We start from the raw sequence: 143,319 nt of genomic DNA on the forward strand, positions 1-143,319 counted from the left end.
TAGATGAAGTGATGCAGAGCATCCCCAGAGGTGAAAGAGTGGTGATTGGTGCAGACTTCAATGGACATGTTGGGGAAGGGAACAGAGGTGATGAAAATGTGATGGGCAGGTTTGGCCTTCAGGACAGGAATGTAGAAGGACAGATGGTGGTGGACTTTGCAAAGAGGATGGAAATGGCAGTAGTAAATACTTTCTTCCAGAAGAGGCAGGAACATAGGGTGACATATAAGAGTGGAGGCAGAAGCACTCAGGTCGACTACATCTTGTGTCGACGTTGTAACCTGAAAGAGATCAGTGACTGCAAAGTGTTGGTAGGGGAGAGTGTAGCCAGACAACACAGAATGGTGGTGTGTAAAATAACCCTGGTGGTGAGGAAGGCGAAGAGGACAAAGGCAGAGCAGAGGACAAAGTGGTGGAAGCTGAGAAAGGAAGAATGTTGTGAAGTCTTTAGGGAGGAGTTGAGACAGGCTATGGGTGGTCAGGAAGTGCTTTCAGTTGACTGGACAACTACAGCCAATGTGATCAGGGAGACAGGTAGGAGGGTACTTGGAGTATCATCAGGTAAGGGGAAAGTGGACAAGGAGACTTGGTGGTGGAATGAGGAAGTCCAGGAGTGTATACAGGGAAAGAGGCTAGCTAAGAAGAAGTGGGACACTGAGAGGACTGAAGAGAGTAGACAGGAGTACAGGGAGATGCAGAGTAAGGTGAAGGTAGAGGTGGCAAAGGCCAAACAAAGAGCATATGAGGACTTGTATGCTAGGCTAGACAGTAAGGAGGGAGAGGGGGATCTGTACAGGTTGGCAAGGCAGAGAGATAGAGAGGGGAAGGATGTGCAGCAGGTTAGAGTGATTAAAGATAGAGATGGAAATGTACTGACAGATGCCAGAAGGGTGATGGGAAGATGGAAGGAGTACTTTAAGGAGTTGATGAATGAGGAAAACGAAAGACAACAAAGAGTAGAAGAGGTGACTGTTGTGGAACAGGAAGTAGCAAATATTGGTAGAAGTGAGGTGAGAAGGGCGTTGAAGAGGATGAAGAGTGGAAAGGCTGTTGGTCCTGATGACATACCTGTGGAGGTATGGAAGTGCTTAGGAGAGGTGGCAGTAGAGTTTTTGACAAGTTTGTTTAACAAGATCTTGGAGAGTGAGAGAATTCCAGAGGAATGGAGGAGAAGTGTATTGGTGCCAATTTTTAAGAACAAGGGAGATGTGCAAAGCTGTGGCAATTATAGAGGTATAAAGCTAATGAGCCAGACAATGAAGCTGTGGGAAAGAGTAGTGGAAGCTAGGTTAAGGGTAGAAGTGAGCATTTGTGAGCAGCAATATGGTTTTATGCCTAGAAAGAGTACATCAGATGCAGTATTTGCTTTGAGGATGCTGGCAGAGAAGTACAGAGAAGGTAACAGGGAGTTGCATTGTGTCTTTTTAGATTTAGAGAAAGCGTATGACAGGGTGCCAAGAGAGGAGCTGTGGTATTGTATGAGGAAGTCTGGAGTGGCAGAGAAGTATGTTAGAGTGGTGCAGGACATGTATGAGAGCTGTAAGACAGTGGTAAGATGTGCTGTAGGTGTGACAGAAGAGTTTAAGGTGGAGGTGGGTCTGCATCAAGGATCGGCTCTAAGCCCCTTTTTGTTTGCTCTGGTGATGGACAGGATGACAGATGAGGTAAGACAGGAGTCCCCATGGACTATGATGTTTGCAGATGACATTGTGCTCTGTAGCGAGAGCAGGGAACAGGTGGAGGAAAATTTGGAGAGGTGGAGGTATGCTCTGGAAAGCAGAGGAATGAAGGTTAGCCGCAGCAAGACGGAATACATGTGTGTGAATGAGAGGGACCCAGGAGGATCGGTGAGGCTACAGGGAGCAGAGGTAAAGAAGGTGCAGGATTTTAAGTACTTGGGGTCAACGGTCCAGAGCAACGGAGAGTGTGGAAAGGAGGTGAAGAGGCGGGTACAGGCAGGTTGGAATGGGTGGAGAAAAGTGTCAGGTGTGTTGTGCGATAAAAGAGTATCAGCGAGAATGAAAGGAAAGGTGTACAGGACAGTGGTGAGACCAGCGATGCTCTACGGCTTAGAGACAGTGGCGCTGAAGAAAAGACAGGAGGCAGAGTTGGAGGTAGCAGAGCTGAAGATGTTAAGGTTCTCTTTGGGAGTGACAAGGATGGATAGGATTAAGAATGAGTTTATCAGAGGGACAACCCACGTTAGATGTTTTGGAGATAAAGTCAGAGAGGCCAGATTGAGGTGGTTTGGGCATGTTCAGAGGAGAGATGGTGAATATATCGGTAGAAGGATGCTGAGGTTGGAACTGCCAGGCAGGAGGTCTAGAGGAAGACCAAAGAGGAGATTTATGGATGCAGTGAGAGAGGACATGAAGTTAGTTGGTGTGAGAGAAGAGGATGCAGAGGATAGGGTTATATGGAGGCAGATGATTCGCTGTGGCGACCCCTGAAAGGGAACAGCCGAAAGACAAAGAAGAAGAAGATTATTAAATCCGCCACATAACTGTTCATAACATCACTTTTACTCGACATTTTGATTTCACTTATGGTGCAACTTTCAGGCAGAGATCAGTATAAGTACTGCAGAAGTTTTATTAAATTCTGTCGAGACAGTTTTGTGTGATGCTGTGATAAAATCTGGTTGAACAGACAGGTTCTCCAAAGTATAAAACATAAAGATATTATAGAAAGAGCGAGTTATAGCTAATGTACAGACAAAAACCTTTTCTTTTATTTGTATAAATACAGATATAGGCTTGAGTCTGTCCCAGGAGCCTTGGTGCACGACGCGGTGTACACCCTGGGCATGGTGCCAATCCATCACACACATTCACACACAGTCCGGGCAATTTGGGAATGCCAATCAGCCTAATCTGCATGTCTTTAGACTGTGGGAGGAAACCAGCCAAGCACAGGGAGAACATGCAAACTCCATGTACACACACACACACACACACCCAGGATGGAAACCGGATCCTGGTGGTGAATGGCGACAGTGTTGACCAGCGTGCCACCCCATACACAAATAATTCATTAATTATTTTTTTACATATACATTACAGCACAGTGAAATTCCTTCTTCGCATATCCCAGCGTAAGTAGGGTCAGAGCGCAGGGTCAGCCATGATACAGCGCCCCTGGAGCAGTTAGGGTTAAAGGCCTTGCTTAAGGGCCCAACTGTGGCAACCTGGTGGAGCTGGGGATCGAACCGCTGATCTTCTGATCAGTAATCTTCTGATCAGTAATCCCTCCTATTTTATCCGGGCTTGGGACCGACACTGCATCCACTGGCTTGGAATCGAACCCTGGCCTTCCGCATGGCAGGCGAAACACCTGTGATCATGTGCAGAAATCATCCAAATGTCTCGACTGTATCAGAATCCTGATCAGGTTTACGGGCCAAGTTTACACACACACACACACACACACACACACACACACACACACACACACACACACACACAATGACAAGATTTGATTCCAGATGTTGGTGTCTTTTAAAGTACAAACCTACCGAACAATGGGTGTATGTTTTTTTTTTAATAGACAAGTTTTTAAAATACACAATATACAGTACAATATTTGTGAGTAGTACAAATTTCAGTAATCTTCATTAGAGTGTAAGAAGTTTATGCTTTTAAACAGGGGATTGCATATAGTCCAGTTGTTTGTAAGGATGATTGCCTGAGGAAAGAAACTGTTCCTGCGTCTGTATATATAGGGTTCTGTAACACCTGCTAGAACTGAGAAGGTGGAAAAGGTTGTTTCTAGGGAATGAGGGGTCTCTAGTCTCCGATGTTCATTTCTGCAGTCTGTTCCCGTCCTGTTTTGTGTCTACTCCGAACCAGATGGTGATGTATGTATACAGGACGGATGTAATGACTTGCACTATAGAACTGTATCAACAGCTCCAGTGGCAGACCATACAGGCGTCACAATGGTGTTTTTGTTCTACAATTTTATTTTTTTCCTCCTCTAACCCTCTGAGCATCTCCTTTCTGGTAAAGGCCTTTAAATTTATACCTGCCATTGTATTTCAATGAAATCATAAGTGGGATGCGCTGACGTAGACAATAAATCCTGCAGTCCGTGCTGAAGGCATTAGAGCTTTAAGGCTTTTATTTCCTGTCTGTTCTAATCTGTCCGATTTCTACAGGGATTAGCAGACCAATCATGAATATTGCGCGAGAGTCGACATGTTTGAAGATACAGAGCGGTTTATTACACCAGTACAGGTGGACATGACCAGGATTGAGACATGTATTAGATCACTTTAAAAGCCCTACTTGTGCATAGGCTGTATGTGCAGAGAGTCAGGACGAAATTGACACTTTTTCATGAGCGATGGCAAAGGAGCTGCAGATGCATTCGAGCAAAAAGTAAGTTATTCATACTTGAAATGACAAGGTTACACAAAAATTTGTTGTATAATTAAAAAACAATAGCCTGATATATACAGTAACATCTGCTGTGAGCTTCCGAACCTAGCAATCTGAATCCATTTGACTTTGTAAGCACTCATTATAGAGGGTAGTACTGTACGCTGTGTTTCTTTTGTTCCCATTTTAGGATTTTGCCCTGCAAATAAAAGAAGAAGAAAGAAAAGCAGACCTCCCCGAACAATCACTACAAAGCTGTGGCATGGAGGTGAATGCTCAAATAAGAAATGCTGGCACACAGGAGCTCCTTCACATGGTTCCCCCTGCTCCTGACTCTGACTGCTCCTGTAATCCTCCCTCAGGCTCAGCTGTATCTGCCCTACAGTCAAAGTTCAAGGAAATATCCCAGAGGAAGTCTAAAGGGAAAGGTACGCATGATGTTGTACTTGACGGCACTTTAGAACCTTTGCAGAAGAAACCAGATAAGGAACATGTATCTTTAAGCCTCCCGGAGGTCAAGATATTCAAGTCAAGCAACAGTGCTGATGTGGTTTCCAAAGGACAAACCATCAAAATTTCGAACAATGTAAAGGTCAAAAATTGGGAAAAGCACTCCATTTTCAGACTCGACTGTGACCACGGAGAAGGACCCAGAATGGAGAAATTTACCAAAACTGAAGACGGTGCTTCCCTTCTGTCAAAGCCAACTTCTTCTCCAAGGTATTCGACATCGCCGCAGGTTTGTCGGAGAGAAGCCGAACCAAAGATCCTTGTGGCGCATGCCAATGAGGAGGAGCAGACGCTTAAAGTCAGAGGTATTGTGGCTCACAAAGAATGTTTGCAAAAAGAACCAAGTCAACCAGATGATATTCTGACATTAAGTTGTCAAAGAGAACGAGGCAAAACAGACACAACTGAGACAGAGAACATCCAAACCATTAAGACCAACCCAATAATGCTGGTAAAAGGACAGTACCAGCCTCCTCTGACAAACAAAGGTGAGATCTTTACCAGTCCTTTGTGTACTTAGTTGTCGGTTGTCGGTTGTATTTTTTAAGACACAACATTTTTGTTGTTTGTGAGGTCCCAAAGACTGCACACACTGTTGTAGGATAGTGTTTATGATCTGTGAGCAGATGGCTCCATTCTTTTATGAGATTATAGATGTTGGGAGCTGGGAGCAAAAGAGGACTATGGATTATAACGTTTTAATGCCATTTGATGAAACCTGAGGCTTAAATCTGCTGTCCTGATTCTCAGAAGTGTTGTGTAACTGCAGAAAGACAAATGTGCAAGGTTTAATATAACCTTTTCTGTACCATTTGAAAACAAATAATATGGTGTGTGCCAATGCTTTAATGAGTAATCCCAGAGTCCACAGCTTCTCCAGGCCCCAGGGTCATCCTGACTTCCTGAAAGAAGGACAGTACGTCAATAGGAAGAGGTACACCTTACATCTTTTTACAATCCCCCCATAACCCTAACCCTTTTTGCTCCAGGGGCATTGACACTGCACTCTGACCCCAGCGTCCTAACATGCTGGGATTTGAGGAGATGAGGAATTTCACATGCCGGTTAAGTATATGTGACAACCTGCTCTAATATCAGTCCTTGTTGCAAGTTTTTCGACACCGCTTTAGTGCCCTGTTACAGGGACAGTGTCTCCCAGCAATGTTAACCTCCACTCCTGCAGAGGGCCCCCATTCCCCATTGACGTCCTGCAATTGGACCATGTGCAATCGTAAACATGCAAAGACTTGCAGTTGTTCTTGTATCATGTAGGTTCTACGACTTTGTACTCTATTTATCATTCTGGTATCTGACCGTTGTCTTGATCTTTTGACTTTACATTGAATTTGCCCTTTTGGAAATGTATACTGGATATTCATGTTAGACCTGCGTTAACTCAGTTTAAAGTGAACCTCCGGGCTTCCTCTCTTTCTCTAGTGTTCTAGGATAAATCACACAAAATGTGTAGACACACACTAATTACTTGCCCGTTCTCAGCAACACACCCTTTCCTTTAGAGCCAGTGATTCTAGTGCCGCTATTGTTTGCCACAACAATAACCAATCACTCTTCATTTGCCAGTGATAATGGATGTGTTGGTTGCCAATTGTGGCTTGGATAACCCAATACTTCTAGACATCTAGCTAACCTATAAAACTCACTCCTCGTAATTCACACCTTACTGGAGTTGATACTCCCCTTATGGTTTTGGATGCTTTTAGAAGATGCAAGATGAACCTGGAGAACATAGATGAATCCTAAGTAGACATAAAGTCCTATGTGGAGAACATGGGGAACTATTATTTCAACAGTAAAAAAAGCAAAATCTTGCATCTTGATGATTAAAATTACTCAATACTAGGGTTGTATACCTCCTTGTATAGGGGTACCTCCATCTTATGAAGAGACTGACTGGGATACTGCAATCACCCACGGATCGGACGCCAACTTCAGGTAAAGAAAAAACTTTGTTGTAGATATAAAGATGCATTTGACTAATCTCTTTATTTCCATCCATGGATTACATTTAAGCAGCTTTACTGTATGTGCTGAATGCTGATGGTTACTGTGTATACAAGCTGCGTTCAAGTCAAACCCAAGACTTTTAATTGTGCAGAATAACAGAACAGAGTTATTTGAGTAAAAAGTTATCAGACTGCCTGCTTCACATTTGAAGGCATGCATGGCCTCCCAGGAACTCCTTTGATGGCCCAAAAATGTGAAAATGCCCTGGAGCAAGGTCAGGAACGTACTGGGAAATTCATCACCAGTCCTGGTTTAACCAGTCCTTTGAACAGGTCTCATGGGTATTGTTTGTACTCCAACCTATAACCACTTCGACAGAAATATTAACTAGATAGATAGATAGATAGATAGATAGATAGATAGATATTTCAGGTTTGCGTTTTTGGCAATTTTTATAGTCCTCATTAAATGTGCTGCTAGAAATATGGATGCTAATGATAGGGGCTGCAATTTCTGTTAAAATGCATGAGGTACAGTATATGGTAAAAGTGAACTGTATAAAGGAGGCACAAAAGTATGGGGTGGGATGGGGGATTCTAGTGTAGTTCAAAAAAGACAAGCGGCTACAAATCTCAAACTAGTTGAACACGGAACACCTTGGCATAATAAAACTGTTGCCTTTCTTGTGCTTGAAATTTTGTACTTAGTAGCGAATATAATTTCAAATGTAGCGAAGTACAATACTTCAAACAAAACATACCTAATTAAATGTAAAATTACAGATTTTAAAAACGACTTAAAAACATAGAAATACACAAAAGATCTACGCAGTTACAGTAACGTGAGTAAATGTACAGTAATTTGTTACTTTCCACCTTTGGTAATAGGAGCAATTGAAACAATGGGACTTTTGGCATATGTTAGTCCAATTTAACTGGTATGTCATCAGTTCAGCAGTTATTACTTGGCGTATTTAAATATTAACTTTGTATATGATATTTTATCAACAACAATAAATTTTATTAGGTGACAGTTTTACTTTCTTGTTCTTCCCAGAGCTGATTTGTCTCTAAGCCCACGTCATGAGCATGCCAAGCGTCTCCTGGAGAGAGCTAGATTAAAGGCTCGCTCTCAAAACCAAGCTAATGACCATGGACCTCAAACCGCTCAGAGAGAAGTCTCGTAAGTAACCATGTCTTTCCATTCCAGCTTACTTTCCTTTTATTTACAAGTCTTTAGACATGTACTAAATAAAAGTCAAATGCTTGAGTACAGACACTTAAAACAAAGACATAATTATAGGAACATAATATGCTGTACTTTACCGCTCCCCACCTGGCTGGAGTGTAAATATTGTCATACTGGTAAAGAGAACATGTGTTACATGTAAGACTGATAGAAAAAGAAATACAGTTACACCTAATTACTTTAGCACAAACTCATACAAATCAATTACGTAGAATGCTTCTGCTTCTGCTTCGTTAACAGCATAGAATCAGAAACTCAATCCGGTGATGTAATGAGATGATGTTTTTATTTAGAGCTATGCTGTAAGTTGCATAATCAAGATCCAGTTGTTATCTGCGATGTCCATTTTACATCATTAATCCTCTTTCGTAATGAAAGCAAAACCGATCACATATACTTGTGGTAAAATGAATCCTAATCCTTAACGGTTTTATCTATAAAATCAGTTAATCCAGTTAACATGGGGGAATTTGCTAATGAGGAGATTAAGCATTTATATTAATGAAAATCTAAAAAACTAAAGAATCATTGGTAATACAGTACCGTACAAAGTTCTTAAGCCACCCCTCATTACTTTATATTAAATTAAATGATGTAGATTAAATAAAAGGAATGGAAACGAATATTTTACTGCGACAGGCTGTGAAGTGCCCAAAGATACACATTAAACATTGGTTGTTTTTATGTAGCAACCTCAGCTGCAACCTCATTTCCCCTCACCAGTATACTAATCACCGGCCTGATCATCTGTCATCATCTGCACGTGTTTCTTACTGATTCATGTCTTAAGTTAGATGGATTTTATGCTTAAAGGTCACTGTGAGGCTTAACAAACAAAAAAGCTTTTCCTGAAACTGCTCAAGTACAAGGACTAGACTGAAAATAAGATCCAAAAATGGGCCAAACGACAGCCAAAAAGTCCTCGTGGAATACTATAATAAAACAGAGTCTGGCTATTTGGCTATTTGGAAGCAAAATATGAAGAAACAAGGGGGCTAAAGACTTTTGCACAATGCTATGATATTGTAAATGCTTGATATTGTTAATATTCTCATATTAACATCCAAAAGGTTTCCTTATGGCAGCACAGTGGTGTAGTGGTGTACAGGTGTAGTGGTGTACTGTTGCCTTGCACCACCAGGGTCTGGGTTCAATTTCCGGCCAGGCTTAATTCCTTTCTGTATGTGCATGGAATTTGCATGTTTTCCTTGTGCTTGGTGGTTTTCCACCGGGTACTCTGGCTGATTGGCGTTCCCAAATTGCCTGTAGTGTGTGAATAAATGTGTGTGAGTGATTGTATGTATGTGTGCCCTGTGATGGATTGGGACCCTGTTCAGGGTGAACCCCGCTTTGTGCCCTCCTGGGATAGGCTCCAGGTCCCACTCAACCCTGAATACAGGATAAAACGATATAGACAATAAGTGAGTGAGTGAGTAAGGAGTTTCCTCGTATCTATTCAAGTCTGGGGCTTGATCCCCAATCCTTGAGTTCAGTTAGCCAGAAATTAACCACTGAACCACTATAACCTGGCCTTAATTACTATAGCTATTGTTTAAGTACAACTTTAGACAAAACCATTGTGACCCCACAACGGATTCTTTCGTTTCTCCTCTTCACCTTTAGAGAGCTCTTACCAATGCATAATTCACCACCACAGATCATCACAACTACCTATGAGCAAAAAGTATCTCTGCAGGATTTTCGAGGCAGGAACAGTGAGCATGGTGCTCACTTGCGGAGACAAGACCAATTTTTCAGTCATGTTCACATCAAGAATGAGTTAAAGAAAGAGACAGATCGTCACAATCTAGATAATGTTGGTAAGCGTGGGCTGATGTTGATGGACAGTTTATGGTCCAAACAGCAAACAAAACCACAACTGCCTCTCACTGTCTCCCAATCAAGCAAAGATTTACGATCAAGCCAGGGTAGTGTAGGAATCCCACTGGTCATTCTGGCCAATCAAGGAGATGCTTCATTGGAGACTGTATTGTACAAGGATGAGCCTAAAAAATGCAAGGCCTGCGGGAGTATCCTGATGCCCAGTTATCCCAAAGTACCTAGGGATACTGCAGAGGGACAAAGAACCTCAGATAACCAGTTGGTAACTGCTGGTCTATCAAGTCACCAAATCATTCGACCAAATCTTTTAGAAGGTACAATGTTGACTGGAAGCTTGAGCCTGGATGAGAATGCCGAAGCTGCAGGAGCAAGTGATGCAGGAGAGCAGGTCTCAGCTTTTGGCAAGCTCCGCAGAAGGAGTCGCAAAGGCGAAAGCAGAGTTGAGGTGAGTCATGGCCCGTATGCTCGTGGTCAAGAACTCTTAGCACAACGGCGGAATTCTAGAACCAGATCCAGTCTGGAGGACGCCACTGGTTCTCGTTCCAAGCGAGGTGTTACTTTTGGCACTGATTCCTTCATACCAACAGGTACAAGTTCCAGAAGCTATAGGGATTCTGCTAGGATACAGCTGCCCATCAAATCAGCTTTGAAGTCTGGGTCCAAAAGCAGGCTGACAGAGCAACATGGGATGATGAATGTGAGTACAGCTCAGGAGGTGGAAAGAAGTCCTCAACATGCTGTTGCTACCCCTCAACACTTTGATGCACCTTCTCAGGTTTCACAAGTCTCCACAGGCATTGCTCCTTATATCAAACCATACTCTCTTAGGTACCCCTCACCTGAGGCAACACCAGTAGAGCAAATGGATGGTAAGCATATTTACTAGTGTTTTACTGTTGTTCAGTCCTTGGGCCTCCTAGTTCTAAGTTTCTAACATGTTTGTGATATTTCCCCAGTGAATACATGGTTTGAAGGATTATACCACTGAGCTTATATTTCTGAGACAAGCATAGATTTTTCACTTTTTTTCACTAGCCCATTCACCAAGTAAGGATCAGACCTGGGCTGCATCCCATCCACCAGAATGTTGGACAATTGTCCGAGGTGCAGCCATGTCAAAGACTGAGAACGTGAGAGCAGAGCTTTTGAGATCAGGACACCACAAAGCTGAATTACAGTGGGATGAAAAGTTTGTTGAAGCACGGTATGTTATTTTATCCTTTTCAAGTCAGATCTTTTTCTAGATCATAATTTTTTTGCTATAAAGATTTTAGTGTGAACTTTGTTGTGAAGATCACCAACTCATTCCTTGATGGAAGATGAATTATAAATGTTTTATTAAGTCTGGATGAGGGAATGCTAGATCTTACCTGGTCTTTGATGGTGGGGAAGAGTTTTTTTTTAACATTTAAGAATTTAAATTAGTCTGATCATATTCCAATCCTCAACCATCATTAACAAACAATAATTTGTGCATAGGAGAACATTGGAGCGGGAGGGACGGCCCAAGCTCTCTTTACGCCGCTTTTTTTCAGCCATGGGCCTGAACAGCATGGGGAAAATGGTGAACGGCAGCCGGTCCAGCAGCATGGAGCAGCTGTCTCTCTCCACAGCCAGAGCTTCTCCAAGCCCTACTCACAAAGTCCAAACCCTGCTGCAAAGAACGCCTTCACTTCAAACCCTCCAAACTGTTAGTATAACAACTTAAGCATACTGAAAATCTTCTCGAAAACTCAGACACAATTTAAACAGGTTTCTGAAATGTTATTAGCATTGTGCTGTGTATTTCAATCAGGAATCACCTCTTGCTCAGCTCCGTAAAGCTTCTTCTGTCCAAAGCCTCCAGTCTCCAAAGAAGAAACATGAGAACTCGACTATTCTTGGAGAGCTTCATTTACCTCTTCCTTTGGGACCTAGGTTAGTTGAGATTGCTAAAGTGTTAAGGAATATAATAGGTGTAATATAGTAATTTTATTCTGGATTGTGATTGCTCAGAAAGTAATGATAATTTGTGACCCATCAGATATTAAGTCACTCAGTTTTGCGCGGTGACTTAATACCTAATTCATCTCCAATAAAGTAGGTGAAATGTATTAAATTTAATTTTAAATTTCAAAAAATTCCTGATCCTTTATCAAAATAGAGAATGTTAAAATAGTAAAAAAAAGGTTTTGTAACACTGTAAAGTACACGATTCAAGCTGGTTACTCCAGTTACAATAGAGAAACATCACTTTTTTGTGTATAAAACTGCACTTGTGGTTAATTTAGTTTTTTCTCTCTCTCTTTATTACTATTCAATGGAATCCTCACTTAAATATTCAAGAAAATTGGATTTCAATGTTATTTTGTTCCTACACAAACTTTCACTGGCCATATCTCATAAATTTGGTATAAAAATAGAGCTTATTAATTTTATTTTTTATTTTTTTTAGATTAGATTCAACTTTATTGTCATTACACATGTACAAGTACGAGGCAACGAAAGGCAGTTTAGGTCTAACCAGAGGTGCAATTAGCAGAAAGTGTAGTATAAAGGTATAAGTTCTAAGCAGAGGTGGAAAGTAATGAATTACATTTACTCGCATTACTGTGATTGAGTAAAAAAAAAAAAACTTTTTAAAGTAGTTCTTAAAATCTGTAATTTTACTTAATTTTACTTAAGTATGTTTTGTTTAAAGTATTGTACTTCACTACATTTTAAATCATATTCACTACTGAGTAAAAAATAAATGAATACAACGTGGAAGGAAAAAAATTGCACCCTGGAAACCTCTGCACTGATTGATTGATGGAGAACAAACGCGCTAAATTCACAAGAACGATGGAGACGGACAAAATAGATGCCAGTGATGCAGACACAGCTGAAAGTGAAATGCCAACAAATTCTAATAAAGCAAACCCCTTGTCATATTTAAGTGACCACTTTGATTTCAAGCACAACAAAGGGAACAGATTTATTATGCAAGGGTGTTCCATCGCCCATCCCACCCCCGCTTTAAAAAAAAAAAGGAACTCAGTAACTGTTACTCTGAGTAAAGTTACTTTTTACTTTTACTTGAGTAGATTTTTATAAGGGTAACTTTACTTGTACTTCAGTAAAAGTTCACTAAAGTAACAGTACTTTTACTTGAGTACAAAATTTTATCACTCTTTCCACCTCTGGTTCTAAGTACACCTAAAAGGGATATTATATTGTGTAAACATAATATACAGATTGCTAGTAACTATAATTATAAATCTACTATGGATAAACAATATATATATATATAAGTTGCTATTAACTATAGTCATTATAACTATAGTATTATTTATTTATTATTTTTTCATTTAACACAATAGATTTTTTTATTAGTTCTTATGATGATTTAAACCAGAGGTATATACTGTATTAATGCACACTTTTAAACTTGGGACTTACAGTATATTTTTTTAATAATTTAGATAATAATACCCAGATTATAACATGCATAGATTATACCAATATTGTTAACATTGTCATTCACTTACTCACTCACTCACTCATCTTCTATACCGCTTTATCCTGTATTTAGGGTCGCGGGGTCCTGAAGCCTATCCCAGGAGGCTTAGAGCACAAGGCGGGGTACACCCTGGACAGAGTGCTAATCCATCGCAGGGCACACACACACATACTCACACACTCATTCACACACTACGGGCAATTTGGGAACATCAATTAACCTAACCTACATGTCTTTGGAATGTGCGAAGAAACCCACTAAGCATGGGGAAAACATGCAAACTCCTATGCACACAGAGACGGGAATCGAGCCTGGCCAGGAATCGAACCGCTACATGAACCACTACGCCTAACACTGTCACATGCTTCTTTATTTTATTTTTTAGGCACCTTCATGTTAAGAAGGGAATGGAAATCTTAGATGCATCTCAAGTTTCCTGTCCAGTGGGACGAATTATCCAGACATTCCCTGATGGATCTTTATTGTTAGAGCTCACTAGACCCGCGAACGCACCTTTCGGCTTTGTCATCTCTAAAGGAAAAAAAGGTCGACCAGACTCAGGTATTACAAGCACTAAAAAAATGGACATCAGGGTTTTTCGTTGCTTCTGCCTGACTTTCTACATATGCCTCTCTACATAGGAGTATATGTGGAACACGTTGGAGGCAGTGCCTCAGAGAACATCTACACCAGCCTTTTGGGAGTAGGTGATGAAATCCTGGAGATAAACGGAGAGAAGGTGACTGGACTGAGCCTCGATCAGGTGACCTGTCTGATGACTCGCGAGAGTTTGGCTACGGTCCGAATCATTCCACATCGCTGGATCCAGTATTAAACAGCTCAACCATGCCAGGAATATGATGCAGCTACCATCTGGAAAGGATTAGTGTGCACCAAGTCTCACCAAGTTTATGCTGTTACTATAGAAACAGTCTCTACTGTAATAGCCATGCTCCTACAGACAATGAATGAACACCATCTGACCAAACAGATCTGAGGTTTTAACACTGTTGAAACGCATTACACATATGCACATATACCTCAGACATCAGGATTAAGTTTATATGAATACTCAATAATAATCACTATTACTGTCATAAAGGGATTTAATATAGATATAGTGAGTTGATTTTTTTAGACATAGTAGGCATTTTAGTAGAACACTAGCTAGATGCAAATTTATTAATTTTTATGTCTGTAACGTTTTACCTCGTTAGGGTCAGTCATCCCACATCACCAAACTGAAAGTGAAACATGTAATATCCTTGACTGTAAAACAATAAAAACAAAAAATCAACAAAGCGTCCTGCTGTATGTGGAAAACAGGGTGTGCTGAAATAAATAAAAAATATCAACCATTTGGAGGTGTTCTTTTTTAAATAATCGTAAATATATTTTTTTATTAATTAAATTTTTTTGAATAAACACTTTCTTAAAAATCGCAATCAGGAATTCAACAGCACTGTGTTGATTTATATGATTGAAAGTTTATATGGCTTTAAAGTTTTATTAATACAAAGAAATAAATTTTTTTAAGGTTGAGTATCTTACTCCTTGTTTACACTAAGCTGGAGTTCTTTCATCGTCAGCCAAAAAGAGTGAATCACAAATCAAACAAATACCAGAGGACTGCCGATGTTTCATTAAATGTGTGACGCTGTGACAAAATCAGGCTGGACAGACATACAGATATACATACATACAAATCTTTTCTTTTATTTGTACAGATATATATTTTATCATATCATATAATTAACCAATCAATGAATTAATCTACCAATAATGCATTTGGAATAAATAGCAAAACCATTTTTTATGTAGTATAGAAAAATCTGTTAAAAAATATTTTTCCCACCTGATTCTTATTTAGATGAATAAATGAATGTATTTATTATTTAAAATGACTTTCTATAATAATAAGTCATTTGATGTGGCGTAATAAAAAAAAAAATCAAAGAATCGTGTCTTTTTTTTTTTTTAAACCTTCATAACACAAATAATCGAGTGAGTTCAGCTCATGGTCGGCTCCTTTCACACATCCGGAGCCGAACAGATCTCTTATCCTTATATTGACTGCCACATTCTTTCTGCCCCTGTAAGAGACCGGAGCAACACTGTCCTTGGCCATGCTCTTTCTGCAGCTAGCACTTCTGCTTTGGGTTGGGGTCCTTAGGTTCGATTCCTCCGATGCGCTCTCAGACCTGGAACCGATCCGGGCCGAGTCGGCCCTGCTGAAACCAAAGGTGATGATCGCCATTCTGGCTCGGAATTCCGAGCACAGCCTTCCTTTCTACCTGGGCTGCATCGAACGCTTGGACTATCCAAAGGACCGGATCGCTATCTGGTAATCGCTTCTTGTTTTTGTTAAATCTTCCAAAACAATATTCACTGAATTTTCTGTTCTTTTCTTTTTTTTTCAGTAATTTGAAGGACTGCATGCTAACATGGGATACTCAAGACAACAATTTAAATTCTAGGGCATTAGTACAAGTGTAGCCTCAAACGTTCTATAAGCTAAAAAGAAATTGGTGTCAATGTTTTGTGTTTCTGCTTCTGTTTTTTTATTTAAATCTTCCAGTTTTGCGATCATGTGCATGCCCCGATAGAGCGAGCCGCCCTGATCGGCACCTTGGTCTGAAATATTCTGCCCTTAAACAGTAAACAGTGTGGAGAAGCAAAAAGGAGACTCGCAGCATAGTGATAAAATGCAGAGAGAGACCATGACTTATTCACCGCATGAGAACTCTGCAAGCTATTATTCAGCTTTTCTGCAAAAATAATGACACCTTCATATGTACATAATCTAGGACAATGTGAAAGTGTTAAAGAGTATTAAATTACATTGGAAAAAAAACATCTTTTTAAAGACTAACAAAATATTTCTGTAATCTCTCTGATTTCTCTCTTTCTATTATGGGAGCCTTCAACTCAAACTAGGACTTTGATTGTGCAGAATAACAGAACACAGAGCAGAAACTCCCTTTATAGTGGATGCATAATGTAATCGATTTGTTTAGTTTGTCGAAATTGTACAGTATGTAAGGAGTCTCCAGTGTCAGCACTTAGTAACAATCAGAACTGAGATTGTGTTTGGGGATTTTTTTTTTTTTTTAGGTCAGGACTGTTTGCAGAATGTGACAATACCTCCTAGAAATGCATCTCTACTGCAAGTTGGCGTTCAAGACACCAACCAGAACTTTTTCACGAGAAAATTTTGTGAATAAGGGCATGAAAGTGATTGACGTTTACAGAACACTTCAAGTACATTACGATCTTAATAGTGCAAAGATTTTAAACAAGGGTCTACGTCAGTGAATGACGTCCTCGGCCGAGGTGGCTCTTTGGGAACAATCATTCCCCAACCCCACTCGCACATTACAGGAACTCAGCTAGGAGTTTTTGCCACATCCCCAGTACAGTCCACATGTCTGGGCCATTAAAGAATTTCCTAGGAGGCCAGCGTTTCAGACATGAAGCAGGCAGTTTAATCATGGCTCCGGCTTACTGAGAAAACTTTCCACCTTATTGCTATCTTACCACTAGTTAAACACTGGGATATGTGTCTGATTTGATTTGATCCAGTTTGATAGTTTTCATTTAATACATTTCTTTTATTCAATCTCTACATAGCAGTATTGGACTTGTGTTGGTTGCAGGGCTGCAGCAGACCACAGCGTTGATAACACGACGGCCATGCTGCAGGAGTGGGTGTCCGGAGTGGAAAGACTGTACCATTCTGTACGGTTTCAAACAACAGAGCACAGCAAGAGGTAGATCTTTGGGTCTAAATCTGTCCAATAATTCCTCCATTCTCTATCACGGTTTATTGAGTTGTCAGGATCACGGGAGGGCTGGAGCTTATCCCAAAGGACTCGGAACCTAACCCTAAATGCTGGAGTTGCGAGCCCTTAGTGCTAACCTCTACACTACTGAGTCACTGTGTGCAATAATGTTCTGTTTTCTTTATAGTTCCTATGCTGATGAGCTTGGACCCAAGCACTGGACAGACTCCAGATTCCGCCATGTGATGCAGCTAAGGCAGGCTGCCCTCAGATCAGCCCGGGCTCAGTGGGCTGACTACATTTTGGTCAGTTGTATGATCTATATTATAACTATGCTCCATTATGTTTAAAAAACTGCAAATATTTTTATTCTTGGTGTGTTCATCTTTATACTTCACAGAAGATATCACTCATATTGTTATGAACTTATCCTTCTAGTTTGCCGACAGCGATAACTTACTGACGAACACGAAGGTCCTGAGCCAGCTGATAGCCGAGAACCTCACCCTGGTGGCGCCCATGCTGGAATCCAGAACGCTCTACTCCAACTTCTGGTGTGGGATGACTGCACAGGTACAATACTGTATCTCTACATCATTAGCTTTCCAGTCTTAATGTGGAACAATGACACCGCAGCGTACCATAACTTTGTTTTTTTTAAATATATTTTACAGGGATATTACAAGAGAACCGATTCATACATTCCCATTCGAAACTGGAAGCGGGTCGGGTGTCACGCCGTGCCCATGATTCACTCCACCATGCTGCTGGATTTACGCCGCCATGCCAGTCGTTCCCTGGCATTCTACCCACTCCACCAGCTCTATCCATGGATCCTGGATGACATCCTGGCCTTCGCATTTTCAGCAAGACAGGCAGGTGAGCTCTGCCTTCCAGTACACGTCTTCTAAAACACTTTTTTGTTTAAAAAAAATCCTAATTTTGTAACAAAAAGAGGAGTTGCTGCTACTTTACCAAGAAACCCCAAAATCAATGGTGAATTAAGCAGTTGAGGCTCTGTGTTACTGATTGGAGGGTCAGGGGTTCGAGCCCTGGCAATGATAGGTTACCACTGTTGGGTCCCATATACAACCCAACCACTGCATACAGCACTGGTCCCAAGCCTTATTAGAAAATCACGAGGGTTGCGACAGGAAGAACATCCTGCATAATGCCATCCTTGCAAAACAATAGATCCAATGTTGCAACCTCTTGGATAAAAGGAACAAAGTACAAAGAAAAAAAAATATTCCCAAACACATCTCAGTTCTGACTGTTACAAAGTGCTGACACTGGAGACTCCTTACATACTGTACAATTTCAACAAACTAAACAAATCGATTACATTATGCATCTAAAGGGTGGGCCATTTATATGGATACACCTTAATAAAATGGGAATGGTTGGTGATATTAACTTCCTGTTTGTGGCACATTAGTATATGTGAGGGGGAAAACTTTTCAAGATGGGTGGTGACCATAGTGGCCATTTTGAAGTCGGCCATTTTGGATCCAACTTTAGTTTTTTTCAATAGGAAGAGGGTCATGTGACACATCAAACTTATTGGAAATTTCACAAGAAAAACAATGGTTTGCTTGGTTTTAACGTAACTTTATTCTTTCATGAGTTATTTACAAGTCTAAAATATAAAAGTCTAAGGGTCAGATCGAGAGACCTTGGGGGCCATTCAACTGGCCAACGACGACCAATCCACTTTCCAGGAAACTGTTCATCTAGGAATGCTCATACCTGACACCCATAATGTTGTACGTGCAAAGTGTGGTGGAGCATTTCGCCGAAAATCTATCGCCGATAGAAAATCTGGGAAAAATCCACTTTCGTAGTTATATACCTTTTGAATTCCTGGAATTCAGTTCAAATAATTTTCTCAGGAGATCACTTCTGCCCCTCTTCTACTGCAGGAGTGCAGATGTTTGTGTGTAACCAGGAGCATTATGGGTATTTGCCAGTGCCACTGGAGACCAAGCAGACCCTGGAGGACGAGAAGGAGAGCTTCACCCACACGCTCACGGAGGCCATGAGTAAGTCTCACGATGGCTGATGCACAGCTATAAAACTTTACATATACTGTAAAAGTAAAACATGGTAAAAGTTTGCCTCTTTTTTATTGGATAAAAGTAAAACTTTTAATCTTTGAAATATATGAAACATTTTAATTTGAATACACTCAACCCAAAATATCACTTAACACTTTAACGCAAAGGCTGTATAACGCCCACGGAAGACGTACAGCAGTCTAAACCTGATGTAGTGAGAAGAAGAAAAAGAGGCCACGTCTTTCTTTTCTTCACACAGCCCTCTTTTTTTACACACAGCTTTTACACACCCTTGAGCAAACTCGCACCTCGTCCCTTTTCCGCTGTCTATTAGAGGAACTTGTGGTGACACTTCCTAATCCAGGGTGTTTCTGGGTATGAGTTTATGAAGATTGTACAAAATCTGTTATGTGCCTTTGATTTGTTTTCTGTGCTCTGTAGTTGATTTCACTTTGGAGCCTTCGCACTATTTGCACACACCATCGAGAAACAAAGACAGACTTGGATTTGACGAGGTAAATCTGATTTCTCTTTATTGATCTACATTATGGTTGTAACACATTACTCAATGAAATGTGATCATTATTACACTCTGAAGTGTTTTATTCTTCTTATATCACAGAAACCTAAGTTTAAGAGTATTGTTTGATTGTTTTTTAATCCATTTACTGTTTCATTTAATCTTACATTCAATAGAACATCTACATCAAGTTAATTAAGGTTATCATAGTTGCTTACAGAAGGTACCAAAGCGCAGACACTGGAGACTCCTTCTATAAATCATAATATACTTAAATTATCCAAGAAATATGTGCATTACAATTTTGTGTACTCCATCTTTTAACTCTCTTGTAGTGTTATGTAAACAAACGTCAATAAATTTTTCTTCCTCTTTTTATGTTTTTTTGGGGCAGATCTATATCATTAACCTAAAGCGCCGCATGGACCGTAGGACGCGCATGATACACACTTTGGATATCTTAGAGATGGAAGCTACACTGACTGATGCAGTGGATGGCAAGTACGAGATTAAAAAATAGCTGACAATCATGCATATGTACAACAATAGATTTTGCTTTATTTATAAAGAAAGAACTCTTTATTTCAGAGCGCTGAACTCATCACAGCTCCAGAGTTTAGGGATAGAGATGCTGCCCAGCTACCAAGACCCCTACTCCGGCCGAGTGCTCACTAAAGGCGAGGTCGGCTGTTTTCTTAGCCATTACAACATCTGGAAGCAGGTACAGTAAGAGCAGCAAATGTTTCATACTAATGAATGTTTGCATATGAATAGAGCAGCGATTGTAAGAGAGATAAAATCCTAGCGTGGCAGTAAAGCCAGCGTTTGGCCCTGGAAATAAATGTAGCCATAAATGTGGAACCAAACTATAGAATTGACATGTATATGTAACTTGCACGTGTGCTATTCAAAGAACTATAATAGTTGACAAATGAACTTAATAGCATGATAATGGTAGTTCCACTGACTGACATTTTGTCTCCCTCAGGTGGTGGAACGTAAGCAGCAGCAGGTACTCGTGCTAGAGGACGACATTCGCTTTGAACCGAACTTCAAGAGCCGTCTGAACATGATCATGGAGGACGTTTGGCGAACACATCTCCAGTGGGACTTGATGTAAGTAGAGTCTAATGTCAAAAACTGCGCTTGCCTTTGTTTCAGATACAAAGCAGGTTCCTGTTTTTAAACAAAAGCACGTGGCGAGCCAGCTGAGAAACAACAAAGCGACCAGAAGCTGATTAGAAGAAAGGGGTTGCAGAGGCAGACCTGCAATTTGTGACAGGCTAAGATTATGAAAAGTGGTTCTACAGTTGCTGTTTACTCTAATTATCCTAATAACCCTCTATTTTCCCCTCCTCTCGAGCAGATATGTGGGTCGTAAGCGGTTGCAGGTGAAGAATTCTGAACGCTGGGTGCAGGGGACAAAGAACCTTGTACACCCTGATTATTCCTACTGGACTCTGGGATACGCACTCTCTCTTCAAGGTGCTAAAAAACTCCTGGAGGCCAAACCTTTGAGTAAAATGCTGCCAGTAGATGAGTTCCTGCCCATCATGTTCAACAAACATCCCAAGTATGTTTTATAGTTTTGTAGATTACACACCGTATCCTAGAGCCCCATATCCTTTGTGTTGTCCATGGCTATTTAGTACTGATTGAATGATTGAATTCTACACCAGACCACAACACAAAAGAAGAAAATATTCAAAACATCCTTAGAAAATGTTTCAAATGGTGTCTGAAATTGATCTCTTCATGATTAATAAGTCATTGGAGAAAGACATGGCAAAATACCTAACTATCTTGTAATTTAGCTAGTGCTTGTTACGAAAGATGTACAGTAGATTAGATTTGTTTTGTTAGAAAGCTATATTTAGAATCACTTTTGCAATTTAACTAAATTTATAACAAGGACTAATGATCTCAGACTTAATAATTGCGGAAATATGGGATAGGGAATAGAGTATTGATATAATGTATGTCTGGGGTGGGTATCAGGGCATTAATGGAGATCTGGGGTGGGAGATTGTTAAATGGAATTAGGGATAGGGACCTATTCCAATATCTAAGATTGGAATCAGAGTATTAATGGATATCTGGGATGAGCTTCTGAAGATCTATAGGGATCTAAGATGGAGACCTGAATATTGATGGATTTCTGGGATTTCTTGATGGGATTTGGGGCATTAATAGGGGATGTTGATGAGATATGGATCAGAGTATTGGTAAGACCTGGGATGAGGCTTTAAGTATTGATTAGGATCTGGGAAGGGAATAAGAGTATTTATTGATATGCGAGATATTAACGAATATCAACGATACATATGGTGTTCTGGTATGAGGATCAGAGCATTGATGAAATTCTGAGAAGAAGGAAGCCAACTACAAGCAGGTGGTTTTTTTTTTTTTTATCCAGGACTGCACACCTCTCTAGGACCGGACTCTAGGGCCTATCCCTGTGTATCGATGCGAATTTGGGATATGGGACCAGACCAATGATGGGGGTTTGGGAAACATTCTGGATTCATTTGGATTAGGTCTTGTGTAAACCTTTGCTGAGCCTGTTTGGAAAATAAAGCTGAGAGAAGTCTTATTTTTTCGAATAGGAAATGCAATAATTTAACTTGTTTTTGCACTATGGACAGTATAGTAAACGCAGGAATGGTTTATTAAAGTCTATTAGATGCATTAAAGCAACATTTTTTTAACCAGTAAAACTCTCTTTATTCACAGGGAAGAGTATATGGCTCTCTTTAAGCAGAGGGACCTATTAGCCTTCTCAGTGGAACCTCTCCTCCTCTACCCAACCCACTACACAGGGGAACCGGGCTATACCAGTGACACCGAAACGTCCACTATCTGGGACAACGACAACATTGACACAGACTGGGACCGCCAGGGTACCCATAAAAAGCAGAATCGTGGCGATGCAGGCTCTCTACCTACTTCAAGTCGAGGCAGCAGGGATGAATTGTAAACTAGAAAATGGCAATGAACAGCATGGGGTGTAGTAGGTTTTATGAACATAAAAATCTTGGCATATATTAAAAAGGAGCTAAAACCATATTAAGGAAATACTGATGTCATAAATGATTGACAACAACGATGAGATACAAGTTACAGCACACATAGGCAATATTACTTATCTCTATGTTTTGCATGCTTGGAAAATTTTAGAACACAAGGGTTCTTAGTGGTCGACGAGTAAAACCTTATAACTGACCATTTCCATAATGTTTCAAGTACCTAATTAAGAACCAATATTTGCTTAATGAGCTATTTGGGAATTATGAACTTCGCACCACACTTTAACCCAGTCAAGTTCTCCATAAACCCATTTGTTTTACGTTAAACAATGTAGAGTTACCCATGGTTTCTTTACGGCTCACTCAATAATCAAGAGTTTTTAGGTTCCTAAAGGGTTCCTTGAAAGGTTTCTCAAAAAGACCATCAAAGGGATTATAGATACTGTACCCCGGGTATTTCCTAACTAGAACAGACAAGCTTCTCTTTTTTTTTTTAATTTTTTTTTTTTTTTTGAGTTCTCAGTGTAAAGTTAGAGAAACATTATAAACAATTTAACTCTGCAAAAAAAAAAAAAGATCTGTGCCTTAAACAAAATCACAATAAACATAGTCATAATAATTAGATTTGTTTTTTATTTTAAAAGCACTGGCAGTTTTTTTGTGGTTTTGAGGCAATCAATTAACCCAAAAATTAACAAAATTTCATACCTCACAAAAATAAGACACCACACAAATAGCATGTAATAAATTAAATCAGCAGAGAAGTACTGAATGAAAACTGATTTTTAAAGAAAACAAATATGTCATGCTTATACATTAGTAAAGAATGGAGGTTCTCAGCATTGCGTTTCACCTGAGGAAATGCATTAAAGCCCAAATCCTGACAAGGTCATAACCTCATTAGAGGAAAGAGACTTTGATGCAGTCTTGACAGACTTATTAGTGTGATTGCTGCACGAAAACAGAGTGTATTTGGTTTTAGTGTGTACACAAAAAAAAGGTAAATGAGGTCAAGTTTGGATTGACACAAAGCAAGAAGGCAGCACTTTAAGACCAAGATTAGCTTTTTCCCCCTCAATACAACTAATGGACACACAAAGAAAAAAAAATCATACTGGTTTGGATAGAATTATAGAAACGCTGGGGCTCCAAATGAGTCTTGCTAGCTGTTATTGCTACTTTTAACAGCTAAACTATTCCAGTCACACAGGTTTTCATCCTAAACTACAAACAAAGGGTATACATTTTTATAGGTAACACATGACGACAGGTATGCTTCATTCATAAATGCTAACATAGCTAAAATAAACAAAACCAAAAAAAAAACTGGAAAAGCTAGGAATGCTCAGTTAGCGTGGTACGCATCAACCTTACAGGATGGAATTCAGTCTTAGCAATGTTTGTAGTCAGGTTTTAAAACACAACAATAAAATCAACTAAAGAGACAAAAGAAGGAAGGATGTTAAGGTCTCTTTTGTTCCTTATTAGCAAAGTTAGCATTTTGGTACTGAGCAATCCTTTAAGACAAAGAAATTATCAAACTTTTAAAATACAAAAAAAAAAAAAGGACAGCAAAACGATTAGCGACAAAGTCAAAATTTAAACAATACTAAAGAGAACAAAACTGACAGCCAAGGGGCAATGGGTTTATTTTTATCTAATAAAAAAAAAAAAGTTAATATGTTATGATAAACTACCTAGAAGGCCACTACAGGTTACCAAGGAAACTATAACTGCAATGACCAGCAGAAATGGCTAGTAAAGCTAAATTGGTTAGCATGATCCCACAGGCATATTGCTAGTCAGCAAGATTAGAGTTTTGTTTTTTTTCTTCCTTTGAAACCATGGCACTTCTAAGGAGTGTGTAAAAAAAAAAAAAAAAAAGAAGTGTAAAGCAACAAAAAAAGTGTTTTTTTCTAACAGCATTTCCTGACTGAGGTATTAGCATTGCTAGCGCTAACTGCAAACTGATTACATTAAGACAGTTTTTTGTTTGTTTTCTTTTCGAATAAAGGAGTTAATTTCACCAGAGAGGCATTTTAAAGTTGAAATCAATTGAAATGAGATGAGTTGATTAAATGTTGCTGTGTAGTGAAAGAAGTATTTAAAAAAAAACATCACTATGAACATTAAAAACACAGTCATGTTCTGACATTTTTTGTGACCAGAGGTATGATATTGGCTTGTTTTTTTGTTTTGACATGTTACAGTTCAGATAACTGCCCGCAGCTACCCGTTGAGTTCTTGTATTGCGTGGATGAAGATACCATCGTCTCGTAAACTGTATTAGTAACAATATTTAAAAAACTGTTGCGTGGATGGAAAGGAAAGAAGGACGAGAAAAGTGAGTTCTTTTGACTGATTTTTATCCCCAACAAAAAAAAAAAGCACAGGAAAAAAAAAAAAGGTTACTCATGAAAAATCAAGTCCGTTTCTTCCCTTTGTCGCACTTATTCAAGCACTTGGAAACAGGTGCATCCCGAAAACACTTGTGTTTTTTTTTTCTTTCCACAGTGTTCCTTTTCTTTTCTTAATTTTCCCCAGACGTATACATTTATACAGTGTTACCCATTACACTAGCAGACAGAAGCATCATCATCTAGAAGAAAAGTGCAATATTGCATATTTGTATTTTATTTTGTAAAGAAATAATGAATTAAAAAAAAAAGTATTATAATAAAACACCCTGCGGCATACGTTACCTGTAGAAAGTGTGTAACGGTAAACAACGGTGCAAAATAAGTCGGGAGAGGAATTAAGGCTTTCTGAAATTCCTGATGTGTTTGCATTGTTCTCTGAGATAGATGTGTTTGAAGAGAGGTTAACATTCTCTCTCTTATGCATACATACAAACATACATACGTACATACATCCGTGGCATACATTCCCACACGAGCAAGCAGCACTAGTCTAGCTTTAAAAGCAATCGCGTGCCCTTTATCCCTAAGAGAAGCATTATCGTATATAGAACATCTCTACAGAAGAAGATTCAAGCATAGCCATACACACCCACCCCCCCCCACACACACAAATCATGTGCAACCCCTTCAGCATGAGGTTACATGTCTACATATTAAAAAAAATATATATATAAGAAGTAACGAATGACCTAAAAACACTTCAAACCGTTTAACCATTTGAGTGGTCATGGAATGTCAGTGTTCCAATAATTTTGCAAAAACAAAATCAAAACCAAATACATATATGTATATTATATTAAATGCGCAAGAAAAAATAAGTTATGACACCATCAAAGACCTCAATGTAGAAATGCAAGCGTGCTTAAATGAGATATTTTATCTTTTCATTATAAATTTCAATTATTGATTATCGTTATTGACATGGTGCTCAAACGCAGCTGCGCACGTCAATGTAAACGGAGTTACCAAAAAAAACTAACCAAAACATATTGTAAGTTCTGTGTGATTAACAACCGAGTCACAGGCATTTTGACATATTACAGTCAGTTACAGAAGAATTGTAAATAGAGCACCATGGTGAAGAGGTGATGTGATCCATCTAAGGGTGCACTTCAGTACTGTTTGCAACACGCCCCCCCCATGTTTCTCTCTGGGCTGAACCGGACACTTGGCTTCACTGGAACTATGCATCGTTAGATGAAGCCTGGTTTGAAAGAGACTTTTTTTAAACCTGGGGTTCCCTGAAACTATTTTCATTGTAATTTAGGATTTTGCGCAATGACCTATGTATAATAATGTTATTTAATATATTCAATTTAAATTCAATACCTCTACCTGCACACTCCACATATTGAAAATTTAGCTAAAATATTATATGTCACAAAAGTGACAGATTGCGCTGTTTACCAAAATACATATGCAAAAAGTATTTCAAAATGGTTGGGGATTTTTTTTTTTTTTTTATAAATTCACGATAGCTAATCTGACTGGAATGAATAAACTGGTTGATCTGTTGGTTCAACACACCAGACTAGCCAGCTAGGTAGCACGCTTAAACTGAATGTTTTTGGCATTACACGTTTCAATCCATGATGCAGTTGTGAAGGATAACCAATTAAAGAGGGTGTATTAAAAACAGTACTGGAATGCAGAGTGAAACTGGAATGACATGGGCATTTTAAACAGTTTCCCGGGGCATTAACATCCACACCCATAAACCAGAAAAAAAAGAAAAGGACATCTCATACATGACTGAGAAGTAATGCAGACTTCCCGAAACAGCCGAAGAAATCGGAGAGAGTGAGGATTGTGCTGCAGCCATCCTGTTAACCCCGAAATAGCTTCACAGCCTGAAAGGAGTAGCATGTTGTGCTTGTGGTGAAAAAAATGAAAGAGAGAGAGAGAGAGAGAGAGAGAGATGTTCGGCAGATCTGACATCGCTCGCCGATCATGCTGGATGATGTGATTGCACCAGGATTATTGTGTTGAGGCAAACGACCACCTCGACCTCATGACTGGACCCGAAGGAAGACGAGGAGAAGGGAGAACTTTGAACACAATTTGGTATTCAAATGTGTGGTTAAAAAAAAAAAAAAAAAAAAACAGGACTCGCTTTGCTATGTAAAGGTGTCCGACTTGGTTTAGCTTGTGAAGTTGATGCTGCTGGTTTAGTGAGACTGTGTGCTGATGGATGACCCTTGACCCTGGGGTGAGCCGCTGCTTCTACGTCCGATCATGGATGGCTGGAAGTCGGGGTGGCGGCGTGCGTGCTTAATCAGGTGGTCACTGCGCATGAAGCGTTTGGCACAAAGCGGGCACTGAAAACGCTTCTCACCAGTGTGAGTGCGCAGGTGGCGTGCCAGCTCGTCGGACCGGGCGAATTTCTTCGCGCAGTTAGGCCAGGTGCATGGGAACGGCCTCTCACCTGTATGTATAAAAAAACAAAACAAAAAAAAACACAACACGCGATATACATTAACTCAATGCCATTACTTTTACAGATATATGACCAACGGAATTGTTGAGCGAGCACTGGGCAACTCACTCACTCTTACTCATCATCCATACCGCTTTATCCTGTGCACAGGGTTGCAGGGGGCCTGGCATCTATTACAGGACACTTTGGGTATGAGGCGGGTACATCCTGGATGGGGTACCCAACCATCGCAGGGCACACACACTTATTGACACACTACGGGCAATTTGGGAACGCCAATTAGCCTAATCTGCATGTCTTAGCACTGTGGGAGGAAACCCACCGAGCACACAGACCTCAGGGAAGGAATTGAACCCAGACCCTGGAGGTGAAAGGCCACAGTAGTAACCACTAAACCACTTTAAGTCGTATTTGCATCAACATTTCCACTTCTTTTACATTGGAAAATGGTGGAAAAAAAAATTAGCTGATTAAAAAAAAAAAACAGACCCAACAGTGAAATCTAGACCATTCTAACAACCAATATAATTTCACTGGCATGTGACAACAGCAGGAGATATAACTACTTACATAACTTTTGAGAGAATTGATAATAATAAATATATATATATATATATATATATATATATATATATATATATATATATATAAATCAGCCTATTACAATTATTTCGATATATTTCATGGGTTTCCGAGTGGAGTCTTCCTTTAGCACCAGGCCTATGTGTTGAATTACACATTTTTTAAAAGAAATTATAACAACTAATATTGCTCATATTTCTTTTGTGTGTTTTTTAAAATGTATGAAAAAAAGATTACCATTCTAATAACCTATTAGACTTTAGTTTAACTCATCCATATTCATCAACAATAACGTTTGGTCTATTTTTATATTTAATATATTTTTAAGAATTTCCTCAATGTTGGTAGCCGTTTTACAGAATTTACTTTACAAAAAAATTATTTGTTGGGACTTGTTTCAATTTTTTATTCTTTTTGGAGGGAATCTGAAGGGGCGTTGCCTTGTTAGCTAGCTGTTTTCCACTCAGTGTGAGGGTGCACGCAATTAAAACCAAATAGTAATATTAAAAGTATTATTTTATTTTTTAAGTTATTCCAATACATTGTGGGGTTATAAAATTATCGACGTGGAAACCTCGAAGATAATGCGAACCATAAAATATGAAACTTGCTTATTTCTGTTACTTGAACTGTAACCACTTTTATAACCATGCTGGCGATGTGACAACAGAATGAGAACGACTTAAATTTACTTTTGAGAGGAATAAAAAAAAGCACTTTAAAAAAGAGCACAAGAATTGCTTTACACATTACAATCATTTCAATATATTTCATGTGTTTCAGAGAGGAGTCTTCCTTTAGCACCAGGCATATTTATTGACATACAAAACATTTTTTAAAGAAATCTGCACAAAAAGATTTCGTAATCATCATAATTAGCAAAAGAACTCATGGTATTTCCTTTTGTGTGATCTCAAAAAACAAAACAGAGTTCCTATTTAATAACCCATCATATTTTAGAACTAAATCATCACCTACCCACATTATTTAACAATAAACATCACATCTAATTCTTTTAAACTTATTTATTCATCTTGGGTCGCATGTAGATGTAGAGAGAATCTGAAGGGGCGTTGCCCTGTTAGCTTGTTGTTTTTCACCACATTAGAGTGAAATTTGAATCACGTTTTAAACTCATAATATTCATTTCATTTGTAGATATTCCAATACATTGTGCGAATGTTAAATTAGTTTTACGCATTACTAAAAAAAAAACAAAAAAAAAAACGAAAACAATGCGAAACATAACGAATTGATCGGTTTGTACGCGCTAGCTAGCTAGTCATTTAGCTTAGCATAGCTCATAGCGTGCGAATCATAATAGAGGACGAACGGAATTAACGGAATAAATGACGCACGCGTTTGTGCGATTAGTAATACTGTTAGTAACAGGAATGCGATTAGACACTTCAAGGAACAAAAAAAAAATCTTTTTATTGTAAGTGTGTAGAAATTTGTTCGTTTGAAAACAATTCGGGGTTAAAACATTTAACTTTTATAATTATGTCCGCCGTAATGATTTTTTAATACGAACAAATAAAAATGATCAACCGATTTTTATGTTTTGTGCGTGAAAACTTTCCACCCAGGTTAAAACCTCTAAAACAACAACAGTAGTGTTGAATCTGACACTTATTAATTAATTACTGGTTTCAAATGTAAACTTTGTGTTCACTGTTTGGTGAAACTTTGCAACGCAGTCGTTGCCATGGCAACTCGACTGTCACGCGAGCACTGAGTAGTGAGCGTGTCGGCCCAGCGCTCTCACCTGTGTGTGTCCGGATGTGCGCCTTCAGGTGGGAGGATTTGCCGTAGACTCGGTCGCATCCGTTGTAAGTGCACGGGTGGCGCTTAGAGGGAGAGCGCGGTGGCGCCCCTCCTCCTCCACCCTCTGCCCACATCTGCTGGGGGGCGTTGCGGTTTGTGTGTCCCGGAACCGGGGTACCGGTAGGGGTCATGGTCGGGGTCGCGGTGCCCGAGTCGCACAGCGTGGCGTATCCGCTCTCGCCGCACGAGCTCGACGACGAGCTGCTCTCCGAGTGCGCGGACATGGGCCGGAAAGCCGCGTGCGTGTCCGCGAGGACGACGCCGGCCTCCTCCTCGCACGCGCCCTCGAGCCTAAGGGTCTCGCGCACCTCCCTGTCCTCGCGCGAGCCGTCCGCCTCGCCGTGATTCGTCACGGCGGCACTGGGCCGGTGAAGCACCGGGCCGCTCGAGATCGACACCAGGCACTCGGCGGCGAGATAATCGGAGTCGGCGAACACGGACATGGTCTCGCGCGGAGATCGAAAACAACAAAGCGCAAGAAGGAGGGGTGGCGGGCGGGCGCGCGCGTGTATGGACGATCGCTGTCCGCGGTTTCCCACCCCGGTGAATTAACGAAAAATAAATAATAACGATAACAAGCGACTCCGCCGCGCCGCTCCGCTCTTCAAACGCGGTCCATACGAACTAAATATGAAAGAAACGCAGGAAACTCGGCGCGCGTGCCGCTGTCTCTCGAGCCCCAACGTGGTGTCCTACATCAGCCTTTCGTTGTTTCATTGTGCGTGAGTGCGGTACAGCCGGTGGAAGTGCAGGCCACACCCCCTTTCTCACACACACACACACACACTCGCTCGCAAACGGCGGAGAAGGAAACTAGAGGCACGTGACGCTAAAAGTGACGCAACCGAGGGCGTGGAGCGAAACGAGACAACAGGGGTGGGTGTGTCTGAAACGGAAAGAAAAGCAGATGCCTGGTGCTGCTTCATGAGTCAGCTCCTCTCTATGAGTGGGTTTTTCTTTTTTTTTTTTCTTCTTCACATTTTTAATAAAGAAAGTCGCTTTTTCTGCGTCTCAGTTCTGTTCTTAACACCTCAAGATCCCACAAGGGTTAGTTAGGGACAGTCCCCTTTATAGACTCATGACTGAAGAAATGTTTTATGTAAGATAAGATAAGATATACCTTTATTCCTCCCAGCCTGAGTAACAGTTCTATCTGGTCCTTGATTCGTTTCTGATAAATGAGAATAAATAATATACCAGTAATCTAGCACTTTTTTTTCTTTGAGGTGGGTGCAGCTATACCGGTCACTTATAAGCCACCCAACGTGATAGTGCACAGTGTATAGAAGAAACATAATTAAAAGGGTGACGCAGCATGGCTTATTTAAAAAAAAAAAAAAAAAAAGGGCAAATAGTGTGTGAAACCTGAACCTTCAAAGATGAACACAGCTCAATATATGTTTATTCTTCCTGTGAGAAGTTTAAAACCAGTTCATTTTATATGTTCAGAAACTGTGGCTGTAATAAAGAGCATCAGTGTGAAGCACCACTATGAGACAGAGCACAGGTCGTTTGAGCAAACATATCCACAGCAGTTCAAGGTGAGGGTGTGTAAAATACCCAAACTGAGAGCCCTGTATGACAGAGCAACCACAGTCCTTTGACATTCATTTATAGCCCAGTAGTGCACAAATGAAGACTCAGTAAAGACTGATTAAAAATTGTTTGTCTTAAATAGAAAATACAAGGAAATATACACAGCCATTAAAGTTCAAACTGTCCATGTTAAACATAATTACTGAAAACTGAAGAATACATTTTATTGAAATTCTATGGAAATGTTTAGACTTGTACTTGAAATGACTGTATATAAAGAGAGAGATCTGAATCCTAACATGAAATTTGGACTTCGGCGCAAAGGTAATTTCATTGAATGGTGTTACCCTGCTGTAGTATAAACACTATAAGAACAAAAAGTATTTGGTTAAACCTGTTAATTAATATGTTCATTGTTATCCCAAGTGAAGGGCAATCCTAATGCCTCAGCATGCCACGACATCTTGGACAATGCTATGCCTTTAACATTGTGGCAACAGTTTCTGCTCTATTCCAAGCAAGGACTTCTGTATAAAAACTTTGATAAGTTTGGTGTGGAAGAACTTGACTGGCCCACATAGAGCCCTGACCTCAACACCTTTGGGATGACCTGGAACGAAAAGTGCGAGCCAGTCCTTCTCGTCCAAAGAGGGACCAACTCCATATTGAAGTATACGTATATTGCAGGTTTGGCCAAATACTTTTGCAATTACCTGTATAGTGTATTATCAACATGGTGCACACATACTGTAAAGCAGCGAGACCTGACCCTAGCTGTAAACATCAACCTAATCAGCTTCTCCATCTTCTGTGCTAATGCGTAATCCAATAACACACATTGTTGTAAATTATTTAGCGAAAGAAGGTTCTTTGGATCAAAGACTAACTTCAGGGGTAGAGACAGTAGGTCAGTAGGGGAAACACTGTTGCAGCTCTTTATAGGTTCTTCGTGTCATTTATCTGCTCAGGTCTTAGTGACAAAAAAGTATGTGTTAATCCTCAGTGGCGCTAGACAAAAGGACATAACTATTATAAATTGCCGTGATTGTAGCAATGAACTGGGAATTGACTGATTGACTCGTATTCATGTGATGTAATTAAAATTTACCCAGAGCATTCATGTTCCTCTTCCATTAGTGTTTAATTTCCCCAAGTGTAACACCCTCACCATCAGCCCACTTAACCATACATGAACCTATAAAAAGCCTAATGTTAGACCAATTTAGCTATCTTGGACTCCTAGGAGATGGATGTAGCTTCATCTGGATTTAAATTTGTGATAATCAAAAAAATTATACACTGCCTGGTGGCAAAAAGGTCATCATTTCATTAGGAACAAATTATTGGGCTGCATCCTGGGACTGGGATAAGAACCTTTCAAGACTTTATCAAAACCTGGAAGGATAGCGCTGAACGGTCAACTTTGTGAAAGGAAGGTGTTAAAAAAAAACATGAATCAAGATCACTTAAACATGGTCGGTGCTTGGTAAAAAATCAACAGTAATAGTGAAAGTATCAATAGTAAAATTTTGAATAGTGAGTTTCAATAGTGAAAGTAAGAGCATTTCACAATGTGATTAAACCCACAGGATTGGGACTACACAGAAGCCATGTAGTGCCAAACCACTTGTTAGTTGTTAGTAAGACTAATCACATGTCATGTGGTCTGATAAGTCCAGATTCTCCTTATTCCCGAGAGATGAGTGTGTCAGGGTAAGAAGGGAAGCACATGAAGCGATGCACCCATCATGCATTGTGTCCACTGTACAGTCCTCTGGAGGCAGGGTTATGATCTTGGGTTGCTTCAGTTGCTCAGGTCTAGGTTCGGGAACGTTATTCAACAATAAAATGAAGTCATTTGACCACCTGAATGTACTGAATGACCAGTTAATCACTTCAAGGGCATTTCAATGTATATGAGTGACTTTTTTCTCCTGATAACCTTTGCATTATTTAAAACAATTACATGTATATCACTAACACTATGTGAAGAAAACCAGGCCCTCGACTGCAGTATGTCTATAACTAGAAACCTAGCAACTGCTTGGATACCATCAAGGTAGAAAGTTTTCCTAGGATACTAGAGCCATGACTACCATCGGGCTGCCTGCTTCGCGTCTGAAACAATGGCCTCCCAGGAACTCCTTTAATGGCCCAAACTTGTGATAATGTCTTGAAGCGAGGTCAGGAAGCGAGTACAAGGATGTGGAAATAACTTCCAGCCGAGTTCCAGTAAAGTGCAAGTCGTGATAGTGAATGATCGTGTGTGAAGTTCCCACAGACAGATGTGTGTCTTTTGCAAGTTGGCGACAACTTATCTGTCAGTTTTCAAGGGCCAGGCATTCCACTCTCTGGATGCTCATGGGAAGGACTGCACTGGGCTCCGAGCCACCGTAGATGTGATCATCATTCACAGACGTACTGCGTTCTTTAAAACGTTTCCAGCGTTCAGCTAAGATACTCGTAACCGCACTGTGACTGAAGTCTTCTGTGAAAGACAATGGTGTTTACGCCTTCATTCATCCGAACTGTCATCATGAGTCCCGGTTTGATTTGAACGAGCCTTGTAAAATAGATTACTAAAAGAAAAAAATGACTTAAGTTTTTAGATGCATGGACAGCCACTTCTTTTGTATGTGTCAGTGTAAAAGTGCGTAATGCCTCCAAATCTCAAGTATTCTGTCCACTTTCTGTCCATAATCTTCAGAGTCTGATTGCGGTTTCCAACTGAAACACAAACCATAGAGCACAATTAGTCACGTTTTCTAAGCTGGAAATAGTTCACATCCTAGATGAACAAATCGCCAGCTTCTAACTAATAAGAGTAAGAATAATGCCAAAACAAACAAACCACAAAAAAACCAATCAAAACCTGATAACAGAGGCATCTCAACAGACAGCATTTTATCCAAACAACAGGCGCCTGCTTCCAGGTGCTGCTCCCCTTAATTACTCCTGAAGTTTTTGTTTTCATTCCAGACTCACCCACGCTCATAAGAGGAAATACCTGTTCCTATTTCACTTTAAATTCCCTGCTCGTGCTTCGATTGCGCAAACGGCTTTCCTTTGTCGAAAAAAAAAAAGCCCTCAGTTATGTCTGCATGTAATGTGTTGAGGTTCTTATTTCCCAGTTCTTTCTTACTGTGGAAATAATTGCACTCACATCATAGGTTTGTTCCATTTCCATGATTGGTTTTATATATACATTAACATCACAGCACTGTTGGATTCTCAAATCTAATTGTTCAGAAGATATTGATTATTTTTTTGATCTTAAATGATTCTTTAAGGTTTCATTGGAAACGAGGTATGTATTATCTTTAGCTATTAATGCAACGGTGTTGTGTTACATCCAAGCTCAACTCAAATTCTCCTGGCTCCTTATTTGACCTCTGAGGATCTGTCGACAATTTTAGAATCATATACCACATTACACCATTGCAGACTTCCTCCCATGATGCTCCTACCTCCTTCAAGATCTTTTTTTGGATATGATCTTATTATGGATATGATAATCACTTGTTTTGGAATATAATGATTCAGAAGTACGTATTATGTGGGAAAACTTAAGAGCGTATAATTAGTCAGCTATAATGGAAGTGTTATTTTATTTACAGATTCCGTGTTATGAGGCAAAACCGCAATTTTGCACATTTTGGGTGATATGTCTCTCGTCCATATTTACTACTAGGACTTATTTTTTTTACAAGGACGGAGTAGGAAGCTAAAAAGTAGTTAAAAAAGGAGATATGGAAAAATCCATCACAAACTTGACCTGCGATGCAAAATGTACTAAAAACATGTACATTTTTTCATGACATTACATGGAGTTCATAATGTTCTGAGCTATATAAATATATCTCTCTCTGTGGGGACTGTACACACGATCATTCACTATCACGACTTGCGCTTTACTGGAACTCGGCTGGGAGTTATTTCCACATCCTTGTACAATCCTCACAACATTATGAACACCTTTTAAATACTGTATATGTACGTGAGATAAAAATATGATGATAAAAAATACAAAAAGATTTCTCACAGACAGGGAATTAACTCAATGTACATCCAAAATGGTCTCTTAAATCATATTTGTTTTGAAAAAGAAAACTCTGCTTGGATCAGTACTCAGTAATTAGGAGACCATATTTATGACGATGCTTTCAAATTTCTTTAAAAACCTGGTAATGCTTGAAGACTGTAGAGCATGATCTAACATTTATACAGTATACATTAATTTTAGTTAATCATACCAATCATACCACAGGAGCAGATGATCCTCTATTAATATTCTGGATTATTTTAGGATTTTCTCCTCAAAACAATTTTTAGTAGACAAATGTTTCTTGTTTTCTTGTTAACCAAAGGACTGATAGTTAAATGAAATAAATTTCAATACCCCATAATGACAATGTGAAATTTATTAAAGGTAAAAAAAAATAAAAATCACACGTCACAAAGTACATAAGTATTCACAGTCTTTGCCATGAAACTCAAAATTGAGTCCAGGTGCATCCTCTTTTAACTGATCATCATTGAGGCGTTCTGAAGCAGGTGAAAACCTGGCCAGCAGGAGCCATCTCTGCTCTTCAGGACTGTTTCGAGAGCACTGACTGGAACATGTTTAGGGAGGCTGCAACTTACGGCGACTTCCCTGACTTGGAGGAGTACACGTCATCAGTGACCAGCTACATCAACAAGTGCACCGTCCCAATCAGAAACCGTGGATTACTGCGGAGGTGCGTGCACTTCTGAGGACCCGACACTCTGCCTTCAAAGCAGAAGACAAGGTGGCCCTTAGAAGAGCAAGGGCCAAACTTTCTCGGGCCATCAGAGAGGGGAAGCGCGCACACGCCCAGAGAATCCACAATCACTTCAGGGACAGCGGCGCATGTGGCAGGGCTTACAAGCCATCACTCACTACAGGACGACATCACCTGCCTGTGATGGTGACGGCTCCCTCCCAGATGCGCTGAACAACTTCTACGCTCGGTTCGACAGACCACCCCTCCTCCGAACGACCAGGTGCTGTGTCTCACTACAGCTGATGTGAGGAAAACTCTACGCAGAGTCAACCCACGTAAAGCTGCTGGACCAAACAACGTCCCAGGCAGAGTGCTGAACAGCTGGCAGATGTCCTCACCGACATCTTCAACATGTCTCTGAGCAGCGCCGTCGTTCCCACGTGCTTCAAGGCCACCACCATCGTCCCCGTGCCCAAGAAGTCTACTGTGTCCTGTCTCAATGACTACCGTCCCGTTGCACTTCTCTGTGGAGATCGTTGAAAAAAACAAATTTCTGGGTGTCCACCTGGAGAAGGACCTCAGCTGGTCTCTCAACACCAGCTCCCTGCACAAGAAAGCCCAACAGCGTCTCTTCTTTCTGAGGAGACTGAGGAAGGCCCAGCTTCCACCACCGATCCTGATCACCTTCTATAGAGGGACTATCGAGAGCATTCTGAGCGGCTGCATCACTGTCTGGTTTGGGAATTGTGCCATATCGGACTGCAAGACCCTACAGCGGATAGTGAGGACAGCGGAGAAGATCATCGGGGTCTCTCTCCCCTCTATTGAAGACATCTACACCACACGCTGCATCCGCAAAGCCACCAGCATTGTGGCTAATCGGACACACACACACACACACACACACACACACACACACACACATTATCACACAGCTTAACTCAACTACCTCAAAATATTGGGACTGGACTGACTAATCAACACAAGCGCAGACACACTGACCTACACCACCAAATTATCGTACACACCAACCTGTAAATGCTTCACTGTTTATCTCTTTTGCACAATATTCATTACTTTTTGCACTAATTCCTCAATTCTTGCTGCTGTGTTAAGGAATGTTTATGTTTCTCCACTACCTCAACACCACATTTTATGTTCTGTTATGTCGTGGTTGTCGCACTGTCACTTTGTTGTTGCTCGTTTGCACATTTGCACGTGGACTTTATGTTGTCTATAAAACCTGTAGTTATACTTAGCTAGTTAGTTTTTGTTAATTTATGTTGTAATTTCTGTTAGGTCTCTCTGTCCTGTCTCTGCTAGCCAGCTAACTGGGCCTCTTGGTTATCTAATTTAGTGTCTATGGTAATTTATGTTGTAAATTTATGTTGCATGTAGCACCTTGGTCCTGGAGGAACGTTGTTTCGTTTCACTGTGTACTAACTGTATATGGTTGAAGTGACAATAAAGCCTACTTAAACTTGAACTTGATTGAGAGGGAGGTCACCAGTGGTATTATCAGTTGATTGGACATGATTTGGAATGGCCACACCTATCTATATAAGGTAACAGCGCACGTCAGAGCGCAATTGTCTGTAGACCTCTGAGACAGGATTGTTTCTGAATTTAGGTCTGGGGAAGAAAAAAATCTGCAGCATTGAAGATGCTGATGATCACATTGGCTTTTATCATCTATAAATGGAAAAAAGTTTGGAACCACCAGGACTCTTTCCAGCGCGGGCCGCATGGCCAAACTGAGCAGCGAGGAGAAAAAGGCCTGAGTCTAGGATATGATAATTATGCGTTGTAAAGCCTTGATAGCGGCTCTTTCTAACGGATTTCTGAAGTTTATACTATGTATAATTTCATATATATATATAAGTCCCAATTATACTGTATATAATTCGAAGTTGTATTTGTCACATGCACACCCTTACGCAAAGGAAATATATTTCTCAATATATTAACTGTCAATATATTAAATTAATTGGCGTTTTGATTTACTGGTAAATTGGAAATAGTTTAATAATGTTAATATTCCTTGTTGCTCCACTAACTGATACTAACCAATAATTCAAAGAAAAAATTCTGTTTAAAAATATTTTAGAAGAAGTTCAAAAATATATTCACAATATACAGAATATTTTATTGTATTTATATATTACAATATACTGAAAAATGCATAAGGAATTGCTTTCCATATTTTAATGTATGTAATTTTATATTCAACAGTAAACTTTAAAATATATTGAATGAATTTGATTAAATATATTTATTTCTTTATATATTTGTAATGCTAGCTTGTAATTAATTCTAAACTTAACAGCCAAGTATAAATATAATGGTCTTCATATTTTGTCTTCACTGGCTTATATATATATATATATATATATATATATATATATATATATACTGTATACACTACTGTTCAAAAGTTTGGGGTCACTTGCAAATTTCTTTGTTTTTGTTTAGTGATTTATTTTTTACATTCTACAACAATACTGGGGATTTCAAAACTATAAAATAACACATATGGAATTAGTTAATTACGTAACAACAACAACAAAAACAACAGTTAGTTGAACAGTAGAACAGTATTGTCAAGTGTGTTTGCAAAATCCGTCGAGCACCATAATGAAACTGGCTCTCATGAAGGCCGTCCCAGGAGGGCGAGACCAAAACCTACCTCTGCCGCAGACGAGAAGTTCATTTAGAGTTTTCAGCCTGAAAAATGACCGATTAACAGCACCTGAGATTAGAGGCGTTATGAAGTCTTTACAGAGCAGAAGTAGCAGAAACATCTCACCATTAACTGTTCAAAGGAGATTAATGCATTTCTTGAACGCCTTCAGCATTCCTTTACAATGTAGAAAGAAATAAAAATCAGGAACCATCATGGAGTTAAAAAAAAAGTGACCCCAAACTACTAGTTTCCTGTAAATGTATTATTTAATAGATTGTATTATATTTTACAACATATTGACAGATATATATTTTTTCTGTAAGGGCAACCATACAGTGAAATGGTTATTAAAATGTAAAGATAAGATAGAATAGGGAGATTTTGCTGCAGTTGAAATGAAAAATTAGGGAAGAAGAAAAATATAAACATATGAAATTAAAATAGAAATTAAATCATCTCGGATGTGCAGGAAATGTACACACAAACACACACACACAAACTGTACTGTATGTACATCGCAGTTCAATTAGTAGCCAGTATGTGGCGGTGTGTGACTTCCAAAAAGCACTATAAATGCCCATCTCAGTACATCAGTCTGGGAAATGAGACTCACACTGGCTATTCGACTGACCTCTTTGCTTTTAATTGCTAATTAACTTCCCTTATGTACTACTGCGTGTTTCACATGACACAGAACTCGCATGTAAATCACATCATAACAGTAAGTTACAAGAGTTCAATTCAATTCAGTCCGCACAGCACTTTAAACAATGGACATTGTCTCAAAGGAGGATTGTCCTTATTTGGACTACCTGTATTTATATGACATGTCCAATTAAATTCCTGTTTACTATTCAACTTTTCTTAGGTTTATTAATATCTATAACTATAATCTGCCATTTTAGCTTGATTCATCCCAAATGTCATCCAAAAAAAAAAAAAAGAAAATGACCCAGTACTCCAGCTCAATGCCTAGACCATAGGGACTTTTATCATCTTTTTTTAATTTTTTTTTTTAATTCTTTAATTTAATTTAATTTTCTTTTTTAAATTTTTTTCTTCCCTTGTACTCGAATACTTAAAAACACATATTTCTACAATCGGTACAATGGACAGTGTTATGTGGTGGAACCCGCTCAGTCCGGCCTCCAGCTGGGGGACCTTTCTTCTTATTAACCCATACCCTGACACACTCCCCACTCACGAGGACTCTTTAGTCCTAAGAAGCATCGATGCAAGGCATTTCTTTAGTTCAGTTGAATTCCAAGGTCATGTCTTTGCCACGGACGCTTAGGGATCTCGTTCTATTGCTCCTGATCAGCATGTTTAGTGGTAAGTGTGCAATTTTTTTTTAAAAGCTACTTTCGAGTGATCTTTATAAATGCGTTTATTTAGGCCATTTGTATTGACATTGAAATGAAGTGTTTAATGCCTGAGTGCCACAAATTCCTGAATATTCAGTGTACAACAACATTGGAGCAACAACTGGTGTGAGGGGGAAAAAAAAAAACACTCAACAGCATGGTATTATAGGCTAATGTTGAATCACATTGATTGTTTTTCCAAGAACCCCAAAGCAGATTCATGGTCATTTTTTTTTTATTGAAGAAATAAAAACTTTTAATGCTTCGATTATGCAGAGCATTTTCACGCATGCATACTATAGAAAAAGACGACCTATTAAAAGGAGCTCTTTAAAATAAACGCTCTTATCTTAAATGCATAGAGCTGCTGTTATATGAAACAAATCAATACTTTAGGACTGAACTTCAGCAGCGCTATTGTCATTCTTTTTCTCGCCCCCCGAACTAGGTGAAAGCCATAAAATGCATCAGGAACAACTTTGCAAGTCTACTTGCTCAGGTGAGACATAATATTCAGGGAGGAAAAAGATTATTCATAGCAGGTTATTCATGATCGTTGAGTGTTTTTGTGGTTTGCTTTCAGTGTCATGGAATATTGAAAAGGTCCAGAGACATACTTATAGGTATAGCAGCACCATCACCAGCTCTATGAAAGGACCTACATCAGGAACGAGTCAATTAGCTTTCGACTGTGTGGTCGACATCGACACGCTCCCAGGGTGCCCAGAAATGATTTTACATGTACGTATAAAGAATTTTTTTATTTATTTATTTATTCACGTTTTAGAAAAAGTGTTTATTTTATTGATTTAAAAAAACGCCTTCATGTGCAATGTAAACTGAATAAACCTTGGAAAAATATAGCTCCAGGAAACCACATAAGACTAGTTTATGATTGTTATTGTATAATGTTACAGAACAAGTGCATTATTATACACGAGCTGAATTTACAACTGCCTGTTGTAAAAAAAAAAAAAGCAATCAGTATGAATTAAAAATCTTTTCTTTAATTATGTTCTTGTAGCTGAGGAATCCACAAATCAAGCAAAGCTCACCGAAAAAGGAAAACTCTGTGCTACGCTTGAAAACCCTACGGTAAATCAGCCTCGGAATCTTTATTAATTCATTCATCACATTTTCTCTCCATTCATATTTTTGCAGCTCGGTTATTTTCTTTCTGGCCTGACACCGTGACACTTCTTCATGCAGCTGTGATGCATTACTATTGTTGACACAGTGGTTTAAATTTGCAGAAACTCTTTTTTTGTCAACATACAACTTGAGATCAGTTTGCGTGTCCTGCGAATAGCTTCTCAGTTTTGCCACACTCATTTCGTCCAGAATAGGATGTTAATAGTCCATCTGGTGTTTTGGTTTGTGGTAGAGAGGCGCTGGAGAAGAAGCCCCTGCGGTTCCTGCTTCAAGGGGGAAAGGTCACCGCCTTGTGCGCGCAGGGAAGCGAGCAGGTGTGGGCTCTTAACATCAAGAGAGCCATACTGAGCATGCTCCAGACCTCCCGCTCCGGACGGGTCAGAGAGCTTGTGAAAGAGGTGGGGACCTTTTCAACAAGTACTCAAAATGATAATAAAACAGGATTTTTTTAAAACTTCATTACAGAGTAATCATGAATTTAACTGCAGATCATCTTAATATATAGTGCCAAGAAAAAGTATGCGAAACTTGGATATTTCATGTTTTTCTGAATTAATTTGTCATTAAATGTGATCTGATCTTCATCTAAGTCGAAAATTTTGATCAATATAATGTGCCTAAAATAACGTCTTTATTGAAGACACTCATTCAACATTCAAAATTGTAGTGGAAAACGTAAGTGAACCCTTGGAATTAATAACTGGTTGACCTCGCCTCGGAGTGAGCTCTTTTGAAAACTTCAGATGTCAGTCAGTTCCAATGGTGCCTTCACATCTTTGTCTGTCATTCAGGGTTGTTTCTGCTCTTTGGGCCGTTTTGATTGGGCGCCTACTTTTTCTAAAGAGTTTAAAATCACTTTGTAACTCTTTCCAGCTTTATGTAAGTCAACAATTTTTTATAAATATATCCTCTAAAAGGGCTTTTTTGGGCAGGCAATGTTCACATTAGCGTATTCTTCTTGTGCTGAGCAAACTGGTTTTTTTTTTTATTTGTCAAAGTAGCTGTAGTCCACACCTCCAAAATCATTGACTCAACGTATGCTAACACCTGACTCCAATTAGCTTTTTTAAGGTCATTAACTCGAGGATCCTCATACTCTTTCTATGAACACTATGGGGTTTTAATGGTCGTTCTCAATAAAGACATAAAAGATCAGGGCCCGGTTTCCCGAAAGCTTCTTATTGCTAAGTAGAACTTCGCGGAATTTACATTTACGGCCACCGCGCGAAACCGCATAGGTGAGATAGGGGTATTAAACCTCTACTCTGGCATCTCATCGTATTCATTCCATAAGTGCGCTATACTGTACAACCCCAACAACTGACATAGTTCACATTGTTTCTGAAGCCGGCGAAGAGTGTTGTCAGCTGTTTGTCAATCACTATGATTGTATACCTGGTTCGTTTCACCGCCACCACAGGTTACATGAAAATATCAGTGATAGTTTGGTGATTTAATTTATATATTTGTCAGTTATGGATTGCTATTGATAAGTTAACCCTTTGTAGAAATAACCGTTATTGGAAGAATTTTGTGCTATGTTTAATTTGCATAGAAAGTGCTGTCTTTCTTAATGCTGTCATGCAAAATAGGGGAAAAATCGATTCCTGAGCAACCGATGTCAGCTAAATCAGTACCTTCACTGTAGACAGCGCCTTGTAACGTCGGACGTAAAAGGCAGCGATAGTCTTCTTAGCGCGCTAAGAGTGTGCGTTATCGGGAAACCGGGCCCAAAATTTTTTTGTGTTATTTTCAATACTCCTGTCTTAGATGAAGATCAGATCACCTTTAATGACAAATTAATGCAGACAACCAAAGGTTTTTCAGATCGAACATACTTTTTTTGCCACTATAAATGTCATAATAATTGGTGTAAATCACTGTAAATGGTGATAATAGATGATAATCACAATGAGACGTTGATTCATATACTGTATATCTTATATTATAACTGTATGTAAACAACAATTTGTCTCCTTAGCCATTGTTTTTAAGTCGATCTGAATTGTCTCTGAACGGTCCAAGTTGTTTAGCTACAAATCTAACTAGCTTCTAACGAAAGGCTGAATCACCTGATCAAGGAAACTACTTGTTGTGTGGAACAAGGGATTGTACATCCTACATAGTGCACTAGGTTTCCATTAACACTAGTTGGGATTCAACCTCAGAACCCTTAAGTTAGCTGATATTCAAAAGTGGAATAAGTGGAAATGTAAAGTAAATCTCAAAAGTTTCTTAGAACTGTCTATCGCCTCTATGGTTTATTCCCCTCAAAATTTGAGAATTTAAAACTACCTTTACTTAATTACATTAATCAATATTTAGTAATTAACTAGTAAACATTAGTGGAGCCAAATGTCTTGTAAACTAAGTGAACAAGTCATAATCTGGTAATAATAAATAGTGTTTTATAAAAACATAGCATTTTTGATCATGCTGTTGTGAAATTTACGGCCACATCACAGCCATGCTGATATTCAGTACAACAGCACCCCCTTTCATGTATTATTGCTTAAATGAGACATAATTAATACTACTATTAATATCAATATAATAATAATTAATACTATTTCATCTTGATAGACTGATATACATGGGACGTGTATCAGCTCCTATGAGCTAAAGGGCACTTCACTACTGAAGACACGGCAACTGCAGCAATGCCTCCAAGATAGAGTGAATGATTTTTGGTGGAATTCTGTCCCAATGAAAGAAGACAGAGTAGGTCCTTTTTCATATGATCTGTTCAATATCTTATTTCAATCACCCACAAATTTGGTTTTAAACATGATTATTCTCTTATCAGACAGTGAATGCCAGCCTCACATGTACCCAGCTGTATGGCACAACCATGATGGACAAGGTGAACTGCACCGAGACGGTGGTACTTGTGCCCTTGTCAGGGTCACTAGATATGGCGCAGACTAGCACCATCTCAACCCTGACTCTTTTGAGAACCCTGGATGGGATACAAGTAGATTCGGGTAGTGTGAGAAGTCAAAAATGGGTTAACATGACAAGAATGTATCAAACACATACCAACAATTTTACATTTAAAAAAAAACTAATAAATAAATAAACCAAATTATTTTCTATCAGGGTTGCATGATGAAGGATATTTGACCGGTTTGGAATTCGACATGGAAGCGGTAAACCCAAGCCAAGGAGGATCACGCTCAGCTCAGGAACTGTCTAGCACAGTGAGGAGACTTTGTGCTCACTCAGCAGACCAGCAACAGGTCAAGCAACAGTTTACTTCTTAAAGAAATGGTCTAAGTATGATTTTAATGTTTGATTTCCCTAAGAAAATGGCTCCATTGAGTTCTAATCAGCTCAATTGAGGAAAATGAACGAAACATTCTACATTATTTATATGTTTAAGACTGCAGGGACAGAGTGAATCTCTCAGAGCTAAAAAAGAATTAAATTTATTCTTGATAGCTGGTACAAGTATTTGTAAACTAATATTCTGAGCTAATATTTGCTGGACATAACTCGATTTTATTGATTGAGTGAAGTATCTAACACACATTTGTTTAATTTTACCGTTCAATAACTGTTTTTCCCATACTTACTATTCATTTAAGTAGATTTTCTGCCAAAAACTCGACAATCAACAATTTTGCTTCTTTTATTTAGTTAAATATGTGTGCGTAATTTGCTCTGGTTGGACTTTGCAAATAGTCTAATAGTGTAAGTGCAAAAGTGCGTATGATGTTTCAAGTTTTTCTTCTTGTTTTTGTGCCTCAGCAATCGGATCTGTTTCTGAGTCTGGCCCTCCAGTTAAGAACTTTGACATTCCAGGAGCTTAATGATGTCTGGCAAGAGGTCTCCTTTAAATGCCTTGATGACTGGTCAGTCTTACTCAGAAGCACTGAGGAATCTGTTCAAGACATTTTAACCTCAACACTGTGTCTGTTGCAAACTTTGACTATCAGATTTTGCTTATTTTCCTTTAATTGTCACAGGCAACCTTTGTTGGAGGCACTTCCAGCATGTGGCTCTGAAGCATGCATCCAGTTCACAACAAATCTCATCCTCAACCAAGAGATTGGTCAGGATCATATCAGTTCTTTCCTTAGCACGGTCACATTTGCTTCCCAGGCCACACCATCAATGATCAGCAATATCACTGTGAGTTTTTTATGCCACTGATCAAGAGGTTACACCCGCTCTCTGATATTTACTGACATGTCCCATTTCGTTCTCAGGCTCTCTTAAAATTTCCTCTGATTCGTCCGAAGATTTTGCTGGCCATTTCCTCACTTACTCGCCACCTCTGCCAGAGGGAACAGACTCCATGTAGTCACATCCCTGAGGTCGAACAGTTTGTACAGGTTTTAAAGAACGATTTAGGATCAGGCTGTGGAGGGCACGAACCCCTACCTGTTACAAAGGTATAGTCATAAAAAATGCTGGATGCTGTAAAAAAGAAATGACATATTGCCATTAACTGATGGTTGATTTTCTTCCGCAGCTGCTCCATGTTTTGAAAGCAGTGGAGAACATGGGTCTACCTGAATTGATTCCTCAATTGAAAATTTGCATTCACAACTATTCGGCACCTTTAGAACTCCGATTAGCAGCTTTACAAGCGTTCAGACACATGCCCTGCCATAGAAAGGTGTGTATCTCTATAGACCTTCAAGTATCTGTTTCTTTTGCACTGAGTAAGATTTTTTTTTTCTTTGTTTGCCAAGCTAATTTTTCCCACTTTGGTCATTTTGCCAATTCCCAACCACAAGCTACCAGCCAGGGAAGGTAAATTCTAGGTCTTTACTCAAAATATCAAGCCACTGCATTATTTTTAAACGGTTGCTAGCAGGCGGGAAGTAGTAGCTGCCCCTTGCACTCATTAATGGTTATGATTGGCTAGAATCAATTAATTGACAGGGGAGATAGAAAGAGCATAACCACTTATGAACGATTGTGGTTTTATTTAGATTTAACCTTAAATGAAAAACCTAATTTTGTCAACCTGGTACATCATTTTCACCATTTTGGTTTTCTGGTTACTTACCTGATTGAAATGCTTAAGATTATCTAAAGGTCTTACTTGAAACAATGCTGACTTATTATGCATAATTTAGAAACTGTTTCCTGTTTGGTCTTTCGGGTTGACCAGCTTATCCTGTGTTTGCTGTCAAATTTCAAATTGACCCATTGAGTTCATCAACGTTCGATGCTGTGACAGAAGCAACAATGTTGTTTGTCTCACTTTAGAAACTAGTTCTTGCTTGGGCATACCAGCATCCTGAAGAGGACGTGGAGATTAGGATCGCTGCATACCAGCAGCTCATGTACTGTCCTGACCAGGAGGTCTTCAGGATCATAAAAGATACCTTAAACAATGAAACATCTACCCAAGGTAAGAATGATCAGCATGGTCATGAACCACATGAACCAAAATTTAGCAACTAACGTTGCGTTGACTGAATTGTGACAACTCTTTCCTGTTAATGCTTTAGTTGGGTCTTTTGTCTGGAGCCACCTGTTTAACATCCAGAAAACAGAAGATCCTTTAAAGAAAGAACTAATGGAATTGTTGCCACATGACATCATAAGTAAAGACTTTGAAGCTGAACCATGGAAGTATTCATCACATATGGACTATACAATGGATGCTGGTATTTTATAGTCTATTTTCTATGGCCATGTATGTTGAATTTTTGAAGGTGTTGTGTTGACAATAATCCTTACCGTTCTTGTTTTTGAAAGGAGCCGCCATTGTCAATATTGAGGGAGCTTTGGTTTTCTCCCCAGTGTCTTTTCTGCCAAGTTCTGCAGTGTCCAATCTCACAGCTTACATCTTAGGCAGATCATTTAATATTTTACAGGTAACAAAATAATATATACATTTAAATAATTCACTGCATTGTTTTCCTTCTGAATAGGATAATGATCAGTAAACTTGTGGTCAGGTTTCTTTAAGAATGGAAAATGCAGAACCTTTCCTCTGGAGCATGTTTGAAGGCCAGCTTGCAGCTACTAATAAAAATCCTACAGAGCAAACACTGTCTACCTTACATGGGAAAAAAGAGCGAAAGAGAAATGAGGGAAGGTGGTTTAGCCAACAAGAAAATACAAATCAGAATGAGGACTGCAAGTCCAACATCTTGAGTGTTCTTAAAGCTAAGGTAAGGGGATCAGCGTGTGGCAATTCTTTGAGTGTTTTAAGTCACACATCAGGAATAACCAGGTTTTTGGTTTAAGTTGACAGAAAAGAGGAAAAGCCATGATGAGTTTCAGTGCTGGATTAACGTGAAGATGTTTGGTAATGACCTTACATTTATAACCTGTGAAGAACTACTTGGCAAACTGAAAGAGCTATCACTTAGTGTAGCTGGTTTCACTGTGAAGCTGTTGAAGGTAAGAAGAGACCTGTTCAAACTTTCATAATTCTATTTCAACAATGTTTTTTTTACGAGTATCTTGTGCTTCTTAGGGTCAAGAGGTTAAGGTCAACCACAGGGCGGTTGTGTTGGCAGAAGAACTGGTTTTACCATCACTTTCAGGGTTGCCCATCAAGCTGAACATCAACATGTCCTCGTTCTACTCGCTCTGGGTGAAGGGCAGTGCTAACTTTAAAGATTGGTCTCAGTTCTCTTTGGCTGGTTATGTCAAACCAAAGTAAGCACTTAGTCTTTCTAGATTCTAAACATATTTGGAAAGTTGTTTGATTTGGAATGACAAGTCTACATCTTTTTTTGTGGTTGTTCTTTCAACCAGGACATTTGTTGCCATCTCAGTAAGAATGGGAGTGGATGGAGCTTTTGGTCGAGTTGGAATGGAGTGGGTTACCCAATTCAAAACATCCACCAGTTTGGATGGAGGGATATATGTACACAATGGACAAAGTCTGAAGATGGTTCTCAACACACCCGATGATGTTATGGATATTTTGTCCTTTAGGTCTGAAATTTTCCATAAGAAGAATATATAAAATGCTGGCTAAATCCACAGTAGATCACTAATGCCTTTTTTCAAACAGTTTCAGAATGTATCGCATAAGTGGAGAAAGTAGAGAGGAGCTTACACCAAGGAACCTTAAAGAGAAGACTACCTGTTCTCCCAAAACATGTACTCAACACAATTTTACAAAATCAATTATAAACAATTACCTTTCCTAAAAAAACATTAAATTAGTTGTTTCCTCCTGGTCAAGGGTCAAAGATGCTTGGATGGCAACTATGCACGGATGTTACTTACCCTGTGCTGTTGATGGGAAAAGGTTTTCCACCACCTGGCCCAATGATCTTTAGTTTGAGGCTTCAGAAACTGGACAGAGTTCTTCAAAAGTACCTTTTAGAAGCAGCATATGCCTTTGTACATCAGGTAGACTTTTTAGAAAATCTTTGTTGCTGAAGTTCTAATTTTATATTTTTCTATTGTTTTTACCTGTAATTTTATTATTATTATTTTTTTTGACCAGCAAAACTCCTGGATTCCACGTGAAGCCAACCTCCTCATTTTTCTCGGAACCCCACAATCCACCATCCCCCGAGATATATCTTTGGACTTCAGTCTTAGTCGTCAGAGGATAATTTTGAAAATTATTCACCCTCTGAAAACCATTCTCATTCAAGGTTATTCATGGAGTAAAAGACACAGGCAATTACATTAAAGACATAGCAGTGTAACATGTGAATATGTTATTGTCCATGTATTATCTTGTATTCTTCTACACAGGGCAGTTTGATTACCTGAATGGTCAGAGGTCAGGAAGAGCTGAAATACTAATAGATGACAAGTACCATTATTACCTAAAGGTAATAAAATCGGATGTTCAAAGCAGAACAACGTCCAGCATTCTTTACAAAAAATCTGTAATATATTGTATATGGATTTTCGATTCCTTCTCTATTTCAGGGATTAATAGAGACTCTGAGTCTTCCATTAGAAAAGAAAACACAATGCCAGCTTGAGGCCAAGTTTGCAGCAGATGGGCATCCAGTGATACTCTCGGTTAATGTCACACATGGGCTCAACAGGAAGATAAGCGTCACCGCTAAGTTGAGAAATGTCTTCATTAAGGACGCTTCCTTTTCAGGCAAGACCTTTATTTTTGGCTTGCATTTTAATATGTATATGGGTGTATGGGGCAGGGGTAGTTCAGTGGTTAAGGCATTGAATACTGATGTGAAGGTCAAAGGTTTCAAATCTCAACTTTGTCACTGTTGGACCCTTGAGCAAGGGCCTCAACTGCTCAGATGTACATTGAGATAAATGAATTGTATAGTAAGTCACTTAAGATAAGGGCCTATGCATACATGTAAATGTATCATGTTAAATACATAGATACTTGTGTATCCCCGTAGAAAACAAGGTTCCAGCTAGCACCATAAGGCATAGTTTGATTTGGGACTCAATGAGAACCCATTAAAGGCTCTATATAGGACCCTACAGAGGTGGTTTTACTTTTATAAAATGCTAGTGTACCATTGAAGACTCAAAGGTAGAAATAGGATCCATGGATCCAAAAAAATCTTCTAACAAATCAATGTAAGGCAATAGCAATTGCAGACAAAACAATCCAAGGGAGACAATAGTGCAATGGCAAAAGTCATAGAAACAATAAATCAGTCGGGACGTATAACATTCAGAACTTACTGTGAATGTTTGGCAAGACTTTGCAATGGCACAGAAGACCACAAGTTGATTTTAAACATGACCCACGACATACAATAATTTACGGATTAGCAAATTACTACTATTTAGGGGATGTTAAACACTGCTAGTGAGAAGTAGCATTTAAAAATGTTGTCACAGATAGAATTCTTACCTATTTAAGGAAACTTTGAAGAACCTTGTTTTATCAAGTTCTATTAAGAAAGAATTGTTTTTCTAATTCATTATTACTCAAAGCATATAGTGGATCAAAAGTATGACTTCATCCACAGTGCAGATGGAGCGAAGGCAGGACGAAGGGAAGAGGCAGTATTCAATGGATGCAGGTCTTCGGTTGCCTTACTTACTTAGTACCAAAATCATTGGACTACTTGAACACAAGGGGTTGAATTGGACCTCTGGCTTCAGAATCAGATATGGAGTGAAAGGTTAGCAATCTAAGTTTTTAACATTGCTCCTTAAAAGTAGTAGAGAATTGTTGATCAACTGGTCTTATGTCATCTGTAGAGGACTCAGAAAATATGAAAGAGTGTCACATGTCGCAGAACCTGAGACACGAGATTAAACCAGTAGACAAGCACTATGGCATGACAGTAGAGCATGAGCTCCAGTGTTCTCACATCACATTCATCAATCACGGGGTAACAGTTTTATATTATACCACATGGTTATATCGCAATTTGAACATGAACATTCATATTTTTTTACCATGTTGTTCTGAATTACAGATTCAGATCCAACATGAAAGGAGCCCTGGTCATATCCAGTCTTTACTTGACCTAAGCTATGGCAATCACTGGAACCAGGGCAGCAATAAACAAAGAGTCCTCCTGAGTCAGTCCATCAGGAACCAGTCTGGACAGGGTATCAGCAGTTATGGTGTGGAGGTGAAGCCTTTTCACATCTTGCATATTTTGTTGTACTCTTCAACTCCATGATCCCGTGTTTAAATGTTATGTACTTGCTCTCGTTCTGTCAGCTTCCTGTAGGTTTTGAAGGTTTCTCTAACATTTCAAAAACCATTCCAGTAGATAAAATAGCTGTGCTAAGTTGCCCCTGGGTTTAAATGAATGTTTAAGCCCATATCCCAGTGCAACTGGGATATCCTTAGAATCCATTGCAACCCTGACCAGAAGAAATATGTTTATAATAAAGTCTTTTTTATTTATTTATGAAAAGTATGTACAATAGTTGTCTTCAGTTCCATGACATGGCTAAGTAAAAAGTTGAAATCTTTATATTTCAGTTTAGCCTACGAATCCCAGACAAAGGACTCAATTGCAGGAGTCAGTTTTTCTACTCCAACCAGAAAAGAAGGCAGTCTGAGATGAGCACCCATCTTAAGGTCAATTATAATGACCAGATTCCTCTAGTAGCTGGGATTCATTGGAAAGATATGTCTGCAAAAGCTTCATTAAGAAAATACGAAGGTACTGGCCCATCATACTGTAGACTTCCAAGTTTTTCGCATTCATGGTAAACCTTTACACCAAAGTTTTCTTCTTCATTTCTGACTGCAGGTTCCGTTAACATGGACACACCGTGGCTATTTGTCTACATGACTCATAAGTTATCACAGCTCCAACAAGGCACAACCCAGTTTAGTTCTGAAATTACAACTCGCAAGTTGGTTACTATTCGAAACTTGATGCTGGATGGCCTCTACAGGGAAAGGGGCAGAGATAGAGAAGGACACTTATATTTATTCACACCAACACTCACCTATCTAAAGGTAATCATTGTAATATTATCATGTATTACAAAATTCTACATTTTATCGGTCACAAATTGTTAGGAATATAGAAAATACAGTACCAGGACAGATTGACTTATGTGTGTTTGCTTTGCTCCAGGCAGGCGGGTACATCATAGCAGGGAAACGTCGAGTTAACACCTCATGTTTCATCAGCACAGCCTGGATGCCAACGTTGAGAGGTGAGATTTCACTTGGGAATGGAAAAGAGTTGAAGACTCTGGATATGAGCACCAGCTATGGCAAGCAGAATTTCAACATCTCTGCAAGCCTCAACATTGTGGATAAGGTACAGGACCTATTCAACCCATATAAAAATGAGATCATATCCATACCTTAGGCACTCTACATTCTTTCTTTCAAATAATAACATCTACGCAGAGGTGGAGGGTTAGGTAAGTACAATTACATAATTATTGTTAAAAGTAGTTTTGTGAGTGGATACTTTTTAATTCTACTTTACTACATCCTACAGCAAATATCTGTACTTTTTACTTCACTACATTTCTGTATGCGTTATGTGTTAACCGCAGTGATATGTATTGTTTGAAGCAAGGCTTCCTACTGACATTATTATGCTTAACTTCTTGTTATGCCTTTCCAATTTATAATGCTTAATCATGTAGCAGACAATTGAAATCAGAAACTGAGATGTTTTCAGATAGTAAAGAAAAGGCACATTTACAGTCTGGGATGGAGACCAAGAGAGAGAGAGAGAGAGGAATGTTTACTATGACTTAAAGGCTAGTGTGAGCTAATACAAGTTAATTAATTAAAAACTAAAGTAAATTTTAAGGTGAGTGTTTTGTATTTTTACTCAAGTAGAAATGTAAATGGACAACCTCTCCTTTACTTGGGTATTATTTCACCTCTTCTTTTACTCGGGTACAGGATTTGTCTACATTGTCCCTCACTGCATCTACAGTATGTTTGGTAATTCTTATTTCAGAAGCTAAAAAAGAAGTTCTTGATGATGGCTATGACTCTGGCAGACCTAAACAATTCTTATGTTGAGCTGGATATTGGCGGTAGAGTGGAAGAGCTGAGGAAAAACCTGAACTTGTATCAAAAACGATGGATTCTGCATTTCAGGTATCCTAGTTTTTGATGGGATTGTACTGTACTGTAAAGTATTAACAGAAACAACAATTGTTTGTTAAATTTCTCTTTTACAGGCAGCCATTTACATTCCTCCCACAAAGTCTACATCTCCAGAAGACATTCACTATTGATCTGGATAAAGGAATCTACACGCTTGAGTCAAAGCTGCTGCTCAGTGAAAACAGAAAAGCTATTCATTTGCTGACTTTTGGATTTCCACCACAACAGTTTCAACCATATGTATGTTTTAGCTACATCTACCTTTGTCCTATGTGGATTTGTGGATTTTTCTTTTTTAAATCATTGATTAGACAAGAATAATTGTATTATTCTTATATCTTAACCGCAAATCTTTAGTGGTCTTGGCTAAAATCTTTTGAGTTGGTCTTTGAAGTCATTGTTCTTGGTCTTAGGTGTGTTCCTCGCTGATTAATTCTTTCAATTTGGAAAATGTCCCACAAGACTTGGAGATTTGCATTAGCATCCATAAAAACCAGGTAGGCCAAAGCACTACACATCATTCCATATCGGTAATGTAAAAATAGTTCATGAACATCAATACTACAAAGAAATAGATACTAAAAGTACATAAAATAAATGGCATCTCTACTAAGTGAAATAATGATTTCAAGAAAATATAAACCAGTTTAAACTTAAGTGTGTTTAAGTAAATTAAAGGATATATTTAACGGTCACCTATCAAGGTTAGTTTCTTCCTAGATAACCTAAGTATTACCTCAAATAGCTTAATTTGTTTTTCAGACTATGCAAGTGCTGCGAGGGAGGATGCTAATTGCTAAAAAGGAGAAGGTTCTGGTTCTCGGTCAGATGCAACTTTATGATGAAGGTTCTTCTCAGCAAAGTGTTGCAATTAAAGTCAACTTTACTCAGCTGCTACAGGTAAAACTACATGCCACATCAGTTTTTTTTTTATTACATGCCTTTGTGCTAACATTTATTAAGCAAACAACCAGTTTCTGGTAAATGTCAATAAAAGTGATTGACATTTATAGAAGGCCTCAAGCATGGTACAGTGATGAGACTCTAAGTCGCAGTAAAATGTTTGAATCATGTGAACTTGCTGTACATCCTGGAAAGCCGATCTTGGCTAAGGTAGCTCAGGGCAATAATCTTGAACTCGATCTCTCCTGGCCTACTGAGGAATATTTTAAACTGACATCAGGGTCCAGATCTAGATTCTAAATGAATCATATTTATTTTCATTCTTTGTAGAAAGATGAAGAGGGTGTAAAAAATTTTTAGGGCATTGTAATGAGGTCTATTTTTTTTTTTTATTAATAATGTACATCTGGGTAAAAGGGGTGGATTTTCAAAATGACCTTGTCAGATAATTGTAAATAAAGGACAGAGGAAGGAAATTCCTTCTTTCCATATTCTTCAGGAAATTAGGATGATGCAACTAACCCTAACCCTAACCCTGTTGAACATGTCCATTGACTTGTGAAATTTTCTTGTGTTCAGTCCATATATCCAATTAATACAAAAGTATGCTTTTTGAAGTATTTTAATGATTGTAGTGTGCTCCAGTGAAGGAAAATGTAAATGTAATATCATTAAAAAAATGTCTGCCACATTACAGAATCTAACTGAAATCTAACATTTTTATTGCAGATGGAAATCCCTTCCTTGGTAACTTTTGATGGTGATGTGGTGAGAAGTTACAGGACGAGTAAAGAATTTAAATATGTCGCAAAAGGAAACATGGTCATCGATACTAAGGACTATAATGTAAAGACCTATAATATTTACAGTATATTATAACATATTGTATTAATACAAATAGATTAATACCTACTGTAGGTGAATGCAGTATGTAATGCATTTTATTTTATTTCATTACCCTAATGACAATAAATTGCTCATGTTAACCAGAAGGAAAATGTTTTTTAGGCATATTTTATACTTGAGAAGACTTCTTCTGGAAATATGAGCAGTTCTGTGTATCTTCGGTCTGATGGAAAGACAAATGCTATGCTAGATATTTCTCTAGCTCACGCTATACGTAAAAGTGTTCAAGCAATCAACTTCAACCTGAGTTTTGAGCAAGATTTGTTTCCACCAGTAATTCCACACCTACGCCTTCAACTCAGGGCAGACTCGTCCTCAGACAGGTAGCTTATCCTACACTACGGTTTCATGGATTTCTTGCAACCACAAACACCATATTTGTTCTTCTCTCAGGTTCTTTGTCTTGTGTGCACTGAGAAAGAGCGAAGAGATTATTCAGGCTCAGCTGAACGCAGCTCTAGCGCAAAACCCTGGACTCTGGTTGTCTTTTTTAGGAGACTTGAATGTCTCACTGTCTGGCGTTTCGGTCCTGCCACGTGTCTCAAGTGTAGCAGGGCTACTGGATCAGGCAGCGGATCTGACTGAGGGTAGGCCAAATCATTCATTAAATTTGACATGCTGTATTATGATTGTTGTGAAAATGGAAAAGGCTTGCAAATGTTTTATTTTTTGTTTTATGTCTTATGTTTTTCAGGACATGTGACATTAACAGTAGACCAAGCAGTATATCGTGTAGAAATGAAACACGAGAACTTTAAAGAGGAAGTTAACGGGTCTGAAAGTGTCTGGATATGTGTCCTGGCTCAGGAGCGGTCGCTCTGCTTGAACATCAGCAGGAACTCAATGCAGCATGGAGAGAACGGTCTTCATGCTCAACTTATTCACTCTTTTCCTTGGTTTCTCTCAGCAGGTACTCTCACATCCATCTTTTCTATGAGTTGGGCGTTAAACTGGGGCACATCATTGGAATGCTTACACTCTTTGTTGCATGCTTTGTACACTTTCAATGGGACAGGACTCCCGTTTACCTCCAGTGCAGCTCTGGATGTAAAGCGGAATGAAAGTGGGCTTTCTGTTGAGCTTGCACTCCATGCTGGAGCCCAAGACCTGAAGCTCACACTTCAGAAGAATCTGCACAACTCTACAGAAATTACTGGAGGATTACTGGTTAGTGCTGCTTTTTTGTTAATATTATCTTTTCAAAATTTTTACAGGTATTTCTTGAGAACCTGATTCCTTTAGGTCAAGGTTCCATTGGATGTCTATATTTAACATCGATGAACTGTTAGAGGATTAGCAAGCCCAAGTTTGGTGGCTCTTTGTGAGACCCTTGTTCTCTGGGTCAGATGGTTCCATTTGTTGTTTGAAGGAAATGCCTCTGATTCCTTGCTCATCTCCTACAAAGAAGACAAACTGCACAGACATACGGCTTGTTTTCACAGGTGAGCTGCATGGGGAGGATCAGCCCGGACCACCTGCTGAGTTACTGCTACTCAGAGGCGCTGGAGCAGTCGCTCCGGGTACGGATGGTTTCTTTAGCTAGTTGAATCGCACATCTGAAAATCATATCCTGCCATATTACTTATATGGGCTTCTTCTTCTTTATGCAAATAGATGGAGATACACGCTAACATCTCAGACTCCAGACACATTCTGCCAGAAAACCAAGGAGCCTTCTTGTTGGTCTTTAAGATCCTGGGACACCATCTAACATCAAGGTTCAATACAGTCTTCTCATGATTAAAAAAAAGTTGTTGTCTTTCGAATGTTCTTACTATTGTCATTTCTTTCATTTTAGCACTGGCCTGATGCTTAATGTTCACCACAACATCTCCTCTCTGCAACCGTATGTCCCGTTTCAGTTTGACACCAAGTCACAGGTAGCTCACAACTCTTTGCAGGTCTTACTAAAAGTGGGAGTGGGTCCAAATTTGATAAGCAATAAAACTTTACATTTTTGTCAGTGTCCCTCAATTAAGATTCAATTTGGGTGTTCACAGCATGCTTTCCTTGATTTTTGTACTTTTTGTTGATCCGAGGGGTGTTTAAGTCGAATTGGGACTTTTGGTTCTTCAGAATTACAGAAAAAACTCCCCATGGTTGTTGGGTTTATTCCCACAGTCCAAAGGCATGCAGATTAGGCTAATTGGCTTTCCCAAATTACGCGTAGTGGGGAAATGCATGTGTGAATGCTGACTGTAAAATGGGAATAAATACAGTGGTAATCACCATTGACCTCCACGGTCCCTAGTTGGATTGTAGAGACTTCTAGTTGGTTAATGGATGGACATTTCTTTATATAATCCCCTGCTACACTAATTTACTTTTCCCAGTTTTCATCTAGTGCGAAGTTTTCTTAGTACATTGGAGCTACGATCAGAATACCTAATCTAGTTCTGAAATGCTAGTCTCCCAGGAACTCCATTAGCAGCCCAAACATGTGGAAATGGCTTGAGACGAGGTCAGGACTGTATGGGCAATGTGGCAATAACTCCCAGCCGCGATCCTAAAATGTACAAGTGGTCAGGAGTTCCACTCATTGAATTTTTATGTTTTTACGCTAGTGTTTCTTTCTTTTATTGGAATCATGTCATTAAGTCTAAGACTTGTGTGTCTCTCCATGCCACTGATATCATGCTTGCTCTTGTCTTCATGAAGCTCAATCGGTCATCATCTTCAATTAAAGCAGCAGCAGAGTTCCTCATAGACAATCATGTGATGCGTTTGAAAGCCCAGGCTTCCCAGACAAAGCTTGGATTCAAGCAAGTGTTCGAGCTCTCCCACTCCTTACCTCAGGTGGGAAAGAACTTCTTGAGCATTAATATTGTATTCATTCAATTCCCGCTCACAGCTTTTCTTCCATAAAATGCTGAAATATGTTTCTGTAAAGAAATCAGAAATGTTTATCACCATCCATCGTTATATGGTTATAATTGTATAATTATATGATTATAATGTATAATTAGATTTGTAATAAATGGCACTTTTTATTTCTATTCCTGCGTAGCTGATGTCAGTTCCCAGGAGTCTTTTAATAAAGACTGGGCACGCGCTGCACAACGGATCCCTCGTCCTCACACACCACACCCAGTGGATGGATGAAAATTCACCTCGCCCTACAGCGTTAGACCTGAAATCGAAACAGATAGGTACCAATTAATAATAATAATAATAATAATAATAATAATAAATATAAAGTATAAGTATAAAGTTTTATTCCTAATCAAAGGGCAATTATTTTTTTTTTTTTGTCTAAATCTTTCTTTCTTTTTCTTAGATGAATCTCGAGGGTGGGAGCTAGAAATAAGGCTAGAGAATGAAACACAGAGCAAACGGGGCAATGTTATCCTTAACTGGGATTTGACTGGCTTGCAAGAGGAGGTACAGTAGAACGTGGGCGAAGATGCCTCTTCTCAGATGTGAAATCTAGCATAAACGGCAGGTGTATAATCGCTAACAAATTTACTCCGTGTGTGTGTGTGTATGTATGTAATATAAGATACAAGTTACAGGTTCTTGGAACTCTGTAGACGAACAGACCGAGGCCATGCTTGAGCTCAGACAGCTTTTTTCGTCCACTCTGTCCCATCTGCACCTGCATGTGCTCTCACACAACAACACACAAGGACACGGCAGGAACAATCAGGTACATGATACACACACACACACACACACATACACAGTTTACGCAATCTAAAATAAGAAATGTGTCATGCCGTCAATAGGTCCACCTGTTCTGGGACAGAGGGACACCCGTGAACGTCTCCGTGACAGTTAGTAACGGGAGCCGTGAAGACTTCAGCATGACGCGGGCTTGTGTTTTTATGTCACCTGGACAGGTAAATCGTGCATCCTTTTCAACAGAAGATTCATACTGTCCACCGGAGGGCGCTGGTTTAGTGTATTAGGCACATCGTAGTCCATGAACACACAGACGGAAAAGCTTAAAAGATCTGCTCTGGTCATCATACGGATATGGATTTAAATCCTGCTGCTTCTAGAAAAGCTGGTTCACTCTTGAACATGACTTTTAATCGCAAATGTTTAAAATAAGATTTTAAATGAACAATATTAGATAGAATTATAACATAAAGTGCTGTGCAAAAGTCTTGGCCCCCCTTCATTTATTAATATTATGCTCCCGAAGAGCCAGACAATCGTATTATTTTAATATTTTAATATTTACATTTTTATTTTTTTTTAAATGCATAAAAAATACTTAAGGCATGAACCAGTGAGAAACAGGTGCAGATGATGACAGATGATCAGGCCGGTGATTAGTGTACTGTACTGCTGATGCTGAATGCTGAGTGGTTGACCATATGACTTTTTCCATTAATACAAATCAAATCTTTATGTTCCCATGCAAATTTAAGTGTTTTGTTTTTTTTCAGATGATTTCACAAAAAAGTTTTTATTTCTACACAAGAGTTTAGTTACAGTCTTGTTAGTTCTGTTTGTGAGTGTGGAAATGCTCTTAATTTCATTATTAATCATAGCTGCAATTTCTACTGTCATTTTTTTTTACGATGCATCATTCCAGTCATTTAAAATCTTCTTAATTGTTCTCAGTATTTGATGACGACCAATAATTTGATTCTTCTTAAGTGTTGACTCTTTTTTTTTTTGTCCAGGCGGTGTAGAATTTCGTACGTTGACCTAATTTATTGTAGTAAAGGAGAGATAATATCATTCGATACACAAGGACGTAACTTCCTTTGATAAATGCTAAATAAATAAATAACATGATCACACAGTATGGCACCATATCAACAGTTAAACTAATCATTTAATGTGAATGTTGTTGCTATAAAAACAAGAATATATTCGAGAAAGTATTTTTATATAAATGAATCAAGAATTCCTGATATTAATTTCCGCATACTTTGTGTGTTGCGTATTTAGGGTTCTAGTCTTATCCTGATGCTATTTTATACCTCAGATGCCACTTTGAGCAATAAATAAATAATGGAATTTTTTTTTTATTTTATTTTTTTGGAAGCATGAAAAATTATGTTTGACTAACAAGAATTATGCTGTGATTACTTTAAGCCTGTGGGCTCTTTTGGCCTGGAAATAAATCTAGCATGATTCCTTTGAAAAGTAAGCAGGGATTTGAACTTTGTTTTTTTACTGACTGCAGATTTTGTAACAATGAGTTTCAGATGCGGTCAGTACTCCCTCTGGTGGAAGCCCACGCCTGCGTCTCCATGGCACAAGAAGGGAAATGTTCCTATTCCCAAAGCGCAGAACTCAAATGGGGGGACAAGAGAATTACACAAAGCCTGAAATATCAGGTAATTACATCGGCGCATAGAAAATAGTAATAATAATAATGTAATTAGAATATAATTTGTTTAATCCTCAACAAAATGTTTAATTCTTCTTTTTCTAAAAAAATTTGCATTTTACCTTTTAAAAAAAGTGTGTGTGTGTGAATCTAAAGTAAGCTCCCCTCTCCCCCTTCTTATCTTACACAGTTACCCTTCCTCCACTCTTTTCACACACGCGCACACAACGAAAACACTGTTTTATCGGAAAGATAAACAAGAAATCTCTCTAATGACACTCGATTGAGCGACACATTAACGGAATTAATGCTGTAAAGTAACAATAAAATAAATTAACCTGCACTTTACCTTCGAAAAGAATCGCGACAGAGCAGTGTTTCTGTGTAGACCAGAGAGAAAGAGTGTGTGTCTGTGTGTATCTGTGTGTGTGTGTGGGGCTCGGTGTCCAATGATGTATGCGCACACAGACGCACAGAGCAGGCTGAGTCTTGAGCAGAAAGAGAAAATAGATCTTTAACCTTTCTAATGAGACTTGCTTTTGCTTTACACGTGCGCTGTAAAAACATATAAGACATAAATAAAATATGTTTTACACACACGTGGTCACAGTGTTATAGTAAACAGTACACGCGTGCACGGATGTTGATTATACCAGTAAGCACTATGACGAGCACTAAGACACAGCAGGGAAATCCGTTGGCTCAGTTGTGATCACGTGACGCTTGGCGTCAAAACGAGAAGCGCATGCGTGATACATGATACTCGGTACTCGTAAACCAAGACTTGGTCGTGTTCCAAGTCAAAATTGATAAAAAATCTTTGCTCATCTTGCTGAACACTCGTGTTACTCGCAATCCGAGATTTCACTGTACTGTATATATATATGTGCTTATATATGAACTGTATATATTATTTGGGAGGGAGTGCTGTTCGGCTGGATATAGTACGGCTCCGAGGGTGCAGCCTATGAGCGTATTAGGGCTGAATGTGGTTTATGGCAGGCATTTGCTTGCTTCTTAGTACTGCGGCCCGTACAGACTTACTCTTACCCATGCGGGTGACTTATTGTTAGTGTAATTCATGGTTGTTAGGAGACCTGGGGCGCAGTGCCCATCTGTTATGACCAGTAGTGAAATGTGTTTAATCCAATCAGATTGCTTAGTTGAAAGTGGAAATTTTGTATAATATAGTTTATTACATATTCCATACATTGCAATTCACATTTCGGGGGAAGAAAAATGTCACTGTAATGTCACATTTACGTAATGTTAATATGAATCTGGTGATGTTCATACATCCTTCATACATTTAGGAACACTTAGGTTCCGGGAATTCACCTTAAGGTCCAGGAATTCATCTTCATGATCGGGTAGGTATTTTGAAATAACAAGAAATTCTGGTCGGCTCCAATCAAACATCCAGATAATAACTCGACAGGTGATATAAGAATGTTAGGGATCTTAAAAATATTTTTGGCAGGAAGCAGAATCCAAAAATCTCCTCTCTCGTTGGCAGCCAGTATTATTAATTGGGTGGGATGGTTTAAAAAAATAAATTAATTAATTAATGAATATACCATATCCTGATATAGTGTCATTAGCCACTGTATGTTCAATGATGGTGTAGATTGTAAGTGAAGGTGATGTTTTTTGTGCTACTGAATTCCTGCAACGAGACAAAATCGATGCCTTGGATGATGATAGAAACGCATCATTTGTGTGCATGTATTTCTTTCTTCTCTATTAAACAGAAAACTGACAAAGGAATGCACACTGTCCAGATGGAAACTTCAGCTCAGAACATAATGTCAGGCCCATGTTCTTCTCATACACTCCTGGCACAGATACACTCTAACCTTAAAGACGTCCTGGAACATCATGGCCATCTAGGGCTGTGTCCTCCGCAACCAGTAAGTACACACACACACACACATACACACACACACACCTTTGTTGTGGGTGTGTTCATTGTATAGATGTCCCAGGATTTTATGTAAGTGTGTGTTAACATGAAAAATATGTATTGGGTCGTGCACATTTTTTTAATTCCCTGTTGATGAACAACTCGTCTTAATTTATCACTTATAGCTTCATAGCAGCTATAAACAGATGTGTTACCTCAAAGCCTTTGATGATTATCGTGACGGTTATCGTGTTCGGATTCAACCAGAAGACTTTTCCATGTCATGAAACAAAAAAGTTTACAGCTTTATTACTTCCTGACATCATTGTGAAATACCATAGAAACAATAACACATCATCAACAATCTAAGCTGATGTCATACAGGGTGAAGCTACACCTCCAAAATCAAAATCCAGAATTCCTTCACCAGAAATCCCTTGTTGTATCTATTCCACAGGCTCTGTCGTGGTCTGGTTCTCACCGTGTCAACTCAGGGAAGGACTTATTGTACAGCCACACCAGTGTGTCACTATCAGGTCAGGCCCAGCACGCCGCATTTGTTTTGGCACTCAGGAACACCAGCAGCGCCCAGCGTAGCCACTACTCCCTGCTCACTGAGGTCTTCTTCTTCTTCTACAATTGTCTGACCAATCAGATTCGAGATATTTACTGTTATTATAGTTGAAGGTCAGAGATTTAGAATATATATGTGTTGCAGTGGAAGATGGGTAACTGGAGCGCCGAGCTGGGAGGAAGCGTACACGGTGCTAGCAGGAACTCGGTGCTGCAGGTTCAAGCGAAACTCGACCGTAGTGAGCAGATCTGGCTTCAGACCACACTGGGAAAGCGCTGCTTCCAAGCTGCTGCTGGATATGACGGTGGTTCGTACATAAAAAAATGAACATTTTTATTTTATATGAGCTGAGTAAATAGTGCAAGCGATGCTCTAAAATCTCCATCTGACAGATTCATCTGACGACCTTCGGATGACCCTGTGCTTGGAGGGGAACCACGGGCTAACGTTCAAGACACAAAGAGGAGGCAGTGGGATCGAGAACGAGACGCTAGCGATGATCTCTGTGGGAGCGGCCGACCGAGGCCTTGTCTTGCACGCTAAGGGATGTGAGACGTGCTTAGCAGCGACAGAGGTGAGGTGACGAGTAGATTTATGGACACATAAGGATGAACGTCTGCTGCATACGCTTGACGATTTCCTGTTTCGGCAGGCGCGGGTGCAGCAGTTAGGCACGCACGTGAAGAGGAAGCTGCTCCAGAGGGTCCAAAGGATTCATCATCTCCTTTTAGAGTTCAGGAGACAGGTTAGAGGAGAGTCGGATTAGTGGACCAGATTTATAGTTACTTTTCTCCAGCTAGAGTAAATGTTCCTGTTATGTAATAATTACAAGCCGTGGTTTGTGTTCACTTTCGGAAATGGATGCTTTGGGGATTTTTCTAATGGCAGGGCGACTGTATGTTTATATTTGTCTGTAGTTAATTATATCATTTTGATGTATACGTATTTCATACTACTGTAATTTCCATGATTTTCTTTTGATTCTGATTCTGTAAAGCTGCATTGCGACAACGACAAATTGTTAAAAGTGCTATATAGATAAAATTGAATTGGATTGAATTGAAGGTTGAGGAACAGATAGATAATCCACATTAGAGAGAGCGAAAGAAAGAGAAGCAGCAAACAAATCAAAATGAAACACATAACAGCCAACGACAATAAAGAAGTCAACCAATGATAAGGCACGGGATTGACAGAACAGAAGCCAAAACAAATTAAAATAGCCATAACATAATTAAATGGACATAAAATTAAACCTAAACAAAAGAGTGCAGTCGCTTAGGCTCCTGAGGAAAGGCTAAAGATGTTAATTCACTATATTTATTCCACAGTCCTTTTGAGTATGGTTCCTCTTAAGGTTTCTCAAACCTCTATCTTGCTCATCAAGAATCTAAATTCACATTCAGGTTTTTCTACGACCATGCCCCTTGTTAAAAGTGAATAATAAAAAAAACAATACTTATCCAGGCCAGAGGAAACAAACCCATGCAGGAGCTGAGCCAGGCCATCCTTCACGTGACCCGCCGAGCCGAAAACCTTCTGCTGCAGCAAACGCTGACCCCATGGGACTTCTGGATGTCCGGATCCGTCCGTCAGATGCTCACACACAGCCTGCCCCGAACCCTGCAAATGGTCCAGCACATGTCTCAACTCATTCAGCAAGAGCTCAAAAGTGAGTGGGTGTTCATAAGAACAAGAGATAATGATTGGATGCAGCTGAGATTGGAAACATCTAAGCAGTGTTGTCAAATTTGAAAAAACATATCGATCAAATCGGGATTTCTAAGATTCCTTGAACAAACTGAAGGAATTTCCAAGCTGTTCAATGTCACGAAACTGATTCACACTCCAGATTATAAAATGCAGATTAGGATTATCAGGCACGAGTTCATTTATAGTACCATCTGACATCCTTCCATGAAATTAATGATCTCCGAAATGATTGTTTAGTAGATAGGAATTAAATTATTGAATTATTTTCGTTCAGTTATGATCTATACTACATGAGCTAGTATGAAACATAAACACTTAGACACATAGACACAATACCGACTAACATGTCTCCATCCAGAGCCGCTGACAACACTGGCCGGAGCGTACCATGACGTTACAGGAGAGCGTCTGGACATGATTTGGCATGGCTTACTCAACCTATGGAGCCGAGACCTGGAGCAGATGCTGCCTGCAGTTCTACATAATCACCACCTGAGGACGCCATCAGTAACTGCTCTCCGCACTGCCATTACCGCATTGGACCTGGTGAGATGAGGACAGTTCACGTACATATGAATCTCTCTTACTTTTCCACTCTTTCAAGTCATTAGTTAGTTCCTTGTTGATTAGTTAATTGTGGATGATTTTCCATTGAAAAGCGCTCAACAATTAGTTGTTGCTTTTTTCCCCTTTAACTGATTAAGAACTCAAATTCAAGTCGAAGCCCACGATGTCCTGATGCAAAAGATGTAGAAAGAAATGTTAATAATGCTGTATGTTTGCACATTTCAGGGGATCCAGCACACAGCCCAGTGGGCCGAGTCCAGATTGGCCACGATGTTAGTAGGATTTAGAAGACAGCTTGCTTTTATGTACAAGTTCTCTGAAAGGTACGATTGCAAAACGTGTGTGAAATCTTTTGGACGTCTTGAGAAGTACATGATCGAATATGAGCTCTGTGCTGATTTTGTTAGCATGACATAAAAAACAAAACTTTTTAGGTTCTTCATTTTAAATGCTGTTACTTGAAATGTGAGTAAAAAAAAAATGACTGATCATCCAGTGAAACCTTATTGTAATATACTGTATATTCTATGAGGGGTGTTCAAGTCAAACCAGGACTTTTTCATTGTGCAAAATAACAGAATTCAGTTATAAGAGTAAAATATGGAATTGGCTTGGATCGAGATCACTACTGTATGTAGCAATAACTCCCAGCTGTTCCCACAGACAGATGTGTCTCTTCCATAAGTTGGCAACAAGTTATCCCTTGATTTTTAGTAATCAAGGGTTCCACTTGATAAATGTTCACAGGAACAACTGCAGTGGGCTTCAAGTCGCCTCAGCCAAGATCATCATTCACAGATGTAAAGCCTTTAAAAACAAAAATAACACATTAAACTGCTGCTAAGGGTCTCACCAACAAATACAAACAATTGTACCAAGGTGCCTCAGTTCCCCAATTATAACTTTTGTTCTTACTGCTTTCCAAAATCCCGATTAAGTTGTCGTGTTCAGATTTTTATTTCTATCATTACACCAAAATGTTTTCTGTTCTGTGATCACATCATGTTCTTTTACAGGGACGGCGAAGTGACAATGAGTCTTCCTCTACCGAGTTACCCATGGACGAAGCGGTCAGTGGTCGGCATAGCAGAAGTCGTGGTGGAGGAGTTCCTCATGAAACCAGTTCTCTCGCTAAACTCAGCGAGTGTTACAGCCGAGCTCTACAGGCTTAAGAGGAAACTAATGGACAGCCCTTTCAATCGTGAGTTTAACCCTATAGATTTAATTACTGTACATGGTTTATAGAAATACACGTATAACACCTGAAGAAATGTTATTATTATTTTAATTAAAATTCTCAAAGCCTCTTGCATGATTAGGGCCTGGATCAAGGGCACAACAATCGATCTTTGTGGGTTCTCACACTACTACTCAAAGGCCATCATCGAAAACTGTATGTTTATCTCAATCCTGGGATTTTCATGAACGCTAAAAAATAACCAAAAAACACATACTGTACTGATTGGCCACGTGGCATGGTGAATGAAGTTCATATCTACCCAAGTGTTCACTTCTTTTCTTTCTTCTAACGATCTTGATGTTCTAATTCCTCCAAGGAGCAGCCCATGTTCACCAAGCATGAGAGGGAAATAATGGGAAAAGTGCATTCATTTCTGGCCACTACGAGCTTCAGATATTACATTTTGAACGAAACACTGCAGCACCTGTACAATAGCAAAAATGTACCTCTCATCTTGGTGGAATGTTACTTATTTAATTTCCGCTTTGTCCTGGTCAGGGGCATGGTGGATCCACAGTGGGAACAAACCTTGGGTGGCCTGACCATCCAAGATATATATATGTATATATATATATATATATATATATATATATATATATGAAACCAGAATACCAACCTGAAGAGCAAGTGAAAGGCCACACAGACAGTAGGGTTTAGGATCAGAGGTAGAGACCCTGGAGCCACTGAGCATATCTGACGTATTTTAGAGAACTTTATTTTTTTTTTTGGTGTGTCAGAGTCATCTCTGCATCATCCTTCCGCTACACAGATTTTAGTAACAATTAATTCCTGGCTGTTAAACAGGCCATGCAGTAGCAAAAAGTTGACTAAAAGACTACCCAAAACAAAGCTAAATGACTTCAACTCTGTCTTGAACAAGAATGTACCAGATGCTCTTTCCAAACCATTTGTGCCAGAGAAGCAACTTGGCAGCACTGTTACAGTACTAGTTTATGAATTATGACTTCATGTTTCATGGGGCATAAAGGTCATGGGCCTGTAGGCAGCAGAACAGAAACTGGTCATGGCAGACTGGTCAACTTGATCGTTCTTCTAAAATCAAGATATTCTGACAATCAGTTAGTCACATCAGAATGATCAGTTTTCACTTCAAAGACCTTTCTTTTTGCTTGAATCTGATCCAATTTCGTGGATGTAGAGAACATTCAGGGAGTATATCAGTCAACACCTTTTCTGCTTTTCATCCCCAATCTCAAAGCCATATTGAAAGAATCGATTAAAGTATGCAAACAATCCTACACTGCATAGCTTTTACAAACCTGTCCGCTTCTACCGCTCACTCACTCACTCACTCAAACAATTTAGAAAATGATGAAAGAGTTTGATTAGGATGAATATATATTTATTATGAAGTGCCGGAGAAATTATAATCAAGATCATAAAGAAACTTTTATTTGTCACGCATACATTACAGCAGAGTGAAATTCTTTTCTATGCTTAATCTGGTTTGTCAGGAAGTTGGGGTCAGAGCACAGGGTCAGCCATGACAGGCGCCCCTGGAGCAGACAGGGTTAAGAGCCTTGCTCAAACTGTGGCAACCTGGTGGTGTTGACCCGCTGACCGTTGCCCCATTTAATTGAATCAATCATTTCAATTTACAGATTGGAAAAACAATCTTGCAGCACGGTGACTAGTACAGTACTAGTGTTTTCAGTGTCGTTTTGCATCTCCAGGGTCCTGTTTCAATTCCCTCCTGTGTGCTTGGTGGGTTTCCTCCAGGTACTCTGGTTTCCTCGCACAGTCCAAAGACATGCAGATTAGGCTTATTGGTGTTCCCAAATTGCCCTGTGTGTGTGTGTGTGTGTGTGTGTGTGCGCGCGCGAGGCATAGGCTCCAGCCACCCGCAGGAAGAAGCAGTATAGAAAATCAAGAACAAAACTTCTTACTTAATTCCGTACAATGTTTTTTGTTTATTGACTTGAAATCATTTTTAATTCCTCACCCCCATCCAGACCAAGCATTTCTTGTAGCGGATGGATACGTCGTGACATTTGATGGACAAGTGTTAAAGATCCCACATTCGTGTGACCTTGTCTTAGCCTCTGACGTCACCAAGAACACATTTGCCATCATTTTAAAATCTGACTGGACGGAAAAACAGCGTTCCCTAAAAATTCAACTGCAAAATACAACCGTTACGGTTCGTCCAAAAGAGCAGGTATGTGCATTATTATAAAGAGTTTAGAACAAGAACTGCTTTTACTTCTTTCTTTCACTTTTTGTGTCCAGAGGATTACCTTGATTTACTCTGGAAGCAATAAAATATTTTTTTTCACAATGAACCTTTTTTCAAAAGATGGGTGAAGAACAAAAGAAAAGAAAAATAACGAACCACCGTTATTTTCCAGAGCAGCTCCAGTACACCTTAGTATAGATTCTTTTTAGGCTGTTGTAGAAGAATCAACGGCCTATTTCCAAAAGATATTCCCTTACCTGGTGTTTTGCATGTGCTAATAATTCTGATCTGAGATTTATTGATGGTTAAGGACACAATTTTCTCATTTAAACCTTTTTTCCCATTTGGATGCCCCTGTGAATTGACACCCAGGGCTTGTGTTTGATCTTATAATTGGTTGTTTATCGTTACATTAAGTCTATTGTTGTTCTCCTACCAGCTGGAAGTGGATTGCCGTAGCGTCCAGACACCCTTCATTAATCCTGACGTGACTGTAACCAGAGAGCTAGATGTGCTTACAATCTCCAATAGAAGAGGACTGTTGTTGTCATGTGACTTCTCGCTAAGCGTCTGCAGTGTGACACTAGACGGATGGCTGCATGGTAAGACATCTGTTCTGTGTTCAGCACCCTGTGTGTTAATAGATACAATACTTATACTAGCATGTGTCCAGCATTAAATCATGGTTGGGTTACTGGTGCCCCATTGTGATGTTCCATCCACTGGCTTTCTGTTGCTGGCAGACTAAATGCTGGGTGTCTCTGGTGTCTCTCATGAAATCTTACTCACTCCGAAATTGATTTGCAATTTCATAGTTTACATCTCTGTCTGTCTGTTGGTTGTTTAGTATCTGTCAGACTCTGGCTATCTTTCTATTGCTCTGGTTGTGTGACTGACTCTGCATGTCTGTCTGGCTCTGGATGTCTGACTCTGGGTGGGTGTCTTTCTGGGTCTCGGTATCTGTATATCTGTTGGTGTCTTTCTGTTTCTGGGGGTCTCTTTTTCCTTGGGTATCTGTCTCCATGACACTGGATGTCTGTCTCTGGGTGTCTGTCTATCTCTGGATGTCTGTCTCCATGGCTTTGGGTGTCTTTATGGCTCTGGGTTTCTGTCTATTCCTCTGTGTTAGTCTGGCTCTGGGTGTCTGATTCCATGGCACTTGGTGGCTTTCTGTCTCTGGATATCTGTAAATCTCTGGGTGTCTTACTAGATCTGGGTGTCTGTCCGGCTCTGGGTGTCTTACTAGCTTTGGGTGTCTGACTCTGGGTGGGTGTCTTTCTGGGTCTGGGTATCTGTATATCTGTTGGTGTCTTTCTGGCTCTGGGTGTCTGTCTGTCTCTGGGGGTCTGTTTTTCTGTCTCCATGACACTAGATGTCTGTCTCTGGATATCTGTCTATCTCTGGGTGTCTGTCTGGCTCTGGGTGTCTGTCTATTTCTAGGTATCTGTCTCCATGACACTGAATGTCTGTCTCTGGGTATCTGTAAATCTCTGGGTGTCTTACTAGCTCTGGGTGTCTGTCTGTCTTTTGGTGTCTGTCCGGCTCTGGGTTTCTGTCTATTGCTCTGTGTCAGTCTGGCTCTGGGTTTCTGATTCCATGGCACTTGGTAGCTGTCTGTCTCTGGATATCTGTAAATCTCTAGGTGTCTTATTAGCTCTGGGTGTCTGTCTGGCTCTGGGTGTCTGTTTGACTCTAAATATCTGTCTATAACTCTGGTTGTCTGTCTGACTCTGCATGTCAGTCTGGCTCTGGATGGCTGTCTATCTCTGGGTGTCTGTATATCTGTTATTGTCTATCTGGCTCTGGGTGTCTGTTTGTCCCTGGGTGTCTGTGCTGCTCTGGGTGTCTTTATATTTCTGGGTGTTTGTCTCCATTGCACTGGGTGTCTGTCTGGTCTAGATATATGCCTCTGGGTGTCTGTCTGTCTCTGGGTGTCTGTCTGTCTCTGGGTGTCTGTCTGGCTCTGTGTTTCTGTCTATTGCTCTGTATCTGTCTGGCTCTGTACAGTATGTCTGACTCCATGGCACTGGGACTTTGGATGTCTTGCTAGCTCTGGGTGTCTGTCTGGCTCTGGGTATTTGTCTATCACTCTGTCTGGGTGTCTGTATATCTCTGGGTATCTGTGTGGCTCTGGATGTCTGTGTTTGGGTGTCTGTCTCCATTGCACTGGGTGTCTGGGTCTGGATATCTGTACATCTGTTGGTGTCTATCTGGCTCTGGGTGTCTGTCTATCTCTGGGTGTCTCTTTGTCTCTTGGTGTGTGTCTGGCTCAGGGTGTCTGTCTGGCTCAGGGTTTCTGTCTATTGCTTGGTGTCTGTCCAACTCTGGCTGTCTTTCTGACTCTGGATGTCTGTCTATCTCTGGGTATTTATATGTCTCTTGGTGTCTGTATGTCTCTGGGTTTCTAGATATGGGTTTTGGCTCTGGTAATCTGTCTGCCAATGGGAATCTGCCTATGGGAGTTTATCTGGCTCTGGGTATTTTTACATCTTTGTCTTTTTTTGTTTGTCTGTCTATCTGGCTCTAAATCTTTTTTATCAGTTTGTGTGTCTTTTTCTGTAAGATGATCTGTCTGGGTATATATCCGTATGAATCTGTCTCTATACAGTATATCTGTCTGTTTGTCTGGCTCTTTGTCTCTGTCTTTGTATTTCTGCCTGTCTTTGCCTCTTTCTGCATTTAGTTGCAACTATTTCAAATTCTAATGTGTTGCTCCACTTAGGGACATCAAGAGGACTTCTGGGAACCAATGATAATGAGGTGGGAAATGATTATTTGCTGCCAAATGGCTCACAGGCCCTCAGTGAAGACAAATTCATGCAAGGATGGAAAGTAAGCTTTTTGTTTTTCTGCTTAAGCTTAAGATAAAAATGTACCTGTTTTAAATACATACTTTTTTTTTCAAACGTTTGGGCATTTTATGATCCAGATCTAACACGTACATTGTGTAATACATGCTAAATACTTATATTTCTGCAGCTGGGTTCTAACTGTGTGAGTGTTGAATCCGAGTTCTGCATAAACCAAATGACAGCCAACCTGTCCTGCTCACTTTTCTTCTCCTCCACAATGTCTCCTCTCAGCTCCTGTTTCAGAGTGGCAAGTAGACACAATCAAAATGCCGTAGTTCATATATGTTTTATTGTAAATTATTGCCAATACCAGTTATTGTTCTTTGATGTACAGCAGCTTCTTATGCAATGTTGTACTTTCCTTCATTTTCAGGTTGAACCTGAGCAATTCCTTGTCATGTGTGAAAGGAGCCAGTGTGATGCTGGAGATGGTTCCCGAAGTTCTGTGTGCAAGCTGGCGTTAGCATACATTCAGTTGTGCAACAGAAACTATGTTCCTTTGGAGTTACCCATACAGTGTGGTTAATATTCACGCTATGTGCCTAATAAACATGATTCACTAATAACTGTTTTTTTTTTGTTAACTGTTGCTAAAAATGCATTGAATACCTGCTATTAAGTAACTGCATCAAAGTGATGATGTTTTAATAACAATGATGTAAATGATCCTGCTTTCATGTTTTTGTTAATTTGGATAGTTCATGGTAAACACTATAGTCTGCCAATAATCAATATGTTAGCAGACTGTTACGTTTATTTCACCATCTTTTACCTTTAATTCTTGATTCTGATTGGTTGATTTATTTTGATTATTTGATCTGATAACAGGGATTTTATACCAGACATTCTACATAATGCATTCCTAACAAGCAACAAATAATAATAATAATAATAATAATAATAATAATAATAATAAAAATAATAATAATAATAACAATAAATCTTTATTTAGCAAAGAAAATAATTTACAGTATCTGTAGGGGCAAATTTATTTCATATTTATGTAAGGAGTCACCAGTGTCAGTGTTGTGTATCTTTTACTAATTCTTTAAAATAATTCACAAGCTTTTTTTTTTTTTTCATCTTACCATTTACAAAAAGAGTCAGTTAAGGGAACAACTGTCTGTAGCCACTTCATCACAGCCACTAATGTATTTCAGTGGCAGTCTTCAACATTAAACTCAACTGTAAACGGACAAATAGAGACAATTGTCATGTTTTCAAAGCCACCTACTGTACTATGTAAAATCCATATTTTAGTAATTTTTAGACATTCTTCTTATCCAGATTGGTTGTACAAACTAATAAAAGTAAATAAAAAAAAACATTTCCTGCTTTTTGTCCTTTTTTTCATTTTTGTATTGGTTGAAGTTCAAACAATCCAGTTTATTTCCCCCCTATTGTGATCTTACATAAGAAGGCTAGAAGGGCGTGGCTCAACAGTTGCTCATTTACATGGAGCCTAAAATGGTGCCTTCAGAAATGGTGTTAAACAGATGGAGTTTAAGATATAAAAATACGTTATTTGAGGGCTATTTACTTGTAATATTGACACAGACACTTTGGGGGACCCTTGAAACACTGTGCAAGAATCTTAGGCATGTTTAGGAGGCACATCACCAATTTAGCCCCCCTCTATATAAATGGTGAGTGTGTGGAAATGGTCCATACTTTCCGGTTTCTTGGTATCCTTATCTCTGCTGACCTTTCTTGGACAGACAATATTACAGCAGTTATCAAGAAGGCTCAGCCGCGGCTACACTACCTCAAGGTGCTCAGGAAGTACAATCTGGACCCTATCTAAGTACAATCTTTTCTCCTAGCTACTTTAAACTTACACTTGCATTGATTGGATAGTATTACATAGTCTAACCCTAAAACCCTTGAACTTCCTTCCTTCAACTTTGCAAGTCTATCATGTAATTGGTAGTGATAATAAATGTGCAATATCTGCATACTGTGCAACACCATTGAAATGTATTCAATAATCAGCATTCATTACACATGAACATTATTACTGTGCAATATCTAAAGCAATGTGCAATACTCAAGTATATTATACTGTATATTCAGACATTTAAAAATCTTACTAGCTATTTATTATTCATATGTATATAGTGCTGTAGAACTTTGCTTTATTTGTTTATTGTAATCTATACGTTTGCACTGTAGGAGTTGCTTTAATCTCTTGTGTATTGTGACAATAAAGGCATTCATTCATTCATTCATTCATTTATTCATTCATATGCCAATACCTACTGTTTAATGAAACAAAGGTACGACGATCCTTTGCTTAAAATATAGTCTCAGCTACAATTAGTGCAGTTTTATAAAGAACTTTACTTTAACCGAAGTCGAAACAGGGAACAGTCAAAAGACAAAGAAGAAGAATGTTGCTTAGAAATGGTTGCCAGACACAATAAAACCCAATAATGGTATTTGGCATTTGGCATATTTTTGACAGGGTATCAAAAGTAAAACTCTAAAAATTATATAACTTCGGTTCTTTCCAGAACATATGCAGTAGCGTAGCTGGTTCCTGCTTATATCAGTCATGTGTGGGATCAAAGACCTCTCTGATCTTAGATACTGTAGTTTTACCTTGGGCCAGTGAAGTCAGTAACTCATTTTAAATTGAACTACTGTGCGTTTAAGACAAACAGACAAAGAAGCGATTCTATATATCATCTTTTGCCAGAGTTTATCTGACATTTGTACAGTACTTGTATATCATTTTCCCATTTATCATCCACCAAGTACATATATAATGTGGCTGAATTGCTTGTGTTTAATAACTTGCATAGAGCACTATTCATATGTTTAGCATCTGGTTTACGTCTATAAACCGAGTGTAAGAGGAATGAAGAAGAAGACGAAGGGAAAGATTAAATAAATATAACTCCTTACCTCTAGATACCCATAAAAATGTATCGTGGGAATGTTAAAAACTTTGCTATGCTTAAAAGTTTTTGCATGAATACAAATGTTTGGACCAAGTCCATCTCACAGCAGCTGAAGTTTTGGACCTTTGGACTCCAGTCATCTAGTCTTTACAATTTGCAGCGGATATGATTATAGCGATGGAAATGGGTAATATTGATAATATTTTTTGGGTGGACGGAATGGATTATCCAGGTTTCGCCTCCAAAATAATTAAAATTATATGCCGAAGTACCACTGTACTTTTTAGTCTGTGAAACTGTAAGAATTTACAAACGGTTAATGCAATTATATTTATTAAACCCCTTAAATTAAATCTAAAATCACATCTACAGTAGATTACTTCATTTAATGTTTGGGAGTGGTGTTCCAAAACTTTTAGACCTGACTGTATATTCCTAAATATAATGACTTCATAAACATATAAAAATACAAAACCTCAATAAACATCTCCTTAATCAATGACATTTATAGAATTTATAGAATTTCAGACCATTCTTAACATTTGCTGCCCAGCGAATGCTTTTAAAATGACAAACTTAATGACTGAATCAATCAGTGAGGAAATGTTTAAGGTTAACGAGCATAGCATTGTTTTCACCAGACCAAAACACATAAAGTTTATATGCCCTATAAAAGATGGAGTAAGGTGTGTCCCCCATATGTCTAAATCAGCATGGCCTTTCCTTTTCTTCAGGCTTGGAAACCAAAGCTATAGGGGAAAAAAAATGGTTGTAAAATGTGAAAGGTACTGAAGAAGATGTCCATTGATTATCTGTATCATAGAGAAAATGGAGACTGAATATATAAAAATCATATTTTTCCTGAAGGCAACATCAATTTGAAAAAACTGTGTGAAAATAGCAATAAATCTTTAAATAACTAGATATTCATATTATATTCTTGTCCTTATTTAAACGCTAAAATCCACCTTAAGGAACTGCAGCTGCATTCACCCCTGAATCAGACGTATTCCTTGTTTTTGATAAGAGCTGCTGTCACCGTTAAATCTTTTCTTTTATAGTAAAGTAACGTTCTTGTTCTAATTATTGGTTTATGGAATTTTAGATTATGATTGATAAAAAGTTTGATATATTATTTATTCATATATTTTTACCTATTTAAATGTGTTAACGTTTTAGGCGTATGGTTGCAAAGCGATATGTGTTAAAAAAAACATATACTGTATTTGAACTTTGTAAGTCCATTCATTAATTTCAGATATAGCACATAATAAAACATTTTTAATGGATGTAGTTTGGAGAAAAGCTCACATCCTCACATGAGGACATTCGGGTCACAAGAGGCTGAAGCATATTTTTGTTCAATCGAAGCGTTCTGAAGGTGTTACTTACTTAAACATAGCTGAAACTGGAATGCAGGATCCTTTAACAGAATTCCTTTGTCCTCAAGGTTATTCCATGTGACAAGTAGATTAAAGTGCATTTATTAACTAAAGATAAATTGCACTAAATGTCAGGTATTCTAACACTTTAATAAGTAAACACTTGGACAAAAAAATATTTTCAAGTACATAGTTTATTGATTGTTTTATGACATCGTATTTCAATCCTTCAACATTTCAGCACACAGGTTTATATTTATATGAAAGCAACACTGCCCGTTGTCATGGATGCTTTTGAAAGTGATTTAAAAAAAAAAAGCTCATTCTATATCCCGCGGAAAAACCTAACGTGAATAGTGCATTTAGGGACTTTAAATTAATAGATTTGTTACGCAAAAGTTTGTAGAAGTGCATGTTCAAAGTCAAAGCATCACAGCAGCCCTAAATTTCAAGAAACAATTGTCCAATGATTGTGTAATAATCCCCTTCTTTTTGTCGCAACATTTCCAAGCTTGACCTGACATTACATTCAGTGGCTGGGTTGTATTAGGCATAGGATTAATGGTCTTGCCCATGATTTGCCTCAAACCTCCGTCCCTCTGATCAGCAAACCAGATCCTCAGCCACCTGAGCCACCGCTGTCCCACATGGTGGAGAAAACATTAAAATGTGCAAAATGCCCTATTTATTGTCAAGATGTTTGAAGATGGCAAAACAAACCTAAGCATTGTGTAATGCTTTTGGTCCAAAAAAAACCCAAAAACATTATTATTGATCTTAAGACAAAGAAGATGCACCATGACATGTAATTGAGAGATCCTGCATGGACTCATAATGCTTGGATTTAGATTACTTCAGCATTTGAGTGTCTTGGGAGAGCATGCCGGACTTTATGACAAGTTTATGAGCTTCCAATCATCTAAGCTGTGACATGTTGCAATGGCTGGCCATTTCATCTTAAAGTACTGCTGATGGGTTTTCTCCACTGCACAGGGATGCCTGTTGATAATGGAATACACACCAGACAAGGATCAAGGTTTCAAGAATGCTTGATTATTGACTTGACTTGCTTTGACTTTGGCTGATTGGACACAGTCCTTTATCTGTTTTTCCCTCCAGAGAGCCAAAAATACAGGCATACTATGAATAATCTTCCTTTGATTATTAATCAAAATCTCCATTGAGACCAAGTCTCTTAATGTCTTCAAGGAGGCCGGCTGTCTCCTGGATGTCCCATCTCTTCGCCTGCCTCTCAAATATGGCATTATGATTATAGCTCTGTGATTTACAGCTAACGGGTCTGCCTGCATGCATCTGGAGAAGTCCCATGGTGCCACGGAGAGGATGAATGATATAACGTATAACTGGAATGTACATCCTTGATGGGCAAATTTCAAAAAGCATCTGTGCCCGGGAGCAATAAGAACATGAAAGAATGCATTGCACAGATACATCCTCTGGTGGATGTCAAAAATACACTAACATCCTATAGTCTGGGGGGCTTTTACAAATTATACAAACGCTGTTGGTGTCTCACGGGCAGCTCCATAATGACGGGAAATCTGTAATAGCGGGTGGGAACCTGATCACACGACTCTGTCCATTTAGAGCTCGCGCAAACCTGACAGCAGCTAGCTGGGGCATTTTAAGAATTCCATGTGACCAGTCTGTGCATTAGTCTATTCTCTGAGCTCCTTTCCCGTGCTACTTTCTCCAGCCTGATGCGCTACCTGGCTGGAACGCACATATCTAGCAGTGCGGACTGTGTACCTTTCAGAAACCAGTATCGTAGAGAGCTGCTATGGCTACGTACTGTATACAGTATGTCCTAGCATAGGTGGTTTATTCAGCATGGTTTTAATTAGCTGTTAGGTTCTGGACTTGAAACCGTGCATTACAAGAGGTTCAATTCTTTCCTGTGAATACAAAGTTCTCACTAATATATAATGCCAGATAATATCTGTTTAGCTAATGCTTTCCAGGCATGTTTAATCCATCACATAACAGTAAACCAGGTTATCCTAATAAAGCCTATTTTTTAATTAGAAGCCTATGTATACTGACCCTAGCATTTTTTTTTTCTTTAGATAGCGTGCCAGAGAGAGAGAGTAGTTATCATATGTACCGTAGAGGAACACTTTCGGTTAAAATGCTGCCCAGTGACAAGAAACGCTTGTTTAGGTACACAGAACATGAAGAACAAAGGTAGAATACTGTGAAACATGATGAAAGGTCATTTGTTTAGAATATTCAGAATATAAAAAAAACAGGTTGCTTTATAATTTCTTTTTGCGCTGCATGTGACCAAGAGCACTAACTTGTCACAAACAGTTAACATCCAAGTTCATTCATATGACTGCCAGTCGAGATAAATTCCCAGAAAGTGAATTCCTCAGAGAGTGTGAGTCATTGCGGTTGCTCGAAAACCCGACCGAAGGGCATGCAGAAGGCATTTATGATGTGTTAGTGGCTTAGGAGCATTCATTACGGTTGATAAACAAAAAAAGCTCAAATAAGCACTTGGTACTTAATTCTTTTTTGCACACACGCCAATCCTCCAGCACTGGCAGATCGTGTTGAAGAGTCTGCAATGGCAAAGAGCGCATGGATTGCAGCAAGGAAAGTGTGCTGAGCATGTCTCCATCACACGGGCACAGCGCTTCAACGAGCCGCACCCGGCATTGCCTGTCTCAGGTCTGGGCCTCTGCAACACACATGGCCTGGTTGTTTAGACAGGAAGTGCTATAAACCAGGACTTTTAGGTTAGAAAACAGGAAAAGGGCATTACTGGATCCTTATGTTTGGCGTTGTTGAACATTCTTCCCAAAAGATACAGCAGGAAAACAATACATGGGCAGCTACTAATATACTATACATATAATATATTGCCGCATTAACTATACTAACCGAACAGATTAGGCAGACATATTTAGTACTGTAGCTCATACTCGTTGCTAATAGCAATTTTGTGGGGTTGTCACAGTCTCACCTTGTAGTTTCTGTGTGAAATAACTTACCGGTTTTCTCTGTGTGGACTCAGAGCGTCTCCTGTTAAAGAGTCCTTTCGCCTTATCCCCGCTCGTGGCTCCTGATGGAGAATTGAGGATTAACTCCAAATTTCACAATAAATTTTACTATCAGGAAAATATTGCAAAGTTTGATTGTTGTAGCCCTTAAAAGTTAGACCATTTTAGTCATTATTTGTTTTTCCTGTTTCTTTTTTGTTTTTTTTTAAAGAAGTTTCAGGATTGTGCTGTATAGAGTAACTGAATTGTACTTATTTTAACCAACTATACATTTACATTTACATTTAGGCATTTGGCAGACGCTCTTATCCAGAGCGACTTACAAAAAGTGCTTTAAAGTGCTTTATACAAACATGACTACAAAAAAAAATGCAATGGTCACAATCAGTGTGTGGTTAATCACATGTTTTTTGTTGTTTCTATGACCAAAATAGCAATTATAATAATAATAATAATAACAACAATAATAATAATAATAACAACAAAAACAACAACAACAACAATAATAAAAGTAATAATAATATACTCATTTAACGGAATTACATTTTTGCAGTGTCATATAGTGCCTTATTTCTTAACTGATATATCCGAAAACCCACACATTTTGATGTCTGAATGTTTGTTTTTATATATTATTATTATTTTTATTTAATTTAATACATTTTTTTCTTAAAACTGCTTCTCTTGCTTGATTTCTCTAATAAAAAACTGTGTAGCAACACGGCATAGGTCATATATATATATATAATTAAAATGTCTATATATTATGATAAAAAATGTCTTTATATATATATATATATATATATATATATATATATATATATATATTTTAATTTTATTTATTATTATTATTTTTTTTATCATAATTAAACTATGCCGTGTTGCTGCACAGTTTTTTAAATAGAGAAATCAAGCAAGGGAAGCAATTTTAATAAAAAAATAAATAAAATAAAAATAATAATATATAAAAACAAATGTAAGCAACCAAACACTTTTTTTGTTGAAAAAATAAAAAAATAAAAAAATAAATATATATATATATATAACTGTCTGATTATGCCCTCTATCTAGAACATCACAAGCAAAGTTTATAAACTATGAATATCCTTTTAGTAAGTGGTCCAGGTGCTCGAGGCACTTGGAGAGGATGCTTCGGACGGAAATTGCACCCTGCAGTTTTCTGCTTTCTTTTTGAGGAAATTAAAAAGTCAGACTTGAAGGCACAAAAGCATTTTAGGAGCAACATAGTAAACCTGCATCTTCTCAACTTACAGTAAAATACTTCAAAACACGTCTTCTGCGGTATTATAGTGTTACAGTGGGAAAAATATTTAAAGATTAAACAAATTGCACAAATGATTATATATATATATATATATATATATATATATATATATATATATATATATATATATATAATTATTTTTTTTCCCTGCCATTTTAGGATAATAGAGCAAATCATACTTGCCTTTATTCATCTCTTTGGTTCATCACATCCTATTAGGACTAATTTGTCATAAAAATACAACTAATCATCTGTTACATGCCTTTCCAAGTTCATAACTATCCACAATATCTCTTATCTTCACCAGTACTTTACAGCTCCTTTGAAGCGATGCCAACTCTCACAACAACGTGTTTCTGCCTTACCGTGACTATTCAAGCTGGAATCATGTTTATTTCTCAGATCTTCAGGAGTCACGTAAATGCAAAGGAGATTAAAGAGAAAAGTGACGCAGAGTAAGTACGTGCCAGTCATCCTCGTGAGGGAAAAACGGAGCCTTGCGGTGTCAACGGAAAAAAAGAGAAAGAAAGCCTTGAGTGAGAGTAAAATGAGCGCGAGCTGATTGGCCTGAGCTGCTTTAAATCAACACACCGCGTGCGAGTGACCGCGTGACCCCTTTATAGCGGCGCCGGCCATCGGCCACGCCCACTGCCAGAGACCCGCTCTCTCCTGGAGCCGTTTACACGGAACGAAACGAATTAATGATAATAAATGATTCCGTTATAACACATTCCTGAATAATGATAGACATTACTGTTGACTTCTGGAGATTTATTCTATATGCGAATACAACAACAGCAACAAAATAATCGAATAAACTGGAATGTTATCTTTATATGGCACTTATGAAATTCAAAATAATAACAAGTAACAAATATATAAGGATTAAAATATATTTGAATATAAGTTAATTCAAATAATGTCTTGGCACAGTTGAGAATAATTATGTCTACTGTACTTAGTAGTTAATTTCTTTTTAAATTAATATATAGGCCTACCTGATTAAGACCTACTGTAAAAAAAAAAAAGTTAATTAAAGAATTGTTTTGGGAATTACAGTTGGAAATGATTATAACTTATAACTGTTATATCAGAAACCCAACTGTTTCTTGACCCCGATTGTTGTAGAAGTCTAACATTTTAGTTTTATTAAAAAAAGATAATTTTTTTTATTCTAATAAGTGTGCAGAAAACACTGCGCTAGAGGCAAAACCTGTCTTTTTGTCTTCCTGTATGATCAACACAAAAGCCTTTTGTACCCTGAGGCTATAAGCCTTATACTCGGTTACATTTGCTTACAATCATTTACAGGAGGAAAGAAAAAGAGTAATAAATAAATAAACAATATAAAAATAAAAAAAAACTAAATCCTTAGTTGCACACTAAACATTCTATACAATTCTATATACCGTTATTGCACATGTGAGGTAAAAAGGAAAGATGTTGCACCAGTTATGTGGGTAACTGCAGAGTGGTATGCCCAAGAGCATTTCTAAGTAACTTTCGAACAGGTAAATTACAGTATATGTGTAAATAAAATCACAAATTACACTTGAAAAGTGGTATGACTTAAGAGCATTGGTTGGTATTGTAAAACTGTCCAGGTACGTAATAATACTGTATTATTTTTTACTAAGGTTGCTTTTTCTATAGTGTCCATGTTACAGATGAGAGTTGTATAATATTATGGCCATAGGGAGAAAAGATCTTTTGTGGTGCTCTGTAAAGCACTTGGTGGTAATCAGTCTCTGGCTAAATTTGCTCTTCTGATCAGAGATAACACAGAATAGAAACTGAAAAAAACATTTCAGAAAATACAACTGGCTCTGTCCTTTCTTGTAGATAGCCGTTGTGCTATGTGACCAGTCAAGCTTGTTGTCCAGATAAACTCCCAGATATTTGTACTCTGAGACCATGTACACTATCTCCCCCTGGACAGGGGTCTTACTTCTCTTGAAGTCTACCACCATCTTCTTAGTTTTCTTCTTTGATTTTAAGTCGTAGGTATATACACTCACACAAGAAAACTAAGTGGTCCGCAACAGACACCTCAGAGATGAAAAGAAAAGGAGACAGTACCGTCCCCTGAGGAGCTCAGATGCTGCAAATCACAGTCTTGGTCACACAGTTCTGTAGTCCAACATACTGAGGACGGCAGGTCAGATTGTCCATGTGCATGTTCTACAGTTTCTCCCCCAGTACTGTACAAGTTGAATGGTGTTGAAAGCACTTGAGAAGTCAAAGAACATCATCCTCACACAGGTCCCAGGTTTGTCGAGGTGGGAGTTGGTTTGATGGAGCAGGTGTATTATGGCATCCTCTACTCGCAGGAAAGGCTGGTGGGCAAACTAAAGAGTGTCCAGAGAGGACTTTACCAGGGGATGAAATGTATTTTGAATCAGATTTACCAGGTCTTATTGTTGTAAAAACTACATCAAACAGCTTGGACATGCGTTTTGCATGGAAATTACTTTTGTTGTGCTGGACCATGCTTTTCTTATCCTTATGCTGTGCTTTTAACAGAAAAATTGTTTCAGTGTTATTTGTAAAGTGGAAAAGAGAAAAATGTAATTTTGATTCTCTATATGTATGCACTGTACATGTAGCAGAATTGAGAATAAAGTAGACTTTGACTTTGTTTTATTAGACAGAAATTTCCATTGTTCCAGAAATTTTAATTGTTCAGAAGGTGATCCAGGGAAATGTATATTAATGTGCTTATTTAAATACATTAAACAATTTTGTACTAACACGGATTTGTATAGTTAGAAAAAAAAGTTAAAAAAAGATTTTTTATATGAAGATGTTTATAAAGGATTTATTTAAAAATTCTTCTTTGTCAGTGTTAGAGCTGTAAGTTTTCTTAGTTAGTTACACTACAGTTCAAAAGTTTTAAAACACTTTCTAACTCCATGATGGTTCCTGATTTCTATTTCTTTCTACATTGTAAAGGAATGCTGAAGGCATTCAAAAAATGCATTAATCTCCTATGAACAGTTAATGGTGAGATGTTTCTGCTACTTCTGCTCTGTAAAGACTTCATAACGCCTCTAATCTGAGGTGCTGTTAATTGGTCATTTTTCAGGCTGATAACTCTAAATGAACTTCTCGTCTGTGGCAGAGGTAGGTTTTGGTCTCGCCCTCCTGGGACGGCCTTCATGAGAGCCAGTTTTATTATGGTGCTTGACGGATTTTGCAAATAACTTAACAATACTGTTCTTGCAGGAACTATTACAGAAAGGCCGACCTCTGTGTCTTAAAATAACAACTAACTGTTGTTTTTCCTGTGGTTACGTAATTACCTAATTTTATTCGTGTTATTTTATAGTTTTGAAATCCCCAGTAGTGTTGTAGAATGTAGAAAATAAATCACTAAACAAAAACAAAGAAATTTGTTTTAAAACTTTAAAAAGTCTTCTAAAACTTTTGAACGGTAGTGTATATTTAATTATATTTAATTCTAAATGTACCACTTGTCACTCTTTAATACATGTAGATTTACAATTTTATAAAAACAAGAAATTTTATAAACAAGGAATAATACACTTTGGGACAATGAGAGTATACCGAACTAGTACTGTAACTATAATACTACTACTACTACTACTACTACTACTACTACTACTAATAATAATAATAATGATTATTATTATTATTGTTATTAATCCTTGTACTCAAAATGTCGAAATGAGATGTATTGATATATTTAAACATGGCTGAATCAAAGAGTCAAAAACCTTAAAAAGAAACAAAAAGAAAAACAACAACCACAATAACAACAGCCACAATAACAACAACAGCAATAATAATAATAATAATAATAAATTCAAATTTTTTCCATCTTTCGGACATGGACATGTTCTCTTTCACCTTATGTTCAATAAATATACAGTATAGCAAAGAGTTTAAAGAAAGAGTGTGTTAAAGACAGTTTTTTTCCCGCAGCAGATCATATCCATTAAAATAAGATAAGATAAGAAACAGATTGCCATCATGGATCTGGGGAGACTATGTGGCATAATATATGGAACATATTAAAAGAGATATTTTCTAAACAATGAAATCCTCGATGAAATGAGCTGGTTTAAACACTTTCTAATCTGTATCTTGGTAGAAAAAAGGTTTAACACAGTGTGATATGAACGGAGACATTTAATTTCAGGAAAGGTTTTAGTAGAAAACTTTTATTAGAGTTAAATCATTTCTCTGTTTAAAGTACACATTGTGATATATGACAACATTTAAGTCGTTCTAGATATCGGTGATAATATTTATAATTTTATCCTAAATGCAACACAGCTTTAACTGTCATCTTGGAATCATCTGCAGTTCCGCTGTTCATCACTTTGAACTTAGTTCAATGTTCCAGTTGTTGTGCAAGTTGACAGAGAATGGTCAGCTTGGATAAATTGCCATCACAGCTCCACACCAAAACCAGTCAAAGTCAAATTTATTTAGAAAGCACATTTACACACAACGAAGTTGACCAAAGCACTGTACAATTCTAAACAACTATAAAAACACAATTTTCTTATTTTAAAATGACTTAATAGGGAGGATGCCTCAGACAAGATTCATGTCCATGGTTTACCTTCAGCTTAATGAAACCCAGAGGAGTGTTTGTGAATATACAAGTGTATATAGTACATATATGTAAATAATTTGTAGAAATAGTTAAAAGATTAAAGCTAAAAACAATCTGATGAGCTTTAATGTAATCAGTGATATTATTATTATTATTTCAGGTTGAAGTCCGCGTACGTGTCTGTCTGTCTGTCTGTCTGGTCGGGCGGGAGACTCTCTGTCTAACTTATAAGATAAAGTTTTGTCTTAAAATGCCTCCAGCACGTTAAAATTCACTTATACTACTTCAGCGCTGTTATTTCAGCGGAGAAAATATGAACTAATCCCAGTAAAAATATTCAGTTTAGCTTTTCTAATTAATATCTATTGGTGCAGGTGTTTGTTTACATTGAGCCAGTAGCGCATTTTAAAGCAGATTATATATAAATCCAGTACATGACGGTTTATAACATTGCTTGCTCTGTATTTTGATTTAAGCTTATAACACTGCGCTCTCAGTTTGGGTATTTTACCCGCCCTCACCTTGGACTGTTTATATGTTTGCTCTAATGACCCATATTTTGTCTTAGAGTGTTGTTCCACCAGAATGCTTGTTATTAGCACCACTGGTTTTAAAATTTTCTGCATGAAGAATAAACATACATTAATTTGTTCAGTTATCTTTATACGATCAGTTTCATAGTCTACTTTAAAAGCCTGCTGTTTCGTTTGGCAATTCGTTTCTGTTTGGTGAGGACTTGGGGTGCCTCTGTTGTTTTCTTTGCTTGATGCAGCCCAGTAATTTTACTCTTCTAAAATTGTGATTTTATTGGCTAGGCAGTGTATTGTATTGTTAATTTAGCATATAAAACAGATTTTATGTGTTATATAAAACGATCTGCCACACCTCCAGATGAACTTAATAACATTGATTATCATGTAAATACCAGTATACCGAGAACTGGATCGTGGGCACCCAAGGCTTGTAAGGGGGGAAAGTTTCATATTAAATCCAGACGGAGTGCCGTATCCTGTTATCCCTTACACTAATTAGGGCAAATTAGCCTGAAAATTCATGTTCACTTTATGTATTTTTGTGTATTTACAAAAGAAAACATGTTTTGCATTAAATCCATACGTAGCTGTACGTCCTTCACAAAAATGCTTGACAGTTATATTACAACACCAAGTGCTGGTGTGTAATCCACAGGTGAGGACCAACATGATGGGAATGATAACTGCAAAATATGGAGATGACTGGAGCATTGTTCCATGTTTTGTTCCTTGGGGATGAGACATTTTGGGTCTTTTTCGGAAAGAAAAAATAATGGACTGTGGCTAACCAGGATGAGTGTTAATTTTACCTCCTGGTTGGGTCAAATAAAATAACCCAGCACTTTAACATTTAACCCAGCTAGAGTGTCAGTTTAAATCACTGGTTGGGTCAAATGAACGACCTAGAATTTTAAGTTAAATGGTTAAACTCAGCACTCAAAACAACCCAGTGGGTGTTCTGTCCAATAGTGACCCAGCGGGTGGGTTGATTTTTAACCCAGCAGTTTTTTGGGTGTAAGGTCAGACATGCCTATGCAAAGGCACAATGACTTAGTGTTTAGCAGTGTCAGTCTGTGTGTCTCTGTGTGCATGGAGTTTGCATGTTCTCCTCATGCTTGCTGGGTTTCCTCCGGGTTCTCCAGCTTTCTTCCACAGCACACAAACATGCAGATTACTGTAGACTACAGTGTTCCCAAATTGCCCATAGTGTGTGACTAAATGTGTGTATGTGTGTGCCCTGACACTGAAAAACGCTGGGTTGTTTTTTCTACCCAAGCGCTGGGTTGCCTCTGTTGGGTCATTTTTCTGGGTTATTTACAGAGAGTTGGGTAGTTTTTGTGTAACCCAGCTGCTGGGTTGAAGTTTGATTGGCTCCTCCCCCAAAGTTCACCGGTGGATTCAGCGGCTGTCAGTCAGAGCTTCGTGTCTCTTTTGAGCTCCCACACCGCTGATGACGGATCATTTAAGGGAAAATGACGTTAAATACAAGGTCTGTATACACATGTTCACTCACCTAAGTCACATATGACTGAAATATTATTACTATATGTGAGATTTATTACTGTTACCGTGTTAAGGTTACACTTAAACTTTCAGGCTGGTCTGAGGTAAGATAATTTAGCTGACAATAGCTGCTATAGTTAGCCACAGAACCCCACCTGTGTGTGAAAGAAACGGATAAGATGTCTTTATTAATCTCACTGCTTGAGACAATACAATGCTGGGGTGTTACAAAACACTGATCTTCTCACAAATATGCAGACCTGCTAACCCTCCCGTTTTTCCCTGGAGACTCACGTTTTTCACTAGCTAGTAATTTACTCCGTGTTTCTGGTTACCTATACCCTAGATTTGTCATTTTTTATTTTACTTATATTTTTACTTTTATTTAGTATAAATATTTGCTATTTAACAAAATTTTTACTTTCTTTCATTTCTTTCTCAGATTGGAACCAACATGGTGGAATACCTCCAGCAGGCTGAAGTGTCAAGGCCGTACCCCTACTGTACATCCTGACATTGGGAGATGAAAAGTCACAGACAATGTTTGTACAGTATGTTAAAATGAGACCAGGACTGGATGGTTTTGTTCTGCAGAAAAGATATCTGAAGTCACACAGAGATCCTGCTCTGTAGAAGCTGCCTCAGCCTATTTGTGCAATTACTCCATTCTGCCCTTGTGAGTAATAGCAGAGGTGTCAAGTAACGAAGTACAAATACTTTGTTACCTTACTTAAGTAGAAATTTTGGGTATCTATACTTAAGTAATTATTTTTCAGCCGACTTTTAACTTCTACTCCTTACATTTTCATGCAATTATCTGTACTTTCTACTTCTTACATTTTAAAAATAGCCTTGTTACTCCTATTTCATTTCAGCTTGTCATTCAAAAAACGAACAAACAAAAAACATCCGGATAAATCGCTCCATCCAGATAGAGTGAATTTGATTGTGGTTGGATGAGAAGTATAAACATACCATTCCGACACCCTATTGGTTGGTACGCGATCCATCGCACCTGCACATGACGTCACGTCACACACTCCAGCAAGGACGTTTGAATTAAATAGCATTTTCGGTTGATAAGGTTGTGATAAGTAGACGAAGATGTCCGTGATAGAGACTCAAGATTCGAGCGAAATGTCACAACCAAGCACCAGCGAGGAGGTTGGTAGCCAGGAAGATTAGCCAACTCTTATACATCCCTGAAAGAATTTTTAAAAATGGTAACAAGGGTAATTGTTACTAAGCCTGCCCTGGGTCCACTAATTTTCTTGTATATTGCTCTCACAGATTCCTGTAGCTAAGCTTGGATGTACATTTACATTCCAATAAAGGTTACTGATGACACGCCTCTGAAGTTTGACTTTTTGCACCATTAAAATACAACACAGTTTTTATTATTTTTTATGAGGTGTTAGTGCAGTATATAGGCCTGTGGCACAGCCTAAGCTTTTATCCTTAATGCTTTTCCCCACTTCAGTAGTTTTGAAACCAGTACTTTTACACTTTAACTTGAGTAAAAAGCTTGAGTTGATACTTCCAAAGAAGTCTTTTTAAACCCTATCTAAGTGTCTATACTTCTACCCAAGTAATGAATGAGAACACTTTTGACACCACTGAGTAATAGTATAGTAATCACTGTTGATTGTCTGCTCTTGAGCTTTTGAAAAATAAATGTTTTTTCTATGAACATTTAATAGTATGTTGTTTATTGCATACATGTATAGTTTTTCCGTAATAGACCAGTATATTAAATTAATTTAACTGTTTAATAGACAGTTTTTTTTTTACAGATATAAAACATGAAAATAATAATAATAACTTATTTGTGAGATAGAATTAACCCAACATTCCAGTTAAAATAAACCAACATCTGGGTAGAACATTTGACCAATTCATGTAGAATTAACCCAGCATTATGGTTAAATATGACCCAGCATTTGGATTGAATATTTAACCCATCTTGCTGGGTTGAACAAATAACCCATTTTGCTGGGTTAAATTAACCCAGCATGTACAGTAGTTGGTCCAATATTTACCCAGCAGCTGGGTTAAAAACATCCCAAACTGGTAAAAATGCCCTCCTGGTAGTCCACTATGACATAATCACATCATGCTCTTAGTGTTCAACTATTTAGTTGCTAATTGATGTACAGTATATAAGCTAATGTTTTACCGATTTGCTCACTTTTCGAGATGGTGGACAGTTTAGCTCCAACGGTTAATACTGCACTTAGTGGTCCAAATATGAACTGCAACAAGTGCTAATAACCTAGTGGTAAGCATTGTCACCTTGGACCTTCAAAGTCTGGGCTTGATTCATGCCTTTGGGTCTGTGTACATGGAGTTTGCATGTTCACCCCGTGCATGGTGGTGTTCCTCCGGGTACTGTGGTTTTCTCCCACAGTCCAAAGACATGCAGATTAGGTTAATTGGCATTTCCAAATTGCCTGTAGTGTGTAAATGTGCATGTAAATGTTGCCCAAGGGTTCTGAGGGTTTTTCAAAGGTAAAAAATGACAATGTATTTTTTTTTTAATATAGTCCGTTGTGTTTTTTTTTTTTGGTTCGTTGGTTAATAACTTCTAAACAGTTAAATTTTTTAAAGAATTTTAGTCAAAAAAATATATAACATAATGATTTTTTTTTTAGAGTGACATCTTAAAACTTCTTGTATTTACAGCTGAGTCTGTTTTCACTTTGGTATTTTATACTGTTGTTTGACTGCCTGCTGATAGCGGTGTGGAGGGATTAAGCCCTTCATTCATCACTACCTAAATAGAGCAATGCAGAGACATTTTACTGCTTTCATCTGTTTAGCTGTCTCACCTCCTTATTTATACTTTCTGTTTAAACAGATTATCCTCCCAAGGCTGTCTTAAAGGTCTGTCTTTGGAGATTCGATTTTAAATCTATGATTTCATGTAGTAAGTGAAACGTAACGTTAAACAACTTTATACACCATCCAACGAAAAAAAAGAGTTCCCTGGGTTTGATAGGCGGGGTCGCTGTTTAAAATGTGCACTGTTTTATTTTGGCTAAATCGTGTTGTGTTGTGTTGTGGAGATTTCATGGAAAATAAAGAAATTACTGAAAACACGTTTGTTGGATAATTAGGAACAGTCACAAAAACCATCCAAGAACTGATACGGATTATCTGTCAGTGATGTTTTGTTAAAAGAAAAGTTCCAGACATGGGGATCAATGTGTGGAGCTTTGGCAACTGGACAGAATGAACTGTGCAGAGGGGCACAGATGTAGATTGCAGGGAAAATAAAGTAATTACTTAAACTTATTTTGCTGAGAAATGAGAAACAGTCATATAAGCCATCCAAAAACACATACAGATTATCCGTCAGTGGAGTTTTGTTAAAAATTCCAGACATACAGCAAGAAGCAGTTGGCTAGCATAGACCCAGTAAAAAATATTGTGCTGCAGCTAAAGACTGTGATTTACATGTAAACAAACATCCAACAACCAAAGGTCATCCTAAGCTTATATGCCATGTCATAACTGGTTTGATTTTTTTCCCTAAACGTGGGGTCCGAGTTAGCTCCAAAAGACAACGGCAATTAGAGGAAAAGTGTTAATCTGAAAACAACAGTTGGTCTGCAGTAATGTTGTAACGTTGCACAAGAATTACACAGCAAAGTAAAGTGTAGAGAAATATGTACTGGGAAATGTATTGTTGTGTAATTTACTGTACTTCCAGTGCATTTATCCATTCCAAATGTAATTATTATAAACAAAAATGCATGTTTTGGAAAGCAAATGTGATAAGCTTTTTGCAGCAGCATTGCAGTTAAAGTTTTGCAAGTCATCTTCAATTCCTGAACTTGACAACGATCCCTCAGATGAGCTTGAAAATTTAAGAAGAAAAGGCATCTTCACCCCTTATTTTTTAGAAACGGTTATCAATTGATTTTTGCTGTGTATTTGGAGTTAGTGTCTTGTTAAAAAGATTCAGTTAGCAGATTTCATTTAACTTTTTCTTCAATGGTTTGTGATGTCCCAGTGCCAAATTGCAGAATCATATAGCATCATATGTTCCCGATGCTCCCACCACCATGTGTTCCTGGGATCATACGCACAAATCTTCTTTTTCCATATATGAGCTGAGTTATCGTCAAAGACTTTCATTGCAGTCTAAATGCTTTTGTGCAAATCTGAAATGCTTTTTAAGTAGCAGATGAATTTGGGGTAAAGCAAATAAGATAGTATTGTATTAATGTTATTAGGTCATCCTGCAGCTCTTTTCCATTAGCTTCTCCTGTCTTTTTTCTCATCATGCCATCTTGTGAGGTGCATCTGTCTGAGGATAATGAATCCTTATGCAAACTTTCCACATGCATACGGTATTTTCAGGTTAATGAGGACGCTCTTAAACCTATGCTATAATTGCACTTTTGACTTTAGAGCCCACAGTCATAAAAGGGATTATTAGGGACACTGACGAAAAAGTCGTGGGAATGTGGGTGCACAACCTCAGTCGTTTACATTAATGATCCAGCTAATGTAGGTAACTCAACACAAGATATCGCCCCTGGTACTGTAGTGAGGATAATGGAAATACCACCCACACCAGACTCGTCAGCAAGTTCTTTTTTTTTTGAAAGCTTACTTGCCAAGAATTTTCTTTTCAAGAAAAAAACACTAAATGCAAATGCTTAATTTCTTTTATGGTCAGACAGGAAAAAGAAGGAAAACACACACCATATATTGCAAAGTCTTGATAACTTTACAGCTGGGGATTCTACAAAGAGCAAAAAAAAATTCCTCTGCCCTTTGCATGGGTAGGATGGCATTACTCTCTCTTAATCGGAAAAGACTGACAGGGAAGAGAAAGAGAGTTCTCAAAGTTTACTCATTCCTTGGTGCTTGTAAGGTTACGTATTTGAAAAAAGGGCAGATGGCACTCGTCTCTGAATGTGTTGACAAGTGGTGGGAATGGTTTTCAAATGACCAAAAAATAGAAAAAATATATATAAATAGATAAACATGAACAAAAGCTGGATTTGCTCCTGATGATGTCTGAAAGGAATGGTAACTACAATAATTTCATAACAAATATCTTATGTGATTACCTTCCATTGCTTGGTAAACTGCAGAGGTTCAGGTTTCCACGAAGGAAGTGTTATACTGTATACAGTATGTACATTCATAATGAAGACCTTGGGTTACTAGTGCTATGGTACTTGTGTTATCAAAATAAGCGTGAGATCTGAAGCGAACAGACTGGAAATAATTATAGTTGGTGTTCTGGAACAGAGAACGGCTCTAATCCCTTATTTTACTTATTTTACTCGCAGCTGTTTTGGCTCAAGAAACAGACAAAAAACAGTACACAATACTGGATTTAGTCATGTATGCACTGGTTGCTCTTTAGGAACATTGGTGGCAGAATACTTGAAGGCTTAGGAAGTTAAGCGGATCATGCTGCCGCTGTCAGATCCTTAACCCTATATTCTTCAGGGGGCTGTACCACATCTGTAGCTTTCCAACAAGCTGAGACAGGAAAAGTCTGACAAATTCAACTGTACTTGATTTACAGTCACATCCTGCTTTCTCTTGTATACAGGGTCACATGGGTCTACAAGCCTATGCCAGGAGACTTAGGGGACAAGGCGAGTACACCCTGGACAGGGTGCCAATCCATCACAGTGCCCGCACATACTGCACATACTGGGCCCGAACTCATCTAAGTTAGACTGATGCAAGGTGGAAAAGTGTGTTTGATGAGTCCACATTTCAAATAGTTTTTGTAAATTATGAACGTTGTGTCCTCCGAGCTAAAGAGGAAAAAGACTTTCCAGATTGTTATCAGTGCAAAATTCAAAAGCCAGCATCTGTCATGCTATGGGGTGTGTTAGTGTCCATGGTATGGGTAACTTGCACATCTGTGAAGCCACCATTGATGCAGAAAGGTACATACAGGTGTTGGAGCACAATATGCTGCCATCTACTGTAAGCGATGCCTTTTCAGGGACATCCCTGCTTATTTTAGCAAGACAAGGCCAAGCCGCATTCTGCACACGTTACAACAGCGTGGCTTCGTAGTAAAAGAGTGCAGGTACTAGACTGGCCTGTCTGCAGCCCAAACCTGTCTCCTATTGATAATGTGTGGTGCCTGGACTGTTGAACAATTCAAGTCATACATTAAGCAAGAATAATAAGGAATTCAATTTAGTGTTCTCAGGTCCCAAACGCTTATTGAGTGTTAAAAGGAAAGGTGATGGTAAAAATAACCCTGTCCTGTGAGAGACAATCAAGTTTATCAGTTTGAACATTGCATATCTTGTTTTCGTGGTGTTTTTAATTATATGAGTCATCAAGGATTTGCAGGTCATTGTAATCTGTTTTTATTTTACATTTTACCCAGCATCATTGGAATCGGTGATTGTACGTACCTTAATTATTCAGTTACAGTATAACTTCTATTTGTTTATGTACCTGATCATCGAACAGCAAAGGCACCCAAATTAGACGTTCATATGTTAAATATATTGTTTTGTTTGTCCTTTGAGTTCATATACTGTATAGATCATTTACTTGGGAAGGTGGAAGTGAAGTAAAAAGTTAAACTACTACTACAAAAAAACACAAACCTTCTTCCAAGGTTGTAAAATATCAGACAGGAAAACACCACTGTGTGTAAAAGAAAATAAGGGTAACCTGGCAATGGAAAAGAACAGAAAATGCATGAGAATAAATTTATTACCATAGCATTTGGCACCACTGTTCCTGATGGCAGTTTTCTGGCGGTGGATGTCTATGGGATGGTCGGGGGCTGAAATCGCACTCCATAATTTTTAAGGAATAAGTTATAAGTCATGCGCATTGGCTATTTATATAAAGCCAGGTTCAAATGTGCTAGGAGGCTTTAAATTTGTAAATGTGTTTATTGAACAAGAGTTAACCTTTAAAAAAAAAAAACGTGTTGGTACCACATATTTGTATGATATGAAATGTATGAACTAAAGGCAAAGGCGCGGCCATTTATACACATGGTTATACACATCAGGCAATCAGCCTTAACGAGCCGCACCTGGCAGCGTGTTTATACCAGCTCTGTTTATTTTTTTGTTTTCAGTTTTCTTTTGTTTCCTTTTAAGTTTCTTAATTAATATTCCCACGCCATCTCCAAACTGGAAGGTCTTCCCGTGCCTGTCATAAGCACGCTCACAAACCCTCTAAAGCCCGGAAAAGCACTCTGTTTTTTCACTCTGGATGTGTTTATCTTTAAATATTTAGTGATTGTGGTGTTAAAAGTTGCTGCTGTGTATGTTTTTTACTTCTGTAATGATGTCACAAGTCATATTTCTAAGGTAAAAAAATCTCAAATAAAAAGGATAATGGTAGGTTCGTATTCAAATATTTGGCTTTATCTGTGCACCTGCTCACTGGTTAGGCTGTTTTACAGAACAAAAAAATAATTCAGTCAAATTTTGTGTATGTGGAATAAAAGCAACATCATTTTACGATCTCTCAGTTTAGACTGTATACAGTGAGTGCATGCCCAAGAAGTGCAGCTTTGCAAAATGTCCCTTGCTTGCTGCGGGATTGCTCTGCACCGTCTGCCTTATGTAACCCCAAGCTGTGGGGCTTCTGCACTCTTGTTTTGCTGCCTGTCTACCTTTGAAGCTCCATGTGGGATCAAGGGCCCTCCATTCCATATTTCCTACGTGGCACAGTATTGAGAAATCCAGTGTAGAAGTACTGTAGTAGTGGAGCGCTCAAAGACTAAAGCTATGCCGCATCACTGTCTTAACAGATATGAAGCAATCCCACTGGCACGGCAGTTCAAGATGGCATTCTGGGGAGCATATGGGAGTCAGGTGTGCTGTTTTAGGAAAATAATCAGTGACTAGTTAATGTGATGCACCCAGTGAAGTTTAGTTTACTGTTGCACCTCAAAGTTTCCTTTACAGCACATTGCAAAGTGCCTTATTCCTCTTGCACCACAGCAACTTTGTCAAAAATGATTTGATGAATATTGATCAAAGACGGACCCTGACATTAAATGTTTACGTTTTATGTTTCATTTAATGTTGTGGGACGTCTGTGAAGCAGATTAGTTCCTGTGATCACCTGTAAACTGACATTCGCTCACTAATCGCTCTGTCTATTTCAGATAAAATGGAGATGGTGATGTTTCAAATCTCAACAGCAGGAAACGTACTGTTAAATAGTGTAGGCGCTGACACTAAAGAGTCCTTCCATAAATGTTAAGTACACATCTTTATAAAAAACCTGAAAATCTATGTATTGCCTTTACAAGTAGTTGTTAATATGCAATCAATAATGTAATACAGGAAGCATAGAGTAATATGTAAACCCTTATAGGAATATATTAATAAACACACAGAAAAACACTCTTCTGCTTTTCAAGAAAATTCACTAAAACAGATTACCTAATGTTGACTTTTAAAGATGTGCTGTGTAGCAGTTTTCTGAATAAAAAAAAGAAAAAAAGGCACTGTTTGGAATATGTATTCCGTAAAATCATCCTCATCCCAGCCCACACTAACATGTTCCTGCCAAATTAAAAAACAAACAAACAAACAAACAAACAAGTTGTTTAGATCTGTTGACTCTTTACACGAATTTTCCAAGAATACAAATGCATCCTTTCCTGAACACAGGCAACGGAATTTCTAAGCCTGGTCCTGAAGACATGTTGATCTGGAGAAGCTCACACGGTCGTTGTCTTCTGAAGCTGAGCAGCTCCAGCATGCTGCGTGGCTTCTCTTTGCCAAATGGAGCATGAAACTGCGGAGGCAAAAACAAACAGGGAACAGATTTTCTCTAACAAAAGATATATACAACATGTTAAAGGAAAGAGAGAGAGAGAAAGAGAAACCTCCACCCGGAATGACTCAGATTAGGTATTAAAAATTTTAAGATTTAAAAAGATTTAAATTAGGTAAAAAAAAGCTCTCTGTATCAGGCGTATTAATGTATTTAATGAAGCTTTAAATGATTGTGTGTACAGTTCCCACAGACAGATGCGTCTCTTCAGCATATCGGCTACAAGCTGTCTGTAGGTTTTTAAGAATCTGGCACTGAATGTTCAGTGTTGAATTCATGGTTGTACAGCCTTATTTAAAATATTTGCAACATTCAAATATTTTACTGCGGCTAAGAGTCTCATCAACAAACTGAGCTTGAACTCTTCTGTAAATGTCAAGTGCTTCAATCACTAGAAATTTCATCACAAGTCCCGGTTTGACTTGATTGTCCCAGGGAATGGCCTTATGAGAATAAATCCAACAGCTGATATCTTATTAATATTGTGAGAGCACAAATTAAATCTTGAATTAGTTGAAAAATTTCAACACTTTTAAAGTGGTGAGGTTTTGGACTATTATCAATATTATGCTTTAATTAATTATTTTTTTTAAATGTTTTTGCATGTCATAGATTTATTTGTTAAACCATTAAATTATTATATTTAGAGTTTTTTTATATTTAAATAATATAGAGTTTTTACTTTTATTTTTTTTACTATTTAGCATTTATTTGAGTTTTGTGTATTTTTATGTATCGTCACTGATACTGTACTGTATGTGCCCTTGAACAGCTTGTATGCCTCTTTTTGTTCATCTTATAAAAGATGAGTAATAATTTTTTTCACAGTGATGCCCCTTGTACATCGTCTTATTATCTTCTGGGAGACGCCAAGAAAAAACTTGCTGGTTAAATAAAAGTAACTTTAATTCAGAATTTGTCAGGGGTATAAATAATTTTAAGCTTGACTGTGTGTGTGTGTGTGTGTGTGTTATACTATACAGTATGTATACTGTTTTTTTTTTTAAATAATAATTAAAATAAATTATAAATAATTGTTTTTGAAATCACAACATCTTTAATTAACGGATGTAAAAAATGAGGGTTTGAGGATGTTTTCAGCCTGAGCTAATTTTTTCCTGCTTATTTTACTTTTCATTTTATTTTTTACATTTTAGTTTGTTTAATTACATTTAGTGAAAAATTTAAACAACGAAATTTAAACAGCAAACAAAAAAAATTATAAATCTTGCCCAACATTTTTGTGCAGTATGTATATGTACTGTATTTGTCCTGTTTTTCATATTAAAACCTCTTTATTTACTGGACTTATTTTTTATCAGTGATTTTTTTTCCATGTTAATTTGGAAGATAATCAATTTAAAATGAATTAAGTAATTATTGAAAGCAATACAAAAACAATCTTATTCAACATATTTCTTATAAGCAAGCATGATCATATGAACATACTTAATGTGTGTGTGTGTGTGTGTGTTTTATGCAGACAGCTTGTTTTATAAAAGAATAATGTTTTATGGCCTGACTATAAAAAGAAAAGAAAAAAAAACAGCTGTCTCTTTCCACTCCCTAGTGCGAATCCTGAAACCACGAACATTAAATCTAAGACGCTTACGTGAAATTACTTGCAATGCAATGCATTTCTTCTTTTTTATTATATGAGATTATATATATATATATATATATATATATATATATATATATATATATAGTTCCATGCAATTATCTTTTTTTAGTATATTACAAATGAAAAAAGAAGAAATAAAACTGAGAAATAATAAAAATTATACAATAAATCATTTCCTTTCAACTCAATATAAATGAGTTTCCTAGACAGTTTCCTAGACAGCTTATTGAGTTAATAAGTAATAAGTAAAAGAAAATTACAAATCTTACACTATCATTTGATTCCCCCTGTAGCAGTTAACTATAAAAACGATTTCAGTAATTCAGCAGGGTAGTCCAGTATATATGAATATAAATGATGCGATATATAAAACTGTGTATGATTAAAAATGATGAAGAATCGGTACCTGCCGTCCAGGTCGCTCTGTTCGTCTCTCCCTGATACTGTCGCAGCTTCTACTTTGATGGTCTCTGTAGACATTGTGTGGACTTCACTTAACTCACCGCAGACACTACTGGGAATCACAGAGAGTGTGTGTGACTGATTTTACAGCACAAACCAGCAGAAACATTTGCATTAAAGAGGGGGGGGAAGGGGGGGGGGAGGGGGGGGTCATTTCAATGATGAATGATTCGCCACACTGCCTCTGAAATCCCCTTTTTTTTTTTTTTTTTTTTTTTACAATTCTTTAATTTATATACGATGGTGAGTCAAAAATAATCTGCACTCTGGCTGTAGAATTTCTTTTAATTTACTCACTTACTGTTCACAGTTATATTATCTACTCACAGTTTGTCTTAATTTGCATTGACTTTCATTACCTCAGTCTCGCCCCACTCACTAGTTTTGTACTGCCATCATTTTTAATTGCTTTAACTCATTCGCACGTCTCAATTTGCGTTATTCTATCCACTGGTTATTATAATCCTTTTTGTCCATGCTTGCACACACTCATCTCATTATGTATTCATTCATATACTGTAGACTACTGCTTAAAAGTTTTGGGATCACTTCCATCTTCATTTATTTTTATTTAGTGATTTATTTTCTACATTCTACAACAATACTGAGAATTTTAAAACTAGGAAATAACACGTATAGAATTAGGTAATTATGTAACAACAACAATTGTTTTAGATCTAGACGATTGATGATTTCTAGTTGTAACTTTATGTCTATTGTGTTTCTATCCATACTACTGGATATTAAATTTTACTATCCATCCATCTATCCATCTATCTATCTATATCTATCTTTCCATTTATCTATCTATCTGTCTATCAAGTAGATGGTGCTCTTACTTTTTGGTTTTCTCCAGCTGGACGATTTGCAGCTCTCGATCCTCCAAGATGCGTCTAAGAGACTCTATGTCCCGCTGCTTGTCCTGCAGCTCCCTCTGCAGCCGATAGTTTGTCTCCTCTAGAGTCTCGCAGTAGGCCTGTGACAGGTAAGAGCTTTAAAACCTCAGTGCAATTTCTCGCTGAATGGGACACAGCAGGAGAAAACGTTCTAACCTTGCTCTCTTCCAGGCTATCGAAGGGACCGGGTGGGTCGTCCAAGCACAGGAACCCTCTCACTACATCGCTAGGACGTTTAATAAAAATATTGTAGAAAACAGCATAAACACCACTTTGAAGTTGTTGTCTAACAATATTACATAGAGTAAACATCGCCTTAAAAATTTCACAACATTAAAATTTATACCTGTTGTTAAATAAAAATAGTATAAGTCCTCATTTTGGAACAACTGTCAGAGCTGTTTTTATAAAGGGTTTATTATTACACCCATAATGTTAGATCTAACAGTGCCCCCTGGTGGAACCACTTGGAACTTTTTACCAAAACAAACAAATTAATTAATCAATCTAACAGTGGTACAGCATTTGGCATCCAGAATCGACACAATCACAGGTGTACAGAACATGAATCTTGTCTGTCTTGGGAGCTACACATACTCTTGAGTACCTCTCAGTCATGTCTTTTTGCGCGACCAGATTCTGGAGGAAAGCCTGCAAGCCCACTTGTCTCTCCTCTAGAAAGTTCATGTCGTAGTTGTCTTTAAATCGACGCTTGGGAGGCAGAGAGAGTTTGAATTTGGGGAACATCTCTTTAAGCTGTCACACACACACGTAACAAAAAGAGAGGAACTGTATGAGACAGAGACAATGGATCATTTTGCCATCACCTGACTCGAGTCACTTCCTCCTAACCTTGTTGTTGAGCCTGGAGAAATCGGTGTAGCGCCGAAAAACCACCCAGCTCTCGTCGGGCGCTCTCCTCACCAAGATCTTGTAGACCTGGAAAGGGTGAAGAGATAGAATCTCAGGTGTGAGGTGTGATTCGAAATGTTGGCTTTTTTTCCTTCTCTTTTGCGCCCAGTCATACGAGACATTTTTTTTGTAAGTGACCATTATTTTTAGGATAGTTCCAGCATGGTAAGTATTACTCACACCAGTTCAGTCATGAACACTGGATCTTCAACAAGCACTAATTCCTCTTATAGCATTAACACATGAGCGATAAAACACTCGGGATGTTCTGTTATAGACAAATAATAAGCAACGACACACTCCTGTTCCCACCCCAACATTAACTGTTCTCCTTGAGACAGTTTATCACTGATATAGAACATTTATCATCACGTTGTGACCAATCAGAACAACACTTATTTGTGTTTTATACCTTACCGTAAACTTTGCCCTCTCCTCCATGACTTCATAACCTAGTAAGGTCGGTACAGGCGGTCTGTCATGAAACTCATCTGTACTGTTTCTCGTCCCGTTCTCTTTACTGGCATGATCTGAAAGCCTGCCCAGGGACGAGGTTCTCCTAGTGCGTCCAGCCGACAGGGAGCTCTCCATGGGACGCGCGCTTACAACCTGAAATAAAGAAGCAGATGGTAACGAGCATCAGAGTATATAAAGGAATTAAACTGGATATTTCTTATTAATACGAACTCATAGGTGTGATCTAACCAATATGGAATAAATGATCCAAATCTAGAAGGATATAAGAAACTTACCAGAAGTTAAAGACCCTCAGGTGCAGCAGAGGTTTAATGATTCCTTCTCTTTTATCAGATTGAGGTTGGTGTGAGGTTGGCTGGGGACTGTTTAAGCATCCTTACACACACTGGACTGGTTTCAGAAAGAGGCGGGGCTTCACTAAGACAGACAGCTGTATGAACCAATCACATTTTAGTTACAGGTACACGTATGCAGCATAAACCCACGTGATTACTGTCCTTATTTGCGTTTCAAAATGAAACTGGATTTTCTTTTCACGTAAAAAAAAAAAAAAAAGAAAACGTTAAAAAAAAAAACTAAGCTTACATGATTGACTTTTTTAAGCAGGTTAAAAAAACGTTATTGTCGTTTATATATGTATATATTCTAGCTCTAACTGTCTCTTATGTTAGAATTGGTGAGTTAATTTTTCAAATAAAAAAAAACCTCACAAATGTTTGTAATTCAGTAAATAAATGACAATTTGCTGCGCTGTGACGTCATATACACGCGACCGTCTTGTCCTGGCGCGTCAAAAACGAGCGACAGCAGGAGTAACAGCGTCCCTTAGCGGTTACTTACTGTTACTACATCTATTATTTATTCAAGATTCAAAGAACTTTATTAATCCCAGAGGGAAATTGATTATGCAAGGTCACAGTTGTTATCTAAGAGAAGGTAATAAATGTAATAAATAATAATAATAAACACAAAAAAGGTCTTAAAACAGTAAGTAAGTACCAAAAAAAAGTATTTAGTCTCACTTGACACGTATTTTGTCTTAAAAGTAATTTAAAAGAAATACTCATTTCAAAAGCACATAAAAGCACTAATATGTTTCATTATGGTCTTCACATTACGCAATTTTTTCATGTGATACAAATTGTAGATTTGTGAACCTTCAGAAATACATAAAGAAACGTTCTACTTTATCGTAGCATTAAAAATCTTTATAATTCTTCAACATTCACTTTATACCTGAGCTTTTTATTTGATTTAACTCACAGCAAGCACTTCCTAATAAGAAACAATGAGTTGACCACTACACAGGCCACTGGGTCCGGGTTCGATTCCCACCTCGGGGTCTGTGTGCACGGAGTTTGCAATGATTTCCCCGTACTTCCTGTGTTTTCTCTCAGGACTCCGGTTTCCTCTCACAGTCCAAAGCTATGCAGGCTTTGGCGTTTCCAAATTTCCCATAGTGTGTGTGTGTGTGTGTGTGTGTGTGTGTCCTGCAATGGATTGGCACACCGTCCAGTGTGTACCCTGCCTCATGTCAAGCTCCAGTCGACATACAGTAAGGCAGTATAGACGATGAGTGAGTGAGTGAGTGAGTAAGTTGACCACACACACTCACACACACACTCACACACTTACTTGCTAACAGGATTGTTAACTTTCTGACTCAGATGTTTTCACAGAGAGTTTCCAGTAACCATGGAACATTTACTTCTCATCCGAACCCTGAGCTTCTCCATCTCAGTTTATAGTTCACACTTCAGCACCGTCCACCAACCAGCAGATGACGTGTCAAGATTGAAGAAGAAAGGGTGATTTTATATTCACTGCAGGATTTACAGTCCCCTCGAAAAGTATTGGAATGGCAAGGCCAATTCTACTGTTTTTGCTGTACACTGAATGCGTTTGGTGCTGAGATGACATGATAAATATGAGACTGTCATATTATTAAGATATTAATATGGAATATTTATTATTATTATTATTATTAGGTGTAATAAATAGTAGTGCACAGGTGTATTACTTTAATGAGGCACATTTTTGTTTGTTTAATTGAATACTCCCCCTGCTGTTTATCTTTGGAATAACATGGATGGTATCTGTCATATATTTATCATATATTTACACAGCATACTGTCAAACAAAATATGTCAAACAATGTAACATTCATCTGATAGAAATCTAATAAAATAATCTACCAAAAAATTTTCATCCATTTATTAATAATTTTAATGATTAGACTCATTAATGATAAGGTTAGAGTAGACTCTTTTTTTTTAACAAATATGTTGCTATTTTTTATTATTAAAAAGCTAATGTTTTGACCTGCCTAGATAAAATCTATAGAAGTAAAAGAAAGGTTTTGTCTATACACTGGTCAGAATCTTGTCTTTAATGATATCTTTATGTTTCATGCATTGGAGGACCTGAAACCAATCACTCGCTCTTTGTCTATACCGCTTTATCCTGGAGACTATCTCAGGAGACTTAGGGCACACACACTCATTTACAAACTACAGGCAATTTGGGAATACCAATCAACATAGTCTGCATTTCTTTAAACTGTGGGAAGAAACCGGAGTACCATTAAGAAACCAGCCAAGCACTGTGAGAACATGCAAACTCTTTGCACACATAGAGGCGGGAATCAAAGCCAGGCCCTGGAGGTAAGAGCTGGCAGTGCTAACCACTAAGCCACCAAAACCCGTCTTAGAAAGAATTCTGTCTGTATGTCTATCCGTCTGTTCTGCCAGATCTTGTCATAGTCTCACGCAAAACTGTCTGGAAATAATTTAATTAAATTTTGACTGTCTTTAGGTATTAAGGACTAAATGAAGGAGGAGAATGAAGTTATGAGCAGTTATGTGCCAAGTTTTAACAGCACACTGCGCATGTGTCATACTGTGGGTGGGCTTTAAATGATGTTTTAACTTTTGCAGTACTTAGATAACTGCCTTAATCCTCACCATAAGTCAAATCAAAATTTTGAGTAAAAGCGACGTTATGAACAGTTACTGTATCTGCCAGATTTTATAATTTACTTTAAAATAAGATACTTGATCAGTGTAAACAAACATCTTTACCAATAGATATTAATTAGAAAATCTAAAGTGAATATTTTTTTAGGGATTAGTTCATATTTTCACAGCTGAAGTGGTATACACTGGAGTTGTTTTGAGTTCCTAAATCCTTGTATTCAATCTACTTTTCTGATTTCTCATCTGTGATTGATCACTCTCCGATTACCGAACTGGGAGTGTATTTGACTGATGATGAAAGAGGTACAACTTAAATTAAACATGGCACAAGATAATCAACCTTACAAATTTTTATTCCTTTGTATTAATACGTTAGACAGAGAGTTCTTCTGTACAAAAAAGACAGACAGACATGTGCGTGGGCTTCAACCTGAAATAATAATAATATCACTGATTACATTAAAGATGATCAGATTATTTTAGCTTTAACCTTTTAACTATTATTTATTAATATATATATTTATATATCTAACTGTCAACAGCGGTTACTTACAAAATAAATAAATTCAGGGTAGGGTGTAAGCAGCTAGCTCTTAGTCAAAGGCCAAATCAAATGGACTTTTCTTGAGTGCAGTGGTTAATGTCAAAAGTTAATTAGTGTCAGTAATTGCTAAACATTGTGCGTTTGTAAAGTGTTGCTATTCTGTTCACCTTAATGGACATATTCCCTTTTAAGCCATAAAGAGTAATATAATCCTAAACTGTATCAGCGCTGTGATGCATGTCACAGTATTTAGAGTACAATGAATGCTGTGTGTAATAGTCCTTGGATTTTCCATCCTAATATACTGGACAATATTAGATTCCATTATTTCTGAGGATTTCCCAGAAGCCCATTATAAGCTTATTACATCATGGGAATTCCCAGACTGCTGTATACTGTTAGTTTATAACATACACCTAAGTCAACAGGTTGCTCTTTATATATATATATAAAGGGTATTAAATAAGGGTATTTAGTTTTCTTTAAAAAAACAAACAAACAAACAAATAAATAAAAAGATTGAAGGTCTTAAAACCTTCCTCTGTGATTTAACTGCTTTCATTTCCTCCATAGACACTTTTGGTTATTAAACCCGGAAGTATGCCCAAGTAAATATTCTGCCTTCAGCAGTGTGATTAGCTAGTATTAACCCCGCCTCCTCTGAGATGATTGGACAGTTTAGATGTCGCTCACATCACTGTGGCAACTAAACTGGTGAAACTATATACTGTGCAGTACTTACTTACTGTAATAATCAATTAGGTCACACATTTTTTAAAATTAAAATGTTATTATTTCGACTACTAAATATTTATAAAATTATAAATGTATATAAAGGTAATAAAGCTCGTTATAAAATTCTTTATATTTCATATGAGATAATCGTATTTTTTTGGGGGAAACTCTAGATTAATGCAATTGTGTCACATTAACAACAAGAACAATGACCAAAACCTCCAAGTTAATAGTTTTGTCCTTAATAAAAGTTACATTAATAATAATAATAATAATAATAATAATCAAAGAAAAGAAAAAAAATATATATAATGTATATAATGTATGTTATACATCATGCTTTTTTTCTTTTCCTGAAGTGTATAAACCATTTTGGGCTGACACTGTATATAGGATTATTTTTATGATTATCATCTTATATTAATAATGTTTTCTATATTTCTATAAAAAACGAATCGAAACGTTACATTCTTTTTTGACGGTTGTCTGTATGAACTGCTAGCCAATCACCAGTCAGGGGGTGGGGCTTTCCAGAATATGGGTAGGGGAAATAATAACACTAATAGCGCAGCAGTGCGTTGAGATTTGTGAGGTTTCTGTGGCGTGAGTGCGAATCTGCGAAAAAAGAAAATCCGCCCGCCTTGAAGAGGATTACTTTCACGTTGGTGTGTGTGTGTGTGGACAGGAGTGTGATCCGGCGTGTAGACGAGTTATTTTCTAGCGGATTGTGTAGATCCAGTGTTGCGGGGTTTTTATTCGGGGAACGAGGAGGAGGAGGAGGAGGGTGATGGTGGGAGCGGCGGAGGAGGAAGAACAATAATAAGAATAAGATTAATAAGAATAAGCAGACGAAGTGCCGGTGAAGTCCTGATCTCCGTTCCCGTCCCCGCTGTCGGAGTGACTCAGTGTTTCTCTGGCTGCCGGAATGCCGCGGTGTGTGTGAGCCCCGAGCGTCAGCATGGAGCAGGCTGGCTGTGTGAACCTGTGCAGTCTGACCAGCACGCTGCCGGTGATCCCGTACCGCAAACTCACCGACCTGCACTACATCAGCAAGGGCGGCTTCGGCACCGTCTTCCGCGCGCAGCACAGCGACTGGCGCACCACCGTCGCCATTAAGTGCTTAAAGCTGGACTCTCCGGTCGGGGAAAGGTAGGAACTCTCCCCCTCCCCCCCCCTCTCTCTCTCCTCTCTCTCTCTCTCTCTCTGGGTTTCGCTTCGTCGATTGTTTTGAAGTAGAGGAAACTTGTTTGGCGGCATCACTGCTGTCAGAAAAAAAAATCATCAAATCCCCCGACTTTACAACGAACGCGTTCACGATTGTAAACGATTTCGTGATCTTAATCTGTACGTCTTGACGCTGTAAAAGTTTCAATTTCAGGATTTTAATGCGTACGATTTTTACGATTTTTTTTTTTTTCTGTATGACCTTTTACACCGTACAACTTTACTATATTAATCTGTACAATTCAGGATTTTAATCGTAGCGACTTTACACCGTACAGATTTTCCGATTTTAATCTGTATCATTTCGCGATTTTAACGCTGGAAGACTTTACACTTTCAATCTGTACGACTTTACACTCTTAGATTTATATTGTGATATCAGGTAAAATGGCCCAGTTAAGGTTTGGGGGGTCCAGCGCCTCTGGAATTTAGAGCCAATTACTGCAAAGCATTTCAAACTGTTGTCATAACTGTGCTTGACAAGTAACAGGTGATTTGATTGATTTATGGTTGCTATGGTGGGCGGGGCAATAATTAAATATACCAATAATTAACCAAAAAGCTGCATGGTAAGTAGCTTGGCATACCAAATCTAACTAAACCATCATAAGGATGATAACTCTATAAAAAAACAAACATGGACATAAAAATATTATGCATAATATATCTCTTGATGGCATAAATCAGAAATAATGCTGTTAGTTTGGTATAAAAAACTTTTTTTTTTTTTTTGAAAATTTTATGTTTTTCTTGGTGGCCCAATTTACCATAACCCACTGAGGTCAAATGTGCCACATGTTTCAGCCAAAATGGGCCGTCATCTGTGTCACTATGGAAAATGCCCAGGCAGTCCTCTGCTTGATTCCAATGACTGGTTTCCTTTGCATTTTAAATGGCTCATTTTACCTGAACACTGCTCAGCTAAAAAATGTGCAACAAGTTATAGCGCCTAACCAATAATAATTTATTCAATTAATTTAGCATATCCATGTCGAAAACAAACCATATTAAAAACAAAAACAAATCAGTCTCACTAAGTGCTTTTTTGGAGCTTTACCAAGAGTTACCAAAAAGTGGCCCAATTTACCTGATGTCACCCTACTCTAAATACCCTTTTTTTTTTTATTTGTACCCCTTTACGATTTTAATCTCTACAATTTCACAATTTTCAGATGCAAGATTTAAGGATTTTCATAGACTTTTGCAACAGTAATTATAATCTGTATTTCTTAATTTTATTCTGTATATCTTTAATTTGTATGTCTCTATGACTTTACAATTATAATCTGTACAACTTTACACAGTAACACTTTTACGATTTCAGAATTATCTCTACGACTTTACAGTTTAGTCCCTCATGCTTTCCAGATGTGCGATTTTATGATTTGGATTGATTTTTATTGTTTTTTTTGTTCTGCTCAGCAACAGAAATATTAGTCTGTATGACTTTTACTGGGTAACTCCATACGAATTCACAATTTTAACCATTAAAAGACTTTACATTGTACAAATTTATAGTTTTAATCTGTACATCTATTCATATTAAATCTGTTCGACTTTACACTTTCAGACTTTACACTGTGTGATTTTCAGATTTTAATCTGTCCGCCTTCATGATTTTAATCTCTATGATGTCACAAATTCCAAATGCGTGATTTTAGGTTTTTTATCGAATTTTAGTCGGCACAACAATAGTAATATTAATCTGTATGACAGATTTAAATCTATATAATTCAAGATTTTAATTTTTTAATTTAAATTTTTTTCCAATTTCCAGATCTGATTTTACATTTTTAAATAATATTTTAGTAATGTTTAGTCTGCACAGCAACAGTAATATTAATCTGTACAACTTTACACTGTGCATCTTTACTATATTAATCTGAACCGTTTTAATCTGTACAATTTCAGGATTTTAATCTGTGTGACTCTTCATTGTTAGACCTTACACTCTACAATTTTTACGATTTTAATCTGTACGACTTTACACTATGCACCTTTACTATTTTAATCTCTGAGTTGACGCTGAAACTGTAAGGTTGTACAATGTAAAGTCTTACAATCTGTATCATTTAGAATTTTATTCTGTACAATGATTTATTTTGATCTGTATGATTTGTAAGACTCTACACAAATTTACAGTTGTATCAATCAATTAATCAATTAACTTTATTGTCATTGTTATAAATAACAGTATAGAAAACAACAAGGTATCATTAGAGCATCACCTTTCAGGTATATAATAAAGTGCGACCATAGTACATTAAAAAAGTTACAGATGTAATCAGTAATTTTTACAATTTGAAACTGTATGACGTTACACGGACTGTATACTGTACGAGTTTTCCGATTTTAATCTGTACAACGTCAGGATTGTAGGTGTACTTTATATTGAACAATATTTATGATTGTAATCTGTACGACTTTACACTCTACGACTTTACGATTTTAATCTGTACAACTTTACAATTTTAATGTCTTTGACTATGATTTGAATCTGTGCTACAGGAATAAAAAATTATACAGATTTTAATCTGTACAACTTTACACTGTGCAACTGTTCTATTTTAATCTGTACAATTTTACAACTTTAATCTGTATGACTTGACACTGTAAGACTTTACATTGTACAACTTTACAGTTTCAGTCTGAATGACTTTACAAATTAAATCTTGATGACTAATCCTAATCTGTACTACTTTACAATTTAATAATGCATGACTACAATTTTACACTCTACAACCTCAAGTTTTTAAGATGTGTGACTTACAGTGTAATTTTAGGAGAACAACTTTAACTGCGACTACACCTACAGAATTATTCTGTCTGACTTTACTTAATTTACGTTTTAATCCATAGAGCTTTATGACTTTACAATTTTAAGTGGTACACCTTTGCAATTTTACTTTGTATGGCTTTAATCGGGATGCCTCTGATCAGTACGCTGTCAGACTTAAAATTTTAACTTTACGATTTTAATCTGTATGGGTTTTGATTTTAAGGTGTAAACTTTTCAAGTTTTGTGCTGAACAAAGTTATGATTTTTAACTCTACGACTTTTATGATTTCAATCTGTACGAATGTACAGTTTTAATAAGTCCATTCATTCTATTTAAATAAGTCAATTTGTATAACTTTACAATTTGACTTTGCGGTTTTGTCCCCATTTTGTTGCCACAGTAAAAATTTCTTTGGGTGAGTTGACATTGGACATTTAATGACTCAGTGATACTGCGGTCAAAGATGAGTAGTTTCAACATGTAAATCTTACTATGGAAGTGTAACGTAGGAAAAGATTGTAAGTTAAGGCTAACCTTACAAAGTAGGTAAAAAATGTTCGTGATGAAAACTAAGCACACAGTGGATAAAAAAATCCTTATTACTTCAAACAGAGTGAAACACATTTTGCATTCATATAAGCCAGTCTTCTGTAAGTTGCTTACTTGATGATTTAAGCAGAACATTAAAACAAATTCTGTAACAAATCGCACTAGGAGGTCTCCTGTAGTGTTATAATTTCTCTCCGAGTTCTCGATCCTGATTGGTTGAAAGGTGTTCATTTAATTGGTAATAATATCATCTTTGAAGTTTTGGCTGCAATTTACATTGAATTACAGCCTCTAACTTCTTATCGTTTCCATAGTAACAACATACTTGTACCGTGCTATAGTACTGATAAATTGTTGACCTAATTGTTGATGTTTCTTTCAAAGTAACGGTTTAATGAGCACTTTTGGAAGTAGTCTCCAACACTCAGATGTACAGCTGAATTAAGCACAGCGTGTTTTGTTTTATTCCTTAGACTTATACAGTATTTAAAAGGTTAAAGAACCAAGAGAGTGAATCAGAGAGAAACTGGAAATGAAACTGAAATGCAGCACCACTCTTGGTACTTTTGTACAATCTGACCAAACACAGGCAGCGGGGGAATCTCATTCTCCTTTCCTCATGTTCAACTTCCTTTGCAGGGAAAGGAATTGCTTACTGAAAGAGGCCGAGGTGCTTCACAAAGCCAGGTTCAACCACATCATCCAGATCTTTGGTGTGTGCAACGAGCCCGAGTTCTTCTGCATCATCACCGAGTTCATGACCAATGGCTCCCTGGATGAGCTCCTCCACGAGGTACGGGACTTCTGGATTGAAATAGGAAGTTCTCGATTTTAGCTCTTGCTCTGAAACACCCATATGGATAAGATATAAACCTAATAATCTTGAATCATGTGCAGGCGATTAGATTAGACATGGAGTGGAGGATCCATCTATCTTTTAAAGGTTCTCAATAGTCATTATTTATTTAGTTTTCAGTTTAAAACAGCCCTGGGTTTTCTCGTCAGCAGTATACCTGATACGGGGTTGAAGGGTTGATAATGTGATCTTGAGCTGTCCAAGATTAAGGCTGGTTAGACCAGAAAAGTAACCAGAGACCATAGTTGCCTGAAGTTCTAATCAAACTGGATTACTTTCCCAAGAAAAAGGTGGGGTTCGTGATGCAGAAGATTGTAAGATTTTCTTCTCACTTCCCCATAAATATATATGTTTCTAATTGATTATGGAAACCTATTAACAGTTCATGTGATTAAGTGGATGTCAATTGCAGTTTATATTGGAACTCATCAGGCTGGTGATGGGCTTTTTGTAATGACTTCTGGATTTGGATGAGACTGGATCATACTGTACGACTAGATTATGAAAAAGTTTTTACTGTTTTAATATTGTATCTTGCAAGTAGTACCATAAAACAAACCCTTAAAACAAAACAAAAAAACTAACAAACAAAAAAAGTGTTAGTTATATGTTTTATTTTTGCCTTTTTGTTTATGCTCTGTGTTTTCTCTGTTTCTTTTAGAAGAACACATATCCGGTGTTGGCCTGGCCGATCAGGCTGCGCGTTCTGTACGAAATCGCTCTGGGTGTTAACTTTCTCCATAACATGACTCCACCGCTGCTTCATCATGACCTGAAAACGCAGAACATCCTTCTGGACGGCGAGTACCACGTGAAGGTTTGTGCGTAATGTCTTAACCACGAGGCTGAAGGTTTTGCCCTTTTTAGTCACAGCTTCCTCCATTTCGCAATTTGCCAGCACAAGGGAACTGCTTTAACCATCACTGTTCCATCATTTCCCTCCTTTTTATTGACTTGCGCTTACTGTGCTAAGCTGGACTGTGAGTGGATATTGGCGCACTTTCTGGACTTGTGAGTCATGAGTAAGTGTTTCCAAAAAACGCTTACTGTTCCTGGGTACATTTTTTTAACACTTAAAGAGCGGAGGTTCATCATTAATCAGTCTTCTCTCCATACAAATACCCTATTATATATTTTTTCATTAAAGGACACGAACGGTTATTTTGACAAGATTTGCCGATTATCAACCCCATAACACTTATCCTGTTCATATTAAGCTTTAAGAGTGTTTTCCCGTGACACTGAATAACTTCAGTGTTCTTTGCCTTCCTGTCCAGATCGCCGACTTTGGTTTGTCGAAATGGCGCCAGCTCTCGATCAGCAAAGGTTCTGGATCGAAGCCAGCCGAGATGGGCGGCACCGTCATCTACATGCCTCCTGAAGAATACGAACCCAACAAGGCTCGGAGAGCGGACGTCAAACAGGACATGTACAGGTTCGTCTCTAACTGATGTCATTTTGTTGAAGATTGTGCACTGGCAGATACTTGATTGCGATTGGTTAGAGGACTTTCAGACCGTGAAGTTTAGGGTAATGTGCTTGTCTTTGTACTGTATAACTTCAATAAAAATGGACAGCTCGATGGTTTTCTTGCTCCAAAACATTAAATATAACCAAAAACAGATGGAAGTAACACATACAGATTTTTCTTTGAAATGGTGTTCAGGTCAAAACGGGACTTTTGACTTTGCAGAAAAGCAGGAGAGTAAAAACCCCCCTTTCTTTCCAGATGTCTTTCCTCCCCCAAGATTTTTAAGGATCAGGTGTTGCACTCACAGAAACGACTTAACTGGGTTCCGAGCCACCTGGGTCGAGATCGTCGATCAGAGACGTACAGCCTTCTTTAAAATGTTTGCACCTTTCAAATGTTTTACTGCGGCCAAGAGTCTCTTCACCGTGTGCTTGAAGTCTTCTGTAATGTCACATCCATTTACACGCCTTCATTCACCAGAATCGTGCGTGTTTGACTTGAACTCCCATCGTACATAAAATAACGTAATTGTTCAATCAATGTTGCAACCCAATCACTCCTCTGTCACCTTGTATGTAAAATTACTCTTATCTAGTGGGCATTTCACATTCAAATTTTTAAAATGAAGAAGTTTTTGGTCACGTTTCTCGTAACGGGGAAGGGTGAACACTGTCGCACACCTGTGTGGACTTCCCCATTTCTTCCGGGAAGCTGTAGTTTTAGCGTGAGAATGAACAGAGTGAGCGTTATGTTCCTCCATGAGTTCCCTCACATTAGTCAAAGAGGGGCCCCCTCTGTCGAAAGGGTCGCAGCGAGAGTTTTAATTCCTCTAAGGGGATTCCCGAGCGGTAGCTATTCAGCCAGTTTACCCTGCTGTTCTCTGCTTCCTCTTTCAGTTATGCCATCATCATGTGGGAAGTGCTGTCTCGACGGATACCTTATGAAGGTAGTGAAAGAGAAAGTCGTGTGTGTATGTGTGTGTGTGTGAGAAAGCCTTTTAATTGTCATAACTGTCTAAAACATGCATGCCAACAGTTAATTAACTAAAAATGTACAATATACTCTGAAGCCACTTGGAACACGTGTCCACCTGCTCGTCTGTGCGGTTATCCAGTTTGCAAGGGCAGAGAATGAAATCCTGCAGGTCAGGAGCTTTGGGTGTTTGTGTTGATTTTTCAAATCAGAATGCAGGAGGGCTGGAACATGTCTTCGATGACTTTAAAGGGAGCAGATACAGTAGACTGTTCAGTAAGCATCAACCAGGCAACAGAAATGCTAGATGATGAGAGGAAGAACCAGGGCAGAAGAACCAGGTTTGACTGATTGACAGGTGAACACTCTTTACGACCATGGTGAGCAGAAAAGCATCTCAGAACGCACATCTTGTCAAATTCTGAGCCGGATTCGGAGTTCCTCTTCTGTCAGTAAAAAAAACAGGAAGTCTGACACTACGACTGGTGCAGGGTTGCACAAGATTGGCAAAAGTTTCTTGCCTGTTTTTGAGCATGATTGAGCAGGGGGTACAAGCGTGTTCCTATTAAAGTGACTTCACAGTTAAACCTTTACAGAATGAACCGTATGACCGCTTTAAGCCTAACGTAGCACTTTTCCCTCAGAGTTTCACTTCCTTCTCTCTGTCGTTTCCCATTTGCTGAGTTTTGTGTTGAACTTTTTGTGGATGCTCCAGACGCTACGAACCCCATGCAGATCATGTTCAGCGTCCTGCGCGGCTCTCGGCCGGACACCGGACTGGACAGCCTGCCGGCTGACATCCCCGGCAGGGAGACGCTCATCAACCTCATGACTTGCGGCTGGACCGCCAATCCCGACGAGCGTCCTTCTTTCCTCAGTGAGTGAACTGCAGAACTTTCACCTTTAACCTTTCACTGCTACAGCTAGACTGCCAGTTCACGACTACATCCGTGAGCACTGGACTCCAGCATCTGTTGATGACTTTATGAGCTCGTGTTTGACCTGCGACTAATCTTTGCTGGTTCTGAGAATTGCAACCTGCACTCTGTTTTGTAACCCCCCCCAACACACACACACACACACACACATACGCAGCAGGTTGTCTATTTTTGTCCCTGCTTCTTAAAACCCTTCTAATCCAAAGATCTGCTTGTGGCCTAGTTTATTATTGGTCTTTGTGAATCTTTGTTCTTTGGTTCCTTTTTTCTTTTTTTTGCTGTCGTGCCCGGACACACGTTTCATCAAGCGCTTCCTAACTGTTTTGAACACATCGGTTATTAGTGCCACTGATTGTGTTTTCTGGGAACTGCTTGTTATATGATTGGGTGATTATATCAGTATTATTAGATATTGATTTGCCAATATAAATAATTAAATGAATAAACAGTAAAATTGGGGGGATTTAAATCTTTTACAGTTTCCGTAAAAAAAAAAAACAAGCAGAGTAATTCAATACATAGTATGTCTCTAAAAAGTGTATTATGAACTTATTAATCATGATCTTATTATGAGCCATGTTGACTCGGACCAATTTTTATCCATTTATTCATTAATTTATTCGCCCCACCAGACTGTCTTATCGAGCTGGAGCCCATGCTACGGAAGTTTGATGAAATTGATGTACTGGAAGCGGTGCTGGAGGTCAAAAGGTCTAAAGTGAGTGTAAAACAGGAAACTCATCTTGTTTTCTGATTTCTTTTTTTACCTAAAACAGTGATATCATCAAATGAAAATAAAATCCGTGCTTTGGTGGAAACTTGGCTGAAATACGACAGGATGTGTGACGTAAAATCTCGTCGTTTTTACTACGTGCTCATTTTATCTACTGTTGGTGATCTTCACAACTCTCACTCAGAAAGTAGCCTGGAGTGTTTGTTTAGTAGATAAAGCCTAGTTGTACTGGTCGGTCATTGGCAGTATGCCATTTTGTCATGCAATGCAACTTTTCAAGGACAGCGAGACAGTTACGGTAATGTGCAGACTTTTTTAGGCAACGGTAAAAAAAAAAAAAGAATGCTTTTAAAATAATATATATTTTCATTTTTTTTAATCAATTTACAAAATGCAAAGTGAGCAAACATTAGGGAATTCTAAATCAAATAAAAAGGATGAGTAAAGTAAGATCAGAGTCAGATGTATGATCAAGGCGTTATACCAAGCAGCCGCTAATCGTCATCAACTAAAATATATGTAGGTTAAAAAATAGTCATTATCTAAGAGCGACTCAACTATACACGAAAACATAAGAACTGGGGTGCAGAAAAAAGGCAGCAGGTGCCCCGGACTGATTATAGGGCTGTAGCAGGAGGCAGGTTGTGGTGAGAGCGGCCCAATAAGGTTCCTTGCAAGTTTGGGCTGCATTTCTGCAACGGGAGTTGAAGATTTGGTCAGGATTTGGTCAGTGTCCTCAATGCTGAGAAATACAGACAGATAGTGATGCCTCATGCAATACCATCAGGGAGATATCTCACTGATTCAGAAGGATTTAAGGCAGGCTACATCTAAAGGACATCCATGGTTAGTTCTACAAGATGTTTGGAACAACCTACCTACCGAGTTCCTTCATAAACTGTGTGCAAGTCTACCTCGGAGAATTGATGAGCATTCTGGTTTTGCAGGCAAAGGGTGGTCACACCAGATACTGCTCTGGCCGCGGCATCCGGGGTTTACCTTCCTGCTCCATGTGTGTGAGCTGACAGTAGGCGACTATTCAGCATGGCTGCACACATTGTGCATGATGAGAGGAATAGACTGTCTCTTAAAATTGCAGAAATTCTGATATCAAATTTTAGCTGCGCATTTCCGCGTGTGCGAGAGGCGCTTGATGTTAGTCAAGGAATGGAATATGTTGCCTAATAACAAATGAAAGTTTGAGATTAATTTTGTTACTTTTTTAAATGTTAATTTTATTTGTGAACTGCTATTTAGAATAGTTATTTTTCACCGCTATAAATAGTAAATAAATAATGCATAATAAATGAAAGACGTTAAATGGCACCTCTCAATAACCCCCACACATCAGTATCAATCCGTATCGACTGATTCTGATTTCTGTAATCGGCCCCAAAAACCCTGATCGGAGCACCCCTTATTACTTTTCCTCTTACTTTACAGCATTTTTCTCACACCTGCCTAAAACTTCTGCACAGTACTGTAAATATGAAGCATTCGCGGCTCACTAGCTAACGTTAACTATATAGACCTATGACTAACGTTATACAGTGCACGTAGCTACCTAATTCTGCACAAAGTATGCATTCATGTAAGGAGGTAGGCTAGAGGTGTTTGATTTAATCAGTTCTGCAGTTTATTTATCGATCTTCTATTTATGCTTTTGAATCAGAATTTCTTTTTTTTTAATTAGGTAAACTTACGAACCTTAATCATACATTCTTAATGAAATAGGCCACAGGAAACGCAGAACGATGCGAGATCTTCTGTGAAACATGTGCAAATTACTCGTTTAGCAAGTTGATGAGCTGTTGGTGCGATCCCACCATCTACTGGACTGGAGCACGGAGCAGAAGATTATTAAAGCTTACTAGACAATAAGTATTGAATCGAATTTCAATAACTGGAAATTGAATCGAATCGACAGTCTACAGTACGTAGGATTGACAGCTGCAGTAAGCTAAAAACATTATATATGCTATAAATACATTAATCCCTCGGTACCTCCTCCTCACACTGCTTAATTCAACATTAGTTTGTATTTCTTTCAATAATATTCGCACCTATGTGAAATGACACAACTTAAGCTAACCTACCGCTTTCTCCGTGAATATGTCACAAATGACATGATGGTGAACTAGTTCGTCAACAAAGGCAACAGATGCATGTACTGTACACCACGGTTGTATTCATGGGAATAAATACAATGGTCACCATGGGCCTCCACGGTGCCTAGTTGGACTACAAAGGTTCTCAAATGGAGATGGATGGCATGAATATTTGTCTTTCAGTGCTTGTTAGTTAAAGGTAGCTATACTGAGTTTTAGCTATCTAAACTTTAAAGTTTGAGCAAGAATGCATCTTTAAGACAAAACAAAACTGGTGTCTGGTAATAATTTAGTAACAGCACACATCGTTGATAAAAACTTAGCCTTTGTGTCCGCTGGTTTTTCTGACTGCCTGGTAGAATATTTTATATTCGCTATATTGAAACATCTGGATTTGACGTTAAAACTTTCTAATTGTTTGCTAAATATAAAATCCATATCCACTTTCCTCTCTCTCTCTGCTGTTTTCTTTTTCTAGTTCATGAGACCATTGAGCAGCTCCTCAACAACAACGTGCAATGTGAAAGCAACAGAGAAGAGTCTCAAGGAGCAAAACACTCCCTGGCCCGTCAGTGTCGCCTTCATATTTCATGCTTTTTTTATGCTCCTTTTATGTGTTTGTATATACAGTGCCTTGCAAAAGTCTTTATACCCCTTGAACTTGTCCACATTTTGTCACATTACAACCACAAACGTAAATGTAATTTATTGGGACTTTATGTGATGGACCAACTCAAACTGCCACATCATTATAGTGAAGTGAAAGGAAAATGATAAAATTGAATTGAATTACAAATGGCACTTTTCAGATATTTATTTGTGTAAAAGAATTGAAAACCATTTATTTGTATAGCGCTTTTACCAATCAACATTGTCGCAAAACAGCTTTACCCAATCAAAATAATTCTTTAAGTTTGTATGAGATGTGAACGTGTAAGAATCACAATGATAAGACTGTCCCTGATCCACAAGCCAAGGACGACGGCAACAGTGGCAAGGAAAAACTCCCTGAGATGGCGAAAGGAAGAAACCTTGAGAGGAACCAGACTCATTAGGGAACCCATCCTCATCTGGGTGAAACGAATAGCAGGTATTGATCTGCATCATACTGTGTGAGACTGTATTTAGCCCCATTGAGTCAATACTTTGACTTGCCCAGTCTAACACATGAATATTCTTTGATCTAAACCTTTCCATTGTAGCTCTGGCTGTTTGTTTAGGGTCGTTGTCCTGCTGGAAGGTGAACCTCCATCCGAGTCTCAAGTCTTTTGCAGACTATTAGCAGGGTTTCTTCTAAGATTGACCTTTATTTGACTCCATCCATCTTACCATGAACTCTGACAAGCTTACCTGTACCTGCTAAAGAAAAGCATCCCCCATAACATGAGGCATGACCTGGTGTTTTCAGGGTGATGGGTACAGTGTTAAAGTCAAATTTTGGTCTCATCTGACCAGAGCACATTCTTCCACATTTGCTGTGCCCCCTCATGGCTTTCCGCTAACTACACTGTACGGGTCTGTAACAGGAACAATAGCTTTCTTCTTGCCGCACTTTCATAAAGGCCAGATTTGTGGAGTGTCTGACTAATAGTTGTCCTGTGGACAACCAGAGCTATGGATCTTTGTAGGTCCTCTTGTTACACACATTCTATTTACTAATTAGGTGACTTCTGAAGGTGTTTGGTTCCACTGGATTTTAGTTAGGGGTTTCGTAGTAAAGGGGGCTGAATACAAAAGCATGCCACACTTTTTTTTAGATGTTTTCCTTCCACTTGACAATGATGTGCCAAATCGTGTCTATTACATAAAATCACATTTGTGGTTGTAACATAACAAAATGTGGAAAAGATCAATGGGGTATATATGCTTCTGCAAGGCACTTTGTGTTCAGATTTCCTGCTGGCTGAATTGTGTAAAACAGTTCAGATAATCATGTTCATTATCACTGTGTTATTACATATATAAAAGTCTTAGCTTTGTGATGACAGGATACCAGCTCTACATCAGGTTCAGGGTCTTGCTCCTCCCAGGACACGGATATTTCCCAACCAGGCTACCTTACCATCTCCAATCCGTCTCATGGTAATTTTTATACTTTCTGACCGCCTTGATTTCTTCAACCAAGAGCTAGTACCAAGTGTAGTAGCAGTGAAATGGCAGTGTGGGAATTCTCATGCATGATGTTAATATAGTGTTAGCCCACTAAGACAACTACTTTTTTCACATCTAATCATGTTGTGAATATGAAAGGCTACCGTTCGGAACGTGACCATGCCTTCTTTTCTCGCTCAGCTGGACCGCTGTCATCTATCGTGTCCATTCCACCGGACGCCCCCAAACCTTTGATGGATCAGGGCTGTCAGAACAACCTCAATCCGAGTTATCAGACGGCTCAGCTCGTCTCGGAATACAGCGCCCCCCTCAGACCACACCCGCCTCAAAGTGAGAGCAACCTGCCTTTAAATATTCATCCCCTGACCCTACAGGCACATCCACAAGGTATGTTGCAATACACTACACCATTCCTGACAACTAATATACAAGTCTTTAAAAACTTTTGTGATGCGAAATCTGTGTCGTCTTATAGACTTCCCGATGCTGCAAGAAAGCCAGGGCCCGGCAGCCCGATGGATCAGCTCTCGACGGGAGGAGGTTGTGCGCCAGATGACCGAGGCATGTCTAAACCAGAGCCTGGATGCGCTCCTGGCGCGCGACTTGCTCATGCGCGAGGACTACGAGCTGGTGGCCAACCAGCAGACACGTACCGCCAAAGTGCGAAAGCTTCTAGACACGTGCGAGCGCCACAGTGAGGAGTTTTGCCGCGTGGTTGTGCGCAAGCTCCAGGACAACAAGCAGATGGGCCTGCAGCCGTATCCTGACCTTATATCTCCGACGCCCCCGCCGCCCTACAGCACCTCCAGCACTCCGCCGCTTCCCGCCTCCAGCAGTAACATCCGCAACATCTGAGCTTTTCAGCTTCCCTCGGAATGGTCCACTTTTGGAAAAGACAGCTGAGGGATTTTTTTTGTCACCAGGGGGTGAAAAATGTTGTGCCAGTCCCATGGCATTGGTGTTGTCCTTGCCCTGGAGGGTCACCCAGCAACACCAACATCTTGTATCTTCTCATTTTTGGCTGGTCGTTTGCATAGTATTTCAGAACGTTGCGAAGGACAAAGGAATGTTCGTTCTGTGAAAGGGAATCAGGATCCGCCAGCATTGTTTTACACTCTCTCACACACAAAACAACAACCCGTCTTCCTTTTTAGCTTTCGTTTTATTTTTATGATATGCATCAGTATGAAAGTTGAAAGTTCCATGGAGTTTACATACCAGTCCTAACTGGCTCTTACGTTAGTGTTGCACTCTACGCTCACTAGGACGCGGCGGAAAATTGACGTAGGTGTGTTTTTTTTGCAGATAAACGATTTTGAAGTTAAATGTTTGTACAAATCTGTGTGCCAAAAACCATATCGTGTGCTTATAGATATTTAGTGCTGGATATAACTGACAACTGGTTTCTGCTTAACACCGCAGTCAACAACTGACTCTACACATACTTTTACGTACTACAAATACATCCTTGTGCACCTGAATCCCTTTGATTGCTCCCCTGAAATAGTATTCTGTTCTTCCCAAGGGTGCAGTATTTTGGGTGGATCCCAGAATGCACAGTTTGTATTAAGGTAGTTCGCAATCACCATGTATTGCTCACAGTGTACAGTTCAATCATGACTTATAGTATAAAAGTATGTAAAAATATCATATTCTGTACTTAATGAAATATTGATCTACTGCAGGAAAGTAATGCTAATCTCAGTTATTTTAGGCCAGGGATGGAAAAATCATGACATATTCACTAGCCACGAAGCAAGTCAACGCTCCAATGTGCTGCTCCTCTGTTATGCCCGGTGTTATGCTTGTTCAAATTAAAGTACAACTTAATGTGGAACCAGACATCCAGGAGACGTCCTGATCAGGTCCAGCTCCACCCACTCATTTAACGTAACACTTTAACTGAAGCTGATTATGTACTTTAATACAGATTTAGGACGGTACTTGAATCTTTGAAAGGAAAACGACGAAAGGTGTTCAAGTCAAAGTGGGACTTTTAATTGTGTAGAAAAGCAGAACACAATTCCAAGAGTTAAATCTCACTTTATTTCTCTATATAATCCCCTGCTACACTAATACACTTATCCCAGCGTTTTATTGTGATTTCGTGTCCAGTTCCCACAGATAGATGCGTCTCTTGTGCAAGTTGCACCCACTTGATGTTCCTGGGCACGACTGCGCTGGGTTACAAGCCACCTCAGCCGGAAAAATCACTCACAGATGTACTGTTACTGGGTTTTACGCCTTCATTCACCAGAAAATTCATCACAAGTCCCGGTTTAACTTGAACACCCAGCGTTAATCATTTAATTCCTTGTAATATAAGGTCTCTATATTCGACATTAAACAAGGGCCCCTTTCTGATGGCGAGTTTACGTTAACGTCCTTGTGTCGTTTTTGTCTTGCTCATCTCTTGATGTTTGTTTGTTTGTTGTTGTTGTTGTTTTGCTTCTGTTTTTTTATTTAAATTTGCTGCTGTAATTTTTTTCCTTTTTTTTCCTGTTTAACTGTTAAGGCGTTTTACTCTTACCATGTCGCACCGTTAGCAACAGGATATTGATGGATAAATGAAAGTTAGACCAACGCTGATTGTTTATTGTAATTAACAGGCTTCTGTTAATAGATATGATAGCTTTCATATTTGCGTATGGTGGTGGTTTGTAGTGTAGGTTTGCAAAACCTCCAGCAAAACAGGTTAAAACCTATAACTAAAGATAATGTTATCTAAAGTCTAGACAAATATCCCAAATACAAGAAAATAACATTTAAATAAAATGATTCCTATAATTATTTAAATGTTTATTTAAAGCTTTTTTTACGTTAATATAATCCATAAAATATAGTTCGTAAATAAAAAATATTTTTATATTAAAAAAAGATTCCATGATATCTCTATCAGAAAAACCTACTGTGACATCATTTACCACAATTTCTCGATATCTCCTTGTATCATATCGTCTTTACACTGATTGAGATGAGATTAGTAAGTTGTTCATCCCAGGCTCGTGATTGGTCCACACTGTGAAGTCAAAAGGATCGCTAGCGTATTTCTCAGAATTTCGCTGCCCATATCATTAATCATAAGACTGAACCCTGCTTCACACAGGGAATATTTAGTTGATGCTACTGGATTGCGAGCATTAATTTTCAGATCGCGAGCATTGATTTTCCATTTCCTACGACACTGTAGAACGTGTTTGTGTTAACAGCAGCATGTTTTTTTTTTTTTTCTTTTTGTCCCCTATGAACTTAAGTGGCACCGTTTCCTTCATGATTTTTTTTTTTTTTTTTTTTTTATATATTCTTTTTTACTATTTCTAGGTGGTTACTAGTGACATTTTTTTTCTTTCTGCACTGTAGTGTTTTTTTTTGCACTATAGATGATGGGCTTGTTGAGGCGCTTAGCTTTTATTGTTGGTTGCTAGGATACACGTTAAGAAAGTGTTTGAAAAGTTTGCAATCCCGTCTGCTTTGACTCATAGGTATTAAGCATTTAAAGAAGAGACTAAGCATTAGGTTATTTGCATGTTATTAAGCACTGCATCATGAGTTGTACTCGTGTATTAGGTTCACGTAAATATTCGCGGAGTATTGTGCTAATTCCCAGGCGCCGATCGTGAACGCAGATCATGACGTCTTGTTGCAATATTGTATCCTGTCCATAGGGAGGAGAAAGAAGAAAAAAGAAAACAAACTGTGCCAAACTGAACATTGCCTTATTGATCTAGACGCTAGGCCTAAATGAAGAGGATTATTTTTGTCATTACCAGCGTTGTTGTTTTTTTTTTTTTTTTTTTTTTTGGTCATATCTAAAAAAAAAAAAAAAAGTGCCATCTCTTGCCTTTTGCCTACTTTCTGTAAATGAGCAACCGTGTGCACATTACTACCAACAATGCATAGCCGATGTAGCAGTGTAAAGGTGTCAGGAATGCGATCAATGTACGTGCTCTAGTATGAACGTAATGAGAATCTTCCAGAGAAGTGCTGTGTTATTAAAATGTGTAGCTCTCCATTTATGGGTTTGTGTTCTTTCTTTGTTGTTCAGCCTGGAGAGCTCAACTCCGGTTTTTCAATCCTTGTCTAATGTTTCAAACTTTGTATGCTCTCTTACTAAGGGTAAGCCAATGTAATGGGTATGACAGCATGGTGGTCCGAAATAGATAAAAAGAAATATACAAAAATGTGTAGCGATAATTGCTGTAAATTACATTGTAAAATTTCAATAGTGTGTAGTAGATGAATGGTAACATAAACACCACTAATGTTGGACAGGATGTTGTAGGTTCAATTTAAGTAAGTGAGTAAACACTCACAAAAAGCCAACGCTGCACTAAACTTGTTCTGATAAGTTTAGAGAATTTTATTGCATCATTTTAGTGGTTAATCCAGGAGCATAAAATTGGAACCATATTGTAACAAGCTAATTATAATCTTCCAAATACTTTCTATTATTTATAGAAATTGACAGTAGGAGGATCTCTCTCTCTCTCTATCTCTCTCGCTCTTTCTCTATCACTCTATCTGTCTCTCTCTAAGCACAGACATCCAAAAATAAACGGGAACTTAAGGAACCGTGTGTCCTCTGTGTAGAAAAACACTTTGCTGGTTGGAATTGCAACACCACACACACACACACACACACACACACTGGTACTCGTCTAAGCCTCTGGATCTCTAAAGATAAAACTTTATCTTGGATTATTCATCCGCACGGTTCTGCTTTTATTTATCATCGGATTTTTAAAGGTATGACAGAAATATTCAAACTATTCTTTGACATGTTTTAGCATAACTAGACTGATGAATTACTGTATGTTACATGTTCTAGTGAACATTATGGTTGCGTCTGGTAAAAGACTATTCTGGGTTTTTCGTTTGCATCTGGTAAAACCAGACAGTCAGAAACTGAAAAAAATAAATAAATCTAAAGCTTTTATGGTTTAAGCAATAGGGGGGAAAAATTATCTAGAACCCTAGACCTGTGATTGTCCCTTAAAACTCTATAGCAAACAAATTGGATTAGATCCCTATGGTTTCTTGGTGAAGATTTCCATTCTATAAATAACCATACAACAGACAAAATATTATTGAATGCTTAAAGGGGTCTTTGATTAGTTCCCTTAGGGAAAAACCTTAAATGTTCGTTTAAATGTTCATGCAGTAACAAATAGGGAACTTTTAACCCTAAAAATAGGGTATTTACTTTCCCTCTTGGACCTCAACCCCCCATGGATTTTTTTTTCTTTCTTCCGTTTGTGTCTATAGCAAAATTTAAAGTACTATTAATTGGTGAGGAAGCCAGACTAAGACTATAACCATTTTTGTTTTATTTCAAATCTTCTTTAGAAACTTATTTCAAGTTTCTATGTAAAATTCTGCCAGAAAAGAGATATGCATTACGTTTAGAACTCCAAACATCTACGTTGGGATGTGTCTTTGAAAAAAACACTGAAACCACAAAAGTTAAGAATATTTATCTAGAAACCTGGGAATACCCTTAGGACCAGTTTTGTTTTATTCCAAACCTTTAAAGGTTTCATGTAAAATGCTACCAGAAAAGAGAAATGCATTATGTCTAGAACCCCAAACATGTTCTTTAGAAGATGTTTCTGACAGATCTTAGAACCTCAAAAATTTAACTAGAACCCTGAGAAAACTACAGGTTATATAAAGAATCCCATGTAGAAACTCCTAGAGGTTATATGGAAAATCCCATGTGGAAACCCTTACATCTATGCATGAATTATGGAATTTTATAAAATCTTCACAGTATTTGTAGAGGCTCTATGTATGCTTTGAAACACAGAGATTCCTTTTCAGAACTAAATAAAGAACAGTCAGAAGAATCCAAATCTTCAACAGTTTTTAGAAAAGTTTCCTGGGTTCTACTACTGACGAACACTTTTTTTTTTACTGTGTGCCAAATTGTATAAACCAATTTGGAAATTGGAAGGTCTATATTCTGTTATAACTATTGTCTGGTCCTGATTTCATGTCTTCTCTTGTTGGTTAGCATGAAACAGAAGCTCTTGGACATGTGCCGAGCACTTTGCCCCTTGTTTAGGGCAGACTCAGACCCAGACCCAGACCTGAAAGCACCAGCGAGTCCTGATGGCCAGACAGACAGGATGGTAATGAAGAGGGAGATTTCTCTCGCTAACGGTGTGTGTCTAATCGTGGGAAACATGATCGGATCAGGGATCTTTGTGTCACCCAAGGGCGTTCTGCTGCATAGCGCATCTTACGGCCTGTCGCTGCTCATCTGGGCACTCGGAGGCTTGTTCTCGGTCTTCGGTGCCCTTTGCTATGCAGAGCTTGGCACCACTATTGGCAAGTCAGGTGCCAGCTATGCCTACATTCTGGAGGCCTTTGGTGGATTCCTGGCTTTTATCCGCCTCTGGACTTCAATCCTGCTGGTGGAGCCAGCGAGCCAGGCTGTCATCTCTCTGACGTTTGCTAACTACCTGGTGGAGGCTCTGTATCCGACGTGCCAACCTCCGTACGATGCTGTGAGAGTTATCGCCGCTGCCTGCATCTGTGAGTTAAAGATTAAGTTTTTCTTGTTCTTGGGCATTTTGGTAAATAGCCTTTTCAAATAACTATGAATATGAACTTGTTGAATATAATCTACATTGGACAGAATAATAAAACTTAAATACAGTATGTTTCTTTACTCGCATTAAAATGATGCTATGAGACACTGAAGACACCACCATCAACATTAATATCACTAAAAAACCATTAATGTTAGCTAGCTTACAGCTTTTGATGTTTCAAAATACAAACTCACTCCATATTTGTAAGTATCATTCATAAATATACTTTCTTTGCAATTTTGGTGGCCAGCTAGCTAACATACTGTAAGCTAACCTGTAAAAAAAAAAAAAAAAAAAATAATAATAATATAAAATCAGGACTTTTCAGTCATTGTTAATTTTGGTCATAATGTCGTCTTTAGCCATCTTGGTAGTATTAGCTAATTTGACAGGATTTCATATTTGCAAGCTACTGTACCTAACGTGAGTTAATTTTTAGCAGTAGGCCGCTATACCACAAGCTAATCTGTACGGATAAGTGAATTTTATGTTGTTTTTTTTTGTTATATTTGTACATTGTAATAATCTAAATGGTTAACCAGGAAGTATTTACTGCTTAACCTGAGCAAATTTGCTAACATGAGCTAGCCTGACAGATTTTTAGGAAGTTTTAAAACTTTGACTGATCCGCTGCCTAGCATGAGTTTCCTCTGACAGGACTGTTTAGTCATTCTTATTAACACTAATTAAATACCTTTAATTAATTGTAAACTTTAACCAGCTAGATTAGCTAACCTGATGAAATTTACTTCTAACAAAAGTAAACTAGCTACCGAGTTTACTTACATGACTGTATTAGCAAGGACGGGATTTTGAGAGGACGATCAAGTTTACAGGATATTTCAGTAAACTATAATCCCCAAAGCTGTGTTAGCTCTTTCCTTACAATTCTTCTTCTTATTCTTTACAAGTAATGATGTTAAAATTATTTATAGATAATAAGAGAGAATTATCTACTTTAGCATAGCCACGTTTAAGCAGTTGCTGGAATATTTCTGAATATATAAAGTTCTTTTGCAGAGACAGTAAATAAAGAAGCAAATACACACATTTTACAGTCTGCTCAATTTGAATGCAGTTTTGCTCTTCAGCAATGAAAAGCAGGTTCAGCTAGTTTTAATCTTGGATCTGACGTTTTATTGTTGGTGGGAAGATTTTATCAGCATGGTGTTAAAGGGGTACTGTACGGGTTGAGGAGTCTGCTGGTTCACTACATGCTGTTAGCCACTGCAAAGTATTTGTGGTTTATCTAGTGGTGGACTGTTTCATGCTTTTGGAGATCCCCTGCCCTTCCCCTTGGCAACTTCCCAACCCTGACCATTATTGTGTACATCACTGTTGTCTTTTAAAAAAAAATCTAAAGAGGAACAAACAGACTTTTTTATTCTTCTTCTTTTTTTTTTTTTTACATTGAAAAAGATTTTAAAATATATATATATATATATATATTAGTAAGTTTATTTCCCATGACTAATCATTTGGCACAGAGTAACTATGAATTGTGCCTCTAGAAACCAGGCCAAACTATAGTGGTCTGAATTATTTTTTTGACCTCATCCCTGTCTGTCTGCCTGGACACAACAAGTTTGGAAAGTAGGTGAAAGATCAACGTGTCAGGCACTCGTCCCAGGTCTCACTCAGACCTATCTTTTCTAAACTTGGAAATTTTTTTTATGTGTCACCACATTTTTAACAGCATAATCCTCACCAGTAAGGACAGAGTTTCAGTTCTGACGTGTAAACAAAGTCGAAAGCTTGCGTACGTCCAAACACATGACATATGTCAGTAATGCAAGCCAGGATCTGTTTTTCTTTTCTCTTTCTTTCGTAGTAATGGTTGCTGAGCCGAATATAGGGAAAGAAAAGAGAAAAAGAACTGGCATTCTGCCAGTATACATGAATTCCTGGACAGGCCCGTCTGGGCAGAAACTGACCTCACTGAGCATGTTATTCTGCAGAGTAATAGTGCCCGATACAGATTAAATATTAAAACAGAGATAAGTGTTTTGCAAGTGTTTTATTATATGGTTTCCTCTGGTGAACTTGTAATATTTGGATTGCATTTAGAAACGGGCCACTGTTTAAATTACAAACAGGGAAATGTGTATTGCTGAACGTGGTGGGTGTATTACATCTCGGAAAAACAAATCACCTTCTTGGTAGCCTCAGCAAACTGAGATACCTGAAATAATGGAGTTATTGGAACCAATAACCATACATCACTTTTACACCATTATTCCTCGGGTCTATTCCTGGTTTAATCAATCAAGAAGATAAAGTAGGCTGGTTGCCAGGAAAGCCACCAAGTGGATATAAAAAAGTCATATGATTAGAAAAAGATGTTCCCATTCCCGCTTTTGCATTCAACACTTTTTAAAATTTATTTTTCTTTTTAATACTTTCAACCATATACAGTACAAACAAACTCTCAATTTGAATGTGATAAATCAGAATAATGACTATACAAAATACCATGTTCAGAGAATGAATAGAGGGCCTTGATGAAAAAAGCTTTATTAAGCCCGGTTTTTATGTTATTATTTTCTATTATAAATTTTAACATTTATGACTAGAATGCAAAAGTTGGTCAAACATCTTGTCATTAATTAAAAAATAATAATAAATGAGTAAATAACTAATTAAATAAAGCAAAACTGTTGCATCATCACAGTAAGTGTAGTTCATCATCAACATTTCTTCTCCTTTGTTCGTCAATGTTCTTCCTTACCTCTCTAAGAGTTTTTTCTTAAAAAGTGTCTAAAAAAAAGTTTTTAAAAAACTCTTCATTTCCGTCTCAGGTGTGTTGATCTTTATAAACTGTGCCTACGTGAAGTGGGGAACTCTGGTCCAGGATATCTTTACCTACACCAAGATCATGTCCCTCATCCTCATCATTGCAATCGGCATCCTGAAAATAATTCAAGGTACGGAAAGCCACATGGAACGATAAAAAAAAAAAAAAGAATTTACCGAGTTTTCCACTTATTACAAATATAATTATGGTGTGGTGGGTTTTTTAATATTTCCTTTTTGATTTGCTTGATTAGTCATAGAGTAACAAAGCAACAGGCCACCTGGCCATGCAACTGGCAGTCATTTGTTCCATTTTATTTATTTGTTTATTTTATGGGGGTGGCGGTGATTTCACTTACATGTTGAGTGTTTTATTTCACATTAAATGTTGAGGTTGTATAAAGACCAAATTAAAAAAAAATATATAATAAATTGTTTTAAATTTTATAGACCTGACTGTATGGTAATATTTGAGTGTTGTTCAATGTTTTAGAAAAAAATCCTTTTTTTAATATTGACCTGTGTTTCCCTTTGATAAAACTCATGCATCAAAATAGTTACTGGGTCAGATTTTTTTTTGCGCTGAGATATTGCATAGCAATATATAATAGCTCCCATTTCTGTAAAATGTCGATCGCAATATCTTGAACATTAACCTTTTTATATTTACAGGAGAGACTCAGAATTTTCAGGACCCCTTCAAGGGCTCCTCCATGGAGGCTGGGAGCATTGCACTCGCTCTCTACTCAGCTCTCTTCTCATACTCTGGCTGGGATACACTCAACTTTGTCACAGAGGAGATTGTGAATCCAGAAAGGTCCTTGATTTGATTCAAACAGTGCTGCTGTAATAAAAGATGAACTTTTGTTTACACTTTTATTATAGGCTACATTTTTTATACCAAAAATGTAACCGTTTAATTTTAAACTTACCAAGTGTTTATGTGTCAGTGAATAAATTTTAGTCCGTCACTGACATTTATTTTTAATTTTTATTTTTTGTCCCCCCATGCAGGAATCTACCTCTAGCCATTGCCATCTCCATGCCGATTGTAACCATCATCTACATGCTGACAAATGTGGCATACTACTTGGTGCTGGACATACCTTCCTTCATGGCGAGTGATGCGGTCGCAGTGGTATGTCCATATACAGACATCAAAATAATTTTTTTTGCCTTTATTTATTTTTTTTCAAAATTTTAGTTACAATTTTCAGAATATTTTTTCTGTTTGTAGTTAAAGTTTAAAGAAAGAGGTAATTGTTTTCTTTTTTTCCAGAAACCATGGGGGTGTAAACTTTTGCACCTGTATGTAATATTGCATATTCTTTATTCCAACTTCTGTTTGATTTGTTCGTTAAAGGGTTCATTAATTCCAGTGTAAACCATAAATCTTGGATTCCTGCAAAAGATATACTGACAAGATTTAGGATTTAGTAGATTAAGGTCTGAATGTGCAGTAGATCTCCAGTTGATTGGCTTAAATGACGTTTTCTGCTTCTACAGACATTTGGGAGTCAGGTTCTGGGACCCATCAGCTGGGTCATTCCCATTGCTGTGGCTATGTCTTGTTACGGAGGACTGAACGCCTCAATCATTGCTGCCTCAAGGTGAGTTTGTGCTTATTTTTGTCAATCTCATCCTGGTTTGTAGTGTTGCCTGCTTGAGAAGCATAGAGTAGGTGATACATACGGTAGGGCTCACTATCTGTTGACCACTAATCCATCATTATTTACATTACATTTAGACATTTTTCAGACCCGCATATCCGGAATGACTTACAAATGTGGTTTGAAGAATCCGTCAATGGATTGATTCTCATTGGATTGATTCTTACAATGGTACTAAATACCATCAGTCAAACACTGTTGGGAAATGTTTTTTAAAGTATATATATAAAATAAAGGGGCGAGAGAATCAACCCAAATATCTAAGAAACGGATAGGTCTTTAGTCGTCGATTGGAGATTGTCAGTGACTCGGCTGCATGGACATCGAGAGGAAGTTTGTTCAATTACCTACTCTATGCAGGTGCCAGAACAGAAAACAGTCTAGATGCACGTCTTACTCAATGCCAGAGTGATGGTGGGACCAATTAAGCAGTGCTGGAGAATCAGAAGTGCAATGTGTTGTCATCCTCATCCATCTAGGAACCTCTGTAGTCCAACCAGGGGTTGTGGATGACAATAGTGATTACTATTATATTTATTTTCTAATTTATGACCATGGCAGGACTTCTGGTCAATAATAATAGCACTAATACCATCCATTGAACCGTAAAAGTCAGACGTTTAGTAATGTGACTACACGGTAGAACCAAATAATGCCACAAGTTTGAACTTTCTTTTTGTTGGGTAGAGTAATGCTGAATGTGTGTTCTGGGAAAGAACTTTTGCTACAATGCTTCTCTGATTACCTACAATACTTCCATCCCACTTAACTTAAGGGACACATATACATACTGTAAGTAACACAAAGATCACAATCAATCTTCTCGAACAGGCAATGTGTTTAAAATGTGTGAAAATAAGAATTAAAATGATCGGATTGATGATCAAATCAGCTTCTCCTAAACCAATGAATGGGAATTTGACCAAACCATCACAGGACCGTCACCAAGAAATATAGATGTGCACTATCTATTAGTTTTTAGAAGTAGCAAGTTCTATGGGTAGGCGACACATCTTCCTTGGAAGTTGGACCTTTCGAAATTTTGGATCACAGTTTCTAAGTGTACTTCTTGTTGCAGGTTGTTCTTTGTAGGAGCGAGAGAAGGCCACCTCCCAAACAGCCTGGCTCTGATCCACGCTGACCGCTACACCCCTGTCCCTGCTCTTCTCTTCAATGTAAGACTCACACCACTCTGATCTCTTACTGGACATGATTGGACAAGCTCCAACTCCAGGATGTTTACTTAGAAAGCTACAAAAATAGGATCATCCATCTTTTTGCTGGCTATCACAAAATGCACACGGCTGTACTGAACAGTATGCACTTAATACAAGTACTTGTACAAGTACTGGTGTGCTTTTTTATTTACAGACTATTTAGTGTAGGAGCACATTGTACAAAGGGGAGTTGAAGTCATCTACTGTCCACTAGTGTTCTAAAATAGTCTTCTAAAATAAATCATTCACAGCAGCCATAATATTTTCCTCTTGTATCCAAGCAACATGATAACCAGCCATACTTGCTCTTATGCATATCACCCCTCAGGCTTATAAATCGAGGTCATTTGTGAACAATCTACCCTGGAGGAACATGTTTTGTTCGATATACTTGTCATGTAGTGTGGCAAAATCTGCATAATCATTTAAACAAGTTCTAACTGGTTTGTATTTTTGCTTACAGGGTGCAATGGGACTCATCTTTCTGTGTGTGGAAGACGTATTTCTGCTAATCAATTACTTCAGCTTCAGCTACTGGCTGTTTGTAGGATTATCCGTAGCTGGACTCATCTACCTTCGCTTGTCACAGCCAGACAGACACAGACCTGTAAAGGTAGCTGAGCATCTCTATATGACTAAAGGGTTGGATTTGTCTTTAAAGGGCACCTATTAAGCAAAATTAAGTCATTTTGTTAATCCGGATGCTTAGTGATGTAGTTCACTGATAGCGCATGGCTCAGCAGTAGCTCATTTACATAGACATGGAAACAGCAAGGTTGGAGAAGGAGTGCAACAGAGGTTTGATGTATTGATAAATGTATTATCTCAGGGGTACTTGAGGGGTACTTCAGCAGACACACTAAGGAGGAGCTTTGAGACAATGTTTCGATTTACACCTCATCTTTCATCTGTCTTCTCTTTTCCAGCTTACACTGCTCATTCCCTTCATCTACTGCTTGTGCAGCCTTTTCCTCGTCATCGTTCCCCTTTATAGTGACACAATCAATTCCCTGATAGGAGTAGCCATTGCACTGTCTGGTGTACCGGTATACTATTTCTGCATCTACCTGCCTGAGGAGAAGCGGCCTAAATGGTTCAGTCAGCTCAATGGTAAGAATCTTGATCATTATTATTTTTTTAGCTTTTTTTTTATAGATGAGCAGTTAGTCTCATAACATACAGTAATTAGCCTCATATTAATCTCATGGTCATATGATTAGTCTTACATGATTAATACTATTAAACTGAAAAAAACAGTGCTTCTTCAGTTGAAAAAATTGCTTCTTAGTACAGCTTACAGTAAGTACAATAGAGTGGATAACTGTTAAACATTATTATTGTTAAATATTATTCTACAAAAGTAGCTAAAAAATCTTTTCAACTGCATATGCTTCAATTGTCTAAAGCGTAGCTAGTCTAATAGCAAGATGAGTTACCAAAAGAGAATGCAGCAAAAACACGGAGGAAAGAAAAAATCATCAGATACTCGTGACGAGCTAGCTTATTTCAGCTTCAGTAACTCTAGCTAATAGCTAATAGCTAATACAGTATAACTATGGCCAATAGTTGGCGAATAGTTTAATAGCCAATTTTTAAAAAATGTTTCCCTAAAATAAAATGTAACATTTCTTGGTATTTTTGATGTACTCCATCACTAACTAGTTAAGTGTTGCTAGGTGAAGATAAAGGTTTTCAGAAAGATCTTCTTGGACCATTTTGATAGAAGCGTGTTTCGCAAACTTGCCAGGATTTTGAGCTTAAAACAACAACAACAACCATGATGCCTTTCTCAGTAGTTACAGTTCCGAGTACTTCTCCAGCTGTCTCTGTGCTCCAGATTTTGATTTCAGTTTGTTGACCCTGTCTCGTCTTTCTCCCTGCTCTCGTTTCGTTGTCGTCTTCATCGGTGCCAGCTTCCATCACTAAATACACCCAGATCGTGTGCTACTGCTGTCTAACAGACCTCGATGTGGAGCCGGAGGAGGTGGCTGAGAACAAGACTCAGTGATCGATGAAAGAACCGAGCACGGGACAAGTTTTCTACTTAAACTCTAGAAAACATATTTTGAACTTTTGAAGCGGACTTGAATGTGGGCACCATGCTGAACTTGGTGCCCGGTGAGGAGCTGTAAAATTTGTATGTATCATTTCTAACATTATCAATGACTTTCAATCCTGTGACATGAAATGAAATATGTTTTATCTTCACCTTTTTTTTTTTTTTAGATTGAAATGAAGTTATGGTGCAATACTTTGATTTCGACATTTCTCCAAAATATGTGCCTAGTGCCTCCTATTACATGGAATGGAATTTATACCTTTTATTCTACCAACAAATTTTGTGTGTTTTATTCTAGAATCCTAAATCTCTGACCGTGTGGGTTTGTCCATATTAGTCAGACCCTTTAATTATGACTAAACTCTAACTCATCCTGAGGAGTGCGTAGACCAGCGACCAGTCAACAGTTTTCTGACAAAAAGCATCCAGTTTCTACTGCTCCACCAGAAGAGGAACTTCTAACCTTTAAGCAGCAGCCAGAGAACGCAAAAAGGAAAAATGTTTCGGCACACAGTGACTCAGCAAAAGCTCTTGGGCAACACTACGAAGACAAAAAAAAAAAAAAAAATGCATTGTCAGAGCACTCCCAAATGAGGGTTCTGAAAATGCTGACCTTGAGCACGTCCTCAAAAATCTGTTCTGCTCGTCAAAGGTTCATTTCAGACGCATTCTGTAGTACTTAGGATTCTGCTTATCTCCATGGGCAGGCGATGTCAAGGTCAACCATCTATATCAGACTTTCAAGAAATCTTAATCTAAATAAAGTTCTCATTTCCACAGGCATTGACCACAACAGTCATTACCTCTTGTGTGTGATCAGTGACTTATTTTTTAGACATAAATTGAGGTTCCTTTAAAGGAATTTAAAATAAGACAAATTATTTGGATGTTGAGTACGATGGCACTAAAGGTGAAACCTTTAAAACACAATAACATAAACTTTAAACGGGTAGGTTAGGTTCTTACTGAACATCATATGCTCGTTTCTGATTGGACGCAGTGTGCTGTAGCAGGAATCAGAAATTACCATGGAATATTCCCAGTCTTCCCTTCCTGTTTGAGTTTGTCATTGTGTTTAAGTTTTTTGCTCTTGTGGTTTTTCTTGTGGTTTGTTTAAGTGTTTTGCACTTTAGGGCCAACATAGCATGAACAAACAGTGTGTATTTAATTCCATAGCATTATAATAATAATAATAATAATAATAATTGTCTATTGCCCAGTAATGGTCAAAGATGGAACTGCAACTAATTTAAATAGTGTTCTACTGGAAGAGCGATCATGTTGTCCTATGCTACCTCTATATAGAAAGCGAATCAAGCAAGACTGTTGATCTGTGGTTGTCTCTGACAATGGTGGTGGGAAACACCTGGTTAATAATCGATTTGAGGGTTGATAATCCAATGCATTTGAGATAATCCATTTGAGCACAGGACTCCTATATTAAACAAAGATCTCATCATACAAATGCAATCATGTATTAGAACGAGTGCATTCACATAAAAGCTGCCATAATATAAAATTAATTAACACCTTTTGACCAACCGGGAATAGGCCTAATATTTTCTAAGTTTGATCTGGTTTAATTATAATGAATTTATTGTCTACAGCAGATCAGATTTTAAGGTTTTATGCTATTTATATGCTTCTAGTAAATCATCAATAGGTGTATTTCTGGATCATGTTCCTGAAATAGGATCCGGATTTGTCACAATGCTGGTCAGGATAAAGCCATTTATTCATTCATTCAAGTATCTATTCATCCACTCAGGAATGATAATAATGCACTGCCCCCTGCTGGAAGAGAGAGTAAGAGAAAGCCACACCCAAAACACAGACAAGGAAATGGCTCATCTTTTCTCTTCTGTTGGGTTCATTGGGGAAGTAAATCCTTGTTGTTACATAAGTATGCGCCCCTATTGGTGTGAAGACTCGCATGTAGATTGTAGATGCCCGGAGTCTTGAATGATATTAATATCACTCACTCTAACTCATTGTCTATACCGCTTAATCCTATATACAGGGTCATGGGGACCTGGAGCCTATCCCAGGTGAATTAAAGCACGAGGTGGGATACAGCCTAGACAGGGTGCCAATCCATCGCAGGGCACACAGACATACACACACTCATTCACACACTAAAGGCAATTTGAGAAAACCAATTAACCTAACCTACATGTCTTTGAACTTTGGGAGAAAACCCACCAAGCACAGGGAGAAAATGCAAACTCCATGAACAGGAATCAAGCCTGGCTGGGAATCGAACCCGGACCCTGGAGGTGCAAAGCAATAGTGCTAATCACTACACCACCGTGCCGCCTGATATTAATATGTTACACATTATAAAAAAAAGAAAGTCCAGACCACAGTTCTGGAGAAATATCAATTTTATTAAATCCATGATTAATATATACAAGGGGTGTTCAAGTCAAACCAGGACATTCTTATGTCCATGAAATTTCTTATGAATTAAGGTGTAAAACATTTATATTTACAGAGGAATAAATAAAAATAAATAAATAAAAAATTATGGATAACTTGCCAAATTGCAGAAGAGACGTCTGTATGAACTGTACACACAATCATTTACCAACCCCTTTTGCACATTTCAGGAACTTACTGTTAGTATATACTGTAGATGTTCAGTCCCCGGTAAAGTCCTGACCTCACTCCAAGTCATTTCCCTATGTATGGGTCATTAAATGAGTTCCTGGGAGACCAGCATTTCAGTCGTAAAGCAGTGAGTCAGATCACGGCTCTATAAAACTTTCTACCTTTATAGAATCAAAGCACTAGTGAAATACCAGGATAAGTACTTTAATGTAGCAGGGGATTATATAGAGAAATAATTGGAGTTTGTTCGCTCATAACTGTGTTCTGTTATTCTGCACAATCAACAAGTCCTGAAAAGTATACAGAACAGGATGACCCAAAGAAGGAAAGCTCTTTCAAAGTCTTCCTTGGATGATTATTTTCATATCTGTCTTATACCTTACAGTATTTATCGACTGGTTTTTTGATGGATGGCTTCCTTTAGACACTTGTTTTTCATTGCATAATCAATCCTATTGCCACCCAGTAGAGGGTAGTAGAGGGTTTACCAGTTTAAATGTGGTTCCCTACAAAGTCTCTTCCTCATGCCATCTCGTTTTTTTTTTTCTTTTCCAGTATGTACAAAGTCAGATATACCTGATTCACCACATCTTTAACTCCAATCATAGAAAGAATCAACATATAACACAATTCAGGCTTGTATACTTTATACAGTGCAGTGTTTATTCTAGTAGTTTAATGGTACTGTACATAATCACTATTTATCACATCATTCAAATACTCTTTCAGGACTTAAAATATAGAGATAAATTGGGAAATTAGTGAGACAATAAACATAAGGGAGTTTTCTTCTCATGCAGGATTTATTCAGTAATTCATCCATTGTTGACAAATCATAGAAAAAGCATTTATTATCAGTAACAGTTACTTTTAATTTCCTCCCACAAATCATCATGATGGCTTTAAATGCTAATCTTTAACAAGGATTTGAAAAAAGGTAGAATAGATTATAACAACCCAACAACCCAACAACAATCTTGAAGGTCCTCCTGACACAGCCCTTCATAACTTCTTAATGCTCGTCACTCTCGCAGTTACATTGTATTGCTGGAGGTATGATATATACTACATTAAAAAGGACAAAGAGAGAGAGAGAGAGAGAGAGAAAGAGAAATAGAATGAACACTTTAACATTTAGGAGTAACATCCTAGCAAATAATATCAAAAACATATGTGTATGAAAAAAGTGTGTAATTAATTAATTAATTAATTAATTAATTAATAACTCCAAAAACTAATTATGGTGCATGTAAGTTAATTTAGGACTGATACAGTTTGTCACTGTTTTATTTATTAGCTTGCATTTTGGAAAGTGACTACAGAAACTGAAATCTATAACCCTAAGTGTGTTTTTAGTTCTTTCTCAATTTTTTTCTTAAACAAACCCAGCTCAACATCCTCATCCATGACTAAGTAATATGTATTAAAAAAGTAAAGAAATCATAATTTCATATCGACACAGTCTGAACATGTAAACTGAATCGAGTTTTTTTTTACTTCAAACTCTAACCCTAACCCTAACCTTACCTCAATCATTAGTTATAAGTCTATTACTTTGTTGTTATTATGATCATACATAATAATGATATAATATTTATTAATAATTTTTTTTAACAAATTTGGAGAAAAAAAATGGAGCAAAAAGTTTAGCAAAGTCATAAAATAACAAATGAAAAGCTTCAAAGCTTTGATTTCAATTGAAATTTTAGTGACTGAGCATTTAAAAATTAAATGAATGTAGAAGTCACCTACCTGCTGCAAAATTTTGTTCGTTAGATTTGTATCCAGCGCCACTGTGGTTGTGATCCTAGCTCTCAGCCCAATGACTATAGGGTACCCTGCAACAAACACACTTTACTTTACATACAACTTTATATTCAAAGTAATGTGTGATTTATTTCATCTCTCTCTCTCTGTCTTTCTCTCTCTCTCTCTCTTTCTATATATATATATATATATATATATATATATAGAAAGAGAGAGAGAGAGAGAGAGAAAGAGTTAGGAAATTTATTGTGACTTATTAGCTGAAAATAAAGCTTAAAATGGTTTGTACATACTTGGAGGCTGTGTTGTAGCACTGGTTGGGGTAGGAGTGCTGGTGGTTGTGTTCATGGAGTTAGCTTGTATGAGTTGTGTTAAATTAGCTGCATGTGGTAGAGTAAAGATTATTTGTTGTTGATTCAAATTTTAACATAGTTAAATTGGAATTAAATAAAAGAATATATAATAAATTCTATTATTAGAATTATAATATACAAATTTAGTACATGCATAATGTAAACTTAAACAGAAGTATGCTAAAGCTCAAATGTATTAAATGATTAAACATGAAAAAAATTGACATGCTTTGTATGCAGCTTACTTATGCAAAAATTTTGCGAGTTTGATTTAATGAACATGGCGTTTAAAATGTTTTAGTTTTCTACCTAAAACAGATCTGTGCCAATGCAAACGCATTCATAAAGCTGAACTTTACATTCGATAATAGTCAGTACATGTGCAAATTAATGGGAGCAGTAAGGGGCTACTTAGTATTGCCTGCATTTTTTTCCTGCAAAAAAATGCACTGTAAAAAAAAAATATATACGTTGAGGTTGCAAGACACAAGATTAAAAATTAACTGGTTACATTAAAAAAAATTGGTTTCATTCATTCAATTTCATTTAAGTTTTTTTATTGAGTTAATGACTCAAAGAGCTGCCTGATTTTTGATTCATAACGCACTTACAAAACGTGTGATGGGGGATTTTATCTGCAATTTGTTCCCAATCTAAATGTGCCTCAGTTATGCATACATTATTTTTGTAAAAAATGGTATATGTGATTTGTTTCGACATTTTAAAGTTTCTGTAAGAAAGATGTCCATGTCCATCAATAGAAATACAAGGTTTTGTCTGTACGTTGGAAAGAACCCACAGTTTTTATATTTTCTATTTTAAAAATTTCTATATATATTGTATATTTGTATGTCTGTGCAGCTGATTTTGTCACAGCATTATGCACATCTATAAACAAACTTACAATTATATAAATAAATAAAAGTTTTGTCTGCACATTTGTTAGAACTCGCTCTTTCAGTTATATCTTTATGTTTTGTACATTGGAGGACTCAAAACCTCAGAAAAATGTCTGTCTGTATCTCTGAATGCATGTACAGTTTTGTGCCATGTCACAACAGCCATCGCTGAGATGAATACAGTGCTTTAGCCCTTGAAGAGGGCATGGCTATATGTGTCATTTAACAGAGCCAATCAACAGGATAGTTTACCATAAATGCACAAAGTACGTGGACACCGATAAACAGAAATATTCAGCAACTACAAAAAGCCCAAATTCCCACCAAACACAAACAAATGCACAACACACCATGTCTCACTCCTAAAAAAAGGTATGTAACTTTTGAAAACTTGATCTTCAAAGTTGAGGACAGATCTTTTTATGTTAATTTATCTGGGGCGAAGTTTAACAACAGTTTGTCTCATATGTTCCCGAAACTGTGGCGGCAATAAAAAGCAGTAATGTGAAGCGCCACTATGAGATAAAAGACGAGTTGTCAGAGGAAACATATCCACAGCAGTCCAAAGTGAAAAAAAGCAAAACATCACATTGTAGTATTATTAATGAATTAATTGGTAAATTCCTCAGTAAATTAAATATTTGGTCACCTACAAACCAGCAAGATTTCTGGCTCTCACAGACCTATAACTTTCTTTAAGAGGCTTCTCTGTCCTCCACTCGTTACCTGTATTAATGGCATCTGTTTGAACTCATCAACCTCAAACAGTCACACTCCAAACTCCACTATGGCCAAGACCAAAGAGCTGTCAAAGGACACCAGAAACAAAATTGTAGACCTGCACCAGGCTGGAAAGATTGTATCTGCAATAGGTAAGCAGCTTGGTGTGAATAAATCAACTGTAGGAGCAATTATTAGAAAATGGAAGACATACAAGACCACTGATAATCTCCCTCAATCAAATGATCCCACCCCATGGTGTCAAAAAGATCACAAGAACTGTGAGCAAAAATCCCAGAACCACACGGGGGGACCTAGTGAATGACCTGCAGAAAGCTGGGACCAAAGTAACAAAGGCTACCATCAGTAACACACTGCGCTGCCAGGGACTCAAATCCTGCAGCGCAGAACGTGTCCCCCTGCTTAAGCCAGTACATGTCCAGGCCCGTCTGAAGTTTGCTAGAGACCATTTGGATGATCCAGAAGAGGACTGGGAGAATGTCATATGACATTGACAATAAAACCAAAATAGAACCTTTTGATAAAAAGTCAACTTGTCATGTTTGGAGGAGAAAGAATGCTGAGTTGCATCCAAAGACCCCATACCTACTGTGAAGCATGGGGGTGTAAACATTATGCTTTGGGTACTCTAATCTGATCTGATACTCTGATCTGTGTATGATCCGTGTAAGGAAAGAATGAATGGGGCCATGTATCGTGAGATTTTGAGTAAAAACCTGCTTCCATCAGCAAGGGCATTGACGATGAAACGTAGCTAGGTCTTTCAGCATGACAATGATCCCAAACACACCGCCCGGGCAATGAAGGAGTGGCTTCCTAAGAAGCATTTTAAGGTCCTGGAGTGGTCTAGCCAGTCTCCAGATCTCAACCCTATAATAAATCTTTTGAGGGAGTTGAAAGTCCGTATTGCCCAGCGACAGCCCAAAAAAAAACCACTGCTATAGAGGAGATCTGCATGGAGGAAAATACCACCAACAGTGTGTGAAACCTTGTGAAGACTTACAGAAAATGTTTGACCTCTGTCATTGCCAACAAAGGGTAAATAACAAAGTACTGTATTGGGATGAAATTTTGTTATTGCCCAAATACTTATTTTCCACCATAATTTGCAAATAAATTCTTTTAAAATACTACAATGTGATTTTCTGGATTTTTTTTTTTTTCACATTTTGTCTCATAGTTGAAGTATATGTCAGGTGGGTCAGGACGAAGTGGCGGAGAGATGGATCCAGATGCGGAGGAGCAGGTGGGGTCGTGAGGTGTTTGGGGAGCTGTGGGGATTTTGAAGCTGTGTGTCGTGAAGCGACGAGAAGCAGAGCCATAGTTGAAGGTAAAAGGGAGAGTTCAAAGCTATGTGATGTAGCTTAGTGGGCAGTTTACAATATGTCGTAGCTGTAAAGCGTGGAAAGTAGGGTTAATCCGTGGCATCGACACTAGGAGCAGGAGTCGAACAGCAAATGGGTTATTAACCTTGGACACAGTGAAGGGGCCGATGAAGCAGGGTGAGAGTTTTCGTGAGAGTGTTCTCAGGGGGATGTCCCTGGTAGCAAGCATGACTCTCTCCCCTACCCGGTACCTGGGAGCCTTGGTACGGTGGCGATCAGCCTGTCTCTTGTCCTGGATGCTTGTAGCAGGAATTGCCATGTGACAGGACAAAGTTGAACCGGGAGAAGAATAGTGACCAACGAGCCTGTCGGGCATTGAGCCTCTTGGCCTTGGGTATTCGAGGTTCCTGTGATCAGTCCATACTAGAAACAGGAGCTCTGTTCCCTCCAGCCAGTGTCTCCATTTCTCTAGCGCTAACTTGATGGCTAGTAGTTGGGGACAGGGGACAGATGATGGGAAAAAATTAACAGGGGTGCAGCTTGTTATCCTGTGGCGACCTTTGGGACAGGATCCCTCCAAAGCCGGTCCACCTCCATAACAAACTGGCGGGACAGGTAGATCAGTATAGGAGCTGTGGTGAACCTTTTCTTGAGGTCAGCGAAGGCTTTCTCTGCCTCCTCGTTCCAACAGAAGCGCATCTTGGAGGAGGTCAAAGAGGTTAACGGGGCGGCAACAGAGCTGTACCCTCGAATGAACCGGTGGTAGAAATTGGCAAAGCCCAGGAATTGTTGGACACATTGTCGCGAGGCTGGGGTTGGCCAGTTGGAGACTGCCTGAACCTTGGCCGGTTCCATCTCCAGCCGTGAGGGGGAGATGACAAAACCTAGATAGGTGGTAGCCGTCGTGTGAAACTCACACTTCTCTGCCTTGACGTACAAGTTGTTCTCTAGCAGTCTCTGTAACACTTGGCAAACGTCACGTCGATGATCCTCCAGGTCGTGTGCAAAAAAAATCAAGATGTCGTCCATATAGATGAATACATACAGTAAAGGTTAAGGAAGTCTCTGAGTATATCATTGATCAGGCTCCGGAAGACAGCAGGGGTGTGGGTAAGTCCGAACGGCACTATCAAATATTTATAATGACCAGTCAGGTTGGTGGTCTTCCACTCGTCGCACTCCCTAATTCGGACAAGATGATATGCATTGCGCATGTCTAGTTTTGTAAAGATGGTGGCTGGAGAAGCTCGAAGGCTGTAGACATGATCGGTAATGGGTAACGGTTCCTAACTGTTATTTCGTTAAGCCCTCTGTAATCTATGCATGGACGGAGGAACCCATCTTTTTTTTTGATGAAGAAAAATCCCGCCCCTGTGGGTGAGGAAGACGGGCGGATGATCCCAGCAACGAGGGCCCCTGTGATGTATTTGTTCATGGCTCCTTGCTCTTGGCATGTCAAGGAGTAAAGACGACCCTTTGGAGGGGAGGTACCTGGAAGGTGGGCAGTGAAAGGCTAGCCAGGGAAGGCCGAGCACTACAGCAGCATGGGATTTATCAATGACCAACAGACAGATCTCCTCAGAATGGTTCCCTGAGATTCTTAGTGTAAGTGGGAGGGTGGATCATGTGATGGCGGGCAGAGGGCTCCTGTCTAGGGCCTGAACTGAGAGCGGGGGTTCTACAGGAGCACAGAGGACCTTTAGCATCCTTACTGTAGCGGTGCTGATCAGGTTACGGTCAGAACCGATGAGATGAGTTGATGAGAGCCTGAACCTGGTGGGCTTCACCGCCAATGACTAGCATAACGGGGAGTAGGGGTCATGGTTCTGGGAGCCTGTCTGAAGGAGTGCCCTCTAATGCTCCCAGTCTGACTAGAGGGCACCATCTTTTAACGGGCAGTTCTTAAGTAAGTGTCCCCAGGCTTCGCAGTAGAAACCGGCCCTCTTCTTGTGGCGGCGTCATTTCTCTTCCTCTGAGATCTGAGTCCTATCTAGCTGCATAGGCTCCTCCTGATCGGTCTGTCTTGGAGGAGGAGCCATGTGGGCTGTCCTGGGGGGAGAGGGTCTCCAAGCGGAAAGGAGTCTTCTGGAAGCTCGCCTTGAACGGAGACGCGCGTCGCCCCGGCCAGCGACATCCTTGAGCTCGCAGGTATTATTATTTTAAACATGTTTAATTTTTGTGCAAAAAGATGGAAACGTAATAACAACGCAAAAAATCGCGGTAAATCATGATGAACCCTACTTACGGCCACCGCGTGAAACCGCGTAGGAGAGATAGGAGTATAACACCGCATCTCACAGTGAGTCAAACCGCATAGGTGAGATAGGTGTATTAAGCATTACAATCACTCAGAAAAATTTATTGATGAGGTGTTTGAAACTCCCAAGTTTATTTTCTCATTTAACTAAATCAAATTTCATCATAAAATTAAATGTGTCAAAAGAAAAGTCCATCCAGTCATAAATGATGGCTAATGATCAATGAAACAGCTGGACATCGGGATGTGGAGCTTAAGTCCGACGCGTTGGCCTGGCAAGCGCAGGTCTGAGCAGGTCAAGAAGCGCCATAATCTGTTGCCTTGGAAAGCGAATTGTTTTTTTTAAATAGCCACCTTAGGCAAAATATAAAAAGGGCTAAAGTTTAGCCTAAAGGAAAAATTGGCGCCACAAACGAGTATGAACGTGTAACTTACTAAGATATACTTAGAGTATGAACGTTTCGGGAATCACACCATAACGTTAAGAGAGAGGTTGAGGTGCAACTTAAGAATTAAGCTTTTGGGAAACCGGGTCTCTCATGTCTTTTCTTGTTTATGGTCCATGTGTGTATCGATCTTGTATTATTGACAGATATCACATATCATCTATTGTTTTGGATTCATTTGACCTGGCTTTGATTTCTGCACAGATTTGGACAGATGCTTCGCCTCCTCATCACATTCGTTGCTCCTGGATTAATCATCTCTTTCCTCTGCAGAGATCACAGCGCTGCGTGTTAGAGAAGTTGCTTGCACTCATAACCGCTTCTGGATTTTACCAAGACATTCGAAATTATTCTACCAAATATCACTGCACAGAGGTATCAAATAGAAGTACCAATTTAGACATTCACCCTCCTGCTTTGATAACGTCACTCTATGAAGATTGTTTACTTTAAACTTCACCACTGGATTTCACTGTGCAAAGACATTAAACAAGTTATTGACTCAGAGTTGCACCTGTCTCTTTTCAGACATGCTACTGAGAGCTTTCACATTCATTACAGCTCCCTGTTTTACAATACCTGTATAACAATACCTGTATATATAACAGACAAAGTGACTCTAACACAGTCTGCTCTTGGGTCCTGCCTTATTTCATGCACCCTGTAATTATTTAAATATGAACAGCACGCAAAGCATGCACGCAAAGACACGCACATTTACAGAAAGTTGACTCTTAAATTCAGCAACTGTACAGTACATACTGCTACCTTGCACAGACATTAACTGCATGTTTAGCCTATAAGCTTGCATATATACGATCAGCAACGAGACAGATGACGTTGTGAGAGGCAACAAACAAATCAGTTAAATCCATATTACCATAGAGAATAGGGTATTTGGAACTTTATTTTTGACAGCACCTTTTCTGTCATACAATTGCCTAATAAGCAATGAAACATTAATAAATGGCCAGGGCTAATATAAAATTAGACATTTTCAATCAAACATG

At 38.3% G+C, this 143,319-nt stretch overlaps 10 protein-coding genes and 2 long non-coding RNA genes across 14 annotated transcripts; 9 read left to right on the forward strand and 3 right to left on the reverse strand.

Moving 5' to 3' along the window:
* The first annotated feature begins 10,372 nt into the window (after positions 1–10,372).
* si:ch211-13f8.1 (uncharacterized) lies at positions 10,373–14,518 on the forward strand. The gene is made up of 6 exons (XM_053504953.1): positions 10,373–10,813; positions 10,980–11,148; positions 11,424–11,634; positions 11,740–11,861; positions 13,811–13,986; positions 14,067–14,518. The coding sequence occupies exons 1-6, from the start codon at positions 10,633–10,635 to the stop codon at positions 14,258–14,260; spliced, it is 1,053 nt and encodes a 350-aa protein (XP_053360928.1). The 5' UTR covers positions 10,373–10,632; the 3' UTR covers positions 14,261–14,518.
* A 1,018-nt stretch (positions 14,519–15,536) lies between these two features.
* Positions 15,537–23,185, forward strand: colgalt2a (collagen beta(1-O)galactosyltransferase 2a). Its single transcript, XM_053499286.1, has 12 exons — positions 15,537–15,769; positions 17,082–17,195; positions 17,395–17,512; positions 17,646–17,780; positions 17,882–18,086; positions 19,130–19,249; positions 19,706–19,779; positions 20,179–20,285; positions 20,373–20,505; positions 20,773–20,900; positions 21,151–21,357; positions 22,518–23,185. Exons 1-12 carry the CDS (start codon positions 15,552–15,554, stop codon positions 22,759–22,761), a joined length of 1,803 nt encoding a protein of 600 aa, XP_053355261.1. The 5' UTR covers positions 15,537–15,551; the 3' UTR covers positions 22,762–23,185.
* A 2,047-nt stretch (positions 23,186–25,232) lies between these two features.
* Positions 25,233–30,853, reverse strand: zgc:153115 (uncharacterized protein LOC768186 homolog). The gene is made up of 2 exons (XM_053495694.1): positions 30,018–30,853; positions 25,233–27,655 (listed from the first exon to the last, which is right to left on the reverse strand). The coding sequence occupies exons 1-2, from the start codon at positions 30,517–30,519 to the stop codon at positions 27,399–27,401; spliced, it is 759 nt and encodes a 252-aa protein (XP_053351669.1). The 5' UTR covers positions 30,520–30,853; the 3' UTR covers positions 25,233–27,398.
* Positions 30,854–44,683: 13,830 nt separating this feature from the next.
* Positions 44,684–49,180, forward strand: LOC128521588 (uncharacterized). Its single transcript, XM_053495550.1, has 10 exons — positions 44,684–44,795; positions 45,307–45,410; positions 45,525–45,690; positions 46,780–46,924; positions 47,861–47,925; positions 48,002–48,186; positions 48,286–48,468; positions 48,548–48,636; positions 48,722–48,891; positions 48,989–49,180. The coding sequence occupies exons 1-10, from the start codon at positions 44,697–44,699 to the stop codon at positions 49,178–49,180; spliced, it is 1,398 nt and encodes a 465-aa protein (XP_053351525.1). The 5' UTR covers positions 44,684–44,696.
* Positions 49,181–50,536: 1,356 nt separating this feature from the next.
* Positions 50,537–54,301, forward strand: LOC128521604 (uncharacterized). Its single transcript, XM_053495551.1, has 11 exons — positions 50,537–50,612; positions 50,692–50,825; positions 50,913–51,071; positions 51,431–51,614; positions 51,705–51,916; positions 52,038–52,226; positions 52,887–53,029; positions 53,113–53,278; positions 53,452–53,535; positions 53,801–53,938; positions 54,272–54,301. The coding sequence occupies exons 2-11, from the start codon at positions 50,706–50,708 to the stop codon at positions 54,299–54,301; spliced, it is 1,425 nt and encodes a 474-aa protein (XP_053351526.1). The 5' UTR covers positions 50,537–50,612; positions 50,692–50,705.
* A 942-nt stretch (positions 54,302–55,243) lies between these two features.
* On the forward strand, positions 55,244–56,000 carry LOC128507825 (uncharacterized). The gene is made up of 3 exons (XR_008355839.1): positions 55,244–55,434; positions 55,542–55,757; positions 55,863–56,000. It is a non-coding gene; the product is annotated as an uncharacterized LOC128507825 (long non-coding RNA).
* A 294-nt stretch (positions 56,001–56,294) lies between these two features.
* Positions 56,295–58,237, forward strand: LOC128521620 (uncharacterized). Its single transcript, XM_053495552.1, has 6 exons — positions 56,295–56,367; positions 56,462–56,565; positions 56,646–56,727; positions 57,506–57,643; positions 57,855–57,996; positions 58,125–58,237. The coding sequence occupies exons 1-6, from the start codon at positions 56,299–56,301 to the stop codon at positions 58,235–58,237; spliced, it is 648 nt and encodes a 215-aa protein (XP_053351527.1). The 5' UTR covers positions 56,295–56,298.
* A 104-nt stretch (positions 58,238–58,341) lies between these two features.
* Positions 58,342–72,987, forward strand: LOC128521637 (uncharacterized). Its single transcript, XM_053495553.1, has 17 exons — positions 58,342–58,493; positions 58,573–58,686; positions 60,013–60,144; positions 61,889–62,047; positions 62,498–62,659; positions 62,759–62,921; positions 63,007–63,188; positions 63,267–63,359; positions 64,082–64,286; positions 64,686–64,873; positions 65,120–65,217; positions 65,911–66,095; positions 68,108–68,313; positions 68,771–68,933; positions 71,054–71,163; positions 71,311–71,434; positions 72,902–72,987. Exons 1-17 carry the CDS (start codon positions 58,395–58,397, stop codon positions 72,985–72,987), a joined length of 2,469 nt encoding a protein of 822 aa, XP_053351528.1. The 5' UTR covers positions 58,342–58,394.
* Positions 72,988–94,723: 21,736 nt separating this feature from the next.
* LOC128528053 (sorting nexin-16-like) lies at positions 94,724–100,088 on the reverse strand. Of its 2 annotated transcripts, none has more exons than XM_053500800.1 (8): positions 99,855–100,088; positions 99,520–99,711; positions 99,043–99,129; positions 98,798–98,946; positions 98,347–98,416; positions 98,134–98,270; positions 97,239–97,343; positions 94,724–95,169 (listed from the first exon to the last, which is right to left on the reverse strand). In XM_053500800.1, exons 2-8 carry the CDS (start codon positions 99,691–99,693, stop codon positions 95,055–95,057), a joined length of 837 nt encoding a protein of 278 aa, XP_053356775.1. In that variant the 5' UTR covers positions 99,694–99,711; positions 99,855–100,088; the 3' UTR covers positions 94,724–95,054. The 2 variants fall into 2 exon arrangements, with proteins under 2 accessions (XP_053356775.1, XP_053356767.1); XM_053500792.1 differs by having other exon boundaries at positions 97,239–97,346.
* A 4,245-nt stretch (positions 100,089–104,333) lies between these two features.
* Positions 104,334–121,588, forward strand: ripk2 (receptor-interacting serine-threonine kinase 2). The gene is made up of 11 exons (XM_053488531.1): positions 104,334–104,982; positions 109,026–109,179; positions 109,904–110,059; positions 110,520–110,677; positions 111,610–111,659; positions 112,401–112,562; positions 113,256–113,341; positions 115,943–116,032; positions 117,453–117,546; positions 117,757–117,963; positions 118,052–121,588. Exons 1-11 carry the CDS (start codon positions 104,792–104,794, stop codon positions 118,429–118,431), a joined length of 1,728 nt encoding a protein of 575 aa, XP_053344506.1. The 5' UTR covers positions 104,334–104,791; the 3' UTR covers positions 118,432–121,588.
* Positions 121,589–121,725: 137 nt separating this feature from the next.
* LOC128514758 (Y+L amino acid transporter 2) lies at positions 121,726–132,683 on the forward strand. Of its 2 annotated transcripts, XR_008356568.1 has the most exons (11): positions 121,726–122,322; positions 123,590–124,113; positions 126,971–127,096; positions 127,638–127,782; positions 127,980–128,103; positions 128,472–128,575; positions 129,714–129,810; positions 130,316–130,465; positions 130,779–130,962; positions 131,766–131,989; positions 132,079–132,683. XR_008356568.1 is itself a non-coding variant. In XM_053488645.1 (10 exons), exons 2-10 carry the CDS (start codon positions 123,591–123,593, stop codon positions 131,858–131,860), a joined length of 1,548 nt encoding a protein of 515 aa, XP_053344620.1. In that variant the 5' UTR covers positions 121,726–122,322; position 123,590; the 3' UTR covers positions 131,861–132,683. The 2 variants fall into 2 exon arrangements, 1 of the variants encoding a protein (XP_053344620.1); XM_053488645.1 differs by having other exon boundaries at positions 131,766–132,683.
* A 2,242-nt stretch (positions 132,684–134,925) lies between these two features.
* LOC128514866 (uncharacterized) lies at positions 134,926–136,693 on the reverse strand. Its single transcript, XR_008356576.1, has 3 exons — positions 136,582–136,693; positions 136,274–136,359; positions 134,926–135,586 (listed from the first exon to the last, which is right to left on the reverse strand). It is a non-coding gene; the product is annotated as an uncharacterized LOC128514866 (long non-coding RNA).
* Between the last annotated feature and the right edge of the window lie 6,626 nt (positions 136,694–143,319).

The sequence above is a fragment of the Clarias gariepinus genome, chromosome 1, assembly GCF_024256425.1.
Source record: "Clarias gariepinus isolate MV-2021 ecotype Netherlands chromosome 1, CGAR_prim_01v2, whole genome shotgun sequence".
Taxonomy (NCBI): Eukaryota; Metazoa; Chordata; class Actinopteri; order Siluriformes; family Clariidae; genus Clarias; species Clarias gariepinus.

Coding starts and splice junctions, on each gene's coding strand:
- LOC128528053 (XM_053500792.1), bottom strand. CDS start 99,693: ATGGAGAGCTCCCTGTCGGCTGGACGCACTAGGAGAACCTCGTCCCTG. Junction 98,417..98,797: donor CAAAAAGACATGACTGAGAG/GTACTCAAGAGT, acceptor TAAACGTCCTAG/CGATGTAGTGAGAGGGTTCC. Junction 97,347..98,133: donor CAGCTGGAGAAAACCAAAAA/GTAAGAGCACCA, acceptor TGTGATTCCCAG/TAGTGTCTGCGGTGAGTTAA.
- LOC128521620 (XM_053495552.1), top strand. CDS start 56,299: ATGGGGAGGATCAGCCCGGACCACCTGCTGAGTTACTGCTACTCAGAG. Junction 56,368..56,461: donor CGCTGGAGCAGTCGCTCCGG/GTACGGATGGTT, acceptor TTATGCAAATAG/ATGGAGATACACGCTAACAT. Junction 57,644..57,854: donor TCTCCCACTCCTTACCTCAG/GTGGGAAAGAAC, acceptor ATTCCTGCGTAG/CTGATGTCAGTTCCCAGGAG.
- colgalt2a (XM_053499286.1), top strand. CDS start 15,552: ATGCTCTTTCTGCAGCTAGCACTTCTGCTTTGGGTTGGGGTCCTTAGG. Junction 17,513..17,645: donor AGTGGGCTGACTACATTTTG/GTCAGTTGTATG, acceptor TTATCCTTCTAG/TTTGCCGACAGCGATAACTT. Junction 20,506..20,772: donor ATTACAACATCTGGAAGCAG/GTACAGTAAGAG, acceptor TGTCTCCCTCAG/GTGGTGGAACGTAAGCAGCA.
- LOC128521637 (XM_053495553.1), top strand. CDS start 58,395: ATGCTTGAGCTCAGACAGCTTTTTTCGTCCACTCTGTCCCATCTGCAC. Junction 63,360..64,081: donor TTTTAGAGTTCAGGAGACAG/GTTAGAGGAGAG, acceptor ATACTTATCCAG/GCCAGAGGAAACAAACCCAT. Junction 68,314..68,770: donor CGGTTCGTCCAAAAGAGCAG/GTATGTGCATTA, acceptor TTCTCCTACCAG/CTGGAAGTGGATTGCCGTAG.
- LOC128514758 (XM_053488645.1), top strand. CDS start 123,591: ATGAAACAGAAGCTCTTGGACATGTGCCGAGCACTTTGCCCCTTGTTT. Junction 128,104..128,471: donor CGAGTGATGCGGTCGCAGTG/GTATGTCCATAT, acceptor CTGCTTCTACAG/ACATTTGGGAGTCAGGTTCT. Junction 128,576..129,713: donor TCAATCATTGCTGCCTCAAG/GTGAGTTTGTGC, acceptor TTCTTGTTGCAG/GTTGTTCTTTGTAGGAGCGA.
- ripk2 (XM_053488531.1), top strand. CDS start 104,792: ATGGAGCAGGCTGGCTGTGTGAACCTGTGCAGTCTGACCAGCACGCTG. Junction 109,180..109,903: donor TGGATGAGCTCCTCCACGAG/GTACGGGACTTC, acceptor TGTTTCTTTTAG/AAGAACACATATCCGGTGTT. Junction 117,547..117,756: donor CATCTCCAATCCGTCTCATG/GTAATTTTTATA, acceptor TTTCTCGCTCAG/CTGGACCGCTGTCATCTATC.
- LOC128521604 (XM_053495551.1), top strand. CDS start 50,706: ATGAAAGAGTGTCACATGTCGCAGAACCTGAGACACGAGATTAAACCA. Junction 50,826..50,912: donor TCACATTCATCAATCACGGG/GTAACAGTTTTA, acceptor TCTGAATTACAG/ATTCAGATCCAACATGAAAG. Junction 53,939..54,271: donor ACTTTACTCAGCTGCTACAG/GTAAAACTACAT, acceptor CATTCTTTGTAG/AAAGATGAAGAGGGTGTAAA.
- si:ch211-13f8.1 (XM_053504953.1), top strand. CDS start 10,633: ATGATGAATGTGAGTACAGCTCAGGAGGTGGAAAGAAGTCCTCAACAT. Junction 11,635..11,739: donor CACTTCAAACCCTCCAAACT/GTTAGTATAACA, acceptor TATTTCAATCAG/GAATCACCTCTTGCTCAGCT. Junction 11,862..13,810: donor CCTCTTCCTTTGGGACCTAG/GTTAGTTGAGAT, acceptor TTTATTTTTTAG/GCACCTTCATGTTAAGAAGG.
- LOC128521588 (XM_053495550.1), top strand. CDS start 44,697: ATGGAAGCGGTAAACCCAAGCCAAGGAGGATCACGCTCAGCTCAGGAA. Junction 46,925..47,860: donor CAATGAAACATCTACCCAAG/GTAAGAATGATC, acceptor TAACCTGTGAAG/AACTACTTGGCAAACTGAAA. Junction 48,892..48,988: donor CATATGCCTTTGTACATCAG/GTAGACTTTTTA, acceptor TTTTTTGACCAG/CAAAACTCCTGGATTCCACG.
- zgc:153115 (XM_053495694.1), bottom strand. CDS start 30,519: ATGTCCGTGTTCGCCGACTCCGATTATCTCGCCGCCGAGTGCCTGGTG. Junction 27,656..30,017: donor GCACATCCGGACACACACAG/GTGAGAGCGCTG, acceptor TTATACATACAG/GTGAGAGGCCGTTCCCATGC.